Below are 144,179 nucleotides of genomic sequence, written 5' to 3'. Positions count from 1 at the left end.
GTATCAACAACAGAAAACTGCATAGTTATGGTGCTGCTCAGTGATATTCTTTTGCTGAAAATTGCAAGTTTTTAAACTAAAGGAATAAACTACAAGGGTTGATCCAAAAGCAATGTCACAGATTCAATAAAATCGCTATCCGTCGACGTAAACCAACAAAATTATTAATGATAAATGCTACATTTATTTCAAATCAGACCTGAAAATTTCAAATCAGTATGATTTATACTTCTCAGAATATCGGATTATGGTAGTCGCGGCTTTCAGATTTGAGAACGCAGTTCGCAGTTCGCTATTCGCAAATCAAAAGTGAATTGTGTTCTAGAACACAGTTCGCAATTCAAAATTTTAACTTAAGCTGTGTGGACTGAAATTTTAAGGGGGGAGTACTAGTTGTCAGGTACCACTTCTAAGAATAAATGGTGATGGTACCATCTCTAGTTTCCGAGATATGGCCCTCCAGTTTTTAGCCCTATTATATAATACCATACGAATAAACATCGGGCTCGAGGACATCGAAGTCCCCTACCCTGGGGTCTGAAATTTTGAGGGTGGGGTACTAGTGGTCAGATACCACTTCTGTGAAAAAATGGTGATGGTACCATCTCTAGTTTTTGAGATATGGCCCTCCAGTTTTTAGCCCTACTATATAATACTATACGAATAAACATCGGGCTCGGGGACATCGAAGTCCCCTACCCTGGGATCTGAAATTTTGAGGGTGGGGTACTAGTAGTCAGATACCACTTCTGTGAAAAAATAGTGATGGTACCATCTCTAGTTTCCGAGATATGGCCCTCCAGTTTTTAGCCCTACTATATAATACTATACGAATAAACATCGGGCTCGGGGACATCGAAGTCCCCTACCCTGGGGTCTGAAATTTTGAGGGTGGGGTTCTAGTGGTCAGATACCACTTCTGTGAAAAAATAGTGATGGTACCATCTCTAGTTTCCGAGATATGTCCCTCCAGTTTTTAGCCCTACTATATAATACTATACGAATAAACATCGGGCTCGGGGACATCGAAGTACCCTACCCTGGGGTCTTAAATTTTGAGGGTGGGGTACTAGTGGTCAGATACCACTTCTGTGAAAAAATGGTGACGGTACCATCTCTAGTTTCTGAGATATGGTCCTCCAGTTTTTAGCCCTACTATATAATACTATACGAATAAACATCGGGCTCGGGGACATCGAAGTCCCCTACCCTGGGGTCTGAAATTTTTAGGGTGGGGTTCTAGTTGTCAGATACCACTTCTGTGAAAAAATGGTGATGGTACCATCTCTAGTTTCCGAGATATGGCCCTCCAGTTTTAAGGCCCTAGCATATAATACTATACGAATAAACATATGGCTCGGAGACATCGAAGTCCCCTACCCTGGAGTCTGAAATTTTGAGGGTGGGGGACTAGTGGTCAGATACCACTTCTGTGAAAAAATGGTGATGGTACCATCTCTAGTTTCCGAGATATGGTCCTCCAGTTTTTAGCCCTTCTATATAATACTATACGAATAAACATCGGGCTCGGGAACATCGAAGTCCCCTACCCTGGGTTCTGAAATTTTGAAGGTGGGGTACTAGTTGTCAGATACCACTTCTGTGAAAAAATGGTGATGGTACCATCTCTAGTTTCCGAGATATGGCCCTCCAGTTTTTAGCCCTACTATATAATACTATACGAATAAACATCGGGCTCGGGGACATCAAAGTTCCCTACCCTGGGGTTTTAAATTTTGAGGGTGGGGTACTAGGTCTCAGATACCACTTCTGTGAAAAAATGGTGATGGTACCATCTCTAGTTTCCGAGATATGGCCCTCCAGTTTTTAGCCCTACTATATAATACTATCGGGCTCGAAGTCCCCTACCCCAGGATTTGAAATTTTGTGGGTAGGCTGCTAGTTATCAGTTACCAATTCTGTGAAAAAATGGTGATGGTACCATCTTTAGTTTTTGAGAAATGGCCCACATGTTGATACATATTGATGAGAGCTTTGCAACTGCATTGACTTATTATACCTTGACCTGACCCTTGACCTTGACCTCATTTTTCATAAATTAGTTCAGTTGTAAAGATATCATCTACGATATTTTTGTCCCCTCCCCTAAAGTGGGGGATATTAATTTGGGTCTGTCCGTACGTTTAGCTGTCCGTCCGTTTTTCTGTCTGTCTGTAACGCTTTTGTTTCCACACGATATCTCGAGAACCCTTTCAGCTTTTGCATTGAAATTTAGCATAGCAACTCCCTATGGACTGAAGAAGAAGCCTATTGATTTTTAGGTCAAAAGGTCAAAGGTCAAGGTCATAAATAAGCAAATTCTGTCTGTTATAACACTTTCGTTTCCACACGATATCTCTAGAACCATTTGAGCTATTGCATTGAAATTATACATAACAACTCTCTGTGGCATAATGAAGAAGCCTATTGATTTTTAGGTCAAAAGGGCAAAGTTCAAGGTAAGTAATTCTTATATTCTGTCTGTGTGTACAAGGTAGGTAATTCTTATATTCTGTCTGTGTGTAACACTATCATTTCCGGGAGATATTACAAGAAGATTTTGAGCTTTTGCTATGTAATTTCATAACAAAACTCCCTAGGACCTCTCTCACCCCTCTCAATGTGCCCCGCCCCGTTTGTTTTATTAGCATTAATAGTATTACATGTCGCTATTTTTAGCACAGGGACACGAGGAGAGTTATTGCGTATAAAACAGGTTCTCGGCGGAGTTTTTTTTTATAACATCCATTAGAACTGTTTAATGAAGGCTAAATAAATCAAAAACCATGGATTGTGTAAAATTTTGACAATATCGAACATGAATATATACATGTATGTGACTTCACTTCTGCATATACTTGACTCCATGTAAAACGATTCCGTAATATAGTGGTATGTTTCTCGCTTCCCATGTGAGAGGTCTCGAGTTCAAGTCCCGGACGGACCACTTTTTTTTTAGAAATACTTTTTTTTTAACTAAATAATAGTATTCAGCACGCAAAATGAAAAAAATTACGAGGTCTGGCCTGTACAAACTCATAAAATCAACATTACAGTGTGATAAATATTCCATATAAAAAGAATCTTCTTTACACATCTTTACTTTAATAAAGAATAAATATTACAATCTTTATATCCATAATGGTATATTTAATTTGCTTCAGTATACATGCATGTATAATTTAATAATCCTACAATTCAGGGGGGGGGGGGTCCGACTCCTCCCCCCCCCTTCCCCCCGAACTACTTTTTCCTTAAGCGGGGGACAAAAATTCTCTGAATTAGCTTGTTTTTTCAAACTTCATCAGATTCTACTGATCCATAATGATGAGAGCTTTTCAATTGCATCAATATTTTAGACGTTTACCTTTCCTTTGACCTTGGGCTTACTTTTCTTGATTTAAAATGTTTTGCTTAGTTTTATTCAAGGTGGTTATAACAAACTTTACATGTTGATACATACTGATGAGAGCTATGCAACTGCATCAAAATTTTTGACCTTGACCCTTCCTTAACCTTGACCACACTTTTCTCAATTAGTTTTAGCTCAGTTTTAAAGAAATCATCCAAGAATGTTTTATTAAACTTCATATACTGATACATACTGAGAAAATCTATTCAACTGCATCAACATTTTTTACCTTGACCTTTCCTTTGAAATTTGACCTCTTTTTTCTTATACTAGTGTTAAGCTCAATTTTGAAGAAACCATCCACGATATTTTATCAAACTTCATATACTGATGAGAACTATTCAACTGCATCAACAATTTGACCTTTTGACCTCACTTTTCCAAAATTAGCATCAAAATTAATATGCTGATACATACTCATGTAAATATTTCAACTACATCACCATTTTGACCTTGACCTCACTTTTATCAAATTATGTTTATGTCAATTTCGAAGAAACTATTCGTAATGTTTTTTTTTCAATTTGATATGCTGAAACATACGGATGAGAGGTTTTCAACTGTATCAAAAATTTTTGACCATGGCCTTTGCTTGACCTTGACTTTAAATTAGTGTCAAACTTCATATGGTTTAACATACTGATGTAAGCAATTCAACTGCATCATCATTTTTTACTTTGATCTTTCATTAGAACTTGACCTCACTTTTCTTAATTAGTGTCAAACTTCATATGCTGATATATACTGATGTAAGCAATTCAACTGTATCACTTTTCAAGATATTCTAAACAAATTTCATATAAATATTCATGTTGCATTACTTATATACCTTCGGCGGGGCATTCATATTCTATGGACATATTTCTACTTTCTTCCTGTGACATTAAACGTGCACAAACACCTTGAATAAAGATCAAGTCAAAAATTCGAGTCATAAGCAATCTTTGTATAAAAGAACTCCATCAATTCGATCCATAAGTAAGATATGGACTATCCACAAATTATGCACTTTTTCTTTTAGTCACATTAAACTTGCACAAAATAATTTGGGTCAAGGTCATAACACACCGTCTGGTCATAAGCAATCTTTGTGTAAAGTGGTAGATTCATTTTTTTTTTGCACAGGAACTAAAATTATGAACCTTTTCTTAAAGCTAAACTTGAACCTTGAACTTGCACAAATGTACTTTAAGTCAAGTCATGGCACAACCTCAGGTCATAAACAATCTTAGTGTAAAATGGGAACTCAATAAGTGTATACATAAGATATGGGCCGGAAGAGATTTATGAAATTTTTTTTTCTCAGTGACCTTGAACTTGCCAAACTGACCTTCGGTTAAGGTCATGACTCATCGTTAGGCCATGAGCAATTTTTGTGGGAAGAAGTAAACTCTTAAGTTTCATCAAAAGATATAAGTGGACCGGACCCGGTTGCACATGCAACCAGACAGCTATACAGACGGACAGACAGCTAGACGGACAATTTAATTCGTATATACTCAAAACTTCGTTTGGTGGATAAAAAGATGAAAGAGAAAACGTATGGCTTATACAAATTATTTTTCAGTTAAAAAGTTAACAAACCTACCAGGTAGTTCTTTCATACAGTCAATCCATATACATTTATACAGCTCAACAAACTTTTTAAGCTCACATGGTTTTTCGCACAAATTAAGGTCACATTATTATAATGTAATATTGTGTATCGAGACAACAAAATACATTTTAAAAGTATTTTGTTTATATAATTTGAGTTTTATTTCATTTACTGAAATATAATTGACACAAATCAATTGGTAGAACTTTGATATATTCATGGCTGAAAAATAACAACTATTCTCATTTGAATTTTTGTGGTTTCTTGCCAATTGCTACTGTCTTTTTATCCGTTCTTTTGAAAGCAATAGCTCTTGGCAGAAAAGTAGACATGGGCACAGTACAGCTACTGTAACTTGTATTTTCTGTACATTTTGACTCTTTAACTCGGGGTAGTAATAGTATTTTTCATCTGTTTGACTGCTTTCTATGTTAATAAGGTGGGATTTTTCAGAGTCAACTTCTAAAATCTAGAATCATGAGAGATTCATCCCACTGCAAAATTTTAACTTTCAAACAGTAAATGCAGAAGAATTTTCCTTTCCATAGAAGGAATTTACTATTCAAAAAATAAACAATACTTCATTATCCTACCCTTTAGTGCGGTTCCCTTCTGCAATGTTATCCCTTTTCGGCGCTACATTTCGACAAAACCAAGAGGAGTATGGTAAATGAGCAAAGATGTTTAAAAAACACTCACCTTGAAGAAGAAAATTTAAAATTTTCAACTACATGGTATCAAGGAAAGCTCGTTTTATACGATTTGTAAAAACCTATGGTAGAATGGTATAGTCGAAACATCCTACCATTTATTCATAAGTTCCCCTTTAAATATCCACTTTGGAAACTTAAGGTAATAATTTTAAAAGACATTTGTGCTTGACATTATATAAGTAATATAACGAAGAGATATGTTATTGTACTGCAGTTCAAAAATGTTATTTTTTATTATAACAATGTGACCTTAATTTGTGCGAAAAACCATGTGAGCTTAAAAATTTTGTTGAGCTGTATATACCGACTTCATAAAAAAAGAGTATTTTGTATCTCTGAGAAATCTATATATACAACTGTATCTACATGTATGGATATACATCATGAAATGGCTTTATCTGTAAATATCAAACAAAAGTTGATGATAAAATTTTTACAACTTAAAAAAAAATGAATATAAATTTTAATTCTTTCTGTATAAAATTTTCATATTCATGAAGAAAGAAATCTAAAATTATAAAAACATTTTCATTATAAATCATATGCATTGATATCTTCTAAATATTGGATATCCTCTTCCACTATATCATACTAATTCCTCTGTAATTCCTCTGTAACCGCCCCCCCCTTTTTTTTTTGATTGGATGATTCTTATTAAAATGGTAAACCCTAAAAAGAATTATATATGCGTATATATATATGTAATCAATTAATTTTTAGCTGACATATTTTTGTTATATAACATATATATCCGAAATGACTAGAGTGGAAATGAAATTTTAGAATTGAATAACATGACAATTATTGAAATAAAATATTCAAAACAAAAAAAAATCAAAATATTCACACTTAAACAATCGAAAAGCAAACTCTAAGTTGTTTTTTTTTATTGTTCAATTTCTGACATGAATAAAAAGAAAATGCGATTGACTATTAACATGTATCACATGTGGAAGCTAAACATGGTTTCGTATAAAATCCAGGGGTTTTTTCCAAAGAGATATTATATATCGGAATGTAGAAGATGGTCCCCGAGCCCGATGTTTATTCGTATAGTATTATATAGTAGGGCTAAAAACTGGAGGGCCATATCTCGGAAACTAGAGATGGTACCATCACCATTTCTTCACAGAAGTGGTATCTGACCACTAGAAACCCATCCTCAAAATTTCAGACTCCAGGGTAGGGGACTTCGATGTCCTCGAGCCCGATGTTTATTCGTATAGTATTATATAGTAGGGCTAAAAACTGGAGGGCCATATCTCGGAAACTAGAGATGGTACCATCACCATTTTTTCACAGAAGTAGTATCTGACCACTAGAACCCCACCCTCAAAATTTCAGATCCCAGGGTAGGGGACTTCGATGTCTCCGAGCCCGATGTTTATTCGTATAGTATTATATAGTAGGGCTAAAAAACTGGAGGGCCATATCTCAAAAACTAGACATGGTACCATCACCATTTTTTCACAGAAGTGGTATCTGACTACTAGTACCCCACCCTCAAAATCTAAGACCCCAGGATAGGGGACTTCGATGTCCCCGAGCCCGATGTTTATTCGTATAGTATTATATAGTAGGGCTAAAAACCGGAGGGCCATATCTCGGAAACTAGAGATGGTACCATCACCATTTTTTCACAGAAGTGGTATCTAACCACTAGTACCCCACCCTCAAAATTTCAGACCCGGGGTTAGGGGACTTCGATGTTCCCGAGCCCGATGTTTATTCGTATAGTATTATATAGTAGGGCTAAAAACTGGAGGGCCATATCTCGGAAACTAGAGATGGTACCATCACCATTTCTTCACAGAAGTGGTATCTGACCTCTAGCACCCCACACTCAAAATTTCAGACCCCAGGGTAGGGGACCTCGATGTCCCCGAGCCCGATGTTTATTCGTTTAGTATTATATAGTAGGGCTAAAAACTGGAGAGCCATATCTCGGAAACTAGAGATGGTACCATCACCATTTTTTCACAGAAGTAGTATCTGACCACTAGAACCCCACCCTCAAAATTTCAGACCCCAGGGTAGGGGACTTCAATGTCCCCGAGCCCGATGTTTATTCGTATAGTATTATATAGTAGGGCTAAAAACTGGAGGGCCATATCTCGGAAACTAGAGATGGTACCATCACCATTTTTTCATAGAAGTGGTAACTGACTCCTACTACCCCACCCACAATATTTCAGACTCCAGGGTAGGGGACTTCGATGTCCCCCAACCCGATGTTTATTCGTATAGTATTATATAGTAGGGCTAAAAACTGGAGGGCCATATCTCGGAAACTAGAGATGGTACCATCACCATTTTTTCACAGAAGTGGTATCTGAAACCTAGTACCCCACCCTCAATATTTCAGACTCCAGGGTAGGGGACTTCGATGTCCCCAACCCGATGTTTATTCGTATAGTATTATATAGTAGGGCTAAAAACTGGAGGGCCATATCTTCAAAACTAGAGATGGTACCATAACCATTTTTTCACAGAAGTGGTATCTGACCACTAGTACCCCACCCTCAAAATTTCAGACCCCAGGGTAGGGGACTTCGATGTCCACGAGCCCGATGTTTATTCGTATAGTATTATATAGTAGGGCTAAAAAACTGGAGGGCCATATCTCGGAAACTAGAGATGGTACCATCACCATTTTTTCACAGAAGTGGTATCTGACCACTAGTACCCCACCCACAAAATTTCCGACCCTGGATTAGGGGACTTCGATGTCCCCGAGCCCGATGTTTATTCGTATAGTATTAAATAGTAGGGCTAAAAACTGGAGGGCCATATCTCGGAAACTAGAGATGGTACCATCACCATTTTTTCATAGAAGTGGTATCTGACCACTAGTACCCCACCCTCAAAATTTCAGACTCCAGGGTAGGGGACTTCGGTGTCCCCGAGCCCGATGTTTATTCGTATAGTATTATATAGTAGGGCTAAAAACTGGAGGGCCATATCTCGGAAACTAGAGATGGTACCATCACCATTTTTTCACAGAAGTAGTATCTGACCACTAAAACCCCACCCTCAAAATTTCAGATCCCAGGGTAGGGGACTTCGATGTCCCCGAGCCCGATGTTTATTCGTATAGTATTATATAGTAGGGCTAAAAAATGGAGGGCCACATCTCGGAAACTAGAGATGGTACCATCACTATTTTTTCACAGAAGTGGTATCTGACAACTAGTACCCCACCCTCAAAATTTCAGACCCGGGGTTAGGGGACTTCGATGTCCCCGAGCCCAATGTTTATTCGTATAGTATTATATAGTAGGGCTAAAAACCGGAGGGCCATATCTCGGAAACTAGAGATGGTACCATCACCATTTCTTCACAGAAGTGGTATCTGACAACTAGTACCCCACCCTCAAAATTTCAGACCCCAGGGTAGGGGACTTCGATGTCCCCGAGCCCGATGTTTATTCGTAGAGTATTATATAGTAGGGCTAAAAACTGGAGAGCCATATCTCGGAAACTAGAGATGGTACCATCACCATTTTTTCACAGAAGTAGTATCTGACCACCAGAACCCCATCCTCAAAATTTCAGACCCCAGGGTAGGGGACTTCGATGTCCCCGAGCCCGATGTTTATTCGTATAGTATTATATAGTAGTACCCCAGGGTAGGGGACTAAAAACTGGAGGGCCATATCTCGGAAACTAGAGATGGTACCATCACCATTTTTTCACAGAAGTGGTATCTGACCACTAGTACCCCACCCTCAAAATTTCAGACCACACAGCTTAAGTTAAAATTTTGAATTGCGAACTGCGTTCTAGAACGCAATTCACTTTTGAATTGGGAATAGCGAACTGCGAACTGCGTTCTAAAATCTGAACGCCGGTAGTTGCCGCACCTAGATAACGTCATATGACGAATACGCGACGTCGTACATTTAAGGGGAGACAGGGCACATGTCACATGACTTAAAAGACATATTACGTCATAATCGGTGGTGATATATATGTTAAACGTTGTAAAAATAAACAATTCTTGAGTAATTTTATTCTAAATTCTAAAATTGTTTTTTTAAGATTTAATTATAGAAATTATTATCAATAAACTTTTTAAAGATCTTACCATCATTTAGATATTGTGTAGTTGCCCAATCTACACATTTGTTTCTCTTTACCCTACAGTCTGACGTCAGTGACGTCATATACGTAGTGTTTGAATTCTTAGTGCAGCGAGATCAAGTACACACACCCGTCATGATCAGTTTTTTTTTTCATAATAAATAGGTCACAGTCAATGTATCATGATAAATTTCTGAAGCAGATTTTTTTTTTAATTAACTTTTTTTTTTTTCGTGTTTAGTAGCAGAGATTCTCTCTATTTAGATAATTTTGAATGTTTATGCTTTCGTGTGACGTCACAATTGATTTCCCGCACTCGTGAATACAAACGTGAAGCGTTTTTATCATGCTTACGTCAAATTCAACGACGTCCTGTGCGATATTGAGGTAAGCTTCAACCTGTGATATTTATGTAGTAAATAATTACGATGAAGGACTGACATTCAATCATCAATTTGGAAATATTTATTTACAGTTTTTTTTTTAATGAGGTTTTTGCCGTTGAAGCTGCCTTGATAAATGCAGAAATTATTTAAACACTGTGAATATTCTAAAATATTTGAGTATATAGTGTTATCTATCATATTTATCGTTTGTGCGTAAAAATTCGCATAATGGACTCCGTTATGGGCCCTTGAACATGAAATATCTAAACTCCATACAAACTCTAAACAGGGTGGTATTTGTGGGACGATATCTTTTAAATTAGTCAAGAAATCCCTTGACAGGACCGTTTTAAAAATGTTAAGTACATATATAATTAGTAATATAAAAAATATGAAAAAATTCATTCGTACACTTACTTTCCATAATTAATTCTTCTTTAATAATTCTTTGAACAGTAAAATTTCACATATCGCTCTAACTGTCTGTGTTTTTTGACGATGCCACACACCATTGAACGTTTCCGTCCGTCCTCCCATCTTTCGGTCTTCTTGTCATCTGCTGAGCATTTAATGACCCATCACCCACCCAAAATCGCTGAAACTATCTAAACAAGTCTCTTATTTACATTCTTTCCTATGTGAGACTGGTGAATCAACGTTACTGTCTTTTCTGGCGATTTCTCCATTTTGAAGCAAAAATGCATTATAGTTTGTTTTGGCTTTTTTTTGTTCATTTCGACATTTCCTTTTTTTAAAAGCAGTGCACCGGAGAAAAACAACGATGTTTTTTTATAATAATGTTAAGTTATGTCATATGCTTTTCAACTTAAGACTAAAAAATGATGTAAATTTTTGTCTTTTTAAATATTTGGTTATTAGATGCTTTTAATAATAGATGTTTTTAATGTCTTTGTCATTTTTAATTAAAAACAAAAGTACACTTTAATTTGTGATGTTCGGTTGTGACGCGGCGACCCCCCCCCCCCCCCCCCCCCCACATCCTGATGTGTTCTATGTTTCAAATATCTATAACATAGATTCAGTTCAACATTACTGAATGAAAAAATCAAGTTTAATTCGATTTATCTTTGTGCATCTTTTGGTATATTATATTTGATAATTTGACGCCAAATATAAAAGATATGGACACTTTGATATTACTTTTGGATCAACCCTTGTATTATTCAGGTTTTTTTTTACCGTTTTAAAAGTTAAATGAAATAAATTCATTTTTTTTTTTTACAAAATCAGATTGACTAGCAAAACTCTCTAGTTTCGACAGATTCTTCAGTTTATGTAATTTTTTATTCAGTTTGAAAAATCATAAATAGAACATGCGTGTTTATATTGACAGTATACTCAAGTAAATTGAAAAGAAATAGTTAGGGATTCTGAAAAGAATTTATTTTTTAATTTTTTGAAAGTGTTTTAAAATTGCACATGAGTTGTATATTGGAATTAAGTCAGTCTGATATACGACTAAATCAATTTAGTATCATCAGGAATTGGGTCTAGTTTATGTTCATTCTGGTGAAGTCATTCAGTTTGTTAATACCATTAGGGCAGAATGACTTCAATCTGTGCATCCAGAACTTTTCTTTGCTTTTTCTCTGAGCGTCTGTCCATCTTGGGTTATGGTCAATCACCACTACGGTCATGTCCTTCCATTTGTGACCCTCAAGGTCGTGTAGTGTAGGACAGCGCCGCCCAGAATTCCATCGGTATCGAAAGCAAGTTTTTTGACTTGCCAAGATAGCCAAGCGGTCTAGTGCGCTAACACGGTTGAAATATTTCGAAAAGTGTTTTAAAGTTTTTTTATTATATATATATATAGCTTTAAATAGCTACATTTGTATATAGCTTTATCAAGCTATTCAGAAAAGCTTAGTTCAGCTACTTTACTATACTGAAAGGAAAAAGAAACGCATAAGAACATAATATGGGAATAATTTTTGACTATGTGGCCAAAAAAATATGAAAATTGGTCAGATGAGTATTTTGGTTACTATGCACTAAAATCACTAGTCAAACCTACTCAACCATGAAATGTATGGCGTCACGTAGAGGAAATGATAAAAAGTCAAAAACACGTGCATATTGATGATGATAATTTTGTAATAAAATTTTGTAGTGCCATACGATGCATTAGAGTTATAGACATCGTTTTTGCATATTTGCAGTCAGTATAAATTTCTTGCAATCGTGGTATGGCTGACGGAATCTATTGTGGGTTTAGTAATTGAATTCAATATTGCATAAGTGAATAAAAAGACAAAAACATGCTGCTGTATGGATTGTTTTCAACTTTTCAACCAAATAAAAGTTTTTTTTTTTGTTGTCAGAGAGTTAATTTAAAATGTTTCCAGCCAACCATGACGGCGACGTTGGCGCGTAAAAACGTCACAACAAGATAGGGCTTTTCATCATGCCACCTCGGTTATTGTCAAGGCATTATCACCGAAACTGATATTTATACAGCAGACAATCATACTCATTTTTTTCACCCTTGATTGACAGAAACTCTCTGCTCTAATTTGGGCCGCGAGGTTAGCCACTTTACGTCGATTTTCTTCTCAAACGCACACATACGCGTCGTTTGCGTGATTTTTTTTAGCATGTTTACATTGGAAAAATTTAGTTAGTGTTTGTCGAAACTTTTTTACAAATATCCACGTTTACCAAACCAGCTGGATTCTGTAAATTCTATCCTAAATCGAAAATTCGTATTCGATTGGGCGGGGGGATTTGTTAGCTTTGGAATAATACAGCTAATCTCAGCCATTAAGACTACCGTCGGAAGGGTTGAATAATTATGTTCTGAGAAAGATAACTGCTCTGGTAAACTAAATGCACAGGAAAATCATGTGTGTTACTGATGCGAAAGGGAGATTATGAGACTTTTTAATTAAATTTGTTGAGGGTGTCGACATAATGATATCAATATCTCAGGAGAGGTCAGAGGTCATCGAACCGGTAAGTCTATTCAACTTGGGCTCCGGTGAAATTCTTAAAATTATACCATTTTACTGCATAAGAATAAAAAAAAATGTCCAAGAATACGTGATATTCATTGATGAAGACATTTATAGTATAATTTTGGTGAAATCCAAAGTTAAATCGATAGTTTCTTTGTGATTTGCTTGTGCTATGTGTAACCAGTGTGAGTTCAGCTGTGAGTTCAGTTCACGTACATTCACGCGTACGTACATTCCATGTTGTTGATCCGTGTCTGTTATCTCTATGTAATTTCGATTCTCTCTTTGTCTTTGTCATTCTGTACCAAAATGTCTAAAACTTCTGATTTTCTAAAAGAGAGCCACTCTGTAATTTACGGCAAGCCAGAGTCGGAATGTGACAATGCTAAAGAGCTAGAAAATCAAATCACATTATCCTCTATACACACCCTATTGACCCAAATGAACTGCAAATTAAAGGACATCCAACACAGGAGTGATTCACTCGAATCCAGACTCAGTGCTATTGAAAATAAAATGGCCTCCTTTAATGAATTACAAGGGTCTGTGAATATGCTAAAATCGCAAGTATCAAAACTTGATGAAAGAGTAACAAGTGTGAAGAATGATGTCCAAAACTTTGACACAGATATGAAAGCACTGGGAAATGTCTTCGATTCAGTCAAAGATGCAACTGAGGCGAACAAGAATCAAATTGTGAGCAATGTGAAAACTACAGAGCAGTGTCTTCGTACCCAAAAACACACAGAAAATGTGTTAAAAGCTGTGAATGATGCTAACGAGGCTCTACAAAACTCAGTTACAGACCTCAAAATGCGCTCAATGCGAGACAATCTTATTTTCTCAGGAATACCTGAACGGAGATTCGAGGATACTGAAGCTGTTCTTCAAGATTTTATTCAAAGAAAATATAGACTAAATTACGAAATCTCGTTTGAACGTGTACATAGAATGGGAAAATGGAACGAGTTCAGCGAACACCCAAGAAATATTATCGCAAAAGAACTATATGCGGTATATTGCATATGTTTGCCCCCACAAAAGTCAAATTTTGAAAACTTCCTGAAATGTGCTGAATTCAATCAATTGTACGAGAAATATAAGTTAACAGAAAATATTTTAGTTCCAGAGCAGTGTATTCACAATTTCTGTTTTTATGACGTCACAAACTAGTCCGATTTTATATCCTTTTTCAGAAAGAGGACAAAATGGACAAAATTTCAACAATTTAAGCTTTAAAATTTATAGAGCGCATGTGTGTTCAGGAGCAATATTGCCATATTTCATTGATATTATCATTCTACACATTATATCAAAATATTTATCCTGAACACACATGCGCTCGGTGACTTTTATTTAAAATATCGACGAAATATGTACATTTTTCTGCAAAATTCATAAAAAACTGAAATTTACGTCATATTTGTGACGTCATTACGTACATATGACGTCATTACTTATGAGATTATTCAGTGCTTTGAAGTCAGCATATACTCCCCTGTTTAAGGACTTAATTAAATATTACTCCATCAAAGTTTGATTTTGGGGGGCAAATGTTGGTTAATACCGCATATAGTTCTTTACGTTTTACAAAGACAGAGAGTTCATCCGCAGCCGAGCTCCACAAAAATTAAAACACAGTAATGTTTGGGTAAATGAGCAATTCCCTCCAGAGATTGAGGAAAAAAGAAGAAAACTCTATCCGGTCCTACGGCAAGCACTGAAAGACCATAAGCGCGCCAAGCTTGTAAAAGACACTCTGTACATCGACGGCAAAGAATACATACCATCAGCTGGATCCGCGCCCAGCGCACCTGTACAATCGTTACCCACCTGGAATTCGACCTCGAGTTATCAACCTATGGATCAACAGAGCACGCCGCAAAATACCGACCGCCAGGCACTAAAACGACAGCGACAGGGATCTACACCTGAGCAGGCATAGGAAATCGCGGGAGAACAAACTGACAGGGACAAATCCCTGAAAATTCTATCCTTAAGGGGGATGTACGGCCACCTTTAGTGCAGTGAGAACAAAATGTAAACATTTCTTCAAATAGCTAAAATACATTATGTTTTGATCAAATTTTAGGACTTTATGATAAAGATACAATAAATATGCATAACTGAATGCATGTTGTGCATATATAATCTATGCTTTTGCAGAAAAATGCTTTTGATATGCTCCTTAGAACTGCGCAGCTACAGAATTCAGCAAAGCCTTAAAAAATCCCAAAAAATACGCAAACTGTGCATTAATGTTCTCTCTACAACCATTTGTTGAGAAAATGTCTAAATTTTGCATTTTTAAATGATAATTTCAAGTTCAAAACAATGTATTGTTGTCTTCAAAAAGAGTGTAAAGAACCATGAAAGTAGTTCATGGATAGCAGCACGTGGTCTATTTTTAGCACAGAATTTTGTTTTCCAGACCTCTTCTTAATATGGAGGGACATAACAATCTTTAAATGTAGAAGAGAATTACAGTTGCAAAATATTTCAAATAATATGAACACTTTTAATAGAGGATATGTGTTAAAGTGTTTCTTGAAGTAATTTATTTAGTATTATTATCGAACAGTTGTTAAATAGTGTACGTATTGATAAGAAAAAAAGTCTTAAACTCTTTGATTCCAGGTAAAGGAAAAATGAGCACCATCAAAGTTAATCAAAGTACTCAGAAGTACAGAGAGCCGGGCTCATTGACAGAGTAGAATGAATTTCTTACATGAATCACGTTTATATTCTGATGAAAAAATTATTTTAAAACTATCAATATAAATAATAAGACACTGACAGTGAGTTGTTCAATCCTAATACCACGGTCCCATTTTGTCAGAATCAGAATTAATCTGGTACCGCAGCTGAATGTAAACAAACAGGCCAGTCTGGTTTTACCTCGTATGTGTAGAGAACTACGATAACACTGATTATTAAAAATCCTTACGCTAATGAACTATGTTCTTTGACTTAGGACTGAAGTCATTACTAGTCTACTAATGTTTATTTATATAGATAAAACTTTGTTTAATTTTTGTTGCTTTACTGAGCGTTTGTATTATCTCAAAAGCAGTGGAGAGTAAGAACTATATTTTTGCACGTAACTTTAAAATGGCGACTATGGGGTTGACTTCCTGCCTTGAACAGGATCACATAAGCCGGCAATTGCTCTTTGAGCAATAAGCCCGGCTAAAAATTAAGAGTTTGTAAGTTTGCCACAGATAACTTATAATATCTATCAAAAGTTTACTTATCACCATTAAAACACGAAGAAAACACACACATAAAATCGATATGAATGACCTTGTTTTAGTACCTACTAGTACGAGGGGTGATCAAAAAGTTCGCGAACAATCTCTATACATGTGTATCTACAAAACCACAATTCAGATTAGAAACAAATTTGGTGCACACATAGCCAAACACAAGTTCTATAAATAGCATATGCTGAATAAAGTTTTGCTCACAATGTGAAAATGACGTCATTATGCAGGTCACTTGTGACGAAAAATGGTTGTCTCAGTGTAACTCATTCAACAAAGAACTAAAATATTTATGGTATATCTTAAAAATGCCTTTGAAGTAGCGTATAAGAATTTGCTCACAGTTTATTGTTTTGAACATATTTTATTGACAATATGTCAAAGGGATCGGACACAAGTTCTAACAACTTATAGATAGTCCTCATTAAAACAGTTTATTAAGACAAATGACTTCCTATAAATTCAATCAATGATTGGATAGATCATTTTAGTGAAGGAAGGCAGATGCATGGTTAAATATGATACTTGTTATGTTGCCCGGTGAAAGCAAGTTTGAAAAGGGATGTGTTTTTAATTAAGCAATATGCTATCAAAGACCTCTAATTTACACTTTGAAAAATACTTGAATATTTCAACAATAATATAACTATCAAATACCTAAGATATTGTTTATTTTTTGATCACCCCTCGTATACTCTGTCAAATAAACATTTACAATTTTCATTACAGCGGAGCAACATTTGAAAAGGAATGAAATAATTCAGAGTGGGTTAGAAGATTTAATAAATAAAAAAACTTTTTTTTTTCTATTTGCCCATTTTGTCAAAATTACAATTTTACAGAGTAAAGAAAAAAATCAACATAATTGAATATTTTATACCATCTTTAAAATGACGTTTGGTGGTACTCCCAACTCGGGGAAAAATTATTGGGTCGGTATTTATAGGTGAAAAAAAAATTCCTTAAAATTTAAACATTTGTTGACAGAAGTAAAAAAAAATACCGTGTAATGGGATGTAAAAAAAAAAAAAAAAATGAGTCGGGCCATTTCTAGGCAGTAGATCGGGAGAGAGGGCAGCCAAAATTTTTTTTATAACAAATGGTCTTATAAGGCTAGTACATGTTCCATCACATACAATGTACTTAGTAATGCAAACTTTTTGAATCTTTGGCACTATTTTGAAAAACAAGCATAGTATTTTCGGGGGGGGGGGGGGGGGGGTAGCCTCTCACTTGTTTTGTGCAATGATAGACATAGCATATGCAATGGACCTTTCTTTGCAAACATTGTGCTTGCTTCTAAATTTCAAAGAAACAACTCAATATATTTTATCAAGCTTCGTATGTTCAATGAGCGAGAGCTTACAACGTTGTTTACATAATGAGACATGATGCGTTTTTATGTCCAAACATTACTCCATACAATGTGTGGATCATTGCAAACAATCAAGCTATTTATGTGAGGTGCCTGAAGGAAATCTTATAACTGCCTATTTTTTCTATCTAATTGCTAAACAAAATAGACATATGTACCAACTTTTCGAATGTAAGACATGTAATTACACTTTGTTTTTCATGCACCGCATATTGTTTAACATTTTCAAATTAAATGCTAAGCATCCTCCTTGCAGTGCCCCATTTGAAAATAACTTCTATCGCCACAGAAAAAAGACCCGACGTAAACACATATGTTTAGGACATTTTTATCTTTTTTCTTGAGTTTTAAAGAAACCAACAAATTATCAAGACTTGTTCCATGAAAAATTTAATATTATCATGGTAATAAACGCATCTATCCACAGCAGATATATGCACATGCCAACCACGTGCTCAGTGGAATAATATTAACGAGGAAACTCGAGCTGTAAATAGAACAGCTTTTCCCGATTTGCTGGAGTGGGGTTAAAATCGCGTTTTTTCATTAATCAGACGATGCGATGCAACAAATAAAAGTAGCAAGTAATATAACCTAATGATTATTACTTAGTAATTTCTTGTCTTGATGTTATTATGGTCGCATTTATCCTAAAATCAATGTTATTCGAACTCTGTGTGACAGAGGAATGGCGGACGAAATAAACACATGGCCTCAGGAAGACACCCATATGAAAAATCAAATTTTCAAGAATTATGGATAATGACAAGAAAAAAGCGAAACAAATGGTTGTAGCCATATTATCAATGAATCAAACTAACACCATTTTCAATGCATTTTTCATCTCGTGAATGCTATAGCTGCGCAGTTCTAACATGATTAATTTCCTCCTAATTAAAACAAAATAAACTGAATTATTTACTAATTTTGGTCTCTAATAGTAGGTAATTAGTGTATTAGCACTTTGAGTAACTTTGGGCTAGTTTAGTAGAGTATTAAGCGCATTCTTGGTATTTCTTATTTTACACTAGACTAGATCCAATTTGGCTTGTACATCCCCCTTAAATGTATGTGGACTTAAACAACGACTTCATTATCCAGAGTTTTACGATTTCATCTCTAAGCATGACATAATCGGACTTTCAGAAACTAAAACCGATGATTCAGACAATATACACATAACCGGCTACACAGTTTTCATGAAAAACAGACACAAATTATCAAATAGAAGATCTGGTGGGTTAGTTATAGCAGTACGAGACGATATTATAAAACATGTAAATATTTTGAAAACAGATTGTAAATTCATTTTTTGGTTCAAACTTAACAAATTTCTACTTAATACTTGTGAAGATGTCTTATGTGGAGTTGTGTACATTCCACCAGAAGGGAGTAAATATTCCTCTCCCGACTGTTTTTTAAAAAATAGAGCAAGGAATTTTAAACATGGCAAATAACTGTAAATATGTATGCTTATTTGGAGATTTCAATGCCAGAGTTGGTAAATTACACGACTATTGTACTTCTGACGAATTTTTGACACAGGTAACTCAGAGCCCGATTCATTCAGAGATTGCTCTTCGATGTTCGATATTTAATGACCACCAGATTCCTTTAGAAAGAGTTGTACAAGATTGTACTGTAAATAATTATGGACATAAATTTGTTGACTTTTGTAAAAATAATGACTTGTATATTGTGAATAGCCGGGTTGGCAGAGATAAAAATACAGGTAGTGTCACATGTAAGAATAGCAGCACTGTTGATTATGTTGTAGCCAGTGCAAATATTTTTGAAATTGTGGAAAATTTTGAAATTATTGATTTTTGTAACCTTTTTTCAGATGTACATAATCCAATAACTTTTTCGTTCACTAATTGTAACAAAGAGGTCAAAAGTTGTAGAACAGGTAAAAATCAACCAAGTGTAAAATTATGGTGTGCGGACAAAGCAGACGATTTTCGTAGCAATATTGAAGTGAGTTCTGTATTAACCATAGAAAATGATCTAGATAGACTATCTATTAATATTGAAAGTATTTGCAGGGATGATGTTACCAAAATAGCGAAAAACATTTGTGAAGTATTTGTTAATTCAGCAAAAGAAACGTTTGGTATGAAAAAAAATATAGAAAACCCCTCAATGGATAATAAAAAGTGTAACAAACCCTGGTTTAACCAGGAATGTAAAACAGCAAGGAGAAAATTCCATTTAGCAAAGCGAATTTACAATAGAAATAAAACAATTGAAAACAAAGGTGTCCTACAATCAACTAGCAAACAATACAAGAAAACAATGGATAACTGCTTGAAGGGTTACAGAAATAAATTAACTCAAAAACTTGCCCATTTACGTTCAACAAACCCGAAAGATTATTGGAGAATTTTAAATGCATCAAGTCAAGATAAAAAAAATGCGCTGTTGAAATCCAAGATATGTTTCTATTTTTAAAAGAAATGAATGAAGACAATACTAATGATGCTAACGATGACGAAAATTATGACTTTAGATTAGATGATACAAATGATAACTCAGACCATGTAGACAGTATTATCAATTATTGTGAAATTGTCGAAGAAGAAATAATAGCGGCTATTCAGAAACTTAAGAATGGTAAAGCCGCAGGGTATGATAACATTCTAAATGAACATATTTCTACAACATTGTCAACGTTTTTACCATTGTATAAGAAGTTTTTCAATATAATTTTTGATAGTGGTTTCGTTCCAGATGAATGGTTAATTGGTATTGTTAGACCGATATATAAGAATAAGGGCGACCCAACCCAGCCTGAAAATTATCGTCCTATATCTCTGCTAAGCTGCCTAGGCAAACTTTTTACCCGCATATTGGCGAATAGACTAGAAATGTATGCAAACGAGGTTAACCTTCTAAATAATAATCAAGCAGGTTTTAGGAAAAATTACTCAACATTAAACCATATTTTAACTTTGCAATTTCTATCTGATATCCTTATGAAAAGAAAAAAGAAACTTTTTTGAGCATTTATTGATTTTAAACAGGCATTTGACACTGTATGGAGAAACAGTTTGTGGAATAAGCTATTCAGAAATGGTATTAACGGAAACTGTTTCAATTATATAAGGAATATGTACATGGGAATTAAGTCTTTAGTGAAACAAAATGGAATGTCCTCGGGATTTTTTGAATGTAATGTCGGGGTAAGACAAGGCGAAAATCTGTCACCTTTTTTATTTTCCTTGTACATAAACGATCTTGAAGAATTTTTGGTAGAAAAAGACATAGGCGGATTAAAAACTATTAGTAAAGAAATCGAAGATAAATTATTACTACATTTAAAACTTTTGATTTTATTTTATGCTGATGACACTGTTATATTGGCAGAATCTGCTGATGATTTACAAAAGGCATTGAATGAATTCCATACTTATTGTACTCAATGGAAACTTAATGTGAATGTTGATAAGACAAAAGTCTTGGTTTTCTCCAAAGGGGCAATGTTAAAGAGGAAATTTTATTACAATACCCAAAATATTGAAAATGTAAAAGAATTCAAATATCTAGGAATTGTATTATCAAGAACAGGTTCATACTGTAAAGCGAAGAAACATCTTTGTGAGCAAGCACAGAAAGCGATGTACGGAGTGATAAGAAAAATTAGACAATTTACCGATTGAATGTCAGCTTAACTTGTTTGATAAAGTAGTCACACCCATTTTACTCTACGGATGTGAGATATGGGGCTATGAAAATATGGATATTATTGAACGTGTCCATTTAAAATTCTTAAAAACTATATTTAATTTGAAAAGTTCTACACCAAATTATATGATTTACGGAGAAACTGGAAGGTTCCCTTTGTACATCAATGTTTTTGCGAGAATGACTACATGCTGGTCAAAGATGTTTACATGTACAGAAGATAAAATTGTCAATATTGTGTACAAGTATATGTATAACCAATTAAGTAATGATGGTATTAAATGTCAATGGATTGAATGTATTCAAAAGATTCTAAATAATTGTGGACTTTCATTTATATGGAATGGGCAAGGTGTGGTCAATGCTAAATGGCTAAGTGCTATTGTAAATCAGAATTTAAAAGACCAGTTCATTCAGAAATGGTCAAATGACTTAAATAGTTCTTCCAAAGGCCAGATTTACAGAATTTAAAAAACCAATTTCGGATTTGAAAGCTATATTAAAAATTTACACCCAAAACAAAGAAAGTTATTAATGAAAATGCGTACCTCAAATCATCATCTACCTGCAGAAACAGGGAGGTGGTGTGGCTCCCCATTAAATGAAAGAGTATTGTCATGTTGTAAATTTTGAATTTACCGGGTGTTGTCATGTTGTAAATTTTGTGTTTACTGCCACCCGGTAAATTCAAAATTTACAACATGACAGTATGTTTACTTTGTAACAATGGAAAGATAGGTGATGAATACCACTACATTTTAGAGTGTACAGCTTTTTCAGAGATAAGAAAACAAAAATTTTACAAAAAAGTTACTGCACCAGACCAAATGTTGTCAAGTTTTATGAACTCATGGCCAATTCAAATATACAAACTTTACAAAAACTATGTACACTTATTTCAAAAATATTTGAGACTGTCTGTCCTTCTTAGCTGTCCTCCTGGTGTTTTCTTTTTGCATATTCTTTATTATTACATGTACTATATGTACATCCTCTCTACATGCAGTTGTAAAACATTTATTTATATATATATATATAAATATATTTATATGTGTGTATATTTATACTAAATGTACCTCTGACGACTTTATAGACATTGTATATACTTTATGTTCCTCATGTACCATGTTGTATGGTTTGAGAGAATAAACTGATTCTGATTCTGAGGAATCATCACTTACAATCACACAAAATTTTGGTAACTTGTTGATTAAATTTAAAGATGGATTAAAATGTATGATAACAATGGTTGAAAACATATTTGAAATAATTGTTTTAATTAAACTCTTAAGTTTAATATGCGTTTCTTAATCGTTTCAGTATACAATTTTTCTTAAAGAAGATGGGCGCATTTGGCGAGTGATCTGCAGGAATCATTTATACGAAACATTTATGGTTTAAATGTACATGATTTGGTTGGCTGAACATACCATAGCTGGTCAAACACGTACATATGTTTTCTTTTCATTCAGTTTGAAAGACCTTGTGAAATTGTTACATTTATGTCCGTTTTTCCTAGTTGGTACTATAACACAGTAATGTTTCACAAAAATAAACACCGAAAATATTTAATGCATAGATGCATGATACTTGTACATGTAAATTATTGAATAGAAGATTAGAATTGATTTCGCTTGAGAACCAAACTGAACCAAAATTTATCTATTTCAAAATTTTAATGCATCAGTACATAAAACGAAACGGACAAAATAAGTGGTTGTTTGCATGAAAAAAAAATAACGCCCCATGCCAGGCTCAAACCAAAAACTTTCCACTTTGAATGCACTGAACAGGTAGCCCAACATATTGTGCTATCACCGCTACACATTTCCAAATGATTTTAAAAGGACAAACACCATTCACACATTTGGATTTTTTGGGAAAAGGTTCATTTTCCGTGGTCTCTGGGTCTTCTCTCCATTTTTCAGAAAAGTGTATTCGTTCCTTTGAATTAGAATGCACACAAATAACGTTTTAAAATTATTGAGAGAAGACCCAGAGATAGAAAAATTTTAGAAAAACGTGTTTAAAAATGTACCATTTTGTACCAAATGTCTGATCTGGTCAATTTTCAAGTTATCTTTTAGCAAATCAAAGCTCAATTTCGTGAAAATATTTTCCTTTATATACTATATAAATATAATATATAAATAAGAAAGTTAAGATATACTTAAGTCACCTCTACTGATCGTCTAAGTTTTGCTAAGATTGTCAAATCTTAGCATGCTTCTAGTTCCGGTTTCATACTGTACTTAAGGCCTACTTAAGCACGGTCTTAGACTTAAGTACCCTTTATGTTACGACCCCCAGATTCCTGCCGAATGACAATCAAAAGCACCCTTGTTCCTTGTATTTTTCTCACCATGTACAAAATGACGCACCTTTGTGCTGTGATGACATTCAACACTGAGCTCTCCTGAAAATAATGGATGTAAAAATCACTCATCAAATTACGTCTCCTTGAGAGTCTTTGTGCTCAAAGTTCTGTAAGTTTTTTGGCTATATAGAGCAGTTGATACAGCAACTTCTTCCATGAAATTATAAAAGAGACCAATTATAGTCAACAAGATAAGTGATTTGTAATAATACGGTACAAAATTAATGGAAGCAGTCATACGTATCCACGCTTCAACACACACAGGTTACATGTAGTGGACAATTACTCTAACAATAGAAATTCTTTTCTTTATTTCTTTTTTGCCTAAAAATATTCAAAAGCTGCAATGTAAGAACTATCTTTGATTTTGTTTGTTTGTTATCTTAATAAAGATATACAGCTATTTAAAGCTATATAGCTAAATCGAAAGATTGCATGGGACCTGATACACCTGGGCAAAGGGAGTTATCATCATGGTATAACATTTAGTTGCAAAAACTCAAAAGCTTCTTGAGATATCGCTCCGAAATGAAATATTTACAAATACAAAATGTATGAATTTACGACCTTGACCTTTGACCTCAATATTTATATTGGTCTTTATGAATCCATTGGAAGTCGTGGTATAAAATATCATTGTAAACGCTCAAAGGTTTTCCGGGATATTGCATGGAAACGAAATTGTACAAACAGAGAGAAGTTTTTAATTTACGACCTTGACCTTTGACATTTTGAACTCAAAATCAATAGGAATCTCTTTTATGCAAGAGGGATTAATAGTGTAAAACTTCAATACCAAAGCTCGAAGGTTTCTCGAGATATCGCATGAAAAAGAAAGCGTTACAGACAGACAGAACTACAGTTGGACGGACGGAGAGACGGAGATATGGACAGACAGACCGAAATTAATGGTCCCCACTTTTAGCGGGGGACAACAAGAAAGTTGAAAAGGTTTTTCTTTATTTGTCAAGTATTACATCTGCGATGAAAAAAAGTAAAATGCATGAACCTCTATTTTAATCAAATGATTAACCACATACTATTATTTACAAACTAAGTTACATTTTGAATATATAGTGTTTAGTAGTTTAGTAGTAGTGCTGGTTGTTTTTATTTATCTTTTTCCTTTGTTCTTATGACTTTTTAACTTTTTTCTTTGTCTTGAGGAAGGGACAGGGCGTCCCGAAAATTTGACAATTTTTATTGTCTATTTTCTTATTTCCGAGTGTAAAAGTACTTCCCTCTTTAATATATAATATTAATATTAAAGAGGGGAACACTTTTACACTCGGAAATAAGAAATTTACCGCAAATGCAGATATGACCTGTGCATCAAAAAACCTTATTTATTGTATAACATGCGCTGGATGCGCGGAATTATACATAGGAGAAACCGGGACCGCCCTTCGCACTCGTATACGTATACACAGACAGCATATCAACCAACCCGAGTACAGAAAAATAAAACTCAGTGAACATCTTGATGTTTGTGGGAGGGACAATTCACAGTTGATCCCTTTTATAAACTCAAAACAGAGAACGTTTTAGAAAGACGGGAAAAAGAAAAACATTTTATAAATATTTTTAAACCATCCTTAAATAGTTTAATATAGACTGTCTCATGACTTAATTATTTATTACGCTATGAATTATATTATTTTACTTTGGCTCTATAATTGTTTCCTCTATTAGCATTGTGACGTCATTGCATTGTTGTTGACGTTATCAACAGGTAACGTTATTACGTCACATTTTTGAATTGTTTTGAAATGTAAAACGTCTGAAGAAATAATGAAGAAAGCGCTTACGTTTTACTAACATTGTTGCCTTGTCATTTTTTTTTCCAATATTAATGAAATAAGGTATCATTTTAAATAGCTGCAATAATGTAGCCCTCTCCGATTTTTTTTATCTGATCTTTTCTGGAGAGGGCTACAATTCCATAATGGTGCAAATATATTTTTTAAATACGGGCGATTGAAGGCAAATTAAATTATTTTACATTCAACTTACTTCTTATAAGACGGAATTTTTATTCACTGTCAACAACATAGCCCGCTTAACTCGAAGACCATGTAAAATATATCTACATGTTTACCAGCAGCAGCCATGACAGTTCACGCGTGACGTACTGAGACTTTCGCTTAAAATTTAGAACAACTAAAAAAAGCAAATGTCAATGTTTATAAACGACTGTGCTGAAAGTATCACAAAAACATCGATAAACAAAACCACTTCAAGTGTAATTTTTACACAAACAGCGATATTAATGCCTAAAATAAGGGAATTCCTGAAAGATCTGCGCCTATAAATCCTAAATTCTCATTGGCTGTCCCAAAATGAAATTTATCAAGGTCAGTAAACATGGCGGATAAATTCAAGTGGTGATGTTGACATACACGAAAAATAACCGATATATGGGTCGTTGTGAATATTTTTGGATCGATTTATGTCCTGCATAATTACTTATTTGGAGTCCAGGTAAGAGATATTAATAAAATAGCCGTTTACTGATGATTTGAGCCCAAATCCGTGCGGGAGCGATTCACTGCCGCATTTGCACCATTACGGAGATTTTAAGGAGTTGTAGCCCCCCCCCACCAAAATGTATATCGGAGAGGGCTACATTATTGCAGCTACATTTTAAAACATCTATCGGGATATAAATACGGGTTGGTCACGAGATTAAATTCCATATAGCCCGAAGGGCTTTATGATGAATTTAATCTCGTACCAAGCCGTATTTATAGCCCGATAGATGTTTTAAAATGATACCTTATTACTTATATTTATTTATTTATTTTTATTTTTTTTATTCACACAACATACAGCATTATATACATATTTCAAAAGAAACAGAATGATGTGTTTTTTTTTTTATTTTAAGACAGATAGAAGCAATAGAAAGAAGATAGAAGAGAGAGAGAGAGAGAGGGTGTGTGTGTGTGTGTGTGAGTGAGGGTGTGTGTGTGTGTATGTGTGTGTGAGAGGGTGTGTGCGTGAAGGGTATCAAACGGGGACATTTGTTTGTTTACACACCTTCCAACTGGGGACGACCTTCCAACCGGGGACGTCCCCGGTTGTCTCCGATTAAAAATAGCGCCAAATTCGAAATCAGGGATGTCTAATTACCCCAAAAAGCCGAAAAAATCCGTTTTTTAACATGTTGAAAAAATGTCCCCGGTTAGCTAGGATTAAAAGATGTGTGTTAGTGTGAACTTTTCATAATGAGCGAAGGTTCGTACTTGGGGGTTACACACGTGTCCCCGGTAGTATAGTGAAAAACGTGTCACGTGACCTTTCCTGAAACAAACATTACCTTGAGATATATTCTCTTTCTTATTTTTAAGTCCGTATTTTTTTTTTAAATTATAAAGTTACACATATTATGTTACGTTACTAGGGTATAATCATCAGCCAGTCTGACAAACATTCGTGTTAATGGAACATCTGGATTATAGATGTACGATTGACTTTGTACTTACGCATGTAAATTAAGTTTCTTAATCGAGCCTATAATTTTTTTAAGGAATGAAGGTAATTTAAACTTAAGTTATTCGAATAATTCGATAATTCTAACATAACTTGGGGCAGTTTGCACGTTATAAACCATGCATTATTGTAGTTTGATGATTGACGATCAGCAGTTGCGATACATTCAGCATAATTCATAGGCGTCAAAAGAAAATTAAACCGGGGGGGGGGGGGGGGCTAATATTTAAAGGGGCTAACCCCCAATAAAACCGTAAACCCTATTTTCAATGTCTACATAATGTATATCTTTGCAAAAAAGTGCAGGACTTAAGCCGATAATTCGAAATACTATTGTTTATATTATGTTTGAATTCTCTAATAGGGTTGATTATCTTAAGCTTAAACATAATTCTTGATTTAGTGACAAAATAATACTCATTTAGATAAAGATGCTTTTGTATAATTTGCATAGGTAATTAAAGAAATCCTGTAAATATAAATTTCACCAGAATTGAAAGTTGTCATGCATTTTTTTTTTGGGGGGGGGGGGATTAGAGCGGGGTTGGTGTTGAAAAGTAACAGCTTACAGTGTTTTTACCATTTTATTTCTAGGCTGTTATACCGGAATGTAAGTTAGACAGGTCAATAGGTACATGTAAGGAGCTAAGGAGGCCTAATATGCATGCAAATCTCGTGCACATCTGTCTGCGAGTCTAACGCTAAGGAGGCCAAATTCGCATGAAAATCTCGAGCGGCTGCTGTTGTGTTTGACTTCAGTGGCCGATGGCTATTGAAATTGGGATGGGAATCATCGTGTAATTTAAATCTATGTCTGCATTTTATTTAAGTCTAAATCTAAAATTTTATTTTCACAATGACATGGAAATATAAGGAATCATTGACTAGGCTTCGCCCATAATGCAAATTATCCCATGTTTCCCACTATTGTTGATGCCCTGGCATACTATACTAACTCGACAGTGATTCCTTAATTGTATGCTGTGTTTATGCAACAGCGATCTGATCATACCCCTTAGAATTCGAAGTGTGTGAAGACGAGATATTGAAAAAAAACCTATATAGTAAACCTGTGCGATTCATACAGTTAGGTTATATAGAGTATTTTCAATAAATCTGATTAATTAAAAGGATCCTTTATCTGTAATTAACCAGTAACCATTGTAAATATTCGGACAACCATTATATCTGCTACTAGTATTTTCAAATAAAAATATTAAAAAAATCATATTTTTATAATACACAGAATAAGTAGCAGTCCACTCCCGGTACGTCGGTACGTGGAAGTTGTTATGCATGGACATATAGAGTAGTACAATGCTTACGTTTGATCACAGTCGAAAGAGAGAAAGGAAGAAGGCGTAAAGAATAATGAAGAAAAAATATTTAATCATTTGACTGCTTTTATGAAAAAAGGGTCCTTAAGGACATACGCAAGGTACCTTACCTGCTGATAATTTTTCAAGATATTCTAAATTTAAGATTATAGTGTCATCAGATGTTTATAGACAAAAAATCAGCATGCATTACCAGAGTTTTCGAAATTATGAAAATTTTCCCATTATTCAAAGAAAAGTATACAAAAATTACAAAACACAATTTACAGATTTTTTTCGAAATTTGTTTTAGAAGAGGTGTGCAAATCCATAATTATAGAAAAATTTAAAGTACTGCACACAGGTCAATCATCTAGTAGAATTCAACTCCAGGTAAAAGCTCAATAAAGTTTAAAGTATGTTGCATACGACCTTAAGGTCAAAATTTCAAACAGGTATCGTCGTTATTCAGTAAAGGCCCTGTCACACCAAGCTGCGTTCACACGGAGTCATTACGGCGTTGTTAAATCGTTTAAATCGCCGTGGAATCGCAGAGAAAATGCACAAATTTCTGTAAAATTTTCATAATATGAAGATGTCACGGCGTCCCTACGGCGACGGACGCGATTCTACGGCGATCTCACGGCGTTCTTCTGCGTTCCCACGGAGATCTCTCGGCGATTGACTGCGCTTCCGCGGAGTTTTCACGGCGCGTTAGGAGTTTTCACCTCGTGTTCACGGCGTTCTCACTGCGATGGCTGCGTTTACGATACGTTTACAATGCGTTCTATACTCATTGACTTAAATTCAGAAGGAATGTAAAACATTTTTGTTTAAAGATTCAAGTTGCACGATGAGAAGACTTCTAATCATGCCAAGAAATATTCTTATTAATAAAAAATATTCTATTTACATAATTCAGTACTTAATTATTAATAGTTTTATGATAAAACTCCCTTTTTTCAATTTTATCGGTTCAGAGGTGTTGTTAGATTTTCTTTGATTATATTATGAATGTAAAAAAAAAATAAACACGCTGAAAAGTTTTCTACAAAATTTAAGTGAAACAACCGAACAAGTTCTGATGTAATTTTCTCTTCCATTTTTGTTTTCACTTATAAAATTCTCCAAGTGCAACAAATACGTTGGAATTACTGCTGATCAAATATGATCCCATTGCTCTTGTTTTGTGAGCTAGCTGACAACGCCCTAACAACGCCGTGAAAGCGCATTGTGATCGCCAACGGACGCTGTAGAAACGCCATGGGAGCGCAATGATCGCAGTGACGACTCCGTGCTGTCGCCGTGTAATCGCAGTCCAAAAAATCTCAAGACGATAAATCTTATTAGAAGCGCCGTAAAAACGCGATAGAAACGCAGTGACATCTCCAAGGACTCCGCGACATCTCCGTGAGGTCTCCGTGGAAGCGCGGTCTACTATCACTGCGTTCGTGCCGCGACCATGTGCGTCTTCACGGCGTTCGTACGGAGCTCCCACTACGTTGTTGGAGATCTCACCGCGCTGCTACGGCGATCATACTACGTTTCTACGGCGTTCTTATCAGACCGCGATCACACGGCGCGTACTTTGTGCATGCCCAAAGTGATCGCCGTCCCCTGGCGTTCTAGGAGACCCTACGCGACCCTACGGCGTTCAGTGGAGATCTCGTCGCGTTGTCACGGCGCTGTAGGAGACTCTACTGCGATCACCTCGGCGTTTTGCATTTTCTGAGGACGCCGTGCAGTCGCCGTGAGGACGCAGCCCCGGTGTGACAGGGGTTTAAGAACGTAGAATGACGTCGCGTGCAACGAATTAAGTTTCCAATCATTCAAATAACTTTATAACATATATAAACTCTTTAAAGATGTTTTTTTTATAATTGTCTTCTTTCAAGATCTTAAATTTTCAATATATACCATGAAGATGAATTTGTTCTCTCCCATAGGCAGATCTAGTAATTTCGACGGGAGGGGGGTATATACGGATTCTGAAAACAGATTTTGTTTATTTGGAAATATAATATGTGTACCGTACAATTCAACACTAATATATTTGATATTCTAGCTCGATTAAAAGATACAAAGCACTTGTACATTAAGACATAAAAACTACTGATGACATACTTTTTGTATCAAAAATGTCGGATGGTCATTTAAAGGAAGTAAATAATTTCTTGACAGCTTTATATATTGTTTCTTTTCAAATTATTTCATGCATATATTTTTAAGAATAAGTACACTACTGTCGATGTTATCATTACTTCACTTTAACATTGATTTATACGCTTGGAGGTTTGATGAGGTGTGAATAGGAGTTCCACATTAACTGTATTTAATTCCTAAACAAAATGCAAACTCAATTTCAAGCTTTCATCCGAACAAAATAGAATCAAAAGTAATTATTATCAGAGAATAGCTTTTCGGCATCTTCAATTTTATAATTGCTACCTTTAAAAAAACACTCCGTATTTTCACTCAATTCTTCTCCATTGAGGTTTTAGAATAATTCATAAACATGTTCCTTCTTGTATTTTGATAAGCCTAAGGTACATGTATATGCATACGTCATTCACATTTTTTTTGTATTTGCATGTTATATACAGGAATGTCCACTTTTGTATTATAACCATTTATACCAACAATGTCCCCTATTGTAATGTGAATTTTTATCCACAAATATGTCCCCTATTGTATTGTGAATTTTTACACACAAATTATGTCCCCTATTGTATTGTATTTTTTTATACACAAATGTCCCCTTTTGTATTGTGTATTTTTATACACAAAATATGTCCCCTATTGTGTTGTAGTTTTTCATACACAAATGTCCCCTATTGTATTGTGTATTTTTATACACAAAATATGTCCCCTATTGTGTTTTTTTATACACAAATGTCCTCCATTGTATTGTGATAATTTATAAATACACACAGTTCCCTATTTGATTAAGATATTTTATAAAAATTTATTCCCAAGATTTACTAGTATTACAAAATTCTTTCTGTTGTTATGCTGTATTTTTTATGATCTTTTTTGTACTGATTCGCGAATGTCCATATAGCTTACTAATATTCTTTAATATCCATTCATGCGTCCTCTACTTTTCGGTTATAATCAAATGTAATAATTAAAAATATCGGTCTTTCCCCCTTATAATCTCACCCATCGGATAAATAGCTCTATAGTAGAATTTCGCCCAAGGAGAACTGGCTTAATCAAATGAGGTAGTCCCCGCCCCCAAAAGCTTATTCTCAGTTATCCATAACACCACAATCCTCATTAATATATAATTTTTTTTTAATTTTTGTGTTGTTATAATTGTATATATAAAATGTATATCATTGATGGAGTAAACAAGGTTCCAGTTCCCCTCAACCAGGTCCTGACCTTGGGGATCTGGAATCTTGCTACCCCCCCCCCCCTTAATGACATTCTTTAACTGTATAATAATTACCCCTTTTAAACATAGTTAATTATCTTTTGAAATAATTTTTCCTATATATTTGATATCTGTTAAAGTAAAGAATAACAGAACTAGAAATAAACGTATTCGAGTTATTAAAATGTCTGTGTAATATGTAAAATGAAGAGATAAATAAATTGAAGAATTGTTTTGCAACTGATTGAATTAGTGTTTTTTTATATGTCAAAAAAGTATCTCCTTGTTCACGACTTTTTTTACAGCAGTGATAAAGTTAATCCTTAAGATTATTGGCAGCAGAACAGCTTAAGAACAGCTTTTTCATAACTTAGCCCCAACGCTAAGTAAAATTTTAGCCATTTATCAAACATTAGAAAGATAATTATTGCAATGGGATTTATTATTTTAAGAAAAAAAAGTGTGTAGAAAACTAAGGATAGTTACAGAAAGATGGAAAATTGAACATCTAAGTAAATTAAAATTTCTTAGTACATGTATTTTTTAAATGTATATTTTTAATCATTTACAACCAAAAAAGATCCAAGAAAAGATTCCCATCTATACGATCAGTTTTTGTTCGTATCATCTGTCCTTAACATGATAACAAACCTGCTATTATATACTGCATGAAATGCATGAAATTGATGGATTCCTCTGGAATATGTAAACGTACGCAACCACTTTCCGGTGGAGAGCTCCAAAATTTGCCCTTCACTCGGCAACCAGGGTCATTGAGCAGTGATGGATCATTTTTGTGCCAGCACCTACTGCGACACGGGACTTCGGTTTATACGGTCTCAAACCCGCGGCTAAAGGATCATTTTCACTCAAAGAAAACCATTGTCAAAGATTTCGAAAGGTCAAAATTCCAAAGTAGCATTTAACTACATGCTTCATACATTATAATATTCTTAATATTCTATGAAAACATATTACAACTAGAGGTACTGTGAGCAATGAGCTCACTAAATAATACCCCCACCTCCTATATGAATATAATGGCATATCCACGTTTTGCTCTGGAAAATCACAAAAATATATGTCAGATGAAAAAGTAAAATAAGAGGTGCACAATCGCAATATGTAATAAAGATTCTGTGAAAGTTTGCATTGAATTTCCTTCAGTGGTAGGAGAGGAGTTGCAGAGAAGAGATGGGTACCCAAACGTAACAGACGGACGTAGACGGACGGTCGGGCATACCATTCTTTTTATCTATACCCTCCCACTGTTCAAGCGGGGGTATTATGAACCTTGCACGCATGGATTCTGCACAATCAATATTTTTTTTTATGCTATCACTGTCATCAAGCAGTTTTGATTGTTGCTACGCTTGCATTTTGAGGGCATGATTTTGTTAGTCAGCGGATAATAGTGGCTGTGTCTCGGGAAATACATGTAGTCCTGGTCAGGGGGAACTAGAATCTTGCTAAATCTCCAATTATATACTTTCTGACTATGTTATTATACCGATATAAAAGTAATTAAAAAAATAAAGGATTACGAATGACCGGTATTAGCTTCCGGACTAATAGAACCGATTTAAAAGTAAAATCTAGAGATACATGTAACAGATAACCGCGGTGAATTAACTTCCGAAGCAGGGATTAGATCATTTACAATATGTAACTATCTCACGGGGATTAGTCCATTCGCAAAGATTTCTAGGGAATTATTCACATTTTACTGCGTAACTTTTGTAGAGGAAAAAGTCAGTAGACGTATGAAATAAAAGGGGATAACTTACTCTGTATTTATGAAATGATTTTAAAATTCGTTTTCACATGATACGAACTCAAACAATTCTTCCGTTCATTGGATTCAAGCAAAATATAAGTAGCAAAAAGTATGCATAAATAAGGGACTTTCTATGAAAAAAATCTTTAAACAGCCTTGTCAAAAAGAACATTAAAAATACATCTACCGCTGAGCCACTAGAGGTGTTAATACATCTAATCTGGGGAGATTTGCGTTTCTTTTGAAAGCTAAACATTTTGGTTGATGAATTGAAATATATACTTCCTAAATTTACATAAGTTGAAAAACACTAATTTACCATTTAAAAACATTTTTGTCGTTTATTTTATTATAAATGCGGCTATGGTTTATATTTACTCTCTACATGACAAGGGATGGGGGATCCTACTCTGAAAAAGAGAGAACTTCAAGGAGTAATTTGGTTCTGGTGGTTCTTGGAGGGAAATTCTGCTCTAGAGTACGATTCCCTGTGGAGCAGATGGGGGTTGGCTGTGAGGGAAATGCAACTCTACAACAAAAGTGTCTACTTTCTGAAATAATTTTTTTTTTACAATGAGGACGAGGGTGCTGGAACCCGCCCTTACAGTAGTGAGTACAGTATACATATCTCAAGCAATCAGACGATTTTGCAAAAAGTTAATTGGTTTAAAGTACCCTATTTGCAGCAGTCGCAACTGAAATGTCATGTAAATTTTCTTTTATAATTTAAGCAACGGTTATGGAAAACATATTTAACTCCTGTTTTTTATTTCTCTTAATTTTGTTCATTTGTATATTTCTTATAAAAAATAAAATTATTAGCTTTAGTTTCATAAACATTTGGTGCCATTAAAAATACTGCACAGGTATAATACTTCCGGATCATCGGTTTTCTGCGTAAAACAAAAAATGAATAATTGTCTTTGCTTTGAAAGATTTTTTAGTTAATGTTTTTTTTTTTTTAAAAATAAAAGTACCTGATCAAAGATGCAATGTAATGTAAATATTTTAAAGAAGTCGTCGTCGACTGTAATGAAGCGTATACGTAAATGCATTTATTTGATTTTAAAGTGTTTATCGATTATATTCAATAGCTGAACATTATCAATAGGTCAATGTAAATTTTTCTATTTTTTTTTGAAATTGGTCATTTTTTGGAATGGTATTATCAGCGCCCCCTTCTGATCTTGTGTTATATTTTTTATAGTTGTAAGTTTGTCAAATGACAATATTTTTTCTTGTTCAATACTCTAATTCTGAAACAAAAACTTGGAAAATCATAAATTACATGTAAAAGAAGTAGCTTTGAATTTTGCAAACTATGTTGCAATCACCATATTTAAATTCCATTAATCATGTCACTGCGACAAAGAGGTCAGTGATGCCAAATTGATAAATTTAAGACAGATTTCTAAACTTCAAAATTATTTGAGCAGAAAAATTTAAAATATATTTTCATTATGCAATAACTGTTCGTAATTTCCATATTTTATTTAAAATAGTAAGCATTCAAGTGCCTATGAAGACAGGGGTCTTAATCAGTGATGAGAACGGTTGTAATGAGTGAATAAAAGGCACAAAAGAGAGGATTTTATTCGTTTTGGAAAATGTCCCCGTTTAGATACAATAAAACAAGAACTGGTGTGTGAATATTAATGAGTGTGAAATAGGTCCCCGTTTGTGCTGTGAAATGTGCTTAGCTTAAAATTAAAGATATTGATATGTTCTCATTATATTTGTCATCAGGGTTACATGGTGATTAATATTTTAAGTCAAAAGTCAATGAAATATCAAAAATGAAGAAGTCCCCACTTTGACAGTCTTTAACCCCTGTCCCCGTTTGACACCCTTCACACGTAAGGGGGTGTGTGTGTGTGTGTGTGTGTGTGTGTAAAGATTCAAGTTAAGAGAATAGCAGATTCCATCTGTTCCACTGGGTATCAAACTTTTCCTTTTTACCATTCTTATAAGAGATAATTTTTTGTGTTGCATAATGAAATTTCATTTGTGATATTGCATTTCGTAAATTAATAGGTTTCCGTGTGCACCTGGCAGTATAAATATAGTATTTAAGCCAAAGTAGAATAGCATTTTGAATATCAGTATTTTTCTCAATAAATCCTAAAATAAAAGATTTCTTAGTAACATTTATCATTAAACCAGTTTTTTCTTCAAACATATGTACAAATTCTTCAAGAAAAAATTGTGTATTATCACATTCCCATAGAAGGTGTTCTATTGTTTCATCCTCAGTATGACAAAAACTGCATAATTTACAGTCATTTTTTTTTATTTTGAATAAAAATGAATTTGTTGCTAGGATTTTGTTTAAAATGCTATATTGGAACCATTGTAGTTTACAATCTTTTGTTAACCTGATGGGTATCATGTGAATTTTTTTCCATTCCTGAGTTCCAACTTCTAAAAGCTCACTCCAATACGTTTTACCTGCTGTGACAGAAGAATTTTGAATAAGGATTTCATAATAGCATTTAGATTTTCTACATTTCGTTACTGTGTAGATATTAGACATAATCATGGGATTAGTGAGCTTTTTTATTGTTTTTTCCTGACCGGAATTTTTCATCCAATCCTTTATAGCATGATTATTTCTACTGGATTCTAAGAAATTAATCTTTATATTTGGATAGGTGTTACAGAAATGCTCATAAGAAAATAGTGAACCATCTTCATTAATGATATCATTAATTTGTCTAATGTTGCTCTCAAACATTTGTTTATTATAAAATGGTTTTCCGCCAATATGCAAATGTGGATTGTAAAATAGTGGTGAGTCACCTGCAACATCAAACTTTTTCTCAAGATTTTGTAACATTATCCAGGACTTAAAAACATCTATCCAAAATTTATTTTTTAATGTTTTTAAAAAAGTTGAAGTATATTCAATTCCACAACTTATAAATTTGTTCAAATTAAATTTAGGAATGAGGTTTTCCAACCCTCTATTTGTAAATATTATATGTCTTATCCAAAATAATTTCATGGAGGCTATAAAAGATGTCAGATTTAACATTTTTAAACCCCCCTCTTCATATTTTTTTTACAATTACTTCTTTCTTAACCCTATGGGTTGAATTATTCCATATTAATGAAAAAAAACATTTTTTCCAATTCCTTACAGAACGATTCAGAAGGATTTGGGATGGACATTAAAATATGATTTAGTAATGGTAGAACTAATGTTTTAATAACTGTAATTATCCCTATGGGAGTTAAATACCTTTTCTCCAATTGTTTAAGTATTGATTTAATATGTACCAGTTTTGGTTCATAATTTAATGGTAGTATTTTATCCAATTCTACATCAAAATGTATTCCAAGAAGAGTAAATCTGGTAGTTCCCCAGTTAAGTTTGTAATTTGGCAGCAAAATTTCATCACTAAACTTTTTTGAGCCTATCCACATTATGTGAGTTTTGGAATAATTGATATGTAATCCTGACATTTCTGAAAATGTCTTAAGTGTTTGCAGTGTTTCTGTGAGGGACGTTTTACTACCATCAAGAACAATTGATGTATCATCCGCTAACTGAGAAATCTTTTTTTCAGTATTGTTTATAGAAATACCTTTAATATTTTATTTAATCTAATTTGGATTGCTAAAATTTCTGCACATATAATGAATATATATGGTGACAAAGGATCGCCTTGCCTACAGCCCCTCTGAATGTTAATTCTATCAGAGAGATTACCACCTTGGTTTATTGCAGATGTAATATCTGTATTAAAAAGGGATGCCCACTTCTTGATTGAGGGACCAAAGTTAAAAAAGTTAAGTACTCCTTGTATAAAGTTCCATGAAAGTGTATCAAAAGCTTTTTCAAAGTCAATAAGTAGTAATAATCCAGGTATATTTTCTTCCTCAGTGTAATGCATTATGTCATAAATTAACCTGGTGTTTTCTCCTATATATCTATTGGAGATGAAGCCTGTTTGATCTTCATTAATTATTTTATCTAAATAGCATTTTACTCTGTTTGCAATAGATCCAGATGCAATTTTATATACCGTATTTAATAAAGTAATAGGTCGCCAATTCTTTAAGAATTGTCTAGGTTTGTCACCTTTTGGTAACAAAGTAATGATACCATGTTTTTGTGTTATAGATAGACTGTTATGCTTATATCCATAATTAATAGATCTAACTACAAAAACCCCAATGTATTTCCAAAACATCTTGAAGAATTCTGCAGAGAAACCATCTGAGCCAGGGGATTTATTTGATTTCATTTTGTAAAGTGTAGAAGAGGCTTCTTCCATAGTAATTTCGCCTTCTAAAGATTCTGATTCTTTGCATGAAAGCTTAGGAATTTCTTTATTTCTTAACTCTTTGAATATATCAGTATTTGTAGTATCTGTACTTTTTGTATATAATTGTTCATAAAAACATTTTGCTTCTCTTAAGATTTCTGTTTGGTCATAAATAACATTTCCATTATCATCTTCTGATCTTGGTATTATCTTGCTAGTAAAGTTTCTTGATTCTAATGAACAAAAGTAATTTGATGGTTTTTCACCTTCCGCTACCCATTTTGCTCTACTTCTGATATATGAACCCTGTAGCTTATGTTTTCGAATATTTTCTAATTATTTATTTTACTTATATTTACATTTGTGACTTATTCATACACAAAATTTTCCTGATTGTGACTTTTAACGTGTAAAATGAATTATTTTTCAAACCCCACGGTATGTATGCAATCCACTGAACGCGCGTCGACCCTTTATGACGTCACTGAGAAATTACGTCAAACGTTCATCCTTACGTACATCTATGACCTTTTGACCCCGTACCTGTACCGTACCTGTATTTATACACTTATAGATACGCATTGCTTTTAGTAGTGTTATATAAAGGAAAACATTTGAAAATGTATATATATAAGAAATTTAGTGGATTACATACATGCCGTTGGGTTTTAAAAAAAAATAACGCATTTCGCACGTTAAAAGTAACAATCAGGCAAATTAAAAATATGAATAAGTCACAAATGTAAATATAAGAAATAAGGTATCATTTTTTGAGTTTTATTGAGATCCCATAAAGCCGAAGATTTGATCATGTGCCAACCCGTTTTACATCTCAATAAAACTCAAAAAATGATACCTTATTACTTATATTTACATTTGTGACTTATTCATATTTTTAATTTGCCTGATTGTTACTTTTAACGTGCGAAATGCGTTATTTTTTTTAAAACCCAACGGCATGTATGTAATCCACTAAACGCGCGTCGAACCTTTATGACGTCACTCAGAGATTAGGACGAATGTTTGTCCAAACGCACAACTTTGACCTCTTGACCCCGTATCTGTATTTATACAGTAATAAAAACGCTTGCTTTCGGTAGTGTTATATAAAGGAAAACATTTGCAAATGTAAATATATATATATATAAAGCACTAAAAAACCAACAACACTGTATATCCTAAATGTCGGATCTACCAAGTAGATACAAGGTCACGGATGGAAATTTATATAAAGCACTAAATTGACCAACGACACGAACAATAAAAATTGTCAATTTTTCGGGACGCCCTGTCCCTTCTTCAGGACAAAGAAAAAAGTTAAAAAGTCATAAGAACAAAGGAAAAAGAAAAACAAAAACAACTAGCACTACTACTAAACTACTAACACTATATATTTACAAACTTAGTTACATGTTGAATTGGAAATTTTTAAGAACACTATAATTAAAGAAAGAAATCCGGACCGCTATGACATACGTTCTATCGGGTATACTCGGGTGAAGTGTGATTTACATAATTGAACGAATTAATTATGCTAATTAATTACGACAATCAGTAAATCGTACATTTTTTCATTCTCTCAATATGGCGTAACTATACTTGATGAGGAATAATCAAAGAAAAATAATATAGCAGGGATATTTTAAAATATGAATTATGATCTATTATAAATTTTGAAATATTTTAGGACTTATTATCGGGAAAAAATAATTAACAAAGGCGTAAACAATACCACATATACGAGCATGGTCTCGGATAAGTGAGTTTATTTCAGTAACCCTATGTCCCTCCATTCCGGATATCTTTAATTAGTCCTTTCAGATATATAATTATATATTAACCCTTAGTCCCAACCTATCAATCCGGATAATTTAGGTCCGTTTACATATACTAGTCTAATATTTAGTTGTTTCCTCCTCTTCCTTTCTCGATAAATCGATAAAACGGTAAGGTCATGGAAAATTTTGTGAAATTGAATTGTTGCAATGTTTTAATTTTTCAAATGAAATAAGATTGATTTCATGGGTAAATATCAAGGATTGTAAGTTCAAGCCAAATTAGACGTGCCGATGGTGTAATTCTATCTTGGATTTGGCCCGAGATTTTTTGTTTAGATCACGTCGATTGAATTTACACACGTGGTATAATTTGAATTATAGATAACAGGAATAATAAATATATGGGATTCAATGGATGTTTTAACGTAAGTAATTATTTTTAGGAGTAAAACGTAAACAATCCCCGATTCGCTTTTTGGGGGGGGGGCGCAGAAATATTAAGTCAGGCATACTAATCCGTTTTAAGTTTTGTTTGCCAATTTAATGAAGTCTGAAAAAGAATGTATTTACATATTTTGCCAACATTTAATAGTCTTTAAATGGCATTGAACATTCACGAGAATTGCGTCACTTTCACTTAAGCAGTAATCAAAGTACTGAAAGTATTAAAAGTAAGTTGGTTAATATCATCTGTGTTTTGAATCATTTACGGTTTCGGTATCGTTTCATTTGCTTGCTGGTCTAGGGAAACATTTTAATAAAATGCACAAAGGCTTAAACGAGAATATTTTACCAGAAAATAAAAGTTCTTGGGTTTATATGAAATGAATTTCCCCCAAACAAAAAGGGGGGCTGGGAGAGGGGGCTCGAAATGAGGATAATCAATGGTGAAACCCTGGGAACTGTCCACCTGGTCAATGGCTGCATAAAAAATACAACTTTAGATTCAAAAATATCTGATTAATTTTTTTAAATGAACATATGGTCTCAGGGTGAGCTGAAAAAGGCTCTAGCACAAGAAAGTTGTAAATTTGGCTTCATAAACCTTAGAGTAAAACAGCGATGAATATTAATCATTCATTTGCCTTAGACTAGATATGCTGAGTTCAGCCAAAAGCAAGGAGTAAATTATATTAGAACAAGTCGCACTAGGGTAAGAAGCTGTAACTAATTTCTCAGGCTGTATTAATTTTCATACTGTTCCTTGAAAAATGAAATCAAAATTCACAAATTGATAGGAAAATAAATTAACTTGTTCAGATTGAGTTTTCGATAACTTTTGATAGGAATGACGGGGAAGGAAATAAAAGCTAGTAAACAAGCATTTAAATAGAAATATTAATAATTTCAATCTCTAATAGGACTAAATTCTTTACCCTTAAATGTCCATCAGGTACATAATACTCTGACATTATATTAAAGCATTTTATAGTCAAAAAGGATTGCCCAGGAGATAGAAAATTCACTAACTAGGCGGTACTTTATTAACAAAGTTTGCATTGAGGGAAAGCTTTTTCTAATTTAAAAATAAAAATAAAAATATTAGAATATTATAATTATGTACTGTAATGGAAAAATGAATGAAAACATTAGAAATAGAATGCGATTAAAAACAACCTTTTTAAGCAGAATTTTTTTTTTTTTTTTTTTTCTAATATATATATACACATGTAATTTTAAAGAAAGGGAAATAACTCTTATAAGATTTAAGGTCATACATTAGGACACATTACACCCTTACATGCTAGTAGTAAAAAAAGAGTAATATTGAAATGAATTAAGTATCTAATAACAGTAACACATCTTTAATGTATTCAATTTCACAAACCTATAACATACTCCAGACTCTATATTCTCAGATATTTAACTAATTTCAACATTTAAAGTTGTTATACTTTGACCAATCCATTGTCATTTACACACAAGTTTGTCCATTACCCACCAACTTATCTGAACTAGTTTGCATGTGTGACTGATCGTATAAGAAGCATTGTTTAAGGCAGTTCTCGAGTAACATATACCAACTAAAAGACCCATAAAAACATGCCTTTGCTTGCTTTTGTCATACATTACAACCTGTTTCAGAGTACATAACCCTCAAAATCCAACTGCCAAAATTTAATTTAGAGTATTTTATATTGTAGTTATGTACCAAAACACAGAAATCAACAGATTGATGTTGAGTCTGCATCGCAAAATTCCTTAATTTTTCAAAATCATTAAAACTCTCAAATGATTATATTATGCCATTTTGTATTGGCTACGATTATATATAAGGTCACATAATTGGTAAGGCACATGTTATATCATGATTAATTAGATAAGTTTTACAAAGCAGTCTTTTGGACAGGGATACCCCAATCTTAGTATTATCAAGTTTTACCAAAATTCTTGGCAAAATTCAAAAAATAAAAACATACAAAGATTCATGCTCTCTTTAAATGAATTATACATCCAAAGTAAATTTGTATAAAATCGATTCCTTTTAGCATAATGGCAACTCAGAATTGTGTGTATCACTCTGTGTGTCAGCATACAATGTCCTAGCTTGAGTTAATCAAATTTGCAGTTGGCAAAATAATTTCTGCATTAATATAACAGTATATCATATGTATCATATATATAAATCATATATTCCATATGCTCAACAATCTCGAGTAAACATAACAAAAGTATGTGATAATTTAAACCAGATTCGTTTAAGTTAGGATCTTCCTTGATCACCAAATTTACTAAGCTGATATAAATTACTAGTACCATTTTTTAGAGATAAAACTATTATCTTCGAGGCATTTTTTTTAAATACTTATAATTCTTGTTTTTGTTTTAACTTAGTTAAAGTGCCCTTTTGACAAGATGCAATTTAAATCTAAAATATACGGTACCTTAATTCAAAGATTTATAGGAGAGGTTGAATGGAAAATTTGGTTCAACCCCTTTTTAACAGAACTTGCGTGCAGGTTTAGACAGTTTTGGATAGTTTATAAAATATATTTGTCATTTTTGTAGGATAAAATACTAAATCTCGCTCACTTCAATACGTAATATTGCGAATACCAATGATTACCTCGCAGTTGTCCGACTTACTACCGCTCTTTTGTGGGGGAGTTAAAAAGGGTCTAAATTTCTAGGGCAAAAGACATTTTAAAAGTAGTGAAGATCGAATGACTCGAACAATTTAATGCCGAAAGCACATTGTTTTGCCATATTTTGAACTCCAAATAGTAGATTGTCAAATAAGAAAAGTTAAAATATTTTATCTGCTTTTAAATGTTTATCAATGAAAATTAATTTAACGAGAGAAGTCTGCATAGTTGAAAATATCGTTAATAATGTAACAATTTAGGATTGGCTCCTCTCAAAAATTTATTAGCCTAGTTCAGCAATTGTTTAGCAAGGTATTCCACCAGGATTTTTTAACTCACCTCTCCTTATAAATTCTACAATAATCGATCTTGCATTGTATTCAATAGCACTTTGCCCCCACCCAACAGACGTTTCCTACCTCCATTGCGGAAGAGTTCCGCTAAGTGAAGTAATCGCGATATCAAGTATTACGAAACAACTTGGTGGGGGTGGGGGTGCATTATGACACTCATTGTTATTGTTAAAAGTTGTTTAGTAGCTTAGAACCTTATGCTAAGAGGTGACAGTATCGTTTTCCTTTTCCAATTTCGGTATGCCATTTGGGTTTGTTTCAGTACAAAACCCTTTAAGACAACATAAGCAACACTTGCAAAGACAGTTATATTTTTTCAAAGTTTTATATTACTTCGTCAGGCAAGGAAACTTGGTAAGAGGTGTTTTAAAAGCCATAAAAAAAGTGACAGTCTTTTAGGTAATTTATACAAGTAACAATGAAAAAATACAGTGTCGGTAAGACCACTTGCAAAGACAGTTATATTTTTTCAAAGTTTTATATTACTTCGTCAGGCAAGGAAACTTGGTAAGAGGTGTTTTAAAAGCCATAAAAAAAGTGACAGTCTTTTAGGTAATTTATACAAGTAACAATGAAAAAATACAGTGTCGGTAAGAACACTTGCAAAGACAGTTATATTTTTTCAAAGTTTTATATTACTTCGTCAGGCAAGGAAACTTGGTAAGAGGTGTTTTAAAAGCCATAAAAAAGTGACAGTCTTTTAGGTAATTTATACAAGTAACAATGAAAAAATACAGTGTCGGTAAGTATATCAACAACGTTTAGAGTAAATTGAAGTTGTTTTACACTGTCAAGTCCTTGTATCCGTTTGTAAAACTTGTTAAATCACATGCTGTAAATTTTTATTGGCGAATGAGCAGGCCCTGGTCGACGGTGACCACTTGCGTTGAGGTACTGCCGCCGTCACCATGGTTCTTGGTTCCCCATTGGTGGCGGTTGCAGTTCCATGATTACTCGTAGAAGACAAGAGTATTCATGGCCCTTGCAAGTGGCGTATTCCTTCGCATCTCAACGCGATTGGACGAGTGCAACACATATTCTTATGCTCATTCCATTGTTTATTGACTTGATTGATATTTGAATTGATTAATTGATTAATAATTGATTGATTGACAAGTAATTGACTTGATTGATAATTGAATTGATTGATTGACTATTAATTAATAATTGATTGATTGAATTTGATTGATTATAACATTGGTGACGTTCATGCACTTGTGACCTACCCAGTGCATGATCCGCCCGATTTGGGTCGTCACATTTATTGTATTGATTGTTGATTGTGGGGCAGCCCTGTGGTAGCCCCAGCAAACTGATCACCGCGGCCAGAAGCACCACATTAAACAAGCAAAATAACATCCATATTGTTTGTTTGATTTATACTTTTATAGGGAATCTGAAATAATACCACTTATACGAGCATGGTCTCGGATAAGTGAGTTTATTTCAGTAACCCTATGTCCCTCCATTCCGGATATCTTTAATCCTTTCAGATATATAATTATATTAACCCTTAGTCTCAACCTATCAATCCGGATAATTTAGGTCCGTATACATATACTAGTCTAATATTTAGTTGTTTCCTCCTCTTCCTTTCTCGATAAATCGATAAAACGGTAAGGTCATGGAAAATTTTGTGAAGTTGAATTGTTGCATTGTTTTAATTTCCCCCACCCAATCAGAACAAATACTGCTGTTCTTGTGATGTCATTGTAGCTGAAGACTTCCTGCTTGGTCCTGTGTCAACAACAGCCTATGTCGCAGTGATAATCGTGTGCTCCAATATTCCCTAATGGTGCCCTGCCTGGTCCAGCGTTTTCATCAACTGTGTTGCATTAGTGATTCTGTATGATTGTGTGTTCTGCAAAGACTGGCTGTTGGGTACAGCATCCGCATCAACCAATGTAGCGGTGATGATGTCTCTATTTTACCTATATCTTGATGACTGCCTGTTTGGGGATTGCGTCCGCATCAACCAATGTCGCGGTGATGAAGTCTCTGTTTTACCTATACCGTGAAGACTTCCTGTTTGAGATAGCGTCCACTTCAGCCTTGTTGCGGTTAAAATTCCTAGTGTTTGCGTATTCCGTCGCACCTCAACGCAATTGGACGAGTGCAACACATATTCTTATGCTCATTCCATTGTTTATTGGCTTGATTGATATTTAAATTGATTGATTGATTAATAATTGATTGATTGACAAGTAATTGACTTGATTGATAATTGAATTGATTGATTGACTATTGATTAATAATTGATTGATTGAATTTGATTGATTATTGCATTGGTGACGTTCATGAACTTGTGACCTACCCAGTGCATGATCCGCCCGATTTGGGTCGTCACATTTATTGTATTGATTGTTGATTGTGGGGCAGCCCTGTGGTAGCCCCAGCAAAATGATCACCGCGGCCAGAAGCGCCACATTAAACAAGCAAAATAACATCCATATTGTTAGTTTGATTTATAGGGAATCTGAAATAATTCATAGTTATGTGGGTTGTTCGAGAGTTGGTGACGCAAATTAACTGTAGAGTTAACACTAAATTGAGAGAATAATCTTGTTTAGTATCTTCAGGAATAGGGTCTAGTTTACGTTCATTCTGGTGAAGTCATTCAGTTTGTTAATACCATTAGGGCGGGATGACTTCAATCTGTGCATCCAGCACTTTTCTTTGCTTTTTCTCTGAGCGTTTGTCCATCTTGGGTTATGGTCAATCACCACTACTGTCATGTCCTCCCATTTGTGACCATCAAGGTTGAAATGTTCCCCTACGGGTTCATTGAGTTTTTTGGTCCTAATGGTCGAACGGTGGTTATTGACTCTCCTGCAGAGATCTCCTGTTTCACCAATATACTGTTTGGAGCAAACTTTGCAACTGATGAGATAAATGCAGTTGTCAGTATGACATGACACATTCCCTAGTATTTTGTAGCTGCAGCCTGTAACAGGGCTGTTAAAACTTTCTGTGTCAGTGCTGTGCTTACAAAGAAGACATCTTCTGTCAGAGCAAGTTTTAAAGCCCCCGTTAGGTAATGGGTTGTCCAGTCTGGTTCTTACTACAATGTCCTTTAGGTTCAATGGGCGTCTGTATGCAGCCAATTGGGGTTCCTTAAAGACCTCTACCATTCGTTTGTTTGAATGGAGAATTGGTAGGTTCTTTTGAAGGATACCGCTAAGGTTCTTAAGGACGGGATGGTATGTGGTTACCAGAGGGACCCTGCCGCTATTGTCTTTCTCCTTGTAGCGTAATAGGTTTTGCCTGTCATGTCCCGTATCTCATCAATAGCTGTTTGTACGGTTCGGGCATTCCTAGATACTACATGACTGTGTCGCAGTAGGTGCTGGCACGAAAAAGACCCCTCACTGCTCAAAGGCCCTAAGTGCCGAGCAAAGGACACAATTTGTAGCCCTCCACCGGCAAGTGGTGGCGTCTCCATATGAGTGAAAAATTCTTGAAAGGGATGTTAAACAACAAACAATCAATCAATCAATCAGTCTTCGTAATTATGTTTTAAACGAACATAAAATCAAATATGTAAAATTACTTGCGGTACTATGATTTTTATTGACTGACAAAAATAAGCTTACATAGGTAAGCGCGCAAAAAATATTGTGCCGTAAATTGCACCTTTTTTGCATTACGGGATCTGTAGCGTTATGGTCAAAGACAAATATATAAAACCATAACGCTACAGTTCTGCAGCTACCTCAACCCGTTCTTGAGAAAAATTCCGGACAAAAATTCATTTTAAATTTAGAAAATCGGCCATAACTTCGGACCAAAACGGAATTTTATATAAACTTCATATATCAGCCTACTAACATATGAAAAATTGTGAAAATCTGTCCAACCATCTCTGATAAATCGCGCTCACAAAATTTGGGAGGAATAATAATAATAATAAAGAGAAACAATACAATCACTATAAGTCTTCCGTTGTGAACGGAAGACTCAATAATAATAGTGGAAAAGAAACAACAGAATCAGTAGAAGGTCTTCCGTTGGAAACGGAAGACCTTAATAATAAGAAACAGAGTGAAAACAATATGTTCCCCAACTTCGTTTGGGGAACATAATTAATTTCACAATTAATACAGCGATCCGTTTTTTGATAAATATATACACGGTAGTCCGAGTTTGTTATAGTCCGACTTTGGTTTGGTCCGAGTTTGTTATAGTCCGACATTGTTATGATCCGACTTATCTGTCAGCGTTTATAAACTGTACAACTTGAACATTATACGTAGGGATTCTCGGCAACCGAAGATTTTCATCTTTGAAGAAAATATTTTTGCAATGAATGTCCATTACTTTATTACTTGCAACGTGTACACTCAAAGAATTCCGATTTACATTTGATGGCTGAGTTTTCACATGGAAATGCGTCTTTAAAAAATCTTTTGCGATTGGTAAAATTCAATCTAATTATTTTGTAATGAAACGCTATTGCAAAATTCTTTTCATAAAGGTTGTAATAATTCTGTAACCTCTCTGTTTGAAAGACACAGAACCTTTTTTAAAGCTTTGACTGTCATTTGCTAAACATACTGCTGTATTGTAAGTCCGCCTACTTCATGTAAACTGTAAAACATCGTGCTGAATTCTTTGTGAAAATTTTGTGATTGGAACTCCTATTCCACATCATATCTGGCTGATTAGATACTCAGTGGTTATGAGTTGTTTTCGACCAAAAATGTAGCGGTAATGATCGGTTGAAATTTTGAAAAAAGTGTAGCGGTAATGTTCACCTCCCTACAAAATAAGCCCCTCCCTCACCTGGAATTCACCACCCTTTGAAAAATATCTGCCTTTAAAGAAAATTCTATAAATATACTCCATGTCTCACCTTAAAACTATCAATCATATTGAACTGTAAGTTGAAAAACTAATAAATATTTATACAACAAGTCTTAAAAACTTATCGAAATCCCTTTGAAAATTGATATTACTCTTTGAAAGTGCTGAAAAAATTTATAGGGTTCCTGTGTCATATAAAATAATATTATAGATTTAAACAAAAAGCAATGCCAGTAAAGAATCAAAGGCTGTCACATATTAAAAACTTTAAGTTAAATCTTATGTATCAAAATGATTGTGTATTTGAATGACAGTAAACATCATGTAAGTGTATCAAATGTTTAGACGCACGCAAGAAATGTGTAAACTCGTCAATTGAATGCCCTTCTCCTCAGAAGAAGGATGTTGTGTTTTTTGATACTCGCGTTTTCCCAATTTTACAGCTTGATAACTGGATTGTCAACAAAAGGACCACATTCTTTTGTTAAAAGTAAGCAGTTTTCTTTCATGTATTTGCAAGAGAAATGCCTTATCAAAAGATGAAATTAATTTTATTCATAACTTATCTCATAATAATTTCATAAATTATAACTATATATTACCTCAATCTTTCTATTTAATTTTTTTTTCTCGTTCAACAGGTGAGGTGGGTTCTTTTCTAAAGCACGCACCATGGCAGCACACCGATATGTCTGCCTCCCTTAGTGGTCCAATAGTCCTGACTCTTCAGTCCAAATACAAGTTATTCGGAGGACTTGTCTTTTCCAAAAAATGTATATCAGAATCTTTTTATAGTAAACAATATATTTCATGGACAATTAATCTTCATTGGGTATTTCTAGTCATATTTTGCACGTCTTTATAGATTATTTCTGTCATTTACTCGTACTTTAGTTTCGCATAAGAATCAACAGATTGTTTTAATAATCCAATGGGTGTAAAGATAGAATGATATGAGTATAATATAGAAACATTTCGTGTCTTCATTCAAAATTACCTGATACATATTCCGTAAAGTCTGGAAAATAAATTTTATCATGTGAGGCACAAGACACTATACTGAAATATTACTTTTACAAAATGTCTGTATGATACAATCAATTTATATGACAGTTCCTGAGAAGTTTAAAGATTGTTCTGAGATTTTAAAGAAGAAGCCTCACAGAAAAAACAGAGATGGCGTGTACACAATCTATCCTAGTAGTGGAACCAAACGAAAGGTGTACTGTGACATGACGACAGACGGAGGGGGATGGACAGTGAGTGGATTTAATGGGTTTTTTTTATATGATTAATAAGTTGAGTAAAATATTGTGTATAACTCGAGTAAAATATTAGGCGTCACATGCGGTCAAACATTTTCAGTTGGGGTCACTATCAGCTAAAAAAAATTCTAAACAAGCAAAGAAAAAGAATTCGAAAGAAAAAAGGTCATCGGACGTTTAAGGGGATGGGGGGGGGGCACCAGCATGCAGTGGTATGGTAGCTTAGTTTTCTTATGCTCACTCATCCATGGTACCTGATCCCACCTCTGATGTTTCGGAGGTTCGTGTTTGCTCTGCTCCTATATTTTGTATTGTTTTATGGACTTTGAAATTGAATACTGTTCGTAACACTCTATCTCCATGTCATTCTTCATAGTTTTCTATATCGTGGTAAACTTATTAAAATTATTACCCTTAGTTCATGCGGCTAATAATATTATATAGAACCTTTAGTTATGAACTTTCCTTTTATCGTCTTTCTGTCAATTATGTTATAGGTAATACAGAGAAGAATGGATGGAACAACAGATTTTCAGAGTAAGAAATGGAAGGACTTTGCTGAAGGATTCGGACACCCTAAACATGAATATTGGTTTGGTCAGTTTCTTATATATTTCTTTGAATAAAAAATTCTACTTAGCTAAAATATTACAATTTTGATAATGCTATTCATTTCTAAGTATGTTGGAATATTTTGAAACTTTAAGATCGTACATAAATAAATATGTACTTTTCTTGAACAATGTCTTATTATAAGAAGATATTTTAGGTTAAATTAATGAAATAAAAATAATTTTCCTAAATACAAAGAAAAGATTATAGAATGGAAGATTCGTAGAGATGTAAGTGTTTTAAAATTACATAGAAATGTAGAGGATTTAATTATAAGGCGAATGTTTTTTTTTCGAAAAGAACTAAGTATATAAAATAAACTAAAATATGCTTTAAATATCTAGAAATCTACCTTAAGGTCAAGATCTAGTAAATGAAAGGAGCCTACAGATTTATCAAACCTGAGAAATAAATTCCTTTATTGATGCTTTACAACTTTAGCTTGGTCAAATAAGGTGTTTCGGGGCATAATTTGTAGGTAAACAAGATGAAAAACTGTATTTTAAACTGTCTTTTTCAATGAAAAATTAAGAAAACCATTGATGAATATGGGAGTTTTTTCCGTATTCGGTAAAGGAAATGTATCTAGATTGCCTACAGACTCTCAGAAAACGGTAATTAGTATGTTTATGGCCTCCTCTTTAAATCAATATCAAATCTAATATAGGTATCCGGTTTACTTTTTATATGATTTGAAATCAAATGAAATGAAAATACCCTATTTTCTACATAATTCTGCTTAAGCCGTAAAGTACGGGAAAAAGAAAGTTGAAATTGATTATGACGTCATAATGGATCTAGCACCAAAAAATTAGTCTCAAGTTATTTACTAGATGTTGACCTTAAATTCCATCATATTGGGACATTAAGACTAAAATGAAAATAATTGACCTGTCACTCTTATTTAAAGGTAATGATGCTGTCCATGCATTAACAACGGGAGGAAAAATGAAATTAAGAATCGATTTGCAGAGATTTACTGGCGAGAAAGGGTTTGTTTACTACTCATCTTTTGTTGTCGGAAGTAAATCAGACAAGTACAAGTTAACCATTGGAGGATACAAGGGATCATTTGGCATGAGTATGTATCCATTGCAGAAATTTGTATTTGCTAATTTTTCGATTCTGAAAACAGCGCTGCAAGATGGTAAATAATCTCTCCTTAGAAATGTTGCCTGCAAAAATAAATAATTTGATCTTGAGTGGTGGTAACTAGCCCCCACCCCCACCCCATCCCGAAATGAAATTTTGGAGTTTGTAAAAAAAAATCTCATCACCATCTTTTCTCTGTTGGTCATCTTGGAAATTGATATTTATGCGAGAGCTTGAAAATCATCAATCTGATTTAAAATTTACCCTCCCTTAAGAACAAAATAATCGTCAATTATCAAATCGTAGTACGCATACAAATGAAGGATCCCGAAACATATAACTTGGTTTGAACACTATACATATACTAGTACTACATGTACAAAAACACTAAAACTAGACCACTGAAATCTTCCTAACTAATTCATAAACAATCCCTAGTATATACAATAGATTCAATACAATACAAATATAAAAAAGAAAAATTGATATTCCATGAGGGTTTACATGACAGTAATTGAGTGTGTGCAAAATTAGAGCTAAGTTTAGATTTTTAAATTCATTGTGTGCTATTTTACAAACACATAGACGCCGGAACCGGGTTAGCTAGGTTTTCATTAATTCTTTTTTTTTTTTTTTTTTTTTTTTTTTTTTTTTTTTTGATTTGGTATTTTCTTTCCTCAAATTAGCTCCCCCCTTTTTTGGGAGATGAACTATGTTCAATCTCCCATGGTAATCACGCATTTAACATGCGCAGTAATTTGTATTGATTATATAGAGCCGAAAGCGAGGCTACTGTGTCGACCGATTTACTCCGATGATATTCAACAGAAAACATGCTAGTTCATGTCATTTTCTCCTGAATTGCTCTAATTTTTATAATTTGAAATGTAAGTAAATGTAATGATGAAGTAATCTTATTTTGAATATTAGATTTCGTTCAAAGTAAAACTAAATTATAAGGAACCTCAAAAGTTTTTCGTAATGGAACTCATTTTTAGTGTAGCGTCATACACTGAAAGAGATACGAATAACAACTCTACATAATGACGGCAAGCAGTAAATCTAGTCTTCCCAACGCCCGACGGTCCCGGATTTTTAGCAATTCCATTTTTACCGGTGCACAGAATTTATTCAAACTTTTCATGAGCATTTTCTTGGTTTAAATGAATTCATTAATGCATAAAAACTTTAGGAAGCATGAGTTTTTATTACAACATCAGCAGTATCACCTGCATACTTAGTATTTCTTATAAAGCGATAGTTTAACTTTGTATGATTCACTTGAGTATGTACACGAAAATGGTATTCAAAACATCTATCACAGTTGGCTTAGTAAAAAAAAAAGCCAATGTAAATAAACACCAATAACTCAAACAAACCTTATAATATTTCTTAAATATTTTGTGTGCCCGACTTAGCATTCTGTAAATTTCAGAGAGCAATATGTTCTCGTACTTTGAATAAAAGTAATAATACACCAATGCATTATTTTTTATTTACAGAGGATAGTTTTTCGTATCATAATGGAATGGCATTTTCTACAAAGGATAATGACAATGATAAATGGGGCAGCAATTGTGCTTCTTCTTACGGCAATGGATGGTGGTTCAATACGTGTCACCATTGTAATCTCAATGGAATATACTACAAGAAACGGACATCATCTTCTGCAGGAATGACTTGGCTTTACTGGGGATCTACAAGTTCATGGGATTCATTAAAATCTTCAAAAATGATGATCAAACCGAAGTAATAAATTTATTTTTACAATTCTTGAGAAAATAAATTACCAAAAGCTCAATGTATATTAATTTTGTTAATGAAGAAGTATTAAACTGAGTATTTGTTAGAAATTAAAAGACCGAAGAATGCATACCCCACTATTACATACGGTGTGTGCTAGCCGTTGTATCAAATGATGCCCCCATCCAACCAATGCCTTTTACAATTAATAGACGACTTTCACATTCCTCAATAATATGTTGTAAGCGGCCCGTGTCAAAGGTCAATCGGCGTAAAGTCTTTAACCTAAGCGGCCTTATTGCTAAAACAATACTGAGCGGGTATTATTTCGACTTGTTTATTTATCGAATTACTGTATTTTGAGCCATTTTACGTATACACAATTTGATATAGACTTACACTATGGATCCTGGAGATCAGATTTACACCCTGCAAGAATTCCAAACGTGGAAAACAGAAAATTTGAAGGCCTATTTAACCAAGAGGGGTCTGTCTAAAGAAGGTACAGTGCTTTAAGTAGTTTTGGATTTTAAGCAGTTCCGGATAATTTTCGTTTAAAAATGAAAATTAAACGCACAAAATGGTTTCTGTTTTTTGTGAATTTTTGTATAAACGAAGTTGAATTTATTGTCTAAAATCTAGACGATAAAGCAAGATCATAAAGTCCGTCTCTCTTTCCATGTTAACAGCTTAATGTTTACTACCAGAAGCGCTTTATTTACGTTGAGTAGAAAAATTACATGCTGTTCCTAAAGTTGTAGGTGTTTTTTGAAACTTTTTAAGGGTACCTATTTAATTCGTGAAGTGTGGATAAGACACTGGTGTTTCTTCTTTCTCAAGAATTTTGGGTTTTCTAATACTACGAAGCATCTCCAAAATAATGAGCAATCTTCACAACATCCCAATTTAAGTAGTTCTGGATTTACTATGGACGGTGTTTTCTCAATGGACTTGTACACCATACAAGATTTAAAAAAGGAATTAAAAAGGACAAAAATTTAATTTAATTCTTCATCATGTTCATTGAAATATTTGTAAATAATTAAATTGATTTTAAAAGGGCTGAGAAAGTGTATAGAAACATAAGTTCACTTCATGTTGAGATTAATTCATGTTTTCATTTTCAATAAATTTGCTTAAACATCATGTTTTCTCCTTTATATTTTTATTCATATAATGCATATATAAATTACATGTTAAGGTCTCATTGTAGGGAATCTCTACAAATTGATCATTTATAATGAATTTTGATACGATTTCAATTTAATAATCCCGATAAATGGCTATAACCGGAACTACTTGAAATTTTCGAAACTGCTTGAATTCCCTTATATCTAATGTACGAGAGTTTTATAATATAGTGTAACATTTTTAACAAAATGCCATTAGGGGTTGAAAAGGTAGGAAAAGGACTATTTGATTCAGTTTAGAAATCAACTTTAAGTCCTACGCAAACAATGCAGCGAGCGTTTTCCTAGTTGCAATCCGGAACTACTTAAAACACTGTACTAAAGAAGAACTTGTAGCTCTTTGTTTTTCTGCTTCCAAGTTAAATCTACCTATTATTCCAACAGCTCGTGATATTTTGGAACATAATGCTAAGTGCTATGAAAGTATTTTATCTGCTTGTGGAATCCAAAACCCCCTGAAAACATACGAAGGATGGATGGACGAGAAGAGTGCAATAGATAAGTGGCCACCGACATTTTTGTCTGACATTACTCAGTTTTTATTAAAGCATGGAGATGTCTCCCTTACAAATTCACTTCTCAAAGATTACAAGGTTGGCAAAGCATATGAATATTTTACAAGTGGCTGGCTGCAAGAAGTTTTTTATTACCGTTTGACAAGCGAAAAGAAATGCATCTTAAGAGCAAAGTGCACCCCCTCCCAACGAATTCGAGATTATTTACATGACTGCTGGGCAGCAATTTCGGAAGAGGATGGTGAGGTTTTGGGAGCCTACTGTACATGTACTGCAGGGTATGAAAATTTACATTTCAGTTGACTAATTATGTAATGGTCAAATTTGATTTAATAAGATAAAGTGTGTCATACATGTTTTAAATTATATGTTTGACATTGATCAATATTGTAGATTAGGGCAAACATGCAACCATGTTGCTGCATTACTTTTTCGCATCGAGGCTGCTAATCAGTTTGGGCAGACATCATGTACTATGGCCAGATGTGGTTGGGTGCAGCCAAAGGTGATGAAAAATTTGGAGCCACGGAAAATATCAGCCTTATGTACCAGCCTGAAGAAATCTTCTCGAGCTAAATATGGTATATCATTTAAACTATGATTTCATAACATACTTCCATATTGTTGTTTACTTAAATATTCTGTAGTACCGGGGTATTATACAGTGTCCTTGAAATACATAAATTTTTTAAAATTTCTTTAGATGTTTTTTTTTCATTTCATATACAACAAAAACACTAATGAAAGGCTAAATATATATCTTTTTTGAAAGAGATTATGAATCAATTTTGTGTTTATATATAAATTAATTTTATAGCTAAAAGCAGACCACTAGTGGCCACTGAAAAGAAAAAGTACAACCCTCTTGAAATTGAGGAGTCCAACACCGCCATACTTGACAATTTGAGCATTGCACTTCGTGGTGTTGTCCCCGAGGCCTGTTTATTCAAAGGTAAATTATAACTAATCTAACATTATGGACTCTTTATAACAGGGGATTGAGACATATAAGTCTGAGTACAGTTGACACCTGAGAGCCCTTGTGCCAAAGGGCAACAACCCTACTCGGACCTGATAATTAGTGATGGTCCCCTTCTGAACAGTCCATGATTGTTTTATTATTATAAAGAATCTTATATTAAGATAGCATAAGATTAGAAAACATTAGTCAAATCATGTTTTCTTCTATCGACTGCTCCAATTCCATACTTTCAAAGTATCTTCAATATAACCATGATAACTTTGTCCTCACTGTTAAAATTGTTTACCAATCCGTAAACAAATTTAATTATGTAATTATAAATATGAGTCATCTTGTTTATGACACCTATTTTAAACTTAGTGAAGACAACAGAGTTGTCATACTAATTGCTCACTTGAGCTATTTTATTGTCATTTGAAGGGAGGCAACACAGGTGTCACCCTGCAGAGCATGAATAAGACTTCACAAATTGTCTCCTCACATTTGACAACCTTTAAACCAATTAGCATGACTGTATAATTCTGAAATGTATTATTACTAATTAATTAATAAAAATCTATATAAGTTATATAACATAGTTATAAAATTTGTAAGATGGAAATACTGTAAAAATGTTTTCACATGTAATGATGTTCACTGACTAGTCTGGCACATTACTATGTTGCTTATCGATACTTTCCCGTGAGGTGTTTCCTGGTTTGCCCAGTTTGTTGGCTTGGTACATCATATAATATACAACATATCTAGTTTGACAAGACGTGGATAAATTTTACACCAGTCAAAGACTTATTGTGATTAGTTTTGTTTATTTACTTCAAGGTTTACCTCGGACTGGTGATGTTCCAACTTCAGCTCAGGAAGCAGAGGGAGCCGTAGGATTAAACGAAGAAGATACAGGCCATGAAGACCTTTCTGTTATTGATAAATTTGATTTATCAGCCATATCAAAGTCTTATGGTTCTCAAAATACTTGTTATGAATTTTTAAATTTTTTACCAAAAATTGATGATTATGAAATTTCAACTATTGAGAAATTTACTGTTGGACAACATGAAAATGAAAATTGGCACCGCTTGCGTAAAGGACGGATAACTGCTTCTAAATTTTATCAAGTATATACAAAAGTGAACTCTGTTCTGGATGGTCGTAGAAAAGATGTACAAGTAGATTGTTCTTCACTTACCAAGTCTATCATGTGCTATACAAAGATTAATCCCAATATCAAATCTTTAAAATATGGTAGAGAAACTGAGCCATTAGCAATCTGTTCTTATTTAAATACTTATAAAAAACAACATGTCAATGTGTCATCAAGAAAGTGTGGTCTGTTTATAGACAAGAGAAATATTTTTCTTAGTGCTACACCAGATTTACTGGTTTCTTGTTCATGTTGTGGAGATGGTCTTCTTGAAGTTAAGTGTCCTCTTGTACCGGAGTGTAAAAAATGTAAATCTTTTTGTGTTTGTCATCTTCCAGAATATGTAAAAATTTGTAATGATGGTTTTTGTGTTAAAAAAAATCATGCATATTTTACCCAGATTCAGGGTCAGCTCGGCATAACAGGTCGCAATTGGTGTGATTTATATATATACACAAAAATGGCACATTACAATGTAGAATCAAATTTGATCAGGATGCATATTCAAAATTTTTGTTACCAAATTTAGTTATATTTTTCACTGATTACATTGTACCTGAACTATTACAAGGTAAACTTAATGAATGTCAAGAGAATATAGAACCTATGGATGTTGATGTGGGTACAAGTAACAGTTCTCGATATTTTTGTCCAGTGTGTAGAAACATCATAAAAGAAACAGGGTCTATTACATCCTATAGTGACAGAAGCATTGCTTGTGATGAATGCAATTTGTGGTTTCATTTTAAGTGTGTAAATGTAACACAAACAGTACTAAAACAGAAAGATAAGTGGTTTTGTTTGAAATGTTCAACATCCAAGTAAATTATGAGTATTTATTGACGGAGAAAAACTGTTTATTCATAGGGAGTGTTAAATATTATTTCATTGTTAGTTTGTCTGTTTGTTGTTTAATTCATTAAAAAATGTTACTGTGAATTGAAAAAATGTTTTACTTGTTCTTGTAGGTGCTATACATAAAAGAAAATTTTGGAATAATTTATTTGTATTTAGGCAAGGGAGGATACAAGTTGCAAATGCCAGCAACAGTTTTAATTATATCATCTAAATGCTGAAATAAAGTAGCAGGGACTTCATGCTTCAGAATTCTGAAATACTTCATTCTGCGAATGGCTTGCTCAACATATATACGCCTGTTTGCTATTTGCTTTGTTTGCTGTACTTCGTCAGCTGACATTTGGCAAGCTCCTCTACGTCCTGGTGGAACCATCAAATTGGCATGAAGAAGGGTAACCTCTTCTTTGATTTGGAATCCTCTGTCAGCCATGATGACATCATAGGGTTCAATCAAACTGTAGAAACCAGATCTATTTGTGATGTATTTATCGCTGGTTCTACCTCCCCAGCAGTCTGATATAAAATTAATCATCCCGGATGGGTTGATGCTGATCAGAAACTTAGCAGTATGATGGTGTTTATAATCTGACCACGTTTTTGTCTGCACCTCTAGATTTTGCGGTTTCTCTTAAAATACCTCAGTACAGTCAATGATATGGCGCACAGATGAATATTTTTTGCTTCTGAAGGATGGTGGTAGATTTTCACGCACTACTTCTTTGGATGGATTGAACACCAAGGTTCCAAGAAATTTGGATAGAATCTTGATCCATGTAGTGAAGATTTTTGAGATATGTGGAGCACTGATATTGAATCTTGTAGCTAAGTCTTCATTCAAAAGACCTAATCTTAATTTCATAAGAGTCAATGCCATCTCCTCTTTTAATGACAGAAATCTTCGTGGCCCTGACTTCTTTAAAACCTTGTGTTTAAGGGTGTGGAACACATGCTTAGGACCTCTCCAGTACTTGGTTTTCTTTATCTTTGGCTCAATAACCTTGTAGATGGTGTGAAAAGCACTTAACGAAGGCAAACCAGTATGGAATCTTACAGATTTGTTACTTTTTAAGACTGTGTCTGTAATGGAAAGTGGTTTTTGCTTTAGCTTCTTTTGCTTTATTAACTCAATTTGGAGTTCATTGATTTTTGATTTGAGTGCTGAAATCTCTTTTGATTTTTCAATACATGTGATACAAGGATTTGCATAGTCATGATCAAGTTTGCACACATAAACAGGGTCATCTTGGCTTTCAGATATTTTCCTTTTTTTTGGTGTTTCTTTACTTAATTCTCTTTTAGTTGGAGGTAAGCGACCCTTGGAGACAATAGATGACATATGCCCCAGATTTATGGTGGGATAAGGATGAAGCAGTGAGGGTGCACCATCAACAAAATGCTTAGAACAAACTCGCGAATTGTCATTTGGTGACCAGATGTTCTTCCCATCTGTTGAGGTCCTGTTTATGTTCTTTCTCCATACAGACCGTGCATGGGGATCGCGAAGTTCAGTTGGAAAGGGAAATAACTGAAAGGGTGGTGTACATATGCACCTTGATGTGCCAAAATTGCAAAAGTGCATTTCGCAAAACTGTTCTCGCCATTTTTTCCAATGATATCCACTGCTGTTGCAGTCTTTGACACAACAAACTCTCTGGGTCATAATGTTTAAAAACAAACCAAAAATAATTGGAACTCCTAAACTGAAAATTAGAAACTCAACAAAATTTTGCAACATACCCATCACCAAATGCTGAAATTTAAAACAAAATCATAAAGATTTTTCAATATTTTTTGACAATGAAAAATTTAAATAATGTAATTAACATCTTCACTGAAAGTTAGGGGAGAACAGTCCAAGAGCACTCTGCATTGTATATTTGTTTAAACAAGGTATCTGAAATTTGAATCAAATTTTCTTCTTTAATCATTCTTTCTTAAGACTTACTATTCAAATTTAATACTTATGGCAATTACTTATAATTACATGATTAAGACAACATCTCTTTTTGTGTTTGTTTGGTTTTTGTGTGTGTGTGTGTTTTTTTTTTCTTTTTTTTCTTTTTGGTTTTTGTTATACCCTGCTAGAAAAGCAGGAGGGTATATAGTAATTGGTATATCCGTCTGTACATCCACCTATTACACTTTGGGGTACCCATCTCTTATCCGCATCATACCACTGAATGAAATTGTATGAGACTTTCACAGAATCTTTATTACATATTGCCATTGTAACCTCCTATTTTACTTTTTGATCTGACACATTAGTTTGGGTTTCCCACAGCAAACATGGACACTACCATTATATTCTTATGGGAGGCGGGGGCATCATTTAGTGAGCTCATTGCTCACAGTACCTCTAGTTTGTTTTTGTTGTTGTTTTTTTTTTTTTTTTGACACATAAATTTTATCTTAGATATACATCTACATGTACAATATTATGTATAATACTAAATGGGGAACTGCAGGCAGTTGGGATTGTTGTCCATAACTGCATACAGTGTTCTACCTATGAGACGTATGTCTCTTGGTTTAAATAAAATCTTATATCTACTGTAGTATAGATCATTAGATCTAAAATACTGCAATTATATAAATATATATGACATATCCGTTGAAAAAACAAAACAAAACATTTTTGTAGGATGAAACAAAGTGATATCAATAATTAAGGCTATGATTAAAAATATTATCCTGTATGAAACGGTATTCATTGATTTTAAATACTAGTTTATAATGTCTTTCGTCATGAGTGTTTACATAGGGAGAAACGCTATGCGACTACATTAATGTCCGATTCGCACGAATTTTGAATGAAAGTAATGGCAATTTATTGTTATTTAATAATTTCAGTAATAAAGAATTTTGATTTTCTTACGTGTATGGATCTTTGCTACAGAATAAAAACAATAAACGTCAGATTGAACGACCCTCTGGACTGATGTATTACATGTAGCCATTTTGTTTCTACTGACGCGATGGCATGTTTACGCCGATTGACCTTTGACCTAAAATGGCGACGGTAATGTGAAAGTCGACTATACATTCATTGAAAGGCACATTGTCTCCCCATTTTTTTCAGAAGTAAAATGGTAAATATGACTAAAAGGCGCAAGCATCGTTTTTGAAAGGGTGGGGGGGGGGGGGGCAGCCGGAGAATTGTTTTTTACTTTCAAGTTGACAAGCAAAAAAAAAAGGGGGGGGGGAGTTGCCCAAAGTCGAAAATCCTATTTTGTGGTGGTGTTGGTGGTGGTGGCTGAGGGGGGGGGGTTGAGGTAAACTTTTTCTTATTCTCAGTGTCAACTACTTTCAGTACAAATTCTAATACTGCAGTTTCGGTACATCATTAAAGGTGGGGGGGGGGGCAACTAGGCTTTCAATCAACATTTTTCTATAGTATACAGTATGTAAGTAAGGTTTGGAAAAAAAGTGGGAGGGCAAGGCCCTCCCCCCCGGCCCCACCTGTTGCTACGCCCATGATTAAATAACATTTGGTGAATAAAATTGGACTCTTCTCACGACGTAGGATTTTCATTTATAATATAATAGCATAAATTTCTGACCCGTGTAGAAAATTGACATGGACTATCAATTTATTTTTACGTTAAATTTTGAAACAAAAGCTTGATATAATGAATTTTCAACATCCCTTACTTATATGGAAATAAACCCCTATCACCTGCATACGGGGATTATAACTCTCATTTGATTCGATACGCAAGAACATGCTCAACTTAAAATTATTTCTAAATCTAGGCAAGCCAATGATAAGCAAGTTAGAGATACAGAATATCAACAATTTCGATTGAATCGAGATTGAAATTACTTTTTGCAATTATTAATTATGTTCTATATACAGTAATGACCTAGTTAGTAAATACAACCTTTCAAAATGAATGACTTTTTATATACTAGTATTTATTCATATCCTATTATTATCTGTGGATTTCCCCGTCATTTCAAAATTATGGCACACGTCTGCTTAGACCGATAAGCAGGAGATGTACAGATTCTTTATTCAGAGTTATCTTCCTCTATATGCTCACAACACCTCTGTCAACGCTCGTTGTACAAGATTCTTGTACAAATTTTAAACAGCGAAGATTCGAAATTTGAATGATAATTAATTATTGTAATTATCGATAAAGATGGTAATTCATTATTTATTATTTATTTTAAATCTTTTATCCCTCAGAACGACTTATTTTCAATGTATGTAGGAATTATGTAGTTTATTCAGAGTAAATTATTTATTATTTAAAGTGTAATAAAATAAAATAAATAAATCCGATAATACATACAATTAAAAATATTATTAATACAATTTTTGATAGTTTACAATTTCTCCAAGAGTCGTGAATAACAAAAGTTAACAGAGGTTTATGTGTGAGAGAAGCGGTAACGAAGTACAACTCTGGATAGAGAATGGGGATGCACACTCCTCCAATGCACCTGTTGTCACTTCTGATTGATATATCTCTGAACTAGGACCAGGACTTTCATGTTTCACTTATGTATTCTTTGTAGCAAGACCTTTCAGTAGATACCATCAAATTTGACCTTTTGACCTTGAAGATTTTCATACTTATGAAAAAACTTTAACCTTGGCCATAACTTTTGAACGGTAAGTACTAGAGGTTTTATCCTTCACATATGTAATTCTTGTGAGAAGACCCTTCATAAAATACCAAGAACTTTGACCCTTTGACCTTGAAGTTTAACCTACTTTAAAAAAACTTGACACTAACTTTTTAAGGTAGTCTGATCCTCAGGTTTATAAAATTAGCAGTTAAGTATTTAAAAATACTCATAAAAGTATCTCTGAATCCACAGAGTTATGTAAGTTTATCCACAGTATTTCTTTAAAGTTAAATATTATAGTTAATCATATTATAAAGGGAAAATTTTCAAATCTTCAACATTTTTGCAGAAAAAGCAAATTGGAATATTTGCAATGCCTTTTCTAATTGCAAATTGATCAACAAATATATTGTAGGTTAAAAAACGATATGTATCCAGGCATTCAGAGAAATTGTCATGATTTTTATACATATTTGGTATTCTTTTTGTCTTCTCTTTCCGTCATGTATTCTATAACACACAGTGTAAAAGGCTTTTGCTATCATTGCAAGACACCACAAATCACTTCTTTTTTCATATCAAGCTAATATGCATTGATATCTAAGGCTGGATTCAAGAAAATCTTTTTTTTTCTAAAACTGTATTAATTCTTGTTCCTTTTATAGGGTACAAATGTCAACAGTTTACAAGACCTTTTCTAACACTTCCAAAAATCTTGAATCTTATAAAGATGAATAAAATGAAAATTGTTGCATAAAAAAAGATTCATTTTTAAGCTTCATTTTGATGCATTTCAAATTAAATAATTTTTAGAGTTATTCTTCCTAGCTGAGGATCGGATATCCTTAAGGGCAAGACTTTCGGCTTTCATACTTCACATATTCAATCCTTTTGACAAGCCCTTCTGTTGGATAAAACCAACTTTGATCTTGACTTTGGAGTTTGATCACTTTTAAATGGTTAACCTTGGTCATAACTTTTGATCAGTTGGGGTTAGGACTTGCATACTTCACATATGTTATACTTGTGGGACAAGACCTTTCTTAAGAAGAAACCTACAACTTTAACCCATTGGAGTTTGACCTACCTTTCAAAAACGTATCCTTGACCAAAACATTTAAACAGTTTGTGCAAGAGCTTTCATAATGATTTAAACTGTTTGAATATATATTTTCACCACTTATCTATGTAGATCTATACATGTACCAAAGTTGACAGAGGTGCGTCAAAATCGAATTGAAAACTTACTTTCACAATATTGCTCGTTTAACTGCCTCAATTATCAGTCCATTAATAAACAAAATGCATTAATAAAATAAGAAAGGAAGAGAGCAAGTTGCATTAGAATGAAGAGACTTTTAAAAAAATTATTGATGTTTTTAATTTTCAAAATTTAATATTTCATCCAATAGAAGTATTCTTTCCGCTCAAGCCACTTTCAATACCCAATATGGCATTCAGAGCAAGTAATGTAATTATTTTCAATTTTTGGTCCAGAAAGCATGCAAATGTGCAAATACAGTGAAATCACTAATTTTCATAGGGTTAATGTCTGTTTTTTTTTAAAGATATGAAGAGACCCACGAATTTATGTTTACCAGGAAATGCATTTTTTCACATATATTTCTAACGAACATTTCTCCAACCGCGAAATCAAATCTCAGTGAACTTTAACATTTTCCTCAATCCTCGAAAATTTGAATCCTAGAAAATATATGAATTTACAGTTATATAATGGCAGTGTCCATGTTTTGCTATTTACGGGGAACCCAAAATATGTATCGGATCAAACAGTAAAACAGGAGGTCACTATGGCAATATTTTATAAAAATTCTTTGAGTCTCATCAGATTTCATTCAGTGGTATGAGAGCAGTTGCGGATAAGAGATGAGTACCCCAAAGTGTAACAGATGGACGGACATCCTGATTACTATATACCCTCCTGCTTTTTAAGCGGGTGTTTAACAAAATAAAGAGATGATTTTAGAAAATGGTATCTGAACAATTAATGAATCGACATTTAATGCATAATTGTACAGACAAATATGCAATAAAAAAGAGAAAAAGATGGCAAAAGACTAGACAATGATAAGCCAATTTTTCTTCTTTTAAGTATGTTAAAACGTGATAAAAACGATCCTTTTAAAACATTTTAAAAAAATGTTTTAATTATTTTTTTCAAAAGCCAATAAGCCATTGGCATGAATATGAACAGCACGACGGGGTTAAACAGGCTCTCCGTTCCTTAATTAGCCTGAAATAGGGGATGGGGGACTCTATGGGAAACCTGCAAAACTACTATGAGTCAGATCAAAAAGGTAAAGAAAGGGGTGCACAATGGCACTTTGTCACAAAGATTCCGTGAAAGTTTCATTAAATTTCAATCAGTGGTATGAGAGGAGCTTCGAATAAGAGACAGGTACCCAAAACGTAACAGACGGACGGACGAACGTACATCCCGATCACATACCAGAGGCTCCCACTTTTCAACCGGGAGTATAATAATATGAAATATATTCGAAAGAAATCGAGGTAGCTTCGGCTCTATTAAAAAATGATTTCTTGTAAAAATATTTTTAAAAAATGTTTTTAAATATTTGAAATATTCAGAACTAGTTCAATGTATTGTGTGGTATTTTTGTTTGTTTACAACTTACGTAAAAAATACTTCCCTTTGATACGAGGGTTGATCCGAAAGGAATGTCAGAGTGTCCATATCTTTTATATTTGGCGTCATATTATTAAATACAATATACCAAAACATGCACAAATGTAAATTTAATTAACATTGAAATTTTAATTCAATAATGTTTCTTTGAATTCATTTTCTAAATGGTTAAAACATATAGAGCATAGGGGGTGTCGCCGCGTCACAACGGAACGTAACGTTTTAAAGTTTATTTTTTCTTAGAATAAAAAAGACAAACACATGCATTAAAAAGATTCTAAAAAAGCACTTTATCTCCCAATTTTTTAAAAGACGCAATTCTCGTCATTTTTGTTATCTTTAATTGAAAATTAAACGACGGCATTGGTATTTGTTATCATTAACATTGTTGTTTTACTCTGTTGTATTGAACAAAGGGATTGTCGAAATGGGAAAAAACGGCTTGATGAGTTGTAAATGCATTATTGCTTCAAAATATGGGAATCATCACAAGCAACAGTTACATTAATTAATCAGACTTACAGAATAAAGAATATAAATGAGTGACATCTTAATAAATTGTTTCAGCAATTTTTGATGGGTGATTGGTCACTGAATGATTAGCAGAGGACAAGAAGACCGAAAGACAGGAGATCGGACTGAAACGTTCAGTGGTCAAAAAAGACAGCCGTATAGAGTGACATATGGATTTTTAAGATTGTCTTATGCTACTGTTCAAAAGATTTTGACAGAGATCGAGCTTCATTATGAAAAGAGTGTGTGTATAATGGTATCAAGAATACTTAAAGAAAGAGGAATTGTTGAAAGTGTTTGGAAATCACAAAGACCTTTTAATGAAAGGAAGGGGAAACGCCTAAAAGTATGACGGTGCATATCCGTCATATGACGTTATATTTAGGTGCGGCGACTGCCATACACGAACTTTCTGTGAAATCCTATATTTTGGAAAATAAACATCATATTTCTTTGAATTTTTCAGGTCTGATTTGAAATAAATTAAAGCTTCCATCATGTATAATTAAATAATTTTGTTGCTTTACGTGGATTTATAGCAATTTTATCTAAGATGTGACATTATTTTTGTCCCCCGCTTGAAAAGTGGGGGACATCAATTTGGGTTTGTCCGTCTTTCTGTCTGTCTGTAACGCTTTCGTTTCCACACGATATCCCGAGAACCCTCTAAGTTTTTGCAATGAAATTTAACATAGGAACTCCCTATGGACTAAAGAAGAACCCTATTGATTTTGATGTCAAAAAGTCAAAGGTTGGGTAATAAATAAGCAAATTCTGTCTGTTATAACACTTTCGTTTCCACACGATATCTCTAGAACCATTTGAGATATTGCAATGGAATTTTACATAACAGCTCCCTGTGGCCTAATGAAGACCCCTGTTGATTTTGAGGTCAAAAGGTCAAAGTTCAAGGTCGTAAATTTATACATACTCTCTGTGTGTAACTCTATCATTTCCGGGCGATATTTCAAGAAGATTTTGAGCTTATGCAATGTAATTTTATACCAAAACTCCCTAGACCTCACTCACCCCTCTCAAAGTGCCCCGCTCCGTTTGTTTTATTAGTATTTATAGTGTTATATGTCGCTATTTTTAGCATAGGGGCATGAGGAGAGTTATTGCGTATAAAACAGGTTCTCGGAGGACTTTATGTTCTTATTACATCTATTAGAACTGTTAAATAAAGGCTAAATAAATCAAACACCATGGATTATGTAAAATTTTGACAATATCGAACATGAATATATACATGTATGTGACTTTACTTCTGCATATATTTAACTCCTTGTAAAGCGATTCCGTGGTCTAGTGGTATGTTTTTCGCTACCCATGTGAGAGGTCCCGAGTTCAAGTCCCGGACGGACCCCCTTTTCTTTGGAAATACTTTTTTTAAAACTAAATAATAGTATTCAGCACGCGAAATGAAAAATTTACGAGGTCTGGATTGAACAAACTCATAAAATCATCATTACAGTGTGATTAATATTCCATACAAAAAGAATCTTATATACACATAATAAAGTATAAGCAATTAAATCTTTATATCCATAATGGTATATTTTATTTGCTTCACTATACATGCATGTACCGCCCGAAAAACTTACAAAGCGTACATGAATTCCTTTTAATCGTTACATTTAATAATTCTACAAATTCAGTGAGGGGGATCCGACTCTCCCCTCCCTCCCCCCGAACTGCACATGTTTTACCTTTTCCATAAGCGAGGGACACACATTCTCTGAATTAGCTTGTTGGATCAACCCTCGTACAATTCTTATACTTATGCATATACCTACAGGTTATGTAGAATGTATAACTCCTTCTTTTCTCACATTTTCCTCGATCGATTCAAACTGCTATTTCGATCATGGGTAAGTAAATAGTTCTTTAGAGACAATGAATTGAAATGAAATAAATGAATATGTTGTCAAAATAACAATTTCAGAATAATTCAATTCTTTGATAAAAAAAGGTAAAATAAAGACATTTATATTTATTATTCACATTTATACGTATATTAACTCAAATCTTAATATTGTCCACATTTGTTGGGATAACTAAATGACGAAGGTATGTTTCACTTTAGTGCAAATGTCTGAGCAAGGTGCATTCTTGTCGCCTTTTTTCATAAAAAAAAAAACTAAATAGGCTGTAAAATCGTTGCCTCGGTAATCAACGTAATAAATAGTCGAGGAAGGTATGTTCTTATCGCTTCCGGAGTAGAGATGAATAATGCCCCCTCCCATAAAATAACATGAATAATGACCGTGGGTTATTTTCGCCATAGAATAATGACCCCAGGGTATATATAATATAACGGTCATGATTCGAAGTCTAATAATGACCATTTTGCCCGCAGAAAAAGTATCATTTCTCTAAAAATCTAAAAACTATTTCACTTTTTGATCAACACATATTTACGGTTTCCTATAGCAAACAATCATAGGGTCTGCTATTTTTTCCATGATGTTGAAGGTTTCCCATCTCTTATCCGCAACTCTTCCTATATATACCACTGAATAAAATGTAATGATGCTTTTGTGAATTCAATGCGTAATACAAAATGCCATCGTGTACCTCCTATTTCACTTTTTGATCTGACACTTACTTCGGATCTTGAAGAGCAATCAATAGACTTTGCCATTATAATAATATGGGAGACGGGGGTATCGTTTCGTGGGCTCAGTGTTCATTGTACCTCTAGTTTAGCTATTGATGTCTATAATTATCTTCCAACTTTCTAAATATGAAACAAAGTAATTAAATAATTGAAACCCCATGAGCGCTAAAATAAATTACGCAAAAATTATTATCATACATTCGAGCAGGCAAAAGTAATTAAATTATTGAAACCCCGTGAGTGCTAAAATAAATTACGCAAAAATTATAAGAAAACATTCGAGCAGGCAAAACGCCAAATTTTACATCCGCCAAGAAAACCCGCCATACGGTACATATAATCCATTCTGACAAAGTGTCAACGTCTTCTTTTTTCATGTCTTGTCCATCGCCTGGCGTAAAATTCTACATGTATTTAGTTTAAGATTGCATCTTTGTTGAAAAAGTCTTTATTACAAGATTAATGTTATGAACAAAAAAGATAATTATTTTGAATATTTTAGACAACTTTGCAGAATAAAAAAACTTAAATTCCTGGAGAATAAAGAACAATAGACAGATTATTAAAAGGGATAAATATTTTTATTTTGTATATTTCCACGGCAAACACAATACAGGTAAAATGTGTGATTTTCTTACATCTTTCCGGAAAATTTTTGACCTTTGCAATGTATATACATCTCTAAGAATCTTATACTCTGTAACTGTGTCAAGTTAATCTCACGTCTTTGATAGTATCATGTGAAGAGTTTCTATTTGTATAAAAGTGCCAAATCACACTGTAATACACCTTTAAAGCATAACCAGAAACATAGTATGTAGATACATTTTCGTTAGCAAAGTAAATGGTATACATTAAAAAAAATGTTTCACTATATTAAATTTCAATCTAACAAAATAGACTGAGTTTTTATGCATAAATACGTAATTTTTCATCTAAGGCGGTAGTCATCATTCACAGGCCATATTCCCATAACGAAGAGGTTTACTGATTTCAGAACGAGGGTCTGAGATATTTCCTTCGATCTTTTTGTCTTTTATTTCTTCTTGGACAGTCTCATCTGGATCGGTTGATCCACTACGACTATAAAGACGGGTTGTTTTCCTAACACCTTGACCTTGATCCCCTGGAGAATGCAGAGAACCCAATTTAAGCATTTTCAACAAACTATCTTTGTTACGTGCGTTCATCTCTATCCCAAATTTACTCAAAACCTGCTGGGGCTGTTCATCTTCCAGATTGTGAGAACGTTTACAGTTGGGTTGGAACGCACAATTACCTGCAATAAAAGCGCAGACATGTAGATGTGGACATTTTATAGGTTCATTACAACCATTGATTTTATTGTAATATTTAGTGCAAATACAAGGTATTGTCACACCCCTTCTGTGGTCCATATCGCTTATCAAAATCCGGACCTGATCAGGTTCAAGGAATTGCATAAAGTGATGCATAAGAGACTGGCGGTTGTGATCTGTTTCAAGATCATGTCCATACCGACAATTATCAAATGGCCAATCGCTGATTGATTTCAATTTACAGATATGCAAATTATTACAATCACCTCTACACACCTGAGATGAACTAGAGTGATCAAGGCATATCTGAATATCTTACCTTGCTCTCACTTCCGGGTCTGTTATTTCACCTTCCTCTTTTTCAGTAATAGACCCATCAGAGATGTCAAAAATATTACTATAACTTTTTAAAAATTTAGTAAAAGCTCCCTTTGGCAAAAACCTCATCGTTAATGGTTTTGAGCGTAGACAGGCCTCAAATTGTTTCTTCTTCAGTTTACCACCTTCGTTTAGCAAAACTTTATAAATCTTAGCAGCGAGGTCATCGTTTTCCTGTAAACTACTAGTATTCTTATCAGGTGTAACAATCCACTCATCTGTTCTTGACATGTTACGTCCCTCATTCCTTTCCAGGTAATCCTTTTCTCTTCTGGGATCATTCCTGTGTGTTGCTGACCTGTCCCTGTCTTGTTTGTCTTTCCTTGGTGCTTGGTTGCTATGATAACTCTTTTGCATATCTTCCCTTCTCTTTCTATTAGACCTTTTTCTTTCTTGGTGGTCTCTTCGTAACGGTTGATCTCGAAGACAACTGATTCGCTTGTTTTCATATCTTGGTCTAGTAGATCTATTCCTATATTGGAAGTCTTTTCTGGAAGGTTGGTCCAGACGATATCTGTTTTGCATGCCTTCATAGCTCTGACTAGTAAATCTATCCATTTCTTCGTTGTCCTCCCTTGACGAATGGTTTCCACGGTAACCCTTGGGCATGTCCTCATAATCACGTCTTGTTGGCCTTATTCTATCTTCGTTGTAATCTCGTGACATTTGATCATTATTGTATATTCTGTAAGCGTTTTCATCCATGTTTACTGCAGACCTATTTAAATCTTTATGGTTTTCTTTTGACATTCGATATCTCTTCGACGTGCTTTCCAGCCTACAAGCATTTCTATTAGAATGATCTTTTGAGGTTGGATACTCTTTGTGATTTGAATGGTTGTGTTTGTTTTCTTTTAGACGGTGATATTCATATGGTATACTTCTGTCATGTGAACTGGTTAATTCTTTTAAACTTGGACATCTACTTGATTGTTTGTCTCTTACATAATCTCGTTCCTCTATGGAAAACTCTGGATGAGAGTTCATCCTTGATTGGATATTTTTCTTAAATTGTGTAGCTACAGAAAAAAGTTGAGCCGTTTAACACCCCTACTAATGTTATTGCGATTTTAATTCAATTTAAATTTCAATTGATCTATTCAAAGGTTATAGGGTAGAACCGGTTTTATAAATAAAATTGGCAGTAAACATGACGTTGCTTAAGCCTGTTTCTTTTGAAAACATGTCCTGTAATAAATGTTTCCAGACCTTTCTGAAAGACTTTCATGATTTTCACAGAAAAAGGGTGGCTAAAGAAGAGGGTGCTAAAATAACAATATATCTTTTCTACTTTTCGGCGAAAATTAGAGCTCACTAGTGACCGATTCGCTGGTAAAAATTGTGCATAATCATCTACACTGACAAACCTTTGTTTGCCTTATATGGCTATTGTTATAAATGCGCACAGAGGATCTTACCACGAGGAACTGACCAATCGTTGAATGAATAGCAACGTTTACGCCAAATACATGCTTACATTTTACTTCGAACACGTAGTTCAGGTCAATCTACGATCATGTTAATGGACTGCAAAATAAAAAAAAATGTTCTTTCAAACAAAATACAAAGATAAGAAACTATGAAAAATGTCACGGGCGTTTTTAATTTGTTGTTAAATGGAAAAAAAGTTTAATAAAATATAGTTTGCATCTAGTTCAGAACACCAGCGCTTCAAGGGTAAGGAAAACGAGCAGCATCTCTTATGTATTTAAATGGACAAAACTTTGTTTACGTTCGTGATCACGTGTTCGGCCAGAGTATTCAGTTGGTAATTGTATATATTCACCGATAGTACAACAAAGGAATTATTTAACTAATGAATTGTTTGTCATTATGAGCATGAAAATAATATTTTTAAAAAACTTTTCAGTTACCATAAGGTTTTCCCTTTTTTTCAAGCGTAAAATTCCTGTAGTATTCGTAGTAACCCATAATGCAATACTCATTTAGCTGATTGGCCAGTTAAAATCATGCTGGTGCCTCATTTGCTAATATGACGCCAAAAAATATAGTCCCGGTTCCCATGCAAAATATTTGCCCAAAAGGAAATTTTAATTCATGACTGCAGAAAATTGTATTATAGAGAATATTTATTTAAGTTTGAATGAATGTAAAAGAGATCGATTGATTGAAGTACATTAATACAGACATTATCAGCTGATTCTAGGGTGGTGAAAACTGAAACGCATCATAACTTTTCTGTTTACCATGCTTCCAAGTGCTAGTCACTGCCTAGCCACATTTCCGTGAATAATTTACCCTATCTCGCTGAAGTCTCGCTAACTCTCGCCAGAGCCACTGCCAGAGCTACTCTGAACTCATCGGGTTTTACAATTTGCAAAACACCGAAAAATAAAATGTTCCGAACACATTAGTTGGGGTGTTTAAATGACAATTAAGATAAACGTGGTTTATAACGCCAATGACATATTTACATTACAAATTGTCAGAAATGGCTAGATACTGAAAACATCTTTAAGTTAGAATTTGGAAACATTTTAATTGTTTTGCGCATACTATTATTTTGAGGACGTCATCATCGTGCATTTAGAAAGAAAAATGTCTTTAGATTATTATCATGATTATATGTCTTGTGTTACATTGGTTTTCTTTCAAATTAGTATTGTATTAAATGCTGAGACAATAGAAATATGATGTAGAATTATCATTCACCAAATCGTGGCTAATATTACATGTACTACGGGAGGGAGGAAAACCGAAGAGTTGACTTTTTTTAATTGCACGAAATTAAGAAAAGTGTTTACGAATTTAAAATACGAATTTTTTTATCTGAGAAGATGATGTATATGAATAAGAAAAAAAATATATGCTTTAAATGTTTTTGAGATTATCCGGGCGTAAACAAATAAAATTAAAGTCAAAAGTACAAAAGAAATTCTTACTAAAAATGATCTTTTTAAGAAAAGGTACTATTCTAAAAGAGGCTGATGTAAGCAAATCGATACCGGATTAATTTTATTGTATTTTATCTCGATCTTACCCCTAAAACAGAAAGAGTTTCCTTTATTTTAATTACTTTATCCTGATATACTCCTATGTAAAGTTGTTGAAGAGTGTGTCACAACTCTTCCTTGTCTGTTTTAATCTGTTTGAAGTTTATATACTATAGGGGTAACTAAAGGCTACTGCTATTTATATGAATTATCACCAATTTATATATATATATATATATATATATATATATATATATATATATATATATATATATATATATATATATATATATATATATATATATATATATATATATATATATATATATATATATATATATATATATATATATATATATATATATATATATATATATATATATATATATATATATATATATATATATATATATATATATATATATATATATATATATATATATATATATATATATATATATATATATATATATATATATATATATATATATATATATATATATATATATATATATATATATATATATATATATATATATATATATATATATATATATATATATATATATATATATATATATATATATAGGCTACTGCTATTTATATGAATTATCACCAATTTATATATATATATATATATATATATATATATATATATATATATATATATATATATATATATATATATATATATATATATATATATATATATATATATATATATACCTGCTTTCAGCACTAGGAGGACTTGACCATAAAACCATACTTAGGCAGACATATATAAATAAATTTATTTCTCAATATTATTCAAAGTCCAGCTCATCAAGCAAAGAAAACACAATTATGTATTTATTGTTAGACTGCTGAAGAGATATATTGCATAGTAAAAGATATATATTTTTGCAGGTCTGCCTAATTTTCCAAAAGTATGTGGTAGACTTTAGGATGACATTATATGATAACAATATAAGGCTGACATATATATTACATATTTAAAATACATATCAGGCAGACAATTCATTAAATTAGTTTTAATCCTCTATCAACACTATTAAGGAACAAAGATTGTATATCTCTAACTAAAAATTACTATTTAACATAGTTTACTTTATTGAACTATAGTTAATACTTTGATTTACTAGGAAACTTTACTCGATAACTTTATTGGAGATAGAGCTTAAGACTATGTATATCTTAAATTACACAACAACAATGTAACTTTATGAAAAAAAAGCGTTTCAATATATCTTAAATCCATTGTAAAGATATACTTTGATTTACTATAGTGAAAACTTTGATTTACAAGTTATCTCTAGTATTTACTATATTTAACGATATTTAACTATACGTTTAGTACTTTTTGTTAGGGCAATACAATATTTGTTTAGTACAAAATCTGTAATTTATGCAAGAACCCGGTTACACAAATACATGTGTCTTAAGTGTATTGTATTTTGGGTAGGTGGTGTTCAATAAATACATGTATATATATATATAGAAAAATAAAACTTATATTAACATGTAATACAAATAAATGGAGCTCTCACATTTTAGATACCGTATAACGGGTATTTTCTGCGGTTGTCCAATTTTTGCGGAAGTTTGCGGATAGGACAAATCCGCAAAAATTACAATCGCAAAATATTTAAAATATACCTTCAAGTGATAAGTGGTGCGTCTGCAGACTCACGCGTGGACCTGTCTTTGTTCGCGAGAAAATTCGGGTGACATCGAAACTCTGATAGCTGCAAACAAAATATGAAAGCTTTTTTTTTCTTATTTTCCACTTTTCAATTTTGTGTTTTGTCTTGAGACCGTGATTAATATTACCGCTTGTGTATACAACATGGTTTGATTGTCTCGTGAATTTCATTCAAATCAGACTACTGACAAAATTAGTTACACCTCAATGCGTGTGACACGTGCGATTACCTGATTACGGGGTGGGTGATTATGCAACTGTTTGTTTTAGCTTAAAATGAAACTCTCGAATTAATGTTGATGGCAATTAATTTTAAGTGTATTTTAGATTATGGCTTGGAGGTATTAATTATCATTGTCTATATATATACTTATGAAAATTATTTTGATAGATCATATTAATGAACGTCTGCGGTGCTGGAATAAAGATTTTTAAAATTATTGTTTGAGTGGACAAGTTCTTTTACTACAATAATTAATTTCGGGACTAAGCATAATTTTACAAAGAGTGACTAAAAGCTAGTAGTTTAATAACGCAATACCTTCTTGTCATGCACGTTTCATTCATGTGCCTGAATGAATTTACAAAACGTAATCATGGCAGTGTTCTAGTAAATCTTAGAGTTAGAGTTTGGTGATCCTATACACCCCGTAAATAATTTTTTGCGGTAAAGTGCAACCGCAGAAATTGAAAACGCAGAAATTAATTTGCTACCTTTTAGGGGTTAAATCGCAAAAATTTCCAACCGCAGAAAATACCCGTTATACGGTATATCTTTTTATTTGGTAACCACTCATTCCCCCTCCTATAAAAAATATCATTTTGTATAAAATAGTTTTCTAAAGTTGTAACTTACGTTGTTAGCTGAAAATATATCTACATGTATTTTGTAATTTTTGTATTATTCATCTTGCCTATGAAGCAAATCATAGTGTATGAAGACAAGTTTTTCTGTTTGAAGTTACTTTCAAATTTTGACCTCTTTAAAATTGTGTCCTAATAAAACTGTCCAAAATTCAAACATAAAGAATGTATATAATTACCTATGTTGTAAGTATAACATAACATAGTTTATAATGCAAACATCCCCAGCTATTTTATATCAAAACATCATATGTAAAAATGTTGTCCATTCCTTAATTAAAAATTGGCACTTCAATATTATTTACAAGTCAAATGAATTGCATTCAGTAGCAATAGCAACCCAATTCATAATCGTTTAAACTTAGTTGGACTCTGCAAAAATCAACAGTTAAAAAACTTACGACTTTTCAACTTAATACACAACAATTCCTCAAGACAAATTAAAATCAAGGCTTTTTGATATCATTGACACTTGCTTCTTCGATAAAAAAAAAAAGAAATCGTAAATTTACTTACCTCATCATTGATCATTTGCAAAATAATTTTGTTAAAACAGATTCTGATTGCACACATAAGTACAGTGTACTCGGAAGTTAAAATCAAGAAGATGCTTGAGTTTCTGATTGACATTATCTATGTGTTTTTGGAGACCAGATATTCCAACAATCTATTGGAATTCCCATGGGTACAAATTGCGCTAGGTTATTAGCAGACTTATTTTTATATTCACATAAAGCAGATTTTATGCAAAATATAATGGATGAAAAGAAGAAAAAACTTGCTGTGGCTTTCAACTCGACATAATATATCGACGACGTATTGTCAATTAATAATGGTAATTTCCATTCCTTCATCGATACGATATATCCCGGCGAGCTTGAGATAAAAGATACCACGGAGTCCGACACTTCTGTTTCATATTTGGATATTTTACTTACATAAGACACTAATGGTATTCTAACGACCAAGATATATGATAAACGTGATGACCTTTTCTATCGTCAACTTCCCTTACTTATGCAACAATATACCATCATCACCTGCACACAGAGTATATATATCTCAGTTGATTCGATAGGCAAGAGGATGCTCTACGTATGAACAATTTCTAAAACGAGGTAAATTATTGACAACCAAGTTGATGAAACAAGAATATCAGCAGTCTCGTTTAAAGTCATCGTTTCGTAAGTTCTATGGTCGATACAATTACTTTGTCAGCAAGTACAATTTATCATTGAGTCAAATGCTGACTGACGTTTTTCATACCAATTGTTAGTTCATTACTTATACACTGAATTGACAACAGATTTTTTCCGTTATTTCCTGATCATGACAAGGAACACACTTGTGTGACTGGACTGCATGGGATGCTCACTCCTCCATGGCACCTGATCCCACCTCTGATGTTTCGGAGGTCCGTGTTTGCTCTGCTTTTATTTTGTATTGTTTTATGAACTTCGAGACTGAATACTGTTCGTTATCTCCATATCCCTCTTGGAACAGGTAAATTTATGCTTTACATGTATCCTAAACAGTTTTGTGGTACATAATGCATAAACTGTCCCAACCAAGTTTATACTCTTAAAAAATGGGTAGCTTTTGTATTTAATCAAGACATGTAAACATATTTTTTTATTAAAAAAAACTGGGTTTTATTAACATAAAAAATCTTTATATAAAATAACTATGGGTGAAGATAATGAACAGGACTTGTAATACTAAGACTATGAGTTTAAACAAATTTATTCAATCAAAATTAATTATCATTCAACAAAATCAAAGAATGCACTAATGTTGTGGACTTATCATTATTCAAAAAATTTTATGCATGATATTTAAAATTTTATACATGTGTGGATAATAAATTTCTAATTCATCAATTATTGTGCACAATACAAAAATGCATACTGGTATACATTAAAGTTAATCTCCAATATTTATAGTTATAACTCTCTCAGAATTACATATTATACATGTAAATCAGACGAGGAATTTCTTAATTTGTTATCAAAATATATAAATACTTCTATATTACATAACTTTTGTTTTGAGAATAGATAACAATCAAACAATAAATTGTATACACTTAAAGCTGGACACGTTTGGTAAAGGAATGTGTCTGCTATATTTGTAACCCGTGATAATAAAGCAGTCAGGTGTAACGAATGCGAAGAGTATATCCTGGTCTTCAAGGTAATTATATTAAAAATGGTGTATACATAATTACGAGTCGTGTTCAGCTTCAAGTGAAGGAAAATGTAGTAATTTATTAGGTACTTTTCTCTCAGAGATGCATATTTTGGGTATAAAATGAAATGACATTTCAGTATAAAATGTAGGGTGTATTAGCTTACCCAGATAACAGTGGAAGTTATCGTATAATCCCTATTCACCACCTTTGCCCCTATAAGCACCCCCATAGGTCTTTTTCCAATTGTCAGGAATTAAGGGCCCCCTATGCAGCGTTTAAAATCAACTACAATCATATGAAAAAAATTGAAGAACGTGATAATGAAACTTGTCTTTTATCCAATTTCTCGGGAGAAACTGTATAATTTATCATAATTTGGGTGGATTATCTTCACTTTATGTCAAGTTAGACGTTATTTTAGTGGTTCTTTTATTTTTTTTCGAAAGATTTTCAATACGTGAAGTTAAAATATGAAATTAAATATTATAAAGAGAATACCAAAATAACTGCCCCCTTTTGCAATTTTCTAAGTGCCTGGGGCTGTTAATAAGGATTATACGGTAAATTTAATTACCCACCATGAGTTTACCGAAGACATTTTTGGAGAAAGTACAAATATTCCTCAGCACTTGTTTGAAAACATCACAAGTTCTTTAATACAATATGGTCATTAAGCACAGTTAATCTGTTTTGAAAAAATCATTTCTATTATCAAGAAGCCAATCATCTCCATTCTCTAACATATCTTGAAAACATGAATTATTTTTGTGCACTTTCAACTTTTACGAGGGTTGTCCCAAAATTCCGTAGACAAGCGTTGTATTGTAGGAACCCTATGTCATACATTAATGAAACTTCGTATATAGATTAAACCAACACTATCTTATAAATTTATGGACAAATATGGAGTAACTACACAAATTAATCTAATTTAAAAGACCCATTTCATTGTCTGGTGTAGGAAGGCGGCGCAATACCCAAAAGTTACAATTAAAAATTGGTATATTATATATAAAATCCTACGGAGAAGTAATTACTACCCTGTATTTTTTGAATGGGGGTGAAAATTCTCAATATAGTTTTATTTACTATATTTCCTCAAATTTTGGTGTGTATGCTTTGATAAATATGAATTTTATAACGTTTTATATACATGGGGTTGAAATCCGACTTTTTGAAAAATGGCAGCTGCTTTGGCAGATGCGGCGCACTGGACTATATTCAAGTGTTTTGATCCTTAATTCACTCTTATAGAAATGTACCAGTCATAAATGTTTGGTACACTAGGAAACGTTTTCTCGTCCTAAGTATTTAAAATGACTAAAACGGTTTCTCTAAGTATATGTGAATAACAGTAACTAAAATAAAAGACATGGCTAAGAAATGGGCAAGAAGTCCATTGTGCAACTTCATTAGAGAAAACAGACGAAAAGCCCATAGAAATATGGTGTTTTCAAATAATTATAATTTTATACCTGTACATGCACATACTTAGTTTACATATTTTAATATTTGATCATATCATAGAAATTAAGATATTTCACATTTACATGTATAACTATAATCGTTTCGTTTAATTTAAGAATTTGATCCTGGTAATTGAAACATTTTCTCCAAAAATTTAAAGCGTTTACATATGTATTTTTTGACGTTGCAGATTGCTCCGGGTGCTAGATGACGATATCACTTTAAATCCTATAACTCGAAAAGTGTTCAAGTAAACATGATAAAACTTCGTAATTTATCTGCCAAGAACACGCTTTATCCACCCTGAAAATTTTATAAAGATACATAAATTTCTTGAAAAGATATGAGCTCAGTGTACGAAATTTTGGGACAACCCTCGTACTCTAAATTTTTCATTTTTCAATGGTCACAAGTGGAATTCTTCCATATTCAAATCATGCTCTTAAATGTGCATTGTCTAACTCTTGGAATTCTCTTACAGTACATCATGCATATTTGTTCTACAATAAATGTCCTTTATGATACCCCATTATTAACTGCATAGCACAATACATCATATATATATATTACATTTCAATCATTACATCTAAATCATTCATTTCGTTAAATAAACTGTACATGACATTTTCCCTGATATAAAAAAGTTTCTGGGTTTGAAAATAAATCCCATTAAAATTAAACATTGTACTAAAACTGGTTCACCATTCCAATATTTTGATCACAATTATTCCATTTTTTACTTGATTTCATTTATCACAATTTCTAATAACAATTTTTAGGTTTTCCCCCTATATTTATAACTGATGAAAGAACCCATGTCAAAGAATGCAATTCATGAAAACAATTATTGTAATCCAGCTCTTGTTTTAGCAACCAAAACAATATCATTTGCCTATTTTCAATAATAAAAAAAAAAACATTCATCATTTGTATCTCAATCAAGGCAATTCTTATTCAAAACATGCATTTCAAGATAATTAAAAGAGCAATAAAATAATGTGTATATATTACAATAATCTGACAGAACTATGTTACCTCCATATATTAGTAACACAGTTTTTAAATACACTTTCCCACCGATTTTATAATTCCAAACAATATACCATGTATACCCTAATTGTGAGGTAAGTTTATATTGAAAACAAGAAATGTTCGTCATCAAATGCTTTCTGATAGTCAACAATACAACCATACAATATTTTGCCCCTAAATATCTTCTTTATGACTGTACAATAAAGGTAGCACCATATGCACTTGCAAATAACTTGAAACCAAATTGTGCATCTTTAAAAATATTGCTATCATCATCTTGTTGATCTACCTTATCCTGAATTTACAGTGATTTGTTTAAAATGATTCTGTTCAACATTTAACAAGTCAATATTCATTACCAGTATTGTAAAATCAATTTATAAACATAAATACTAATAGAATATCAGGATGTTAATAACATGTTTTTGAACTTAAGTATGGGATTTAAAAGACAAAAACTTTACAAGTCCATACAAGATCACCTTATGTCTTAAATGATGGTAACAGAAATGCCAAAGATGACAGGTGGGAAATAACTCGGTAATGAATTTGCATGAACAATCTTGAACAATGCTTTATTCATTATACGTCTCTACAAAACTAAATTTTTTCATTGAGTAACTTAAATTACTTAAGAATTATGGAGTATGGAGTAAACAAAGTAATTTTAGATGGTAATTTGTTTGGTAGTACAGGTCAGGGGCATGATGGAATCAAGTTATTTTCTAAAATGACTTGTTTATGTTACTTCACTTATTAATTACTATACAAACAAGAGGCCCATGGGCCACATCGCTCACCTGAGAAGCTTTGACCATTCTGTTCTTTACTAGATTTCCCCCTTGTTATACATATTGTGACCCCACCCAACCCCACTCATCATAATTTAGACAAATTGAAATCTATACTACCCCAAGATGCTTTCACATAAGTTTCAGCTTTTCAAAGATTGTCCAATATATTTCTATGTAAAACTTTGATTCCCCATTGTGGCCCTGACCTACCCCCCCCCCCCCCCCCGTTGTAAAAGTTTTTTAATATATATTTTTATGTAAAAATTTGATTCCCCATTGTAGCCCCGCCCTATCCCCGGGGGTCATGATTTGAACAATTTAGAATCTACACTACCCCAGGATGCCTTCACACAAGTTTCAGCTTTTCTGGCCCAGTGGTTCTTGAGAAGAAGATTTTTAAAGTTTTTTTTCTATATATTTCTAAGTAAATCTTTGACTTCCCATTGTGGCCCCGCCCAACCCCCGGGGGTCATGATTTGTATAATTTAGAATCTACACTACCCCAGGATGCTTCCAAATAAGTTTCAGCTTTTCTGGCCCAGTGGTTCTTGAGAAAAAGATTTTTAAAGATTTGTTCTATACATTTCTATGTAAAACTTGGATTCCCTATTGTGGCCCCGCCCTACACCCAGGGGTCATGATTTTGAAAAATTGAATATCTACACTACCCAAAGATGCTTCCGCATAATTTCAGCTTTCCTGGTCCAGTGGTTCTTGAGAAAAAGATTTTTTAATTACCCCACCCTATTTTTGTCTTTTCTTGATTATCTCCCCTTGTAAGGGGACTTGGCCCTTCATTTTAACAATTTAAACTTCCCTTCACCTAAGGATGGTTTGTACCAAGTTTGGTTAAAATTGGCCCATTGGTTCTTGAGAAGAAGTCGAAAATGTGAAAAGTTTACGGACGGACAGACGGACGGACAGACGACGGACACAATGTGATCAGAAAAGCTCACTTGAGCCTTCGGCTCAGGTGAGCTAAAAACTAACTCAATTGAGTTAATGCCTAAAAAGTAGAACGCCTATTAGTTTTGCAAAAAACATTTAATATTTTGAGTTTGCTGCTGATTTAAGACGATTTAAGGCTAAGAAAATTGTAAATATATGTAATTCTTTTAATAGACTCAACAAACTTAATATCTTCTGAGCAGATATGATGATATTAAGAAAAGAACATGATATTTTTCAAGGAAAAATAATTCCATTTCATTAACATTTCAGAGGTCAATTACACATCTTCGGCCAATTTTGCCAGCATTAAGACTAAGTTTCCTAAAATCTTTGGATATTACTGTACAATCTCTGTCTTACATTTTTTGAACAAAGCTGTAGAATTTTGTGTAAGAGTTTTTAAGTGAGGTTGGTTAAGGATGAAATAATTGATATGAGTTATAATTTTTTGGATTTCAATGTGTTAAATGTTAAAGATACATTACTGTTCCTGTCATGAATCATCTAACGGAACTTAATAACCCAAGCACAGCATGACTAAAGCCTTTCAGATGCCAGTAGGTTTAAGATAATGAGTAGTAAAGTATCAATAACAGGAAAAAGTTAATGAAGAAAACCATGATCAGGGGAAGATAACCCAAAATGTTGACATTTAAGAACTGAAACAAATTATTTAAAAAATAACTTGTTTTCACGATGCCCCTGACTGATTAAAAAGCTACTCGGTAAGTTTTTTCCATCTCTTAGTAAGACCTTTTCTTCTTTTATTCTGTTCATTCATAACTTTTGTTCGTAGTTGAAGTAGTGTACACGACAAAGTACATGTAGATTGCTTCAAGTAGTTCTCCAGACATGTCTTACCTGTAAATAGAAATTTATAGCATGCTATACGATAACAATGTATTGCAAAAAACCTCGTGTTTGCTTATCTTTATGTACTTCAATAACAAAAGTGCAAACTAAAATATTACTCAACTTTCAAATCCATACACATTATTTTACTTCATAAATGCTGTTATCAGATAAATTTATTGCAGTATGACTTAAATTTGAAAAGAATAAATACAAACTTGGTAGACTATTTCCACTTTCCAGCGTAATCCAATCATGGAAATCCTTTTTAATTCTTTCTGTTTCTTCTTCCGTCCAACGACATGAACCTGAGAAAAATTAATCAAACTTTGGATGGCAAATTTCTACAAGAGGCCCAGAGTCACATCACTCACTTGAGCAAGCCCTAAAATTGGGGTTATGATTGGAACAAATTTAATTCTACACTACCTGAGGATGCTTCCAAATAAATATCACTAATTGTTGCTTTGCTATTCTTTAGAGGAAGATTTTTAAAATATATTTTAATGTAAAACTTGAGGAATCCCCCATTGAGGCCTCACCCTATCCTAGGGTTTTATGATTTCAGAGTTGTGGAAAACTGTCGGTCATGCCGGCAAAACCGGCAAAAAATTTGCATGACCGGTAAAAATGCTATCAATGTCGGTCCAAATGACCGATCCCATTTTTTTGGATAAAGTTTTTTTTGGTGCATTTCCCATCTTTATAATTATCGTACCTTATATGCGATTGCGTAATATCTTTTCTATAACTAGATCGAGGCTGTAAATGAAAGCAAAACTAGCATGGTTCTCGTGACCTATTAAATTTACAACTGGGGCAGAGTTAGGTAGAAAACATATTCAAGAAAAACTGAAGATAAAGACGAGCTAAATATGAAAAATTTCAAAAGAAAAAATTCAAGCACAGGTGGGGAAAGCACTAAATCTAGTACTTCGGACTGTCCCGTGTTTTCGTTTTTTTCAGAGATTGTGTTGATATCTTGATTATCAGATTATTGGTGCAAAGAATTTTTAGACGCATTTTCTAGGTTAATCTAATTCCAAAATGCATAAATGTTTTAAGAAATTAAGTTCACTGTGTTGAATTAGCATTGTCACCTGCCCAAAAGCGGCGGTATTTAGTATTGTTATAAATGCAAAATTAAAAGAAAACGGAAGAGTACTTGGAAATAGAGACCGATTTTTTTTTTCCATTTTGCGACTTACTACAATGAAGCGCATTGAAGTGGTAAATTTTCTGTTTGGACGAAACGTTCTGAGTCATGTTTTGAATGTCAATTACAGCATAATGACACGCCCATATTTTTAGAAACCAGAATGAAATATTCGTTGTATATGTTTTAGGACACCCCAATCTTCGCGACAAGCAATATGAGTTACACTGAAATGGAGCTTTAAAAAAAAATAAGAAGAGAGAGTTAGAGACTCCCCGCTTCTGTAAAACACAAAGTGCAACAAATATGTACATATTTTTTAACTCATCATGTCTATTGAAGTTACCACAACACATGGTTAGGTCGAACATGTGTTTACTCGGTATTTATTTAGACCGTCAATTTCATTGGCTATTATATTTATAGAAAACCTGTTCTACAGGTATTCGAATAAACAAATTGACCGTTTTATCTATTTCTAAAGAAATGGGCGTGTCATAAATGTTCTAAAGATAGCTCAAAATGTTCCATTCGAACGGAAAATTTTACCACTTCAATGCGCTTCATTGTATTTTGGAGCAACAAAAATCACTTCGGACTGGCTTATTTTGTTTTCTTGCCGGTCCAAATGACCGGCTATCTGAAAAAGTTTTCCACAATTCTGTGATTTGAACAAACTAGAATCTTCAATACCTGTGGATGATTCCATATAATCACTAATCATGGCTTTGAAGTACTTGAGAAGAAGATTTTAAAAGATTTCCCTATCTAGTCCTATGTAAAACTTTGATCAGCAATTGTGGCCTCATCCTACCCCCAGGGGTCATGATTTGAACAAATTTGGATCTACACCCCCTGAGGATGATTCCACACGAGTTTCATCTTTCCTGGCCCAGTGGTTCTTGAGAAGAAGATTTTTAAAGATTTTCCTATATATTCCTATGTAATATAACATGTTCCTATCTCAATAAAACTCAAAAAATGATACCTTATTTTTAAAAAAAAATAGAAGAAAAAATTAATGATTGAATGAGGATATATCAGAAAGCAACATGAAAATTAGTATGTGTTTAAAATTTGATCTATCCAAAGCATGCAGCTGAATTGCTTGTTTGTATAGGTTGTGGCAAGTCTGGATTCCATCAATGCATCATCCATGCAAGTTTGGTTCAATATTTAATACTAGTATTATACTCCGAAGCAAACCATCCCTTATCATCCATCAAGTTTGGTTCAGGTGTTATAGTTAGTTAGGAATGAAAATATAGGTCAGACACACTGAAGCAAGTTTGGCTCCATCCCTAGATCTTCATCCATGCAAGTTTGGTTCAGGTAGAAGTTACTTGAATAAAAATATAGGTCAGATCAACACAATATCTCCCTAGAGACATCCATGCAAGTTTGGCCTTTATAGTTACTAGGAATCTAAATATATGTAGATGTCTGAAGTTTTTTATGCGTAGATGCATCATCCATGCAAGTTTGGTTCATATATATTGTTTTTTACTTGGGAATGAAAATATAGGTCAGATCCTGTTTAGTGGTGTCCATCCCTAGATGCATCATCCATGCAACTTTGGTTCATGATAGACAGCATCCGAAGCAGACTGGAATGCATCCATTCACTAATAAAGCATCTATAAGTTTGGTTCAGGTAATGACAGGAATGAAAATATAGGTCAGATTCAAGGTCATTGTCCACCCTAATGCATCATCCATGCAAGTTTGGTTTAGGTAGGGCTTATAGTTACTTTAATGAAAAAATAGCTTTTCAGCATCCGACAAGTCTGGTAGTGTCCATCCCTAGATGCATCATTCATGTAAGTTTGGTTCTAGGGCTTATAGTTACTTGGAAATAAAAATATAAGTCATTCAGCATTTGGTAGCATCTGGTACTCCACTATTGCATCTTTCAAGTTTGGTTCATAGGGCTTACAGTTACTTGGAAATGAAAATATAGGTTTGACCTAGATCCAGCATCCGAAATCTGGTAGTGTCCATCCAAAGATGCAACATTCATGTAAGTTTGGTTCATCTAGGGCTTATAGTTACTTGGGATATATATAGGTAAGATCCAGCATCCGAAGCAAGTCTGGTAGTGTCCATCCCTAGATGCATCATCCATGCAAGTTTGGTCCAAGTATGGCTTATAATCTAAATGGACATGCTCTAAAAATTTAACCTGAACTATGTGGAAAATGTAGGTCAGATCCAATTATATAAGTTGGTGTCTGTTAGATGCATCATCCATGCAAGTTTGGTCCAAGTTTATAGTTCCTTAGAATGATGTAAAAACTTTTACCTGGTCACTATCTTGAAAATGTCAGTCAAATCCAGCAAAGGAAAGTTTTATTAGTGAACCATAAATCTCGATCATACATCAGCATATGAAGTTTTATAAAAAGAAAGTTAAAAAATTAGAACAGAAACAACATGGAAAGTGTGCTTTATTAACCATATGCGAAAAATAAACAGACCCTTTACCTTAACTGAACGGAAGAATATGACAAACACTATATGCCCCGGCCATGTTCATGGCGGTGCATAAAAATTAATGATTTGAGGTTGAATGATCAATAAAAAAATTGTTTTGTACTTCACCATTTCTTAAATATTTAACTAGTATAATAATTTTAAAAACTTTCTGTTTTCCTCAGGACACACTCTGGCTCATCTGTTCTTCCACATTCTAAAAGAAGCATGAATAAAACAGATCAACACAATATCTGAGACAAAGACCTTCATTACTAAATCTAGATTATGTAGATGTCTGAATTTTTTATGCGTCCGGACTGATAAATTCGAGTCATATATATTGTTTTTGTCCTGTTTGTTTGTCTGTTTTTCGAACTTTCGCCATAACTTTTGAAACATGATAGACAGAGACTCATATTTGGAATGCATAATTCACTAATAAAGCTCTTTCAAATGACACCAAGGTCATGACCTTGAAACCTTGAATGAACTTTATGCAAAAAATAGCTTTTTAGAACTTTCGCCATAACTTTTCATCCATGAGAGATGGAGAATTCAGATTTGGTATGCATACTCCACTATTAGGGTTCTTTCAACTGATACTAAGGTCAATGACCTTGTGACCTAGACTTTGACTTATCTGCTAAAAATAGTTTTTGAAAGTTGTGGCACATCTTGTTTTATCTTATGATATATACAGTAAAACTTCTCTAAACCGGCCAGCTGCCGGACTGAATAAAATGGCCAGATTAGAGGGGTGGCCGGTTTCCTGAAAATCTAACATACTGAAGAAATGCTGAACTATGTGACAGATGCTACGATAATTATATAATTGGTGTCTGTTATAATTATCTATGTTATTAATTATCGGCAGAGATGTAATGTATTCATATAAGGTCTAAAAAAAGGAAAGTTTTATTAGTGAGGATAAATTCGACATACATGTTGATTTTTATAAAAAGAAATTAAAAAATAAGAACAGAAACAACATGGAAAGTTGCTTTATTAACCATATGCGAAAAATAAACCAGACCCTTTACCTTAACTGAACTGAGAATATTGCAAGCACATGTGTATCTGTGTATCGCTTACGTCAATAAAACAAGAGGCCCACGGGCCTTATAGGTCACCTGAGCATCATGCAACAACTTTCAAATGATTGAATTTGTTTCATGTTTTAAGCTAGATGCTAAGGCATTCACAATTTTGGAAGATTCCATCATAACTATGTACACTTTATTTAAAACCTATGGCTTTGAAAGAAGATTTTCAAAGATTTAATGCATTTTCACTATATAATCAATAGAGCCCCGTCCTAACACCAGAACCCCTATATTGGCCATGAGTTTCACAATTTTGGTATCACTCTGTTCATCATAACTATTTACTTAGTTAGTTTATTTAAAACCTAGGAGCAGAGAAGATTTTCAAAGATTTAATACATTTTCACTATATAAACAATAGAGCCCTGCCCTAACACCAGAACCCCTGACCCTGGGGCCATGAGTTTCACAATTTTGGTAGAGGCACTTTTGCTCATCATAATTATTTACTGAATTAGTGTATTTAATACCTAGGAGCAGAGAAGAAGATTTTCAAAGATAATGCATTTTCATTATATAATCAATAGTAGAGCCCCGCCCTAACAACAGAACCCCTGACCCTGGGGCCATAAAATTCACAATTTATGAAGAGACACTAATGCTCATCTTAACTATGTGCTTAATTAGTTTATCTAATACTCAGGAACAGAGAAGAAGATTTTCAAAGAAATAATGCATTTTCACTATATAATCAATGAGTTTCATCTTTCCCCACCAGAACCCCTGACCCTGGGGACATAAAATTCACAAATTTGGTAGAGCCACTCTTGCTCATCATAACTATGAACTTAATTTGTTTATTTAATACCCAGGAGCAGAGAAGAAGATTTTTAAAGACTTACTGCATTTTCACTATATAATCAATAGGCCCCACCCTAACACCAGAACCCCTGACCCTGGGGCCATGAATTTGACAATTTTGGTACTTGATTACAATCATACCAACAGTTTGACTGCTTGATGTCCGGGAGTAAAGAAGAAGATTTTTAAAGATTGCACTACTTTTAGTGGTTTTTGCCCCACCCCCCAGGCTCCAGGGGGGCGGGGAAGATGATTTTCACAATTTTTTTCCCCTTCATATATATGCCAAATTTGGTTGAAATTGGTTCAGTGGTTTCAGAGAAGAAGCTGAAAATGTTTAAATGTTAACGCACGACGCACAACGCACGACGGACGACGACGGACGAAAACGGATAGCAATAGGTCACCTGAGTTTACTCAGGTGACCTAAAAATTGTTTGTACTTCAGTTAAAAGTAAATAATTTTAAAAACATTTCTGAGCAAAACTAATCTGTTATTCTAATTATGAAATGTATATTTCGGTGAACATTTTTTTTTTTTTTAATTTTTCTTAGCTTTTTTAACAGTGCCCAATTTTAAGGCCGCTTATGTGTATTTAAAAAGATGATGCAATATGGCGTGCGATAATTTGTTGTTTCATTCTGTGATTTAAATTTATCAGTTGCTTGATATTTTATTAATTCAAGTTTAATTGATGTTAATCATATGTACACAGCTTAGACCGGCCATTTACGTAGTCTGGCTCAATAACTACCCCTTCAAGACGGCTAAACAAAAATGCCAAATTTTATAACCATATTCAGTTTTTCACACATCTGACCTCTCGTGGGTAGGCTATTTTTCACACCTCCGGCCGGTCATTATACCCCCTCTGGCCAATGACAGTTAAATTCTTGCAATAAAAAAGTGGCCGGTATGATGAGGGGAAATTTCCTATGTTTCTTAACTTTTGTTCTAGGAATAGTGGCCGGTGTCCGGTTTTCAGGGGTGGCCGGTTTTATGAGAGTTTATGACTGAAGAAATATTAAGAATTTTGCCGGGACTTAAAAATTTGGCCAATGTTCAGGGAGAACCGGTTTCCAGGGGGGCCGGTTTGGAGAAGTTTCACTGTATTTAAAAATCAATATCAATATCAAGTTAAAAAAAATTACATGGATATAAAGTTTGTGGGACTTGTGATAAAATCGAGTACAATACATGTTGCATCGTATGACCATATCGTTATATGTATTGTATCATTTATTATGCAGCTTGCGATATCCAAGCTTAATGACAATGTCAAAATTTGGCGTTATAAAACAGATTTTATAAAGCTGAAAAAAACATTCTTGAAATATCATGGTGTTACATAACATGTATTCCATAATTTGAGAATCCACTGAACAGTGCTGAATATCTTATTTTTTACACAAACAACAAAATGAACTAGAACTGTCCAAACAGGACAAAATACCCCTGCTGGATTTTTCAGATGTGTAAAATCATGAATATTTTCTGGATCTTAGAGAAGAGAGAAATGCTAAAAAATTTTCAGTGCAAATGTAATTGCTCATTATATTTTTTTTTATAAATGAAATGGAGGTGCAACCTAATAATATTTGACTCAATATAAGGACCACTGTCCAGACAAGAATTATGAACACTTTCTGTCAGTAACATTGAAATTGCATGAATAACCTTGTTTCAAAGTCATGGCACAACCTCAGGTCATAAGCAATGTTTGTGTGAAGTAGTAGATTCAAGTTTTTCCATAATAAAGATATGTACCAAACATGAATTATACAATTTTTCTTCCAGTGACCTTGAACTTGCACAGATGACATTGTGTCAATGTCATCTACATGACACATCCTTTGGTCATGAGGAATCTTTGTGTGAAATAGGATTTTAACAAGTTTATCCATAAAAAAGATATGGACTGGACAAAAATTATAAAAAAATTTCTTCCAGTGACCTTGAACTTCCCCAAATGACCTTGACTCAAGATCATGACACAGGTCATGGGCAATCTGTGTGCAGAGTAGTAGATTCAAATGTTCCTCCATAAGATATGGATCGAACACTTTTGCACAAACAGCTAGACAGACAAGCTAATTCCTATATTTCCACCCAAACTTTGTTTGCGGGGGTATAACAAATGATCAAACATGCTTTAACATGTAATTTAAAAATTTTACCTTTCATCTGTTTGTTTTTCTGCGGTGGTTGTGTCACTAAGCAATCTGAAACAGCAATGTCATTTAGAATTTAAAAAACCCACAATAATAACTCTGCTTATAAACATAAAAAATAGAAAAAAAAAATTAATGATTTGATGTTGAATGATCAATTTAACTCCAAAGCATAGAGATGCTTCATTGTACTTGTGGCCACTAGATTCTCAAATCACCATCTTCTTAAATATTTAACTAGTATTATACTGAAAAACCATTTATACCTCTTTGAGGTGTTTTCCTCAACTCGACACACTCTGGCTCATCTGTTCTTCCACATTCTAAAAGAAGCATGAAGAAATAAAACAGATCAACACAATATCTGAGACAAAGACCTTCATTACTAAATCTAGATTATGTAGATGTCTGAATTTTTTATGCGTCCGGACTGATAAATTCAAGTCATATATATTGTTTTTGTCCTGTTCGTTTGTCTATTTTTCGAAATTTCTCCATAACTTTTGAAACATGATAAATATTTAAAAATCAAGTTAAAAAAATTACATTGATATTAAGGCCATATTAAATTGAAATCCTTGTTCTCAGGCCTGCGCGCATCCGTTTTGAGGTAGCCGCATTGCCGATTTTAATGTATTTTTGATAAAATAAAAAGTTGGTATTGCGAAGACCAATCCGGAAAAAAAAATTCCGACCTCATTTTTTTTGTAGTTTAGTATTCAAATATCACTTCCGGTAGACATTTGCAATGAGATTTTGGCTACTTCGTTTGAAAATACATTCGGGGACATTACCTACGATGTTTACACGCTGTTACGCAATGGATAAAGCAGAAATTTTGACCAAATATGGAAAGTATATCTGTGATTAAAAAAAATATCTTCATGTTAAATAAAATTCGAAAATTAAAATAAAAAAAAATACCTCCCTCATCTACTTTATTGCCAATAAAATGATAAACTAGAAATATGTCCATAGGACATGAATGCCCCGCCGAGGATATATCAGTAAAGCAACATGAAAATTAGTATGTGTTTAAAATTTCATCAAAATATACGGCAGCTGAATTGCTTGTTTGGAAAATTACATCTACGCATGTTTACACGCTGTTATTGTCAATCGCAATGGATAAAGCAGAAATTTTGAAAATATCCATGTAAGTTTGAAAGTATTTCTTATCTGGTCACTCATCTGGAAAATTAGGTCAGATCCAGCATCCGAAAAGTCTGGTAAAATATCTTTGGTTAAATAAAATTCTTGAAAATTGAAATAAAAATTAAAAAAACCTCCCTCTTCTACTTTATTACCAATAAAATGATAAATAAAATGCCTACCTCAGTCCCTCCCACATCCGTTTTGGAGAAAATTGGCCTGAGAACCAGAGAATTAAATTTAGATAGTCTTAGTTTGTGGGTCTTGTGATAAAATCGAGTGAAATATTAATATAATGTTAAGACTATTAGTCCACCTATAAATAACTTTGGTTATGAGTCTCAAGATGTTCTTTTTATATTTTCTATATCTGTGGAGGTTAGCAAGCAAAAATGTGCAAAGATCAGTTAACTGTAGTGTTGACAGATCTATCACAATACATGTTGCATCGTATGACCATATCGTATATGTATTGTATCATTTATTATGCAGCTTGCAATATCCAAGCTTAATGACAATGTCCAAATAACAAAATTAACAAATGATAAAACATGCTTTTACATGTAATTTAAACATTTTACCTTTCGTCTGCTTGTTTTTCTGCTGTGGTTGTGTCACTATGCCATCTGAAACAGCAATGTCATTAAGATATTTTTTTCTTTTATTACATGTACTGAGACAGGCTATGGATCGTAAGATGCAAGATTTTAAAAATGTTTTTACCTTCTAGAGTTCTCAAAAACTTCCCCATCACTCTGACTTCATTTATCCCTGGAGGGCACTGATAGTTCTCCTTGTTTATAGATTCGTTATGACCTAGATGGTCATAAAAAACTCTCCTGTCTATGTCTGACATTTCTAAACTAGCATACACTGTTGACGCTCTATGTCTGTTTTTTGTGGCCGACACAGAAGAAACACCTGCTGCCTCACAAACAGAAGAAACTGCATGCCATCCAGAGCAATGTGAGTTGGAACTCTTCGTAGCAAACAAAAAATGATTAGTCTCTCCTATGCCAAATGCCTGTCTGTTTGATACAAGGAGTTCTATTGGCTGAACCAAATCATTAGGAATCAGAACCGGAACACATTTTCTCCCCTTTCCTGCCATGTACGCTAGCTTATATTGTCCAATAAGATATTTCTCTGCATCATCTTTAACACTTTCCACACTTTCCTGGGGAACCCAGGTGCCATTGATGGCATCGTACCACTCCTCAAGCAATAGTCTTGAACCTTCTTCCCCTCGTCTTGCATTATATAGAGTTAGTCTGGCAACTACCAATGAACGAAGCCATGTATACTGATGAAGTGAGAAGTTTTCCTTGGCAACATCTATTTCTTGAACAAGAAAATGTTTCAGTTTTCTCATGTCATCTTCTACTGGTAGGTTTCTGGGGAGTCTTGCCTTCTTCAAAGAGTTCTTCTCTGTGTGGTACCTAGCTTTGCCAACAATATCAGGAAGGTTGAAATTGTATGCCTTCCTAAACCTTTCCAATTCCTTCACCTTGGCATCAAGCTGTGCTTCTGAGTAATATCCCAAAAGAATTTTAATGCTTCTTTGGAAAATGCTATTTAAGTTAACTTTCAGTCCATGTTTTTCTTCTTCTTCTCCTGTACAAAGACTTGTGAAGGCCTCTTTGAGGGTTGTTAAATAATTTCTTTCGTACATATCTTGAAAAGTGACTTCTTCTTCTGCAAGAGACTGGAAGCACAGAAAAAGTCTGCTTAGTTCCCTCATTTCCATCATGACCTCTCTTCTAACTTCATTGAATTTACTGGATTCTGATTTTCTAGCAAGGAAATGCTTATATCCAATGGTTTGAATAATTTTGTTCTCTCTAATAAATTTACCCACTGGCCCATCACGAAACTTATTCAGAATATTTAAAACAAATTCCTCATCGTGGTGATGAGAAAGGGGCCTGAGTGTTTGTGTTTTAACTGGCATTGCATCACTCTTACAAACATCTTTATGCTTGTAGAATGTTCTGTTAGAAAAGAACTTCTTGCATTCTAAGCACATTCTTAGCTCATCTGGTGTTTTTGGTTTTCTTTCCCTCATCAATTTGGCATCATTCTCATTCAAATGTTGTATGTTGTATTTATACATTCCCTCATGACGCTTTTTTTCAAACCATATGTTTTGTTCCTTTAAGGGTTTTTTTAGTACATCAGCAACTTCACTGTGTGTTTTTTTGTGGCTTATAATGTGTCTCTTTAGCTTTCCATTTAGGATGATTTTGTTGCAAAGGACGCACATTCGGCCTGGTCTCTGAAACAATAGATTGCTTTTAAAAGTACATTTCACTGAAACAAGTGTACTGGAATGAGGAAGATCTTTTTAAATTTTTCAAAGGATCCTTGAATAAAGAGTTGAATTGGATCAAAATTCTTTCTGAAATTTTTTATTCTAAATTTTCTTAATTTGTCAACCTTAAAAACATATTTTAAAAAAAGTCATCTAAATTAATACCTCTTTCTTTGGTTTAGCTTGTGTACTTAATGCTCTTACTGGTGATTCATCTAAATTCTAAAACAGAGAAAATTTCAATTAATTATCAAGTCTTAAAATTGTCTTTAAAAAGGAGGCCCATGGGCCACATTGCTCATCTGAGAACAAGGGCTTAGTAAACACACAAAACAGCTCAGTATTTAAAAGTTTACTGGAAGGGGGGTGTTCTGATTTGAACAAGAGGCCCATGGGCCACATCGCACACCTGAGTAACTTGGGTGATGTAGTTCTTTACCAGATTCCCCCTCTTGCTATACTTATCATGCCCTACTACCCCCTTCCCTTTTATGATTTTAAAACTTTAGAATCTACACTACCCCAGGATGCTTCCACATAAGTTTCAGCTTTCCTGGCCTAGTGGTTCTTAAGAAGAAGATTTTTAAAGATTTGTTCTATATAAGTTGAAAATGTGAAAAGTTTACAGACGGACAGACAGACGGACGACGGACAAAATGTGATCAGAAAAGCTCACTTGAGCCTTCGGCTCAGGTGAGCTAAAAATATGTTGATAGATAAAATCAAATATCGATGGTTATTCTGTGAGCATAAAAATATACGAAAGTTTAAGACAAAATTTTAAGTGCTACGTATGAAAATGCCTTTGGAAAAATATTTTTAAACTTGTGAAATTATTATTTTAAAAATTCTGCATAAATTACATTTTAAACACTGGTCAGTTTTTAAAGGTTGATATGCTTGTTAAATAATCAATACGAGAACATAAGCTGTATGTGTGTGGTGGACCCTTAATAAGAAGGACTTAAAAATTATATCTTGTTACCATCTTAAGCAGACATCTAAACCGGTATCAATTTTATAAATATCAAGAAACAAGATCACTTATATATACACTGAATGATTATACGAGTTTCAAAATCATTTTTGTTACCATTCTTAAGCAGACATCTAAACCCCTAACCATTTAATAGATATCAACACAAGAAGTTTCTGAGCCAATGCTCACTAGCAATACCCCCTGCTCTGATGTGAATATATACTATCATGATAATAAACACAAGTTCAACTAGTGCTAATTGTAACGGGGACCGTTACAGATGTTCCCCAAACGCTCCCCAACTCCCATTTGGTGCCATATTCCCTGGAAGCTTCATTAAATAAGACAAACTCGATGCATTTGAGACTTTAACAACGTTTACCCAGAAGTGTACAAAGTTCATTCAAATTTTAGCATTGCACGCGTGCGCATGTGAATGCATGTGCGTAATGACCATATCATCTTGTCTACACAATCTATATATATTTTAATATACTTAATATTAAAGTATTTCATCCAAAAGTATTAAAAAGATACGCTCATTCAAGTGTTTTTTTTATATTTTGCTCATTTCACGTGCACGCACGTGCATACATGAGCATGGTGGCCATACCTCCTTGTAGATGTCCGTTACATCTATCTATGTTCTAAATCCCACCCCGTTTGGTTGAAAACCAAGGGAGTTATAGCTATTTAAAGTTTCAGCCAATCAGATTGCAGCGCACGTACATGCACGTGTATGCATGTGCATGGTGACCATATTTTCTTGTAGTTGTCCAGTATATCTATCTATGTTCCAAATCCCATCCTGTTTGGTTGAAAATCAAGGGAGTTATAGCTATTTAAAGTTTCAGCCAATCAGATTGCAGCGCACGTGCATACACGTGTTTTCATGATAATTGCTATATATCATGTTGTAGGATATCCTAATGCATGGCTATTTTCAAAATTTCAAAGGATTTCGTCACAAAACAAGAAAGAAATTGAGACTTTAGTTTCAGCCAATCAGAGCAAAGCGCATGTGCATGCGCGTGAGATCTTGCTATTTTGACCATGTCATATTGTCTATTCTTCTAATATATCCTTATATTATAAGTTTCAAAGCATTTCATCAAAAATTTAAAAAGTTACGCCTATATCAATTAAATCAGTCATTACACATGTTGCACGTGCACGCTCTTGCAAGCACGTGCGCGCAAAATGACCTTCGTTCCGCAAATCTACATAACATGTCTACTGACCCTAAAAACATTTCACCTTAGTCGGATGTATAGTTTACGAGATCATTCCCGGACAAAAAAGTACCCAGGAAGAAGAAGAAAAATAATAATAATAATAATAATAAGAAACAGAGTAAAAACAATATGTTCCCCAACTTCGTTTGGGGAACATAATTACAGCAATGCATGTTCTAAAATTTCAAGCATTTGCAATGAATAGTTCCCAAGAAAACCTTGACAGTTTTTGTTATGTATGGTACAGACAGACATACGGATAAACAGAAAGTTGACATAGGATTTACACAAATTTAAAATGGATCCTAGAATATGGCAATGCCTAAGCAAAGAATGTGCTCAAATTCCAAGCTGCTGCAATGAGCATTCCATAAAGAATATATACATGATATATATTATATTTTTTAAAAAATCCATCTTTGGCAGACATCTTTATATTATCCATCTAAGGCAGACATCTTGATGTACAGATGCAGATCCAGAATTTTTTTCCAGGGGGTTCCACCCCAGTCTATGACTTCTACTGCCTCAAATCTTTCTCTTTTCATACCCATTTCACACATATTCCAATTTACCAGGGAGATCAGCATTTTCCAAGGCAGGTCCATGGTAACTTTTTTTTTAGTATATACATTTTTTAACCTTGTAAATTTCAAAGGGGTCCAGACCAGCCTAACCCTTCCTCTAGATCAGCACATGATGTATATTCTCTCAATGTAGAATAATTTCTCCTTTTTTGTACCATCTTAAGCAGACATCTAAACCGGTATCAATTTTATAGATATCAAGAAACAAGATCATTTATATATACACTGAATGATTATATGAGTTTCAAAAATCATTTTTGTTACCATTCTTAAGCAGACATCTAAACCCCTAACCATTTAATAGATATCAACACAAGAAGTTTCTGAGCCAATGCTCACTAGTAATACCCCTGTGAATATATATAATCATGTTAATTAACATGCATTCAGTTACCAACAGCCATACGGATAAAGAGTCAGTCAACATTAGATTTGAATAAAAATGATTCTCATCATATGGAATGCCGCAGCAAAGAGTGTTCCTAAATTTCAAGCATCTACAGCAGTTGAGACACCTGCGACGAAAATTTGTTAGGTATGGTATGGACAGACACAAGAAGTTGACATCAAATTTGAACTAATGGATTCCAACAAATGGCATGCTTCAGCAAAGAATGTGCTAAAATTTCAAGAATCTACAATGAGCACTTGCTGAGAAAAATTCAACAAAAATTTATTGTCCCTCGCTTGAAAAGTGGGGGATATTAATGTGGGTTTGTCCATCTGTCCTTCTGTGTGTCAGTAATGCTTTCGTTTCCACAGGATATCTCGAGAACCCCTTGAGCTTTCGCAATGAAATTTTGCATAGCAACTCCCTATGCACTAAAGAAGAAACCTTAAGATTTTGAGTTCAAAAGGTCAAAGGTCAAGGTCATAAATTTGCAAATTCAGTTTGCTATAACACTTTTATTTCCGCGCAATATCTTGAGAACCCTTTAAGCTTTTGCAATGAAATTTTATAACAACTCACTGTGGCCTAAGGAAGACCCCTACTGATTTTGAGGTCAAAAGGTCAAAGTTCAAGGTCATAAATTTATAAGTTAAGTCTGTGTTTAACACTATCCTTTCCGGGCGATATTTCAAGAAAATTTTAAGCTTTTACAATGTTTATTTTATACCAAAAATCCCTAGGACCTCTGTCACCCCTCTCAAAGTGTCTCCCTTGTTTGTTTTATCAGTATTGATTGTATTACATGTTGCTATTTTTAGCACAGGGGCATGCATAGTTATCTTTTCAATAGATTGAGACACTTTGCTGTTTACAAAGCATTTTTATGGATACAAAGGAAATAAATTCATTATCCAGGTCCAATCAAGGGTGTACGGGGATTTACTTCGGGTTGTATTCCATACATCCTGAATAGCTCGCTATGCAAGCCAACTCAATGAAAATAAATACTACCATATGGTCTCCCTAAACAAAGAGTGAGCAAAAATTTGAAGAATCTCTGATAAATAATTGCTGATAAAACTGTGATAAAAATTCATTATGAACAGACAAACAGACAGACACAAAAGGTAAAATAGCTTGTGTATAAGAATGACAGTAATGAAGAAAGGATCCACTTAGTGATGCTCATTAATACTGTGAAAGCACAAATTTTCATGGTGGTTTAATTTCTGTTCTTTTCAATTCTTCATCCACAAAATCCAATCCCCACAAACCAAGATATTTTCCTCAAAACACGAAAATTTGTGATTCTATAGTACATATTTTTCTGAACAATAAAATCTTATTATTTACAACTCTACAGCAAATGCTCTGTTCGCCATGGAGGCAATGTAACAGATAAATTTAAAAGATGACTGACTTCTTCACAACATCAAGCCAATGTTGCATAAAACTGGCAAATGAAATATGCATATATACAAAACTCATACTGAAAATTGTACATAAATTAAAAAAAAAAAAAAAACATTTACAAATATGAAAAAATGTCAATAAATGATTTTAATAGTAACTTTTATAAATCAAAAAAAATGTCAAATCCTCTCAGATCTAGTTTATTTAAAGATTAAAAAAATTACCTTTCTCTTTTTATCCAACTTTTCATCATTATCTACTTTGTCATGCGTGCATGGTTGGCTACTGAAAATTTAAGAGTAAAAACTGTGAACAATGTAAAGTGAATTTAAAAGGATAATGTGCCATACAAAACAAAATAAGTTAAATATCTTGGTTTTACTATAAATTTTTCACAGATTTAAACACCAATATGTGTATATATATCCTCATCATGCTATTGATTTCAAATAGAAACATAATCTGGAACATACATGTATTATATATCTTCATAAGGAGGGATATCATGACATCCTATATTCTTGTTTGAAAACTGTCCAACTCATTTTAGAATAAATATCATTCATCTTAGAAAAAGGGCTACTTTGGCACATCATCCTTCAGACAGACAATTAAACATTACTTAACAATTTAAGATTGGTTATAAATACTAGCCTCTTTTGTTGGCATTAATTGGTAAAACTGATAGTGATACAATCATTTCATTCAAGCAATCTTAACTGTTTCTTTTAAAATAATTAACATACTTCAGATCTTGCTCAGTGTAGAGTCTGTTAACAGATGGTAGTTCCACAAAAGGCACTGAAAGAATTATATGATATGCTGCAAATAATACATAATAATTACTATGAGCATTCAAAGATACTGTTGAGAATTAATTTCTTGTGAGGTCAATGTTTGAGGACAAGCAGAATTTGGTTGGTTCCTGGGTAGGTGATATCACCTTTGTAAAAAGGAAATATCACTTGATGGCAGTAAATAACAAATTGACCCTTCAAAAACAATGAACAGTGATTGATTTAAAAAAATCTTTCAATCAATACAAATTGGTTAAGAAGTCATTAAATACAAACATCTGGAATTCTCCAGAGGTAGGATCAGGTGCCTTGGAGGAGTAAGCATCCCCTATTGACCAAACTGACACACATACTCCATGATACATTCACATAGCATTACCTTGTTCTGAAAAAGTGCTGCAATTTGAGTCTTCAACAAAATAAAATTGTTCAGCTGCAATATTGGTATCTTCGATACTGTCAACTTCCTGATGAGCCATTCCTGCAATGCTGGTGTCTTCCATACTGTCAACTTCCTGATGAGCCAGTCCTGCAATGCCAGTGTCTTCCATACTGTCAACTTCCTGATGAGCCACTTCTGCAATGCCAGTGTCTTCCATACTGTCAACTTCCTGATGAGCCACTCCTTCAATGCCAGTGTCTTCCATACTGTCAACTTCCTGATGAGCCACTCCTTCCATGCCAGTGTGTTCTATACTGTCAACTTCCTGATGAGCCACTTCTGCAATGTTAGTGTCTTCCATACTGTCAACTTCCTGATGAGCCACTCCTTCAATGCCAGTGTCTTCCATACTGTCAACTTCCTGATGAGCCACTCCTTCAATGCCAGTGTCTTCCATACTGTCAACTTCCTGATGAGCCACCTCTGCAATGCCAGTGTGTTCCATACTGTCAACTTCCTGATGAGCCAGTCCTGCAATGCTGGTGTCTTCCATACTGTCAACTTCCTGATGAGCCACCTCTGCAACGCCAGTGTCCACCATACTGTCAACTTCCTGATGAGCTACTCCTTCAATAGTGGTGTCGTCCATATTGTCAACTTCCTGATGAGCCACTCCTTCAATGCTGGTGTCTTCCATATTGTCAACTTCCTGATGAGCCACTCCTTTAATACTGGTGTCTTCCATACTGTCAACTTCCTGATGAGCCACTCCTTTAATACTGGTGTCTTCCATACTGTCAACTTCCTGATGAGCCACTCCTTTAATACTGGTGTCTTCCATACTGTCAACTTCCTGATGAGCCACTCCTGCAATACTGGTGTCTTCCATACTGTCATCTTCATGTGAATTCAAATTTGAGGCTTCTACAAATATACTCACAATCAATAGAAACACAACACCCCAATTTTAGAGTGAAAATTATATACTGGAAATAACTATGAACATAAAAATTTTTTTCATTAGATTATAACATTTTTTTATTTTATATAATTTTAATTAGTATAAAATAAAAGACGATTGGCATTAAATTGAAAACTTAATTTACTTTTGCAAGTGTGTAAAAAATGCGTAATTGCTGGGGAAAAGTACATGTGTGATTTTTTGCATATGAAATAAAACATGGTTTAAAAAATAAGGTATCATTTTTTAACATCTATCGGGATATAAAATCAGTTGTTCACAAGTTTATGATGAATTTGATCTCCTACACACCTGTATTTATAGCCCGATAGATGTTTTAGAATGATACCGTACCGTATAAAGGGTATTTTTTACGTGCTGCTAATTTTTACAAGTTTTATAAATCCGTAAAATTTAAACGCGTAAAATTTCACATAATTTATTAAATGGATCGTGTTAATTTTCAACATCGTATGGGTAAAAATAATGCTAATTGTCTTTAAGCTCACTCCCTGGAGGCTATATATATAATAAGTGTACCTTTGGTATTTTGAACACATTCAATTCAATCATCAATTGGGATCATAAAGGTAAATCTCAATTAACTTGTATAAATTATACAAACATCGCCGTCAATTAATTAATCAGTTAGACCTACCTGGTAAATCTTTTTTTTAAATATTTTTATGAGACGCATGAATTCTGATAATGACTTAATAATTACAGGTTTTCCAATTATACCCATGTTTTCAACCTTTGACACTTTCTTCTGTTTCGTGTGCTTTTAATAAAACTTCGACTTCTTAGTACACTGTACATGTATGTATACTTTCAATTCAATTATGATAGTTTGAGTTGACTCTCTTGAATTCGGTAAATCCATAGGAGCATGTGGTGTGTTTAGCTATGTGTTTTATAAAACAGTAAGGGGCATAATAAAAGTTAAACAAGTTATTTTTATATTGTTAAATAACTAATAAATCTCTTATTTTTTTCTCTCTCTATCAATGAGTTACTTCTCTTTGCTATGACCTACTTTTTCCCAACCTTAATAACTCAAACACGTTTTTTTTCCAAAATAGCTTCAATAAATAAATAACTTATTTAAGTTATTTTGTGTCATTCCTCCCTAACTTCACACCCCGTGCACCAAAGGTTTTTTCTCGTGCACCAAACAAAAACAAATGTTTGACTAAATATAAACCTTGCTCAATGCAGGATCAAAGTGTCAAAAGTATTGGGAAAAGTTGGGATTTTTTTTTATTTAATGATAAAAGTTGTACATATACACCATGTGGATAAAACCACAAAATAAGGATTAAAATGCTGTTTATCTCCACCTCCTCACCCATTCTCCATTGGAGTCGGTGAACTCCATCTAGTATTAAAACAGTTTGCTCTAGGTCATAACTTTGGAATCCCAAAATGCAATGCAAATTGGCAGGAAACATGAAATATCCAAGAAATCAATGTCCAAGTGGGATATAAAAATATGTTATTTAAGTTATTTTTCAAAAAAAATTTATTTGTGTGAAATAATGAAAAATAACTTATTTAAGTTATTTTTTTTATAACTTGTTTAAGTTATGCCCCTGATGGTTATTATAAAACATGAATAAAAAAAGGGAACATGGTTTGTGTATATAAAAGTTAATGATAACATTTCTTTATTTGTTACATTGTTTATATTGTTATAATTTAATAAATCTCTCTCTCTTTCTCTCTCTCTTTCTCTTTCTCTCTCTATCTTACATCAGGTTTTTGGACACATAATTATCAAAAGTGCCAACAATCAGTAATCTGGAATTTTACATCTGATGATTTTAATTTTTACGGACATGTTCAATTCGTAAAAAAATTAACGCGTAAAGATTTAAATCACCCTTTTTTTGACCAAAATTCGTAAGAATTTACAGCAATAAAAATTACCTATTATATGGTATTGCTTATATTTACATTTATGACATTCTTATTTTTTTACTGCCTGATTATGACTTGAACATGTGCATTGTTTTATTTTTCAAACCAAACGGCATGTATGTTATCCATTATTTGCAATATTCTTTATGATGTCACAGAGAAATTATGTCAAACATTTATGATCGGTTATAGATACGCATTGCTTTCAGTAATGTTAAAGGGTAACATTTGCAATGAAATTATATATGCGTTAAAATGTGTGACTGGGGGAGAGGGTTAAACATGTTTAAATGCTTATTATTAACAACCGCCACTCAAAAATCAAAAGTCTTCAGTTGAATTAAAATGTCCCGGGTATTATTTGTAAAGTAGGTAAAATTTCAAGGCAAAAAGAATTGTATATTGGCCGGTATTTATCATTATGTTTTATGACAATCAGTACACATGCTAAATAGCATAGCATTACCCCTTAAATGTCAAAAATTTGCTGTGTATTAGCACTTTTTACTTTTTAGTAAAGAAGGTCAAAGGACAATGTCAAGGGTCATGAGGTCAGTAACCATGGCATTTCAAATGCAATGGTGCAATACAATAAATGTGCAAAATATCAAGTCCACATCTCTTGTAGTCCTTTAGAGACAGAATGTGACAGACGAACAGACAAACAACTAGACATACAGATGGACAGACAGTGATCCCTTAGTGCCATCCTGCTTCGCAGAGGACACAAAAAGTAACAAACACATAAACAAACTTAATATCAATATTTTATACCAAATTAATGTGTTTCTAGTAGATTATATAGGGTATAAACAAGACTGCAGTTACTAATCAAGCTTGTTCATTCTGCATTTCTTCTTAAATTATAAATACAGATGAATAAAATATACAATCCATTATGACTTCATTGAAGGGACTAGTAATATACATGAACTATGCATAATAACTTTCTTAAGTGGACCATTTTCAAACTGAAGAATTCACATATAAATGATATTAGGTACAATATCTTCATAAAGTAGACCATGTTTAAATTACACTTACACATGAATTTGAATGCATTTAAGACTGTATTTGTTAGAGATACATGTATGTCTGAAAAGTTTCACATCCACTGATATTTTCTTTCTTGTTGCAAATTTTTCTTTAAAAAATGACGCCTTTACATTTAAAAAAGTTTTGCCTGAGGGACACTGTCCTTTATCATGATTTCCGTCTGTTTGCATAGCAACAAAACTCCCCTCCTCAACGAAAGAGCGAACAAAGGGAGATAATCTTGAAACTTGCATTTAGCAATGTACATCTGACTAATTAAAATCTTGACAAATTACAAAGAATATGAACACGTACTCGTAGAAGTTTAAGATTTCAGTCACTATAATTCATGCAAATTACCAAACATCAGCTGTTAAACTTAACTTTATCAAGTATGGATACATATTAAACATTGTATACATTACCTGAATTTATCTCATCATCACTGAGAAATGAACTTGTCAATGAATCAGAATCTGAAATATCCCTCAGGCTAAAAGGGTCCGATTCCACATCTGAGCTAGCAACTAGGTTAACAAAAAATTCATATTAGCTTTCCTTAAATTAGACCTAAAAAAAAAATTCTTTGCAGTTGTCAACAACCCAGTTAAAATGCACCCTTTTTAAGCCATTTTTAGAATAGATATATTTTTAAAAGTTTTTTGGGATATTGAAATCTATTATAATAGTTTGTTTTTCTTGATTTTTTAAATCATCAATTTGGGCTTAAAATATGTGGAATTTATTTACATAAATTAGTAACCCTGCAAAAATCATTACTTAAAAACCATACCTTCCCACTGACCCACTCTAACACAAAGAATGGAGGGGGATATGTAAATTTTGAACAATTCAGCTTCAAAATAAAAATTCCTATTGCTATCAATTAAGGCCTTTTGTGTTTACTGCACCTTAAAGATCTGTACAGATTTCAATTTAATGAAAAAGCTTTTTTTGTGCATTTTTATTTTGCATCGGGGCTTAAACTTGTGTTTCTTTATCAAGAATTATGACACAATGAAGCGCACTTAAGTGGTAAAATTTTCCGTTTGGATGAAACGTTCCGAGTCATGTTTTAAACGTCAATTATAACAGAATGACACGCCCATTTCTTTAGAAACAACATGAAATATTCGTCGTAATGTTTAAGGACACCCCACTCTGCGCGACAAGCAACATGACTTACACCGTAATGGAGATTTTTAAAGTTATAAGAGAGATTAAGAGTGTTCAAGCTTCTGTAAAACACTGTATTGCCACGAATTTGTACATAATTATGAATTTATCGTGTTTATTGGAGTTTCCAAGACTCATGTATTGGTCGAACACGTGCTTACTCTGGGTTTAAGTAGAACGTCAATTTGATTGGCTATTATATTTTTAGAATACCTGTTCTACATGTATTCGAATGAACCATTTGACCGATTTTTCCTTTCTAAAGAAATGGGAGTGTCATTGTATGACAATCAACATTCTAAAGATAGCTCAAAATGTTCCATTCAAACGGAAAATTTTACCACTTCAATGCGCTTCATTGTACTTACAATAGTCATATACTTAATTAAGCTACATACAGGAGTTCTGGCATAAATATTTGAATGATTCAAAGACCCCCTTAGTTGTTACCACTTTGCAACACACAAAAGGAAGATTGTCAATAATATCTACATCTTAGGGAACTAAATTTACATATATATATACTTTTGCAAGTTCCTTTTTTTGTTTCAAGTTTTTAGATAATTAAGGCTATCTAAATTTAATTCCCTGGTTCTCATGGCGGCATTTTAGTTTTCATTTTATTGGCAATAAAGTAGATGAGGGAGGTATTTTTTTTATTTTAATTTCCGAATTTTCTTTAACATAACAGGGGTCTAGAATTACGCTTTCCCGTTGCCCGGGGTGAGTAAAAATTCGTACGGGAAAGTACGATCGCGGGTCATGCTCACCCGCTCGGGAAAGTAAAAATAAATGACAGTAGACACTTATGTTGTTGAAAGTTGTTCTTTTCACAAGTTTTGATTGAAAATTGATTTGAATTTACTTAGCTAGTAAGTTGTGTGAATCGGTATGAAGCGTTTCCCTTCAAATTCATGTACATTATCACTACCGGAAATACTTGTTTGCTGTATAAATGAAAAACCGAAAACGGTACACTTTCTATTTCCCGGAATTAATACGAACGTGATTTGAGGGCTATACCTCTTGAAATTTTGACGATTAAGGTTAGAATGAACGAAATAAATGTTTTAATCCACTGAACAATAATTTTTACTTTGAAAATACAATTCAATATAGCATACAGTGTATCAATATATATAAATCAAAAATACAATGCAATATAGCATATTTATATTTGTAGTATATCAGAGACATAAATAGCATAAATAATTTAATTTGAGGAAAATATTCACAAATTTGAACCATGTTGAAAATGCTAGCCTGTAAATGCCAGAATATATAAACATAACATCAATAAATCTTAAAACTTGATTGTTTCATGTTTTTGTTGGGCAAGTGAATTTTTAGACTTGCAAGTGAAATTTATTGTATCACTTGCCCTTGGGCAAGTGAGTTATAAAAAAAATTCTAGACCCCTGCATAAATATAATTTTTTAATCACAAATATACTTTCCATTTCTGGTCAAAATTTCTGCTTTATCCATTGCTTAACAGCGTGAAAACATCGTAGGTAAGGCCATAATAAATAAATTGCTAGATTCTCATCCGAATTTTTTTAAAAATCGAGGCGGGCGGGCGGCTTTTATTTTATATTTTTTATTTTTTCAATTTTTCAGATTTTTTATTGACCTGGTCAATCGGTGTAATTTTATCTACAATACCCGAATAAAAGTCATAGTAAAGGTTCAATATCTCTTACTTCACATGATCACCAATCTTTTTTAACCAATGACCCTTGTTTAAAATATATACGCATGTATTACAGCAATTACCATCTTTTCAGCTGTCAACATCATGTCCACTTTCGCGGGATTTAAAACGAAAGTAGAATGGTAGATGAATACCGATCCCGATCAGAATTAAGACGAAGAAAAACAGAAATAAAAAAAATCGAGGCGGGGGTATAAAATCGGGGCGGGCGGGGATGAGAATCTAGGAATATTTTTATTATGGCCTAATGTCCTCGAATGTATTTTCAAATGAAATAGCCAAAATCTCATTGTAAATGGCTACCGGAAGTGATATTTGAATACTAAACTATGAAACAAATGAGGTCGGAATATTTTCCCGGATTGGTCTTCGCAACACCAACTTTTTATTTTATCAAAAATACAGTAAAATCAGCAATGCGGCTACCTCAAAACGGATGTGCGCGGGCCTGAGAACCAAGATTTCAATTAGATATGGCCTAAACATCTAAGAATAAGTATTTTTAAAAGAAAATGTAGTCGTAACCACTTACTGTCTGTTCTGAAAATATATTAATCCTACTGTAAATCACTTATTTTTGTAAAACTTTCTTTCAGCAAAATAGCAATTAACTGTTGATTAGCTAGAAAATATTTTTAATTAATTGTAGTTACTGCTCTATAATCTTATGGAATACTAATATACATCAGAATATTTTTGCGAGCGAACTGTTCTGCATAATTATGCAAAAATAAAGTTCTTGCAAAGAAAAAGTGATTTATAGTACCTATATACAATAATCCATTGAAAAGAAATGTCAAGTACTTACAGAAAAAAAAATAATTTTTTTTTTATAAAAGTAGGATAACCAGTGTGTCTTCTGAACTGAACAGTCATGCAGCTAAAATTTAAAATACTGTAAACCAACTTTTATTCACATGCGAGAAATTTTCGTGAAGTTCTCGAGAACCTCATCATCGCAAATATTTCTCGCCGCTAACCAGTCTTAAAGTGTATGTGTTTATTGACAACATATCCAAAAAGGCTTGATCAGGAAAATTAATTGTTGCCAACTAGTGCCAATTGCGAAATGAAGTCGCCTGGAATAAAAGTTGGTTTACAGTAAATTATAACTCAAGTTTGTTCAAGAAATTTTTATAAACATTAGTTTACTATTACCAAAACTGTATGGATCATCAGCATTATTGATATTCTACAATTATAGTGACTTACTTTGTACATACAGCAAATATAATAACCATATTTGAAATTTTTTTTACATGTGGCTTGATTAATCATTTTAATCAAATAACTGCTTGCGATCAGGCTAAACAGAGGTATTTAGGTAAATTTACCTTCCTTCTCCACCACAACTTCGATTCATCCTCCCCGTAATCATAAAGGATTTCTTCCCCTGGATGTATATCTTTATTAGCGAAAAGGCACAGATGTTCTTTGCCGTCAAAAACTTGAAGCTTCATTGCAGAGTTGGCTTGATCTCCGTGACCATCATTGACAAGTGCACAGATGTGATCGACAACACCCTCAGCATCAATACTATACCAAATAGATAAACAAGAGGCCACTGATTAATAAATGCTCATCTGAGTTGCTTTGGCCCTGCTGTTCTTCTCCTGATCCCCCCCTTGTAATACTTATTATGGGCCCACCCTACCCCAAAGGGACATGATTTGAACACTTTAGAACATACACTACCTTAGGATGCTTCCACTTAAGTTTCATGTTTTCTCTTTCAGTGGTTCTTGAGTTGAACATTTTTTAAGATGTTTCCTATATATTTTAATGTAAAATTTAGTTTCCCTTCAGTGGCCCCACCCTACCCTTGTGGGTATTGATTTGAACAAATTAAAGTCTACACTATCCAAGGATGTTTCCAATTAAGTTTCAGCTTTTCTGGCCCAGTGGTTCTTGAGAAAAGATTTTTGGAGATTTTGTTTGCATATAATGTGACCCCTCTCTATCCCTGGGTGTCATTATTTAAACAATTTAAAACCAGAAAATGCTTCCACATAGGTTTCAGTTTACCTGGCCCAGTGGTTCTTGAGAACATTTTAAAAAAAAAAATTCTCATGTTTCAATGTAATACTTGGATTCCCTATTTTGGCCCCGCCCTACCCCTGGGGGTTATGAATTAAACAATTTTGAATCTACACTATGCAACAATGCTTTCAAATAAGTTTCAGCTTTTATGGCCAGATCAGTGGTTTTTGAGAAGATTTTTCTATGATCATGACTCCACCCTATTATTGTCTTTTCTTGAACTCGCTTATGTCACTAAAAGCTTGATTTATTTTACTGAATCTTTATGAGATAATTTTGATTTTTTTTTTCAATGACATGTTTGTTTTGCGGATAATTATAATCAAGCTTAAATTGTCTACATAGAAGGATATGGAGATAACGATCAGTATTCAATCTCAAAGTCCATTAAACAATATACAAATGGTTCCTTGTTGTATATATATGTAGTAAACGTCAGAAGTCCAAAAGTTAATTTGAATGTTGGCCACAAGTTTCAAACAAGGTAAACTAGTAGTACAGGGACTAGTAGTAATGTTAATCAATTTAAGTACCCAATGATGGACCTTGATTTATTTGATTGACGAGGGAATACAGATCAGGTAAATCTGAGGGTGGGGCTTTAAGCTTTATTTCTTCAACAATATCTTGCCCCCCCCCCCCCTCCAAAAGAAAAACATTCATAGTTTACTATATTTTTTCAGTCACAAAAATTAGAGGTCATTCATGGGTTTTAAACTGATTTAACTGAAGATTCACAATAAAAAGATATTATCATATGAATTCAAAAATAGTTCGTTTTGAGTAAGTTGGTGTTTAGATTCTATATAATTTCTATAACTATCGTTTAACAATGTTTAATCAAGATCAAATTATTTTATTTTGAATCTAACAAAAAATCAGTTAGGCGTTTTCCTACTCTTACCAGAATTCTTTTCCATCGTATTTGTAAAAAAACATTTTGTTCTCGTAACTTGTGTCTATTCGTTCCAATGCATCTGAACGCAGCATTCTTTCTCCAACATATTGAAGGAGGAAATCTCCTCTGCAGTGTCTGGTTGTGCTAAACACTCCAAAGCCTAGATCAAAATAAATAAGGTCAATAACATGTGGTCATCTTTTTTATTATTGATTCCATTTAAGGCCTAAAAATAAATAATTATACCTTATGCCAAATCCTACTGAATGACAAACCCGACCGAAAATAGAGATTTTGTACTGTGTTTCGAACCAAGAAAAAATACTATGGTGAATTGATACCGCGGTGAACCGTTTAACGCCTATTAAAAATAGATGTTGGATCCACTTGTATATTCACTACACTAACATCTAACAACATCCCATAGAGGGTCACATCAAAATTTAGTCTAGTCCTGTCTCATCCTTGCCAAGGCAGGAGAGCCAAGTGGATAAAATAATGCTGTTCTTTGATTGGTCAGAACAATGACTGCTAATTTGTGGGTTTTGGAGCCATTACTGTAAATCACGGAAATAAATATCAATGTAACATTGACGTTACATTGACATCATAGAAAATATCATAACATTCGCAATTTTGGATGTGGCTACTCCCCTACCAGGATTTTATCAGATCCTTCCCTAGATTGCTCATAATCGATATTCATTCTTGTGTATTGCAATATTTTCCAGAATGGGATTGTATCTTCTAGTGAAAGTTCGTTCATATAATCTTATTAATCATGTTAATCTATTGAAAATTATTGACATCAATTAAGGAATGAATTTAATAGCTACCCATTCTATACATAATATCATATATATATATCGGTATAAACTGGGTTGGGGCAGTTTACGCTTTACAAACCACGAAGCAGTTTATAAAAAAGTGTAAACTGTATAAAATGGGTAGCTATTCAATTCATTCCTTATAATTTAATTATCATTCATTTGATGTAAGAAAAAACGATGATTGTACAAACAAAATGACTTCAATTTGTACAAAATTTGAATGTAACGTCAGGCGGATTAATACGTTTCTGACGCAAGTCATTGTGACAAAGGCAACCCATTTTATACAATACATTTAGGATCTCCCAAGGTTTGTAGTTGGATATGATTTTTATCCAACGAGTTGTGTGATTTTTATCTCCGAGCTTTGGCGAGGGATAAAAACACACAACGAGTTGGATAAAAATCATATCCAACTACAAACCATGGGAGATTCTTTTTATGATATCCCATGTTTAATTCTTCACAACCAATGTTTACACTTTTTTATATGGTACTCTGCTATATTTTACTTCATCACGCTAATGTTAAAATCATTGTGACGTCACAGCTGCACTTAAGTGTGGGATATGAAAACGATATCCCATGATCTTTATCCATGAGATAAAGGGGTAAACATGGGATAAAATTTAATTTTTTATCTAATCAAATACAGTGTTACAACCAGAATTAAATTATTTCAAAATATAAAGACAGAAGTGATTAGTTTATCATTGACTAATTTATACTAAATTCATCATATCAATGCTCAGACGGCTTGTAGGTGTCATCTTTATAAAAACTTTTACTTTGAAAGATCAACAACTTTTAGAGAACAGAGTTTGAGTCATCAAGAGTCACTTGTATTTATAAACAAATCATCACTGAAATTCTGATTTATGTCAGTCCTATACTTATACATGCACATTTTATGCAGCAATACAATATAAAATTATAAATAGTACATTTTTATATGGAATAAATATATACCCTTGTAATCAGATATGTATTTGACCTGGAATCCATCCTTGTCCAGGCCGGCCCGACAATAATAGGCTGCCTCAGCAAGGGGTGACATTCGTCTTCTCTGGAAATAAAAACAATTTGTATAATATGTCAATATACATATCTTCATGGAAGACAACAATAACAAACATTCAAGTTTTTATCATTTCATATTATATTCCAGAATCAAAAGTGTGCTTTTGCTAATTGCTATTCTGTAATTCTAGTTCATTGCTCATTGACAAAATATAGAAATTTATCAGTAGGTTCATAATTAATACATTCCATAACCGCATAAACTTGACGAGACAAAACAAGTCACAGAATTGGTGACTTTTTAATGAGCATTAATTAAGGCTGGGACAATTATATATATATTATATATATATATATATACCGTGATATATGTGAGGACAATATACGTACCGATACATTTGAAAAAATATGGAAATATTGCCCAAAATAATCTGTCTTTCTTTGTTTTTTTTTAACATTTGGGGTTTAATATATAAAATAAACAAGTTAAATATTTTTGGTAAAATAATTTTGTTTTACAACATATAAACAACTATTTTGAATAAATTACTCTCATTTGCAAAGAAATAATTTGTTTATTTCAATGCAAAAAAAGTTTTATAAGCAATTAAATATATGTTGATACATATTGTATCGTGGCTCAAATATCAAGAATATCGTGATATGTATCATTATTATGCTTCCTGTCAGTTTGTCTCTATATAACCCATACCCTACTATTCTCGCATAGTGGTCTAGGGATTTATATAGCGTAAGCATACTATGCCGAAATAGTGCACGGCCTGATTTTCTAAATAAAACCCTTCCATGCACTCACCAGGAATCGAACTCACGACCATGAGATTGCCAGTCCGATGCCTTATCGATTACGCCACAGAGACGATCACTGATTGGGAGAATTTTATTAAATATATAAACTTAATTTATACAATTGACACAAGAAGGAGAAAACAGACAAATATTATTTGAAAACAGTTATATTTATTCTAAGGAATCTTAGATAAATGTGTACAACAAAGTTTCAAACTAATTACATACAGATCGTTAGATGAATTGATATCATGGGGTCATTAAAACGCTTTCTTATATAGCACTTGATTGAAGGATGTAAAAGAAGATTATCAATGAGAATCAACGTCTGTAAACAAATCAGTCTTAATACTAACAAAACAGAAAATAAAGATGAGTATCTTTGGGACAGAAAATCCTGACTTATTTAGAGAAAACACTAGTAACCAAAATAACTAAGCATGCAACTAATTTTAGCATGAAAATTTTGAATGAGTTTTTGCAAGTGCGCTGTGTTGAACCACCATTATTTTCAGGAAAAAATCAAATGGATTGCCGCATAAATAATAACAACAGTCAGCATAATAATAACAATAGTGTTGCATTATGCATGTACTATGCCTAAATAGTAGGCAGTGTTTGACACATAGTGCACTCGCCTCCGGCTCGTGCACCATGTGTCAAACCCTGCCTACTATTTAGGCATAGTACATGCATAATGCAACACTATTATATAAATATAGAAAAATGAACATATTGTCCCAACCCATGCATTAATAAACAAAACAAGATGTGTTTGTGAAACACTATGCGCCCGGCGGCAACAAAGTTCAAAAAATCTATTTTTAGCATATTGATCACAGTCAAGGTAACAAGGTCATTGATCATGGTGTCATTCGAAAGAACTTAATCAGTGGAGTATGCATACTAAATATGAAGTCCCTATCTCCTATGGTTCAAAAGTTATGGCAAAAAGTGTAAAGAGCTATTTTTAGCATATAGGTCACAGTCAAGGTCACAAGATCATTGACCTTGCCGTCGTTTGAAAGGACTTTATCGGTGGAGTATGCATACCAAATATGAAGTCCCTATCTCCTATGGTTCAAAAGTTATGACAAACAGTGGAAAAAGCTATTTTTAGCATATAGGTCACAGTCAAACAAGGTCATTGACCATGGTGTCATTTGAAAGAACTTAATCGGTGGAGTATGCATACCAAATATGAAGTCCCTATCTCCTATGGTTAAAAAGTTATGACAAACAGTGGAAAAAGCTATTTTTAGCATATAGGTCACAGTCAAGGTCACAAGGTCATTGACCTTGATGTCATTTGAAAGGACTTTATTAGTGGAGTATGCATACCAAATATGAAGTCTCTATCTTTTATTGTTCAAAAGTTATGGCCAAGGTTAAAGTTGACAACAGACAGACAGACAGACAGACAAACAGACAAACAGACAAACAGATAAACAGACAAACAGACAAACAGACAGGACAAAAACAATATACGCCCGGGATCTATCGATCCGGGCGCATAAAAATACCTTGAAACTGTCTTGTTTAGCTAGAGAAGCTTTCAGCTGAAATATTTAAAAATTGCAAGCTTTAAAAAGTTCTTAAAATGTAGTAAAATATACTATAAGGCCATAATTAAGGCAAAGCAAAAAAGAGTTGGTTCTCAGGCCATTTATATTTTTCTGGGACAACCCTCATGTTATACTTTACATAAATAAATATCTAAATAAGTCAGTAAGACTTGTTACATACCATGCGTTTTCCTCTTGAAAGTGCCATGATAATTAATTCAGGCGGTGTGCCAATTGAAGAGTTTATCTGTCGTGGAAAAATAATTTTAAAGATGTATATGCGGTATTAGTGTTTTATTTTTAAAAGAAATAAATGTGGTGTTTCATCAACTTATAAAGTTATATACTTTCTGCAAATAAGACAATTCCACTCCATCACTATTAAAAGTTGGTAAAAATTATTTCTCTCCAAGTCGGATAATAAACCGCCTCTTATTGAAATATTCATGATCATGTGGACTCGCATGCTCACAGCAAACAATGGTCCAATCTCCTGAATGAACCGAAAAAGCATGATGGTCTACTATGTTTTTACTACAAAAACTTGAGTTAATAGGGATTGTCAATAAGTGAGCACACCTCAGAGTTGGTTGCTTTTTGTAATAATCACATGCAATTGTCTTTTCACTATCAGTACAGCACCAGGAAACTCTAAACAAACGGACCTGTACAATGGAGTGGTGAAAACTGATTTTTATCATTGTTAATCATTTGGATGCAAATTTGAGCATGGGATTAGTAGATAATAGTGTACATAATGCATTAAGCATGTAAATGCTTGGGAAAATGCATCAAGTCCTTTTGAGAGCAATTTAAAAAATTAGCCTTTTCGAAAAACACCTGTAGTCTTTTATTTAGTAACCCATAAATGCATTAAATGCAACTCATTGAGCTGATTGGTCGAATTGTTAGTCATATTGGTTCCTCACTGAACAGACGTCACAAAAATTATTTTCCTCGACCTTATGATTCTCGCGATGCTTTTCCCTCCAGGATAAACAGGGCTCTTGATTCTCTAACATTGGGACCATGCCCAAAGGGCATGTGTAATTTGGGCATGTATAAATTTTCTTTTGATTCACAAAGTTTACTTGACAATTCTTCTGTCAATGCAAAAAATCAGTTCAGGTACCTTTTTTCCAAAAGAAAGGTGTAAATTTCCCAACTTTTCATAGCAAAATATTAATATAAGTTAATATAAAAACCTTATGTACAATCATTAGATCTGCTAAAATGAAAGTAGGGCATGTACAAATTTCAAAAAAACATGCCCGAAGGGCATATTCAAAACACACTTTGAAAATGAAAGGTGTAAATTTCCCAATTTTCATAGCAAAATATTAATTAAAAAATAAAAGTCCATGAAACTTAATCGCAAAAAAAAACCAAACAAAACACACTTGAAAATTAAAGTGAAACTGTACCACTATTTTATTATTTCGCGCCAAATGCATTCGTAAACTGGTTGGGGAACCAGGTTATTGTTTCTGGAATAAATTTTAAGTATAAATTATATATAGGAGAAAATCAGTGCAATATCGCGGAACAGCCATCATACTTTCGTAGCAAGAAACACGGCAGAATTGGTGTAAAAACATATCAAAAATTTGTCACTTGTCCGAGCAGGGTCCTACATACTAATGGGATAGGCAACTACGTGATATCTCGTAAGTCGCTGGATTTCATAAGTCAAATTTAATTAACTATATTTTCTTATGCTAACAGATAATTTAGATTAAAACCTTTAATTATCTGTCAAAAAATCATTCAAGATTTGTTTTTAGCACGAATCATACCCCTTATCATAGTAGTAATTTTGTTTTATGCAAAATCAGCACATTCCCTGATCAGCCATATTTCCAAGAAATCGCCAATTTCGATGTTTGTTTTCTTTATATTTAGACTATAGCGAGTGCAGCGAGCGTCGCAAAACGATCTAGAGCTCTAACTGTGAGCTCTAACGACAACGCTTAGGCGAAGAGAAAATTCGGACTACTCATTCTATAGAATTTTGACCCACAAGTTAAATGAATAATAAACTTGCCTTGGTTTAAATGAGATTATCTGTTTTATATCAGTTATTGCAGAAAATAGTGTAGTAAAATAATAGCATCTTACTATGTAATAATGTTGCCTACCTTAAAGTAATATATAACTAAGGTGATGACGGAAACACAAGTTCTACATAATGGTAAATGGTACAGGTATACACAACAGTATAGGATACAGGTAACTCACGCGAGGTGAGTAGTTTAAGGACTCATCTGGACTGACGAGGGAAAGCGTGCTGGCCAGCACGGGTGGATGGCTATGAGGTCAGGGTGAAAGGTCATAGGGAATACATTTACATACACAATTTCACTACAATAGTCATATACTAGCTGATTGAAAGCAGCCCTGTTCAGGCTTCGGTTAGGTAAAGCATATACAAGTGACATCAGAGTCTTGAATGCACCGAATGTCACGTGCGGTTTGACGAGTCCGAGCTACAATGAAAAATGGATAAGTATCTGCGCTGCCAATGGTCGCACCGTCAACATATTTTATTATGCTTTGAAATTTATTAATTAATCAATTCCAATACATAAAACGAATAAATTATAATAATCAGAAAGCATTCCGTTTACGGGGAATAAACGTAAATTGAAAAACTTGTACTAAGTGTTGTGCCTGATAATTTTGGTAAACAAGCATGGCGATGAAAGAGTTGCCTATTCAGTCAGTATATAACCTGGTCCGAGTTACCCAACAAAAAACATATTTGCAATGCAAGCCAAAGCTTTTGGGTAGTATATGTGCTTAAATAAAACACACATTAATGAAAAACTTCAGAGGTATTCCTCAGACAAAATCCGATCCAAAATGCGAATTTTCTCGCTCACCGCACTCTTGCCAAAGTTAACAAATACGTTAATTTCCGGTTACGGACCACAAGTTTTATCTAAATTTTAATAAAATGACTAATTTTTCGATAAGAATAAACAAACAATCATCCTTTTACTCACGGAAACTGCCCCATTTGCCTCTCAGGTGCACCAGTTGCCGCCTTTACTGGTTCTCCTTAACTTCCGGAAACCAGTAAATTTTCCAAATCTCAAAACACGATATGACACGGTTGTAAATATATAATTTTTTTAATTAAGATTTAAAAAAAAAAAGGGCACATGGAATCCGATTAAAAATGATCATAAATAAGGAAAAAAGTTTAAACGTATGAAACATACTCTTAAGAAATATGTTTTTTATTAAGTTGAAAAATGTCTACCTAAAGGATGAGACGTGTATTTATGAATATATACATCAAACAACTTACATCACGTATCATTAAAAACTTTATTGAATATTGAACACCCAAAGTATTTCTCTGAATAAAGCATGTTAAGTTGCTTCATCCAAAAGAAAAGTAAAGTTAATTAATTATTAACACATCACTTTTTATTGCTTTCAAAATAAGGCAGACACATTTTTGTCTGCCATATTTTTTGCGTCTGCCTAAAGGTGATTATTATATATCCGATGTCCTCCCAATATCTATTACATATATGTATATATATATATATATATATATATATATATATATATATATATATATATATATATATATATATATATATATATATATATATATATATATATATATATATATATATATATATATATATATATATATATATAAAATAATTAACTCATTAAAACACACAACGCTCCATTTTCGCAAATGCATGGGGGAACGTGGGAAGGGGGCGATCCTTGTTGATAGAGACACGTGCATATATGTGTAATCTTTATAAGTGATATCGTTATCATGTAAATCTATTTCCTTGTCTACAAACTTTGAATTATGATGCTATAAATACTATAACATTAGTTCCCTTAGACCAGTATTCTGTACTTTCAATAAGGTCTCAGACAAAAAAAGTCCTAAAAAATTGTGCAGCGATCTCATGTCTTTCCGATACTAACCGGAAAAGTCCAAGTATGTGTGACTCCCAAATACATTTATAATTTCTTATTTCTGTGTCTGATACATTTTTAATTTTGTAAATAATCATCTGACATTAAACCGACCCATTATGAACAGTACGAATAAAAATAGTTGAAGTATTTATTGAAGAGCTATGGTAATATCATTAAGCATTAAAATCACATGGTAACGTTTTAGGTAAGAAAACTGGGAACTATTAGGTGGCAGAGGATAGTTTCGAATAAAGTACCGGTCAAAAAATAGAAAAAATAGAGAAACCTGAGGTTTGAATGCATATTATAGGTAATTTTATAGCTAGAATATTTTATGGGTGCATTTGGAGGGAAATGGTGGCCTTGTATATTTTATTGAAATAAGACACTTTAGTGTCACTACTACTGTATATGGGATATGGACTAGAAATACGAAACTAAGCTCAAAACTCGCTCTACCGGTATTTCACCAGAAAAGCGGGGTGGGTTCACAGGATGAATTGTAGCTTGAAAACGAGGTGGTTGAGCCATTATCTCTTGCTGTTCATTGGTATGTACAAATGTTATTCTGCAATTTGTGTGGTAGCTTAGGTCAGGCGCACGGGCCTGGAAGCAGATGCGGCTGCGGCGAAATAGTGAAAATAGGCTTGATTCACATGAAATTTTGAGATTGTCCCTGCGCCATCTTTAGGGCTCATTGTGTAAGTTGTACATGTTTTATTCCTAAAAGCTTCAAATTTCTCAAGGGACTACTTCATACTATTATTACATGTAGAGGGAATTTAAAATTTTTCAATGCACATTTTTAAAGCAGCTCAATATTAAGTAAACCGTCAGTCAAACGTTTTGATTGCAAAAAAAACTATCCTCTGCCACCTTAGAGGGGACAATACAAAACAAAGTGTACGGAGAATTATGAGTTTCATGCAAAGAAATTAAGGAACTGGTTAGGGAGGGATGATAATTAAGAGAGCATTCTCCTTTTTCTCATTGAAAGATGTGTTGCTGTGTGAGTATTTTTTTTTTTACATTATCTTAAAATATTATTCTCTACTCCCAAGATATACTGATCTTGGTTTGTTTGTTTGTATGTGTGTGGATCGACAACTTACAAATTTAGTTAAACATGAAAAATATGTCTAATTGTCAAAGATCAGACATGTGTCAAGGGTAATGCATCAAAGTCACATTAATTTATTGAGCTAAGATTACAATTTTTTCATACTTTTGACATAATGTTGCACAAATATCTTGTCATCAAAATGATTGCTAGTAAAGTTAACCAAAAACACATTTGTATTATAATTTGTACATTAGTTTATCTAAGTTTGTGTAATATAATGTTTAGAATATTTTAATCCAACATAAATTGTGTAATTACCTGTAAATACCGAAACAATATTTTTCTATCTTACTTCTAAGGGCAGATCACTCTAGTGACATAAAATTACCCTACAAAATAGATCTCTGTAGTGTGCAGTTTTCAGTATTTAAATTTTTTTTTTCACATAACAAATAAAATCACAGTATCTTATTTTGACAGTAACTGTGAGAAAGAATGGATGTTGCAAAGATGCAAAAGACAAAGATATCGAAGATGCTGAAAAGGACTGGTTACGATACTCTTGCGATAGGGATGGGGGTAGGAAGGAGAGGAATCAAAAAACGGCAGCAGAATAGAAGGAGACCAACCGATGAATGGCCTTGAAATGACTTTGAATTTTTTTGCGCGGGTATGTTAAGGAAGCATATGAGTAATTCCTCGGGAAATTTAGACTTTTTGAAGAAAATTTAGTTTAATAAATTACCAAAACCACTGATAAACGTAAATTGTTGTTTACTATTGCATACAGATAAAAGCGTGTCTAACACAAAGACCTGCATCACCGCCACGGCATCACGTGACTTCTTTTAATAGCAAACTTTTCCTTAATAAAAAGGCTTACAGAACAACAATACCCCGGAGTTTGATAATTTCTTTGAGTATGTAATAAATCTAATCATTTTCTAGAGTTAAATTACATCGCTAAATACCCATATTACGAAAACCTGATTTCTAAAATTGACGTCATTTTGTCTACTATGACGTCATAATGCAGCACTGATTTAGCCAAGGTAGAATATTTTGTATGCTTCCTTATTACCCCTGCGTGGTATCTGGTGAATTATCATTATTACCCTTTGACTTTAATTTAGTTTTTAATTTTAATTTTTGATTTAGTGTTTTTAATTCATTTAAATGATTTAATTAGTAAACCGTATCAAATTATCTTATTCTTGTTATTTCTTCCACTTATTGGAAATTAAAAATATGAGTCATTGGTTGAGAACACTGGGTCAACATAAAACAAACTCTGGGCCAACTTAAAAAGACGCTAAGCAAATGTGAAAATAACACCGGGCCAACATCAGAGAAACATGGGCCGATGCAAGCTAGAGGAACGCTGGGCCAATGTAAAAGAAACTCTAAGCCAACGTTAAAGACACATTGGGCCAATGTAAAAGACATACTAGGCCAACATAAGTCCAATATTTGTAGTCTAGAACGTAGACCCAACATATATCCAAGGTTGGGCCAACATCCATGCAATCGGCGTCTAATGTGGGGCCAACGCAAAGCCAATACGTTGGCCCAACATGAGCCCACTTTGCACTTAAACATTGAACCAACATTGGTATGCAACGTTGGGCCAACAAAATGAATATTGTTGGCATTACATTGGGCCAACATATTGATGCTGACTAGGTACACGTTAAAGCGATAAACCTTCTAATTAAATTCTGTCTATTCCGAGTTAAGCGCGTACATTACTGCAATTATTTTAGGAAGCAGTGCAGCTAAAATATGAAAATGTTGAAAACAGCAAGAAGTGTTACAAAAGAAACCGACTGAATCCTAAGGATTTGTCATTCCATAGAATTTGGTAATTCCATTCAACTTCCCCAAGATCAATTAACAAGTCTAAACTTTATATTTACGGTGAGTGTCAAGAAAAATATAATCAAACCCGTAACGCCTTTTTCCAGATTCACCCCTACCCTTCATATAATGTCCTTCTTGGTCGTTTCAAAACGCTTTTTATAGTTAATAGCATCTGTTTTACAGATAACATTTTTAGTCCGAAATATTTGGGGAAAACCAGCTTGCTTGAGTCTGCTTGAGTATAGTCCTCTCTTTTGAACCTTATTTCAATCAAATATATACTACTGATCAGGTAAGTGTTAAAATTTATCTAAGACGAGGATTAAAGATTTTAAATACTTAGTATGACAAAATATAAATACTTTTCTAAAATCGTGTGATCATATTTAAATTCTGTTTCATCCGTCCAAAATCTTGTAATTTTCTGATGTGTCTACTAAATTCATCTAGTATATAACTTCGGAACCTACACACCAAAACTGGATTCTTACACACCAAAACTGGATTCTTACACACCAAAACTGGATTCTTACACACCAAAACTGGATTCTTACTGGATTCTTACACACCAAAACTGGATTCTTATACACCAAAACTGGATTCTTTCAAATCCATCTCTGGAATTTCTGTGGGTTCATTAAAAAATTCCGTACAAAATTCTCAAATTGCCCTCCTATCCACTTTAGTGATTATTTTTCATCTGTTTATAATTAGAAGCATATACTGTAATAACGTTGACACAATTCATAAGATATATAATCTAATCTTTGCAAACTTACAAAACTGTGCACAAAGATACCGTCATTGGAAATAAAGAAAAACAAAAAAATATTAAACATACTTCTTTTCAACGCACTATTACTGGGTAAGGTTATTAGAAATGTGTCATCATTAGACTTCTAACACAATTCTTCTGACATAACTTAAAGTTAATTGATCTTGAATATTTTGATAGTTGCTGTTTACATTAACACATCATAATATGAATAAGTATTGATTTGTCTTTGGTAAGTTTTTAAGATAAATTGACAGCTCAAAATATCATATCAAAAAGTTATACGAGATAGTCTGTCATTGTATGACGTTAAAAGATACTTCGTAAAGTTAAAAATGATATCCATATAATAATTTCCGCCAAATATCGTACACACCAAACAAATACATTCACAGTATGTTGTATTATGATAGGACTACTGCATACACAGAGGATCAAAGTTAGTAGAAATTAAATTTCATCTGCTTTGGAAGATAAGTTTACTATACAAAACGTTGTAGCCTTCAATTTTACAGGTAAGAGGAAATTTAAATTAATTAATATGTATTTCAATTTTGAAATGATCATCATATTTCCTCATATTCAAATAGTTGAAATAATAATAGATTTCAAGGACTTTTCAAAGAAAAAAATATCACTATAAATTAATTTTGTATTTAAAAAAATCAGATATTTGACTCTCCTCGTTATGAATGACTTTGCCTTTAGTTTCTTATATCAGAGATTCATCCTCTTCCGCCAATACATTAACATGTAGATAACTGTTTCTGGCTGGGTGGATCTGATGCCGGGGGCAGAAGAAATTGGTCGTGGGTGACCTCGCAAACACCATTTGGGTACACTAACTGGGAACCAGGGGAGCCGAATCAGGTCCTTCATAGCGAACATTGCCTCGATCTTTTAAACCATGCCCATTACCATTATATTTACCACTGGAACGATGATTTTTGTACCAGAAGCTGTCATCTGATATGTGAACAACCGTATGATATCAACTTATGCATTTATTCTTTTCGTAGAACTAATAATTTTGTTGCCAGACCATGTGTTATTCCTTTTAAAAAAGATAAAAAATATCTTAATGGATGTTTTAATTGCGGCGCTTTGGTCAAGGGTAAAAGAGATTCTTTAAAAATGGCGAGACGGAGAAAAAAACATAACATTACGTAGATCTCTTGGCATTTACTATGAGGGTAGATATGGCTCCGTAAATGTCCGAAAAAACTCTTATGCATTCTACTGAGAAAACATGTTATATGAAATCCCCTGCAGGATCCTAGTAATTGAAACTAATTGAAAGTAATTGACGTGCCTACCTCTATCTGATTTCTGATCTAAAGTTATCAATTTCTTATTTCGATGAGGCTAATCCATCAATATCAAACATATATAAAAATACCCAGTATTTCTTATCCGTAGTAGAAAACTCGTGGCAAATTAGATCACGCTTATTCTCAAAGCACACTACATCCACGATTCTGAGCCAAGATTTGTGCAGTGTTTCACAGAAATGTATGATATTTGATGAAACTAGACAATTCAACCATACTTCATAGATGTGGATAATCGAGACCTTGGTACTTCGTTATATTTTATGTATTATTTTAAAGCTTTTAGTAAATAGATGCTTTTATCTTTCTTTTGCAGAGGTAATATTGAAGGATCATTAGTCGGATGAATGAGGCTGTATCTTTTATTTCTTTTTTTTCATTCTAAATAAACTGTCTAAGCTTATACTTCATGTAGCAATAAAATTACGGTATGTGTTTGAAATTTTCATTTGTTCTCGTTTTCTAAGGTTTTAAGTTTCAAGTCAAGATATTGTGAGAAAGCTTAAAATCAAAAACATTCTTTAAAGAACCTCAATAGTTTTCTCTTCCACTTCGACAATACATTTCTTCGACGTCGCGTACTTGTTTGAAAGTTGAAAAGACTATTTTGTAATGGAATATTGAGGTCGTTTTGTATATGGCAATTGAATAATGCACAAGATGACTGATAGATTATTGTTTAAATTTTCCCTGCAGTATTTTAGCCATGTACAGGCAATTTCATTTATGTAGCTGACCAAAAAATGCTGTAAAGGTACCCGGGTATTGCATTTGGCTGTGTAATCTCTTTAGCGCCGTTGGTGGATAAAACCTTCTGCTAATTCAAGTACACGCTAAATACCTTGCACATATACTTAAAAATAAATACATTAGAGAATGCGCTATTGAATTAATTCTCCGCTAACTTGTTCAAAATTCAATTTCCGCTAAATATCATGCATGCCAAATAAAATACATTTACAGCAATAGATACTGACTGTGACCACCTTGCTACTATAATAGTATGAAAATATGGGGATGTTCTTATTAATGAAGAGGAAAATTTATATCGTTAAGTGTCTTTAAAGAAAATCCATGAACAATACAAATATGTAAGGATTAAGGGCACAAGAATGACCTTCAAGAAAATCCTGAGGAGGAAACATCCCTTGTTAACCAGAAACTTACACCATGAGCCCATTTAACTTTTAAATTTATTTTTTTTATTTGCTAATAAATTTCTAATTTGTATTAAATAGAAAATGGTTGCAATCTTCTTAAAAGCTATGTTACGTTACATTAGCAATATTAAACAAAATCATGAATTTTCCAAATTTTACAGTTAACTGAATTCAGTTGTTGGTCCTTCTCGTAAGTTCTTTTTAAAACGGGTCCCAAAAAGAGGAATATTCCGTAGTCAATTAAATATACTGGGGTTTCATCAATTTTCGTTGAGCACAAATTTTCGAGGATTTCGTTGTTAAGCAGATCCATGAAATTTGACGTGCATTGAATTAAGAAAACTATTATTCATTTGTGATGGCAATGTTGTTTTCCACAAAATTACGTATCCTCGAAAACTTCTGTTTGACGAAATCCACTATACATGATGGCTACGAAAATTGATGAAATCACAGTATATAAACAAAGGCCTTACAAAAGGTATGAAACATGAGGGCCAAAATACGACTCAGTGATATCTTATACTTGGTAACAACTGCCATAAAATTTACGAAAAGCCGACGAGGTTGTTAAATATCCCTGTAACTTCAGCTTATCAGTGAGTAGCCTGCCAGCCTCTTTATAAATTGATCGTACATGGAGTAGAATATTGCAGAGCAAAAGATTGTGAGACATAAACACCATAACAGGTGATAGCTGAATATTTAAGGAATCACTGTATAGTTTTGAGGGTATGCCAGGGCATCAACAATAGTGGGAAACATGGGATAATTTGCATAACGGGCGAAGCCCGTTATGCTAAAATTATCCCATGTTTCCCACTATTGTTGATGTCCCTGGCATACCCTCAAAACTAGACAGTGATTCCTTATATTTCCATTTTTACTTGAAATAACCATCTTAAAATAAATCGAAATACCGTCTAATTGAGTAGATTTGAAATGCACAAGGCCCCATGACGTCAAATTTTACTATAAAAAATAGTCCCAAAAACACGAAACAAATTTATTGACTATTTATATTTACCGTTGTCAAATATCAACATTTATAAAATAAACAACAAAAGAATTTTAAATGATGATCAAAGAAATCTTGTTGACTTTAATTATATATGTGACCTAGATTTAGGTTGTCGGAAGCACGAACATATATCAGCACTATGTCACTTCTCCGCCGCCAAATTGAATGCAATTTTGCAGTTGATGAAACGGGAGCTGGTCAGTATGGTCAGGAAACCGATTTGTATGGATGTTATAATAACAGAAGAAGTTGAGTTGCTTAAGAAGTCGGATGGTAATGACTAAGGGACGATGTCTGTATCAGATGATGGAGTACGTGCAGATCCATGTGGCAATGTCAATTTCTCCACGTGGCTGTTACGGAAGTGGAGTTCTCGGACTCGCGAGGCCTCGGTGAGAGTGGACAGCGTTGCGCTAGTGACTTGCTTTCGAGCCGAAGATAATTCATTATTTATTTTGTTTGTTAAAAAGATATATCATATCAAATTACTTAGTAAACAATTAAACAAAACATCTATTTTTTCTTTTTTATATTTATACGCCAGTGATATACATGCAGGTTGACACCTGACCTTTCAGTAATAGAGAAATATACATACCACAGGGTATTATCATGAAATTAACAAGATACACTTTTGTAGTGTTTATCATAGAGAAAACAATTGGAAATGGAAATATTACAAAATAAGTCTGGAAAGTGGACGTAACGGAAAAGCTGAAATGATCACGCTTGTCACACAATTTATTTGTTGGTTGCCCTTTATCTTCTGTAGATTGCAAAACATTGAAATGTGAAACAGATGTTACAGACTCTGTTGTGTTTTTATGCCCGTATAAGTTCGGGTATATTGTTGTTATTTATGTCCGTCCATCCGTCCGGCTGTCACACTTTTCTGCCTCAAACTTCTGTTACAAATCATCTTTTAGGACATGGTTGGTGGTGTTGTGTAGATGTGCAGTAAGGTTTTGGAATTTTTATTTTCACCCTGGGGGTCAAATGGAAGTCGAAAAATGACTTTTTTTTTAATGAAAAGAGCACGGAAGTTGTTGTGTGTCACTTTAAATTGATTTTCAATTTATCAGTTGTTAAAGCTATATATGCCGTGTCTGAGCTTAAAAATATTTTTTTAAATACGAGATTAATTGTTTTACGTTCAAATTTAAATTTTCACCGATTTTTATCTTAAATATCCCCGCATTTCTATAGCTAAATTGACTTTAAACTTTGTCTGCTATGTAATTCCGATCTATTTAATTAAAATAAACCCTAGTTCCCTTGTCCTCCATAGATAAAATCAGATTGGTATTGGAAGGGGATAAGTTTCCTCTGCTATTTAACTTCAAAGTACAATGTTCGATTGAAGGATTTTGTATCATTTTTCTACAAAATATGGTACATTGGAATGGAGTTTTATGATATCAACATGTAACATGTACCATCTATCAAGGCAAATATTTTAGCAATGGAGAGGGATCATAGTCATTTAAAATGGAAAACATCTTGGACTTACGTTACTGTCAAAAAACTTAATAATATTAAGGACAAGTGCAAGGAAGATATCTATTTCAACATCCAGCAAATTTAATTCTTAGGTTCACATTTACGTGATAAATAATTTTTTTATGTTTATGTGGTACACACTGTAATTTCGCAAGCATGTTACATGTTGACATAGGAATACTGGATATTCATATTCAAATTACGAATGACCCTTCTGATGTTTTTGAAAGTTCGTGTTTGTTCTGACATGGAGACTTTGAGCTTGAATAGTGTTCGTTACTAGTCATGTTTATCTATGTTTCACTGATAAATTAAGCTGGGACTTTACCTACCCAGACACCTTATCCCACCCCTTGAACTTCCAGGGTTCTGTGTTTCATCCTCTTTTTGCAATAGGCCACTTCCTGCACGTCGGCCAAGTATGAGCCATTGATATGTTACATTGGATAATAAGGTCATCATAACAGACATAAAATTTACGTAATGTGGACTAAATTTAAACGGCGCTCATAGAAACATGTAAAGAGTAATTTAGCTGGTAGAGAGGATCCAGCCTTTATGTTTTTTTCTTAAAACATAACTTTAAAGATCCTTTGCTATGTAAAGGAACCAATAAATTCTGAGTTCGAAATCTTTCGACAAAAATGTTTAATGCGACAGTGAACGGTTAATATCTGCCTATTTTTAGAGTATTTTTACTTTAAGCGTGCCCTTTGCACCTGAAGGCGTAGTGGTTTACAAGATCTTTCGAACTTAAACACCATTTCACAGATATTACACAATGTGATTATATGAATTGTATTTTATAGGATAGTTCAAATTCATTTTGACTCTGTGGAATATTAAATATATTTTAAAACTGACATATGATAATATTATACAATTATGAACTCTTTTGGTGTTGAATATATAGTTTGTTATTCACCAGAAAAATATATATATTGACCGAGGTGGAGCCGAGGTCAATATTGATATTTTTCTGGTTAATAACAAAATATATTGAACACCAAAACAGTCCATAATTGTTTTATTATATAGTCCAAATTTGAAAAAAAAAACATTGACGGCTGCATGACGACACCATTTTCATTTACGAAATGCCTTTGTTGAAAATTTTAAAAAAATCCAGATTACAGTTCGTATCCTCCGTGTTTCCCTTTTCGAGTTTTGCAATGTGTAAGACGTCCAAATGTTTTTTTTAAAAATAATCCTACAATAGGTTTGTCTTCCAATTTTTTTTCCTTCTCAGATACACAGCTTGCTTCGGCCTTTGCAACCATTGTTTTTAGCGTTGTTTACAGCGTTGATTGTGACGTCACAATGCCCCTGCATGCGCACTGACCGTCCTGTAAGTATGGCCTCAAATACGGTGAATATGTAGTGTTATGAACTTTTTGCGCTTGTATAGATTATATAGGGACTATAAATAGACTATATAATAAGAACGCTTATCTTTATAAACTTGTTTAAACAGCACATAGGAACCCAACAAAACAGAAAATGTACGCCAAACTTCAACGTCTATACTTTTTCTTCGGAACATTAATAGGTAAAGTTAACGACTAATTTTTTTCGATAGCTTTAATCAAATGAGAGATGAATACATGAACGTTAAGATGGTTTCCTTGTAGTATTAAGAAACACTTCATGTTAAAAATACACATAATAAAAAAAAAAGAATGTTGATTAGAAATCCCTGCAAATTGTTTGAATTTTTCGGAATCAGAATTCTTTATATGGATTTGCTATTCATTTAAATATCATTTAATTTTTTTCAAAATTTTCAAGATTACTTCAAGAGAACATGTTATTGTTACTTTCATCTGAAGGGATACGTATATGCAGTGAAGAAAACTATTGTCCACCGAACTGGAAAGGGTTTAATGGTGACTGCTACAATTTTCTCAGTGACCTTCACATGAATTGGCAGCATGCCCGGGTACGTCTCCAGTGTTAAAATGACGTAATTGTTTTTGTTCTCTTACATTTGTTTATAGTTTAATTATTATGATAATTGTAATACAGGATGAAGATGTTTTTGTTGATAATGATGACGATTGCAATTCCCTACCGAAAGTTTCATAAAAGATCAATTAAACACCTTTTAAATATTCGAAGTTGTCGAAACACAAACAATAGCCTTAAATTGATAAATATGGTCATTTAATTTAGAAAAAAACTGTTGTTTTGTATATTTTGTATTAACACATGCAGGACTACTGCAGACACAGAGGATCAAAGTTAGTGGAAATTGAATCCGCATTGGAAGACAAGTTTATTATACAAAACGTTGTAGCCTTCAATTTTACAAGTAAGAGGAAAAGTAAATAGAGTAATTAACATGTATCAATTTTCTTCTCGTAGAATTGAAAGCAATGGGAAAACTTATCACATTCCAGTTTCCACGAAACATCAGATGTAAACGACATCTAATTGATTTAAAAGACTATTTAAAGAAGGAATATTTCTATTATATATATTGAATTAATTATGAAACAAAAAATGAGATTTAACCGTCATCATGATGGATAACTTGGCCTTTTAACTTGCAATATCAGAGATTGGTCCTTTTTTACCGCCAATAATTTATTATGTAGATAATTGTTTCTGGCTGGGAGGTTCTAATGACGAGGGCAGGAGAAATTGGTCGTGGGTGACTTCGCAAAAGCCATTTGAGTACACCAACTGGGGACCAGGAGAGCCGAATCACTACCTTCCGAACGAAAACTGTCTCAATCTGTTAAATGATCCCCTGTATCACTATGTTTACTACTGGAACGATCAGTATTGTACCAGAAGCTGTCATCTCATCTGTGAACAACCGTATGATATCAACTTATGTTCTTTCTTTTCGTAAAATTAACGTTTTTGTAGTCGGACAATGTATTATTCCTTTTAGAGAACATATGATTAAAACAAGTTGCTACATCCTTCGAAAAGGGATTGCAATACCTGGGCTATATCCATGCGTTCCTAACCGAAATCCACTTTTAGAAAAATATTTAGATTTAACGAATATCCATATAGGTTGGTTTACATATTTTCTTCAATGATCTGCCTACTTTGACTGATAGAACTTTCATAGCAAACTTTATGATTTCATCTCCGATTAGCCTATAGTTTTGTCATTTGAAAAATTCGGACTACAGTATATTTTGATTCATGTAATCCATAACGTCTTTGGTTTGAGATCTGTCCAGGAGAACACGGAAGAAATCTTTATTTGGAAAGATAGATCTGATGGTACACGTGAAGCGCAAATCAGGATCTGAGGTCAAATTGTCCTATTAACGAACTCTAGCGTTCTCGTGCATGCGTAGTCTTACGTATGCCCATGGTATCCGGTTTAACCTCGCTTAGAAAACCGGGCTGTTATATACATGTAAGTTTAACTGTTGGTGTATGGGGATTGAGGGGGGAGAAGTTATGCAGAATTAAAGGTTTTCTGACCATTAAAAAGATTATTAATCGGAATGTTCTTTCCCTCTATAAATTTAGAGATGCATAAATTATTTACTGCCATAAAGTGAATTTGTAAAAATATACATGGTTTTGATATTAAAAGTATAAAGTTGCTTATCATTTACTATCGAAAAAAACGAAAGGTCACCTTTTTTTAGGACCTCGAATTTTACTTATCGCATAAAAACGAACTCCACACAGTTCGTGTTTTATATTCTGAAAGTGACAACCATTTTTGGAAATATGTGATGCATGAGTCTTTTTTTCAATTTATATTTTATGCACCCAACATTTACTTGAGGAATCGATAAAGTTTAAAAAGGGTATCGTTTTTGTTCGATTTTCATTTGACTATAAGTTTTCAAAATATACTGGACTATCGTCTTCATCCTTTGTACGCATGCCTTTTCATACATATTGAAGCGGTTTGGTGACTCATTTCCATTGTTTTCTTTATTTATTTCCCGGGCGACAATTGATGGTTACAATGTTTTCTTGTATATTTTCTACGTAGACCTCAGGGTCCACACAATAACGTTATTGATGTTTTAAACTTATGGCGCTTTGTTCAAGGGTAAAGTAAGTATGAAATGTCTTTAAAAATGAAGAGACGGGGAAATATGACTGTTTAAAGCAATATGAGCTGCAAAATTGACGTCGGATTTTTTTGTTGTAAAATTGTAAATTTCTATTTTAATGACAGAAAAAAATAACATTACTAAACTTCTGTTGTTTATATTAGCGATTGAAGAAATTTTATGTTTCGATTTAATCAAAATTACATTATCGCCGTCCTGTACTTGTGATAATGATTTCTTATATATTAAACTATTTATTATATAGCTAAAATAAAATATCTAATAAAATACTACCAAAAATCTAGAGAATTTTAGCGTTCAATATCTTGACGTTTTATTGAACGCTGAGTTTGTATTATGTACATGTATACAAGTATGTCCGGAACATTCCGAACACGAGCGTTCAATATCGAACGCCCCGTTGTAAACAAACAAGTCGTCTGGTCAAATTCTCAGAGCTAAATTAACGAAATGAAGTGGCCTCTAGGTTAGATGTGTTTATTTTTCAAACAAAATGAAATTATTTATCAAAAATTTAGTACGTATTAGACCTATTAAAACCTAAATAAGCAAATCATATCGCTCGGTAGGGTCATCGGAATGATGCGATATTGAACGGTTACAGGACAGACGTTAATTTGAATACCGATACTAAAAAAAATTAGTTTGACTTTTTTAGCTGGAATAATTATTATAAATTATGTGGAAATGTTTTAGCTATATAATAAAGGAGTTATTGAACTTATATTGGTGAATATTGGCACAAGTTTGCTGTTCCAATGCACTTGCAACTCGTGCATTTGAACAGCCAACTCGTGCCAATATTCACCAATATAAGTTCAATAACCCTATAATATTGGATTGTATATAGAAGTCTCTCTTCTTTTTTCTTACTGATCATAAAAGTTTAAGTTACGTACAAATTTATGATAATATTATAACACATTTTAACAGCAAAAAAAAAAAAAATCAAATATACAACTCATGTTCCTTTGGGAGTACATAGAAAACGTGCCCTTGACATTTACTATGCAGAAAGATATAGCTCAGTAAATGTCCAGTAAAACTCCTTTGCATTCCACTAGAATGAAATCCCCTGCGGGATCCTAGGAAGTGATGCAAATGAGGTCTCTCTCTCTCTCTCTCTCTCTCTCTCTCTCTCTCTCTCTCTCTCTCTCTCTCTCTCTCTCTCTCTCTCTCTCTCTCTCTCTCTCTCTCTCTCTCTCTCTCTCTCTCTCTCTCTCTCTCTCTCTCTCTCTCTCTCTCTCTCTCCACCGAATATCGTATTTGAAAATACTATGCAACAATAGCTTGGTGTTGATTATAAATCTAGACAAACTGACAGGAAGCATAATAATCCTTTGTAGAAAACAAGTGGCAAATTAAAACACTTGTCAGACTCATTCTTCGAAAAGTACACTACATTCAGAGCCAAAGGTTTTGCAGAGTACAGTGGAGCCTCATTTATCCGGACGCTTTGGTTCCCAGTCAATTTGTCCGGATATGTGAAACGTCCGCATACCTGAATCACCAGTTAAACAAGACAAAATTACATTTACAAATTCTGTTCCGATGAAAAGTCGTCGGGATACTGAAGCATCCGGATATCTGGGGTGCGGATATCTGAAGGTCCACGTACTGGAACCCGACATTTTAAATTCAGCTATAGTTATCCAGTCATACTTTATACATGTGGACAATTGAGACCTTTTGCATCGCTATACTTTATGTTTTGTTTATTATAAAGCTTTGAGTAAATGATTGCTTTTATCTTTCTTTTGTAGAGGTAACATTGAAGGATCATTAGTCGGTTGAAGGAAGGCTGTTTCTTTAATTTTTTTTTCATTCTAAATACACTGTACCAGGTAATCATACATGTAGTAATAAACAAAAAATCTGTTTGTTCTCGTTTTCTAAGATTTTAAGATCAAAGTCCAGATATAGTGACAAAGCTTAAAATCAAAAACATTGGGGAATATTTCTTACTTTTTTTTTTACGAACCTCAGTAGTTTTATCTTCCATTTTGACAATACTTTCCTTCAACGTAGTTGTTTGAAAGTTGAAAAGGCTGTTATGAAATAAACTTTAAAATTTAGATTTTTTTTTATTCTGCTTGTAACTTTCTAATTTGTATGAGATATAAAAAACGTTTTTATTCTTTTTAAAAGCTATGTATAGTTTACCGCTTGCAATATTTAGTTTTAAAACTGAAGTTATTGGTCTTAATCGTAAGTTCTTCTGTAAAACGGTCCCCTGGAAGAGGGATATTTCGTAGTCAGTTCAATATAAAAACAAAGGTCTAACAAATGGTTTGAAACACGTTGTCCAAGTTACGACTCAGTGATATCTGGGAACAACGGTCATAAACTTACGAAAAGTGGACGAGGTTGTTTTATCATTGTAACATCAACTTATCAGTGAGAAGTCTGCCCGGCAATAAAAAATTATCGTACGCAGAGTAAGATTTTAAGGAGCAAAAAAATTGGGAGACATTAACACCAGATATAGTGTAATAATAATAAATGAATCCGGAACGTGGATGCATACAATTTAGTTGTTAATTGGACTTTATTGTCTATCATTTGCAATATCGTTCGTAAAACACACAAATATGAAACAGATGTGACAGACTCTGTTGTGCCATTTCATGGATATATCTAGTCTATGAATGAAAATAACTATGTTTAATTAATATAGTCTATCGTCAACCTACTTTATTAATGTCGAATTGAAGGCCACAGCTAGTGTTTTTCTCCTCTCATGTAGAAGTTTTTTTTTATAAAAACAGGCAGCTAATAGAGAAGCACAATTAGTTCTCATCGGAATCATCGGGTTTCTCGGAAACATGGTCTCCGGACACTATATAAATCTTGTCAATGAAAAACTCCAGATCATCTTTAATGTAGTTGTATGTATGTGATCAAAGTGGTTAATCTCAAACTACAATGACTTGATAATGTGTATGAGCGACTTTTGTCAACATTAACAACAGATTTGTACCTTTATCGTGGTATTTGAATACAATGTAACATAATGAAACTTAATATCATTGAAAATGAGCTTCATAATCATAATGATTAAAATACGGTTACAAATTTGGCTTTCCAGAAAGCCTGAAATGTCATCTCTTTGGTATCAATAATGTCAAAGAAATAAAACAGAAAGGGAAATATTTTAATGCAATGAATATATGGATTATTATACCTGAAGTTCCCGAATGACTTATCATTCAGCAAACAAAACTAAGCTGACAAGTATTTTAACATAAGAAAGAACAGTCCAAAGATGATTCCTACCCACGTAGCTTAAGTATTTAAACCTTTCGAAAGAAGCCACCTATACCTACGTTTTGTTCACTTTTAAGAAAAATGAGGGGCAGGGTACCACGCAGTGATTTAACTATGGATACTACTACAAATCTATATATATACTCACCGTCAATGGAAACGCAACACCCTAATTTTAGGATGAAAATTATATACAGGTTATAACTATGTACCAAAAAAGTTAGGACATCTTTTACTTTGCCAAATCAGTTATTTAACGGTTGAATGAATTTCTTTCTATTACCGGAAGTTGCTTTTTAACCCTCTTAACAGAATTCAAAATTTTCCATTTTTAATAAAATTTTAACAATATTTTGGGTTTCCAAGGTTTTGAAACTGTTAATCATAAGTATTGTTCTAAAAGGCCGGGAAAAAATCCTTCTTTCTTTAACAGATGTGATGCCTATATTTCCTCAAAATGACTGATTTTCATTGCTAATGCTAGAAATTATCAAAATAAAGAAAAAAAGAGCTACAGATGCAAATATACACTATATAACGACCCATCAGGTTCATGTGTTTCAATAGCATAAATGGCAGTTTCTTGACCGGAAGTCAAAAAGTTGCTACACTACGCCAGGTTAGAGAAAATTCGACCGCAATATCTGAAAAAAATGTATTTAAAAATGCCCAAGAATATTGATTTCGCTCAGATTAAGACATTGATAAACTTAATGCATGGTAGAAATCGGGCTGCATTTGTTGTATATGGCGGACTAGTACGTTTTCATTAAATGGTCGGAAGGGGGGATGTTATAAGATTTAACGGGTATTTGTTTCTTTCTAAGGTCTAAAAACAACATTTAATGTTTAAATGGAGCATTATTTTTATGTAAATTAACTTTTTACCTAAATATATTCATTTTTGATGTTATCATTAAACTTTTGAAGGTAACACATAACTCATAAAACATCCCCCCTTCTTGCTATCAGTCATTTTGAGGAAATATAGGCAGCACATCCGGTAAAGAAAGAAGGATTTTCCCGGCCTTTTAGTACAATACTTATGATTAACAGTTTCAAAACCTTGGAAACCCAAAATATTGTTAAAATTTTATTAAAAATGGAAAATTTTGAATTCTGTTAAAAGGGCTAAAAAGCAACTTCCGGTAATGGAAAGAAATTCATTCAACCGTTAAATTACTGATTTGGCAAAGTAAAAGATGTCCTAACTTTTTTGATACATAGTTATAACCTGTATATAATTTTCATCCTAAAATTAGGGTGTTGCGTTTCCATTGACGGTGAGTATAGAAATCGCGTCATTGTCAGTTCTCCTTGTGTGGCTTATCAATTTGATAAGGCATATTATTGAGGATCACTATATATATACGACACACCAAAACTTTAGATATTTATAAGCATCGTACTTCTAAATTTTCCTTGGCTTTCAAGGCAAATAGGCCTAAACCGAAAGTACATCACACACTTGTAAGCTAGTTCTTCTAAAAGAAAACCAGTTTACAGCTACTTGGAACTCCTTGTGTAGATTCTCACTTGAGATATTGTAAAACATCGAGGATTCCCGAAAAATTAATGGAGGCTTACACTAGGACTTTACTTCCGGCATACAATCTTAATGTGTCATCTCCCGAGGGAGATGACAATAAATTCTTATCCGTGTATAAGACATTCTTGGCCCAAAAATCATAAATCATACTTAAATTAGACCTAAGACAAAATTTCAATCATCTATAAAAAGTTTGAAACTTTTTACATGAAACTCTTACTTAGCATGTGACAGTAGATTGATGATTATACAAAATTCAAAAGCATTTTCATTTTGAACATGCAGCTCAACTTCTAAAAAATGTCAGCGCCACATGCATTTTTTCATTTAACCTTCAGATGCTTCACGGTCCCGAGGCCTGGTGTTCCAGATTTTTTTCTTTCTTTTTATTTGTTAAAATGAAATATATGTAAGTCAAAAAGGACACTATTATTGAAATTGGGTATATTCATTTCGCACAAGTAATTTATGATTAACAAATACATTATAATTTGTTACTATTCCCAATCTAATTAAAATTAAATTGCTTTTCAAACGGTAGCGGATATGGAACATCTAATTTTAACTAGATTGTTGCTATTCCATGTTAATTATTTTAGCATTCTCGTATAGTTATGCCTTTCATGCAACATTCAAATTAATTCTCTTCTTTTCTTTCAATTCTGATAGAGGAGCATTTTGTATTTCCAAAATCTTTGTCTTTTACCAAGGTACAAAAGTCTAGAGAGTATCGAAGTACAGAGGGCAATTTTTTAAGTTCAAGACCATGGCCATCAAATTTAGGAAAAACACACAATAAAAAACAGTAGCCACTCATTCCTCTGTAAAAACATTTCACCTGTAGAGTGACTAACAATGTTTTAGGAGGACTTATTGTGACTTTGTAAATTCGAGTTAAATCCAGAGCTAGGAATCTTCAGTCTGCATGCACAAAACTTTTCTTTTAATCATACATTGTACATTCCAATTCTGGGGGGAAAATCAGATAAACACATGAATAAGCGACGATTATTTATAACAATGTCATAAATGCACGTTCAGGGATATACCGCGCAGATATCGATGTAAGATGTCGTGAAAATGACCCTGCGGAAGTTCCCATCAGACTCGTTGTGGTGTCGGACTCCATCAGCCTCGTTGTGAATTTTCGGTCTGATCCGGATGTTTAGGGATAGACCGCACAGATGTAAGAGCGTGAAGATGACCCTGAGGAAATCTCCATCAGCCTGGTTGAGGTGTCGATCCTGATGTAATTGCTAGAACTCGGCTCTCCCGTATCCTAGTTAAAATATCCCAGATAGCAAGACTATGTTGAGCCAACATTGGCAAAAGGTTGTATGGTTGGCGTTGGGGGAACAACGTTGGGCCAACGTTGGACCAATGTCACCATGCCAACCTTCTCGACCATGACAGAATGCCTATGTTGGCCCAACGTTGGTCCAACGTTAGCAACTTCCATTCACTTTACTTCCCAAGGAAGGAGGGATGTTGATGTTGGCCCAACGTTGTCCCACTCTTTGTAATACACCCTTAAAGAAAATGTTTTTTAAAGTTGGTAGTAGTATGTTGGCCCAACGTTGGCCCAATGTTTGTAATAAACCCTTAAAGAAAGTGTCATTTAAAGTTGGTAGTAATATGCTGGCCCAACGTTGGCCCAATGTTTGTAATACGCCCTTAAAGAAAGTGTCTTTTAAAGTTGGTAGTAGTATGTTGGCCCAACGTTGGCCCGATGTTTGTAATACATCCATAAAGAATGCGTCTCATCAAGTTGATAGTAGTATGTTGGCCCACTGTTTGTAATACATCCTTAAAAAGTGTCTTATCAAATTGGTAGTAGTATGTTAGCCCAACGTTGGCCCAATATTTGTAATACGCCCTTAAAGAAAGTGTCTTTTACAGTTGGTAGTAGTATGTTGGCCCGATGTTTGTAATACATCCATAAAGAATGCGTCTTATCAAGATGATAGTAGTATGTTGGCCCAACGTTGGCCCACTCTTTGTAATACATCCTTAAAAAGTGTCTTATCAAATTGGTAGTAGTACAGGGTGTTTCATAATATATGTTACATTTTGAATCTTCAATTTGACAAACACAAGAAAAAGATACTGATAAGTCTTTTTATCAAATTGATGTATGTGTCCATAAGATTCATTAAGTATAATTACCATTTAAAATATTAAACACTGAACAAAATCTTACATATTAATGAAAATTAGCGATATTTCCAACTTGCGTCATTTTTTGCTACATTGAATTTCACGACGTCTGAAAAGCTCAATTACATGTTCTAAATGATCTCCATTATTTCAACAACAAATGAAAGTTGCTTCTTGAAATCTGTGTAGAGCATAACCTTGTCAAATATTTTTGTTTAGACACTAATCATTTGAAGGTCTGTTCTTTTTGAGCTCATTCAGTATCTGTGGTCTAGGATTGTAGACCATGTTCCTTAAGAACCCCTTTAAAAAAGAGCCCAAAGATTGTGATTGTCGAATGCAGAGGTCAAACTCATTAATGAGCATGGATTATTACAAAAATTGGTATGCTGATACCTTCAAATCAGGTTAAATGTATATATACTGAAAAGGCCAATACTGCCAGCATCAATTTCTGAAAAGTTCTATCAGACACTTTTCTCAGAAGTTTGCTACACTAAGGAGTCTCCATTTCACAAAATAAATCTCCGAATCTTTTAAAGTCTTTAGGCTTTCTGGAATACTGCGTCATTTATAATATATTGCCTGTCCCTGTCTTTTAACGTTGTTACTATCCATCTGATAAGCATTCTAGAAAGCTTCCACCCTTTTGGAAAATTTATTTTGTTAATTTATGTCATCTACTTCTGAATGAATATTAGTTACTTGAATTGAAAAAAAAAACAGCTTTACAATTCAGCACTGAGTGGATAAGTTAAGTCCATCTCGAAAAATATTCACATTATGATATCTGCGTTATAGCAGAATTAATCATAGTAAGACTAAAATTTCCTTGACTTTTTCACATGGAACAAAAATGCAGGGTTTGATGTTTAAAATCATATATAGTTTGCAATGGGAGAAGGATAGGTAATAAAAATAACTAGATTTAAAAATGTAACATATATTATGAAACACCCTGTATGTTAGCCCAACGTTGGCCCGATGTTTGTAATACACCCTTAAAGAAAGTGTTTTATCAAGTTGGTAGTAGTATGTTGGCCCGACGTTGGCCCGATGTTAGCACGAGTGTTCTTTTGTTTAGATGTTTCAAAGATGGGATATTTATATTGGGTCAACGCTGGCCCAATTATTATACTGCCAACTAAATGATGGTGTCAGTTTTAGCTGCTGAGCTTTACGTTGGGACAACGTTGGTTCTAATTAAATTTTAATTTAGATGCACATTCTGAAATAATTAAGAGGACATTCTATGTCCATGCTTTTAATTGTGTGACTGTTTTTGTTTAGGTCTGATATTTTCAATATTTTAACTTTGAACTGAAATGATCACAGCACCAAAGAGTGTTTTATTATATTTTTTGAATTGTGCATATGCATGCTTATTTATTTGAAATAAAACCCTTGAAATAATGATTTTTTTTTTTCATGAGCGTTGTATTCATGAGAATTTAGAGAAGACTGAATAAGTTCTCAGGAACAGGATGTGAATGAAGCCTACATATGCATAAATCAAAATGACACAGCTTTATAATTAAATTGAAACAAAAGTTAGGCGTTCGCTAAAGATTGGAGAGCGGGAATCAAATTACACCAAACTGTGGAGTGACCCGTACGAAACAGTCCGGGCGGCTTAGACACGGCTCGGGCACGGATTCCGTCTCCAGAAACCCGTGCTTTAGCATTCCGTGCTCCTATGTAAAATATGTATGGAAAGCCGTGCCTAAAAGTGGTCGAGGCACGGACACGGCACGGGATATTGGCCGAAATATTTAAATGAGATCACACGGTTTTACAAAACCCGTGTCAGAAAGCCGTGCTTGTTTCCATATATGGACTCACGGATTCTGTAAACCCGGGTCTGAAACCCGTGTCCTTTTCCATATATGGAGACACGGTTTTTTGGAAACCCGTGTCAAAAAAGCCGTGCAGTATACCATATAAGGAGTCACGGGATCTGTGCATTTCTTTAGATCTAGGTCATGGCCTTTAGAGAACTCCCTGATGTAACTGTGGATGCCAAAATGGTGACTGAAACCAAACTAACTTCACATTGCTTTACATTAATGAATTTTAGAATTTTAAAAGTTAAAAATCTTATATGAATGTGTCCATTTACTTTCTGTTAAAGATTAACTTTATCAGTTACAATCCATGCTAGTTTTTAATTCATAAAGATTTTAAAGATAACGTACAATACCCTAGTATTCAATTGTAATTTAAATCTAGTACTAAGTTTGCACAATCTGAGAAAGAATTTAGTTTAAATAAAACTTTCACTAGCTAGCACAGTGATGTCACATAAAATATATACTATAAAGGATTAGTGAAAGTCCAACTAAAGTCATTCAAATAAACCTAAACTATTTCACCATGTTCATTGTCAACATTGCAATACAGGAAGATCATGAAAATTGAAAAATTGACTTGTTTATTCTAGATTACACTTACTGCATTTAGTTCAAAAGTGAAGAAATTATCCCAGACTGACATAAATACAATTCCAACTGACATCTATTCGTTTAATATCCTTTAACTAGAGCAAAAAAAGACACATTCTTAGCTCATGACCATGAATCCCTCCAATTTAATATTCAAATAAAGGAAGTTATGATTGAGCATGCTCAGTAAAAAGCCGTGAGATATAAATAAATTGTTTAAAGCAAAACCCGCCAGAGTTAAAAAAAACCGTCTCCCAGGGACACGGATTCCGTGCCTCCACACGGATTTCTGTGAGTGAGGATTCCTCAATTTCAGACACGGAAGCCGTGTCCGTGTCTTGGACATGCAGAACCCGTGCGGCTTTTTAAAAACCCGTGCGGATTCCGTGTCTTAGCCGTGCCGAAGCCTTGCCTATTCCGCCTCCAACTTTCGTACGGGGAGCTTTCAGATTCAATTGCTCACAGGTGGTGAGGTCATAGACTGAAAATGCAGGGCAAGCAAGAAGAAGTGAAATTTAAATTTGTGGATTATACACTTGCTATAGATGCATTTAGATGCGATGTAAGTATATTTATTCTTATTTATTCAGATTAACTGTTAAAATTGATTCGGAATTCATTCTTTTCATGTTATTGAACACAAGCACTGTAAATTAAGGTTATTAAAATAACATCTTTTAAGTTGTTTCTATCTAATTTTTAACTGTCTATTACAGACACGATTGTAACAAGGAAATTAAGGTGCACTAATAGTATAATACATCATTCTCTTTATTAAAAGATTGAAGTAATATTTATTCATAAGTTGGACCAGTAATTGTATTGTTTCTAATATCAAACTGTTTTGTATTTTCAGTCAGAGACTGCAAGGAAAACAAATGTTGTGGCGGTAAATAACAATTAAATCGAAGACCATACATAAAGAGGTGTATAAAGTACGAGTACGTATGACAAAGATCAAGATGAAGAAAATGGGAGGCGACAAAGGACGGAAAAAGAGCGGGAATACAACAAAAGGACAGTAATAAAGGAAGTGAGCCCTGATGAAGAACTTTGAATTGATATTTTTTCATAATTTACCTCTATTGTCTATTTTGAAATTTATTTTGTAAATTATGATTGAATTGATGTATATAAAATATTTTCACAGTGAATCATTAGTAATGTTTTCATTGAACATGTCCATGTATGCATTATGAATGCAGATTGCATTGTGTATTAATTTTTTTAAACAGTCATAAAATAGGTTTATGTAAAGCATCACTTAACCAATTGCAAATGTTTCTATGTAATAACTACGTTGGCCCAACAATTTGCCATCTGACATTGTAAAAAAGGGTCAACATTGGGCCAATCTAACCAACCAGTTGTTAAGGTTGGCTGTTAGTTGGCAAACACTAAAAACTACGTTGGCCCAACAATATGCCATCTGACATTTCAACATAGGGCCAACGTTGGGCCAACCTAACCAAACAGTTGTTAAGGTTGGCTGCTAGTTGGCATACACTAATAACTACGTTGGCCCAACAATATGCCATCTCACATTTCAACAAAGGGCCAACGTTGGGCCAACCTAACCAACCAGTTATTAAGGTTGGCTGTTAGTTGTCATACAATTATACCTACGTTGGCCCAACAATATGCCAACATGTTGGACCAACGTTGGGCCGATGAGCAAAATTACCGTGGGCTAACGTAAGGTTACCAACCGTGGGCAAACGTTGGAAAAAAAATTGGGCCAACGTTGGCCCAACTATGTCTTGCTATCTGGGATGTTACGTACCGGTGTTCCGTCGTCGTAAAGGAAGGGGAACCAGCTACTGGCCCTGCTTCCTTGGAATAATGTTGCTGATACCAAAGAAATCTGAAATAAAATTAGTTATATTTCAATAAAATTAATTATTTCAAAGGTGTGATAAAACCTATATCATATACAAAAACAAGAAAAACAAATTTTAATTAAGCTCTTCAACCAAATAAGATAAATTTTTGTTGGTTATTTTTGCTGGCCAAAATATCCTTAAGATCTTTCTGAGGCACCCATTATGAAAACTTGATAGCTTCTTACTGTCACTTTCAGTCATCCTCCAGCATTCGGCACCATACATTAAGACAGATAGTACACAGCTATTACACAATTTGATCTTAGTATGTCTGCTAATGCTGCTTGACTTCCAAATATTCTTAAGCTTGACAAAGGCTCCTCTGGCTTTACCTAATCTTGATATTATGTCCTTGTCAGCTCCGCCATCTGATGTTACCACACTTCCAAGGTATGTAAAATAATATGTATTTTTGATCTCCTCCATTCAATTGTATTTTGGGTGGGCTTTTTGTATTTAGGTACATTACTTCTACCCTATAGAGAAATTAAAAGGTCACGAGAAGGCGCAGCATTCAAGTGACCTTTTAACCTCTCTATAGGGTATCTAGAGAAACCTAAGTAAAAACTTACATGTATACGGCAAGTCACATGTAGCATAGCACTCTCAGATTTCCTAATATGGCAGAGAGATGATGTACAAGCTCCAAAAACAATAATTTCCTAATATGGTTTGTCACCTGACATACATATAGTAGCATGCGCTCATAATATATTGTTCATACATGTATATAATACTTTTTATGGAGCATTTTGCGCGCTTGCACTCAAACAGCGAAAATGGGCAAATCTGATGCAATGAGCATTGATCTTGGTTTTATTGAACTGCCGAAAAATTTGGAATATGACAATTCAGGCACGTAGCAACAGGGGGGAAGCACCATCCCCCCCACTTTTTTCCCAATCATTATACTTTTACTATTGGAAATGTTCAGTGAAAGGCTGGTTGCCCCCCCCCCCCCCCCCGCACACACTTTATACTAAAGTGAATCGATATGAGGGAAATGTAGTGTTGAATATCAAAAAATTGGTGGTGAAAGAAATTGGAATTACAAAGTTGTACACTTCAGGGTTGGTGATGCGTATCCGTTGCGCGTCAGGTCCGTCCGCTTTACACGCGGCGTCTGCATTAGTGACGCTTTGACCGTTCTGTAGCAGACGTAAACAGATGCGTCATAGGTGTAGGTCGGGTAAGCGTCACAGTAGAATGGCGGCATGGATGGTGGACCCAGGACTGGCTGGGTTTGGGGAGTCTGAGGCTGGGTGATGGCTGTCGTGATGCATGCAACGGCTAACATCTGGGGAATGGATAGCTCTATAAATCCTAAATAAGAAATAGATAATTTAATTCATATAAAATAATTTAATTATATATATATGCATGTAACCTCTGTGATGAATAAACATCACCTACACAGATAAGTCGCCCGCGTGCCGCAGTGGTTAGAGCGTCTGCTCTAGAGTCGCGAAGTAAGGAGTCAATCCTTACGTCGCGGGTTCGAATCCCACTGTGGGACGTGGAGACCGGTCCTTCGGATGAGACCGTATAAACCGAGGTCCCGTGTCGCAGTAGGTGCTGGCACGAAAAAGATCCCTCCCTGCTCAATGGCCCTGAGTGCCGAGTATAGGACAAAATTTGCAGCTCTCCACCGTCAAGTGGTGGCGTCTCCATATGAGTGAAAAATTCTCGAGAGGGACGTTAAACAAGATACAATCAATCATACACAGATAAGTTACTCTACTCATCACGGGGATGTGATCCTCAGGGAAAAAATATCTGGTTTTAATAGTTTTAAAACCTTACTTTTAATTCTAATTTTTCTTTCCTTTGGTTTGTTTGTGTTTTGTGTGTGTGTGTGTGTGTGTGTGTGTGTGTGTGTGTGTGTGTGTGTGTGTGTGTGTGTTTTGGTCATATATGATTCTTGTCTCCATGCTTTTGAAGAAATAAAAAAAAATTGCGGGAAACTGATCTGCGTCCCTTACCTGTGTTGGAAGTTAACTGGGAGATAGCAGCAGTGACTATATAGCAGGGTCTGTATCACCGAACTCTGGGAGTAAGAGACGGGGAGAATCTAAGAGACGATTAAAACCAAAATAAGGAGATCCGCCCGCCTTCTGCTTGTAGAATGGTGACAACTCATGCTATAAAATAGAGTAATTTTGAAACTTTCTTGTCATGTTTTCAACTTATACAGTTTCTTTCCATTGTTAAACAAATATCTTAAAGTTTAATGATTCATAATTAGTTCAGGTAGTTGAAACATGCACTGATGACGGTCCCTGTACATGTATGGCAACTTTTAGCAGAGGTTAATTTAAGCTTTTTAAATACAAGTAGACTTCAAGGTCAAGAAATCAAAATATTGTTGTCAGTAGAAATTAAGGACTCGATGTGTCAGTGGATATATCTGATAAATATGAAAGACCCAGCACCAAACTTTCAAAAGTTATAGTCAAGATTGATATAATGCGGAGTCTAATACAAATGTGTTGTCCAAAGTCATTTTTGAATTTATACCAAAGATTGCCGTATAACGGTTCAAGACAATCTTATATATTCTTTATCACTGGAAATGTGTTGGCATTCTTCAAGACTTTCAAAGAAGAAAAAAAAAACATGATATATACATGATATATATTTAATAATAATTCATTCATTTTTTCATAATCCAATGTTCATTTATTTATCAAATATGATATAGGCTAAAAACAAAAATTTCCAGCGTAAAACTCAGTTTGTAGGGGGGTACGTGCGACAAATGACTTGTCAGTGTTTATCCCCCTCACTCTTTTGAAGAAATTGTGTATGTCTACAAAATGTCACAAAATATTGACATCACGGGAAGCTGCACAATT

At 33.6% G+C, this 144,179-nt stretch overlaps 6 protein-coding genes and 1 long non-coding RNA gene across 9 annotated transcripts; 3 read left to right on the top strand and 4 right to left on the bottom strand.

Moving 5' to 3' along the window:
- Positions 1-49,226: 49,226 nt before the first annotated feature.
- LOC134238185 (ryncolin-1-like) lies at positions 49,227-52,842 on the top strand. The gene is made up of 4 exons (XM_062720298.1): positions 49,227-49,379; positions 49,883-49,982; positions 50,908-51,078; positions 52,592-52,842. The coding sequence occupies exons 1-4, from the start codon at positions 49,227-49,229 to the stop codon at positions 52,840-52,842; spliced, it is 675 nt and encodes a 224-aa protein (XP_062576282.1).
- A 2,224-nt stretch (positions 52,843-55,066) lies between these two features.
- On the top strand, positions 55,067-56,422 carry LOC134238200 (uncharacterized). Its single transcript, XR_009985953.1, has 3 exons — positions 55,067-55,118; positions 55,355-55,489; positions 56,339-56,422. It is a non-coding gene; the product is annotated as an uncharacterized LOC134238200 (long non-coding RNA).
- A 1,721-nt stretch (positions 56,423-58,143) lies between these two features.
- Positions 58,144-59,175, bottom strand: LOC134238184 (uncharacterized). Its single transcript, XM_062720297.1, has one exon. The coding sequence runs from the start codon at positions 59,173-59,175 to the stop codon at positions 58,144-58,146; it is 1,032 nt and encodes a 343-aa protein (XP_062576281.1).
- Positions 59,176-68,844: 9,669 nt separating this feature from the next.
- LOC134238183 (uncharacterized) lies at positions 68,845-70,557 on the bottom strand. Its single transcript, XM_062720296.1, has 3 exons — positions 69,512-70,557; positions 69,276-69,415; positions 68,845-69,173 (listed from the first exon to the last, which is right to left on the bottom strand). The coding sequence occupies exons 1-3, from the start codon at positions 70,555-70,557 to the stop codon at positions 68,845-68,847; spliced, it is 1,515 nt and encodes a 504-aa protein (XP_062576280.1).
- A 10,760-nt stretch (positions 70,558-81,317) lies between these two features.
- Positions 81,318-93,768, bottom strand: LOC134238193 (uncharacterized). 2 transcript variants are annotated; one of them, XM_062720309.1, is made up of 7 exons: positions 93,713-93,768; positions 91,960-93,511; positions 91,818-91,862; positions 90,351-90,407; positions 90,091-90,135; positions 82,596-82,685; positions 81,318-82,386 (listed from the first exon to the last, which is right to left on the bottom strand). In XM_062720309.1, exons 2-7 carry the CDS (start codon positions 93,497-93,499, stop codon positions 82,244-82,246), a joined length of 1,920 nt encoding a protein of 639 aa, XP_062576293.1. In that variant the 5' UTR covers positions 93,500-93,511; positions 93,713-93,768; the 3' UTR covers positions 81,318-82,243. The 2 variants fall into 2 exon arrangements, with proteins under 2 accessions (XP_062576293.1, XP_062576294.1); XM_062720310.1 differs by lacking the exon at positions 90,091-90,135.
- Positions 93,701-121,833, bottom strand: LOC134238182 (uncharacterized). Its single transcript, XM_062720294.1, has 10 exons — positions 121,717-121,833; positions 110,874-110,970; positions 109,081-109,234; positions 107,471-107,672; positions 107,295-107,328; positions 103,673-103,774; positions 99,329-100,255; positions 98,899-98,953; positions 98,377-98,437; positions 93,701-93,769 (listed from the first exon to the last, which is right to left on the bottom strand). The coding sequence occupies exons 1-10, from the start codon at positions 121,831-121,833 to the stop codon at positions 93,701-93,703; spliced, it is 1,818 nt and encodes a 605-aa protein (XP_062576278.1).
- Positions 121,834-127,425: 5,592 nt separating this feature from the next.
- Positions 127,426-131,865, top strand: LOC134238199 (hepatic lectin-like). Of its 2 annotated transcripts, none has more exons than XM_062720315.1 (5): positions 127,426-127,515; positions 127,796-127,905; positions 128,181-128,277; positions 128,564-128,789; positions 131,791-131,865. In XM_062720315.1, the coding sequence occupies exons 1-5, from the start codon at positions 127,467-127,469 to the stop codon at positions 131,819-131,821; spliced, it is 513 nt and encodes a 170-aa protein (XP_062576299.1). In that variant the 5' UTR covers positions 127,426-127,466; the 3' UTR covers positions 131,822-131,865. The 2 variants fall into 2 exon arrangements, with proteins under 2 accessions (XP_062576299.1, XP_062576300.1); XM_062720316.1 differs by having other exon boundaries at positions 127,755-127,905.
- The last annotated feature ends 12,314 nt before the right edge of the window (positions 131,866-144,179 follow it).

Source organism: Saccostrea cucullata, unplaced genomic scaffold (genome assembly GCF_032062105.1).
Source record: "Saccostrea cucullata isolate Sc308-1 unplaced genomic scaffold, CSIRO_AGI_Scuc_v1 ctg1076, whole genome shotgun sequence".
NCBI lineage: Eukaryota > Metazoa > Mollusca > Bivalvia > Ostreida > Ostreidae > Saccostrea > Saccostrea cuccullata.
This window is presented reverse-complemented; position numbering and strand designations above follow the sequence as displayed.

Bases quoted from the DNA above. Each gene is read 5' to 3' on its own strand.
- LOC134238185 (XM_062720298.1), top strand. From the start codon at position 49,227: ATGACAGTTCCTGAGAAGTTTAAAGATTGTTCTGAGATTTTAAAGAAG. The intron at 49,983-50,907 runs GTCAGTTTCTTA...TCTTATTTAAAG, and splicing joins TAAACATGAATATTGGTTTG to GTAATGATGCTGTCCATGCA. The intron at 51,079-52,591 runs GTATGTATCCAT...TTTTATTTACAG, and splicing joins CAAGGGATCATTTGGCATGA to AGGATAGTTTTTCGTATCAT.
- LOC134238199 (XM_062720315.1), top strand. From the start codon at position 127,467: ATGTACGCCAAACTTCAACGTCTATACTTTTTCTTCGGAACATTAATA. The intron at 127,516-127,795 runs GTAAAGTTAACG...TTTCATCTGAAG, and splicing joins TTTCTTCGGAACATTAATAG to GGATACGTATATGCAGTGAA. The intron at 128,790-131,790 runs GTATGATATCAA...TTTCTTTTGTAG, and splicing joins CATCTCATCTGTGAACAACC to AGGTAACATTGAAGGATCAT.
- LOC134238193 (XM_062720309.1), bottom strand. From the start codon at position 93,499: ATGTGCGTCCTTTGCAACAAAATCATCCTAAATGGAAAGCTAAAGAGA. The intron at 90,408-91,817 runs GTAAAATGTTTA...TGCTTCTTTTAG, and splicing joins GAAAAACAAGCAGACGAAAG to AATGTGGAAGAACAGATGAG. The intron at 90,136-90,350 runs GTATAAATGGTT...TTGCTGTTTCAG, and splicing joins GAGGAAAACACCTCAAAGAG to ATTGCTTAGTGACACAACCA.
- LOC134238184 (XM_062720297.1), bottom strand. From the start codon at position 59,175: ATGACCCAGAGAGTTTGTTGTGTCAAAGACTGCAACAGCAGTGGATAT.
- LOC134238183 (XM_062720296.1), bottom strand. From the start codon at position 70,557: ATGAACTCTCATCCAGAGTTTTCCATAGAGGAACGAGATTATGTAAGA. The intron at 69,416-69,511 runs GTAAGATATTCA...GAAATCAATCAG, and splicing joins GACCCGGAAGTGAGAGCAAG to CGATTGGCCATTTGATAATT. The intron at 69,174-69,275 runs GTGTGACAATAC...CTTTTATTGCAG, and splicing joins CGATATGGACCACAGAAGGG to GTAATTGTGCGTTCCAACCC.
- LOC134238182 (XM_062720294.1), bottom strand. From the start codon at position 121,833: ATGAAGGACCTGATTCGGCTCCCCTGGTTCCCAGTTAGTGTACCCAAA. The intron at 110,971-121,716 runs GTTATCTACATG...TTTTATTTCCAG, and splicing joins GATCCACCCAGCCAGAAACA to AGAAGACGAATGTCACCCCT. The intron at 93,770-98,376 runs GTAATTTTTTTA...TCTCTGTTTTAG, and splicing joins AGTTGGATAAAAAGAGAAAG to AATTTAGATGAATCACCAGT.